Source organism: Adiantum capillus-veneris, chromosome 25, assembly GCF_014529385.1.
Source record: "Adiantum capillus-veneris isolate H3 chromosome 25, ASM1452938v2, whole genome shotgun sequence".
NCBI lineage: Eukaryota > Viridiplantae > Streptophyta > Polypodiopsida > Polypodiales > Pteridaceae > Adiantum > Adiantum capillus-veneris.
Window position 1 is genome coordinate 129,978,363 of NC_140955.1, and position 121,896 is coordinate 130,100,258.

At 44.1% G+C, this 121,896-nt stretch overlaps 1 protein-coding gene across 1 annotated transcript; it reads right to left on the reverse strand.

Annotated features, from left to right (window-relative positions):
- Positions 1–50,245: 50,245 nt before the first annotated feature.
- On the reverse strand, positions 50,246–121,004 carry LOC147425648 (uncharacterized). Its single transcript, XM_086500675.1, has 4 exons — positions 120,843–121,004; positions 56,610–57,177; positions 50,738–50,807; positions 50,246–50,525 (listed from the first exon to the last, which is right to left on the reverse strand). Exons 2-4 carry the CDS (start codon positions 57,153–57,155, stop codon positions 50,521–50,523), a joined length of 621 nt encoding a protein of 206 aa, XP_086356801.1. The 5' UTR covers positions 57,156–57,177; positions 120,843–121,004; the 3' UTR covers positions 50,246–50,520.
- Positions 121,005–121,896: the final 892 nt, after the last annotated feature.

Below are 121,896 nucleotides of genomic sequence, written 5' to 3' on the forward strand. Positions count from 1 at the left end.
TGATTAATTTTAAAAACATAACATTGAGTCATTTGAATAGGAGGTTTTCAGGAGTTAGTAATAAATAGGAGATGTATAGGTTGTGGGGGTCAAAAATCATGTTGTAGTGCGGGTATATTGTATGGCAAGTGTTGAACTTGGCGTGCCAGAAGGACAATAGAGTGATGAGGGCGTGTATAGTCGTGTAACGCTTGAACGTCAAAGAGGTAAGCTAATGAAAAATGTGAGTTTAGATCTTTATATGCAATGAAAATAATAGTTTCTTTATTAAATACACTTATTTTAATTAATTATGTAAAAAATTTATAATCATTATGAAAAATATTAATTTGTATGTAACATTTAATGCTCTTGTAACTTGTGTGTAGCAGAAAATAACATAGACATACTGAGCATTTCATTAGCATAAATTCCTAATGATCAGCATAGCAAGAGTGCCTGGATGGAGAGAGCAACAAAAGCATAACACCTAGTTAGATAGGCATGAACAATACTTCAAAAAGACAGAGAAATTAAGCTATTGACAGTTGAGGACCGGATTTTCATGGAGCCGGTCCCCCATCCAAAAGGCTTTGTATTATAGGTTTCCTCCATCAAGGGAGACATTTTATGTGTTCCTTCAATAACTTGTTGGTGCAATGAAGATGGAAGCTTCAAGCACCAAGCTTACTTGGAAACACAACATCAATTCCCTCACGGTCTCAGACCCAAGACCTCACACACCTTCAAAGATGGTGAGAGCTAGCGGGGTATGAGAGTAGATCGATAGGAAGAAGGAGTATTCTTACAAGAAAGAAGTATGTTTCGTCACATAATCACTCTTAATAGCTTAGCATAGCTTAGCAATTAGCTTGATAGAGGAGATGAGCATGCATTGGATCTTGGCTCTTGGTTGGATTTGTATCACAAAGTTGGTGTAGGCCTCCCTTCTCACAAGCTTGGAGTAGATGAAGAGCTTTCCATTAAAGCTTGAGAAGAAGCACTACAACAAAAAAAGGTGTTATCGACGTATATAGCGACGCTTAACTTCACTATACGCGTCGCTATATGCGTCCCTGTGAAACTGTCACAAAGAGCGTCGCTATACGCATGGAAAGGGTTTATTGGCGATGTGTATATAGACGTTGATATAGACGCAAATAGCGACGTGGATATCTACGACCATAACAAAAAAAAAAATCTTGGGCAGAGGGCAGGCAGCCTGGCCTATGCCCAATGAAAAGATGGACACAGCCACCACAGCCAGAATTCTTGCCCTATGCCCAAGAAAGCGAGTAGCACCAAAATCAATCGTGCTCCCGTAGAAATTTCGGCAGAGTTCCCTTCGTTTTTACATAAACTTTTCAAAAAATATATATCATGTATACGCCTCGTACATGCTATCCATGTAGGATCTCACATGATATTTAAGGCCAATGACCATAACGAACCATAACCATAACTTAAAAGCATAACCATAACTTAAAACCATAACCGACCATAACCACTTTGATCATAACCAGAAACAAAATTAACAATAACCATAAGCATAACCAAAAAGTTAAACATAACCATAAACAAAACCTGAACCATAACTATGTCTATACAAGAATAGGAGAAATAACCATGTCTATACAATGACAATGACAATAACCATAACCATAAGGAAAACAATAACTGTTTGAACAATAATCATAACCATATATATATGTCTATACAAAAGGAGACACAGAAGCGTGTCTGTGTCTCACAAAGCATATATATGAAATCCGGTCCACTGATGACTAAGCGTCACAACTTGCACATAGGACAATTCACAAAATTAGTATTGATATTACTTCACATATACTTACTTAATTAAATCAACTCACACATATTAACGTCTCACCTCAAGTGATCAGCGAGACTATAAGGCCTCCCAGTCTACAGGCTCTCCTAAAGCATCAAGATCATTCAATACTTCATAGATACCTCTACAATATCCATCTGACTCCTCCTGACGTGTCGGGGCTCGATGCATCGCAAGATTCTGCGTTTATACAAAAATCAAAGTAATAAGAATACATGATTCATCGCGTTTTAAAAAAACGCCATAGTTAATATTGGATTAGAAACTCACAAACTCATAGAGAAAGGTGTCGAAGCCTCCGCTGCCAAGATGAGATGTCCCCCTGGTCATCTATCATATCTGCACAGCCTCACGCTGCTGTCTAAACCGCGTGGCTGCTGTCTGCTCATCCTCCCTGATCTGCAACCACGTCTCATGTGGGATGCCCGAAGGCTTCGGCGAGCCGGTCCTGAAAGCCTTCCGAGCTGCATCTCGTCGATGTTTCACGGTGTTCCGTGCAACACCCTTGATCCACCTCCTCGGAACAACGTCAGAACCCGGAGCAGGCTGGTACTCTCTCAGGATGGCCTCCACTATGTAAGTGACTTTGTCCTTTTCCTGCTCACCCCAAGACGTCAGAATGCTGGTCGAAAACTGTAGCTCCGCGACCTGGCGAATCTGCTATCTCATCTCAGTCCCGACTCTATCCATGTCAACAGAACCATCTGCACGTACAGTATAGAGCTTGGAGCCACTAGGATCGTGTGCCCCCCAAGGTGTCCGAGGTGTGTCAAGAGGTGTGTCGAGAGGTGTGTCTGGGTAGGACGGGGGTCGTGAGCGAGGAGGGGTCGAAGCATCTATGGACCCTCCTCCACATCAACCACCACCTCCACCTAACGATCTCCGAGATCGACGAGTGTGCCTCTGCTGCGGAGATGAGGACGTACCCGCCTCTGCCCCACCCCTAGGTGTCGAAGCGGACGTGATGGGAGAAGCAGGCGTCATACCCATAGGCGTCCCCCCCTCCCTAGGCGTCCCCCCCCCCCCCCCCCCCCCCCCCCCATAGGTGTCCCCCCCCTAAGCGTCGGACCCTCGGGTGTGAATCCCGGAGGCGTAGTACCCGTGCCTCTGGATACCCAATACTGAGAAGCCTCTACCATCTCAGCAGACGTCATCCGTGTAACGAAGCCCATGAATGCATCTGCACTCATAGAAGCTAGATTTGGAAACTGGTCTACCATACTGAAGTCCTACACAAAGAAAGTAAAATAAAGTGTCAGAACACAGTTGTTTAAATTAACTTAAGCTTAATTTTAAATCAACGTCTTCACACAAACACTTACAGGCCTAGGCCTCGACGAGTGAGGCATCATCGATAAGATCTTGCACCGTATCATCGTCTATCTCTAATTGCAAACATAACTTTGTCCCAACTCGTTCTGGCAGATTGTCTTCATCCATTGCATCTTCATCTTCAAGTGTGAATTCTAGCTCGTCTGATCATCCCTCGTATATCTGTCAGCTTCCTCTGCCATACCTTCGTCAATCTCATCTAATGTCACAGTAGTATGGACGTCGTCTGACTGGCTTTCCTCCAGGAGATCTTGCCCTTCAACTACTTGTTTATTTCTTGGAGCAACCTGAACCACAAACCACCATTGTCGCTCTCGAGGGTCCGGTACAAAGACCACTTGCTCGCAATGTCCGGGGAGAGCAAATGTGTCGCTCGCATCTGTCCAAACCTTTGTAGAATCTATTTGCACAAGTTTGTTTCCATCTCTGCGTACCGTTGCATTGCGACCAGAAGTAATCACCTTGAACCACTTCACATCCAACAAAAACATCACAAACCGCTTGAAGCTTACTTTCAGGATATCTGACACCAGACCATTGTAATCTAGGTTACTAGTGCTCTCATTCGTGTCTCTAGCACTGGCCCTGCTCTTTTGCATGAAACTAACCATTACCCCACTGTCAAACGTGTTTCTTCTGCTGTCAATTTGTTGTGTTCTGAAATGCTTTCCATGCGGCCACAGTGCCATGTATGTATGATACTTCCAGTCACATCCAATAGCCAGTGATGGGGGCTTTTCACAAGCCAAGCTCCCATACCTCTCTTCTCTCATCCCCACCCCATGAAAACCCCCTCTTAGGGAGGGAGTGATAAAAGGCATTGGAAAAAGTAAGAAAAAAAATAAAGTATGATTATGTAAATATATAAGAAAGGTAAAATAGGCCACCTCATGCCTGCAGGGTAGCCCATCCCCACCTTGCCTCCTTTTTCTTCACTGTTGCCCCGCCGGGTGTCCCTTTTCCTCTCCTCCACTCAAAAGGTCAACCCCGTCTCTCTTCCCCTTGTCCTTTCTCCTTTCTCTCTCCCCTCAAGCTACCCCACTTCTCACCAATAATGCATTCTAACTCACCAATAATGCACCCACCCTAACTCACATGCAACTTACCCTATCTTCCAAAATAGTATACCCCACCCTCCCTTTCTCTCTCCTATCATATCCCATGACCCAAATACCCCCCTCTCTCTCTAAAGGGCACCATGTCTCTTTTCTTGTAGCTAAATAACCTCCCCCACACTCACACACACTCAGTTTCACTGAAAAAGCTGCCCATAGACCCATCCCCACCCGATGGTTACCTGATTTTTCTTGTGTTCACACACATCTGCACACAGATTCACCTCTGAACACACTCCCCTCTCTCCCCTCTTGTAATTACTTTATTCCCAAGTCACCTCTCACTTTTTTTATCAACCCATCTCTCTCTCTTAGTCTCTCTCTCATGAGACTGCTGTTCTGGCACATATACACACAGCCAGACAAGTGGGGCCCACAGTCACATGGCCTATGTAGATAATGATTTCTTCATTTCTAAATTCTAGAATTTCTCCCCCCTCCTCCCCTATATAAAGAGGGGTCACCATCACACTAAACACACACACACAACATCACCAAAGAGTACACTATGCACTGTGTGTGCCTAGTGCACACACACACACACACACCATCACCATCACCGCAATCACCATGCTCCTCTTGAGCATGACCTCTACACCTTTGGGCTATGGAAGATGAAGGGCAGCTAAATGAAGGATGATGGCCATAACCCTCGTGCGATTCTTCGCCATCAGCTCCCACCTATCAGCCATGTGCTCTACCACTCTCTCCCTTCTCATTCCCCTACCCTAAGCTCCCCATTTTATTGCCTTATTCTCTAAATAAAGCTTTAGGTTTGTGAGTATGTTTTCCTGCAATGTTTTGCCCATGTGAGGTGTGCGAAATCGCCACCTAGTCTTGTGTTTGGAGTGAGCTTGTGTATGTGTGCGGATTCGCCATCCTTTTGTGGTGCCTAAGTACTAAGCCGCTATACCCCCTCCCTCCCTCACTCTCTCTCTCTCTCTCTCTCTCTCTCTCTCTCTCTCACTCTCACTTGATCTCATTCCCTTTCCTCTTCATCATTGCTCCCAAGCATCCATCTCTCTTGGATGAAAACTTTGTTATGGTGGTGTGTTGTTTGCGTCCTAGCCGTTGAAGGTAGGTGGTGCCCCCCTGTTTGCTTTACCATGACAGGCTCGAGGCGCGCCATTCGGTCCCCGGTGTTTTAGAGGCCGTTGGGGTTCGGGGTTCGCTTTGCTCCCGTCATTTGGTGCCCCCACTGAGGATCTTTTCATGAAACCCTTCAGTTTACAAGACTGAAACCCCTAAACTATTGTGAATGGATGAATGGCTAGCAAGATTTGGTAATTGGACGACAGAAGAAGAAGAGCTCCAAGCACAACTAGACGAACTCCGCATCTCCATCGAAGATCGAGTGCCAAGCGTAACGGTAATCGATTTGCAGTGGGAGAGTCAACCAACACGCCAAACCCAGTGGATATACATAGGCCAAGTGCCAAGAAGAAGAAGGAGAAGGTTGAAACCATGTCCGCAGCCTACAACCAACCCACAACAACAAAATGGAAGGAGCTCTACACAATAGAGAATCAACACTATTCTACTTTGAGAATCGGGTAACTCAAGTCACCGAGGTAATTATCACAATCAGTTTTCAAGTCGCACATGATGCTGCAGCACAAATAACGGAATCATTGGCTCACACTCTCACTAGAGAAACTAGGGATCTACTTAGTTTGTTTCAAGAAAGAACACCACCCTCTCCCACAAGCTTGGACAGTGACTAAGCACCTCTAAGCTTCACATGAATCAGTACAACCTACCTCAAGACAGATCACACATACCAACACGTGTACGCTCAATCAAGGTAATACTGGATTTGAAGGCTCACTACCAGCACGTCATTGACACCATGCTGGGTGGGGAGCGGTTTTTGGAGGTTTTGGCATCAGATCAACCATTTGTCTTACCTTTGGTACAAGGCAATGTACCGTTTGAAGTTTTAATCTATTTCCTAGTATAAGAGGGTATACACGCCTCCTTGTAAAGAAGAAAAAAAACTTTTGCAAGCTAAGCAGTGTGTCTTTCTAGCTCTCTCTCATTAATCATGGCAAGTGTAGCATTTCCAACATTTAAAGGAAAGAAGGGGGAGGATTTGGTAACAGACTTCCTAGATGACTTTGAAGTAGCATGGGTAGTGAGCAACAAAGATACGGATGAATCCCGGGTTAGAATCTTTAAGCATCTCATGAAGCTAGAAGCTAGATCATGGTACAATGCACTTCCACAAGCAACCAAGGATGACTGGGAACCCTTAAAAACCGCTTTTAAGAGGCGCTTTGGGGGAGGTACCACTTCAGAAAAGTTGTGGGACAAGTTGAGAGACTTGAAGCAGGAGGGTCTTTTAGAATATGCCACCTATGAGTCCAAATTTGTGGATTTGTGGGAACGGTGGGTTGAGTCACTGGCAAGGGGGGAAGTTGCACCCGATTTCCTAAAAAAATATCGGTTCATGCATGGCTTATGGCCGCTTCTCAAGGAGAAGGTGAAAGGTAGATTCCCGGCTATGTACGAGTTAGCCGTTGAGATTGCTCGCCTTAAGGACAAGAAGCTGCGAATGAAAGCCAAAGAAACCGAGTCAACAAAAACAGCAACATCACGTCGACCAGCAACTACGACAACCACCATTCCACCACCACCACCGGCTCTTGGGGTAACAGATGACCAACAAGATATGTTGGCCCATATTACTAACCAACTGCAGAATTTGTCTGTCCACTTAATACAACAAGGGAGGAGTCAAGAAAGAGATCAAGACCCTGGAAGAGCATGACGACAAAACAGGGAGTATCATTGCTACAACTGCGGAGAAGACGGTCACGGTATGTACTACTGTCCCAAACCACGACAAAACTATAATAGAGGAGGTAGGAGGAACCAATTGTCACCCCCTAGAGAAATAACACCCCCACCCCGAGCACTAACCCTACCAACACAAATTCTACGTCCACCCCAGACACCACTACAAGCATCCATTTCACCTCTTCCACCAGCCCCACCACCTGATCGCCCTGTAAACATCATAAGGCTAGAAGAGAAAGGAAAATCCGTAGTAGTGGATCCACCCAGAGAAAAGGAGAGGGACAAGGGTAAGGAGAAGGTAACCTTTTTAGAACCACTTGAGGCCATGACTGTGAAAAGAGCTAGGAGGGAGAAGGCTACACAATCAGATGATGAGAGAAGCATGAGAGGAGAAACTAGCAAGAGGCCATCCAGGCCACGACGGAAATTGGGCATCACCGACTTCCAGCTAGGGGAAAGTTCTAAGCCCTATGATCTAACATTGGATGTGGCAGAGCAAGGACCGAAGATTACATGGCCACAGCTGCTACATCTTGTACCTAAAGTAAGGGGACAATGGTCTAAAATGGTAAGTACAAGACGCTCCAAAACAAAGGTAGTCGGAGCAATTTCGGGATGCAACATGGATGACATCCTTCCAATTGTCGACGTAAACATAAAAGGAAAGAGGGTTGGAAACACCTACATTGATGGAGGTGCACAAATCTGTGTAATGAGCGAAGCTATGATGCTTAGATTAGGGCTCGAGGTTGACAGGCCTTCTCCATGCAAGGCAAAGATGGAAAACAATGCAAAAGTAAAGTGTGTGGGTGTGGTAAGTGCCGTGAAAATCAAAGCTTTCAACACTGAGGTAGAGGTAGATGTTTTTGTAATGCCTACTAAGGGGAAGGGCTATCCACTAATTTTGGGAAGGCCATGGTTGATGGCCATGAAGGCAAAACACGACTGGGGTACTGGCCTTCTACGCATGACCGGTAAGAAAGGGGAGACAATCTACTACGACATGAGGATTGGCAAGCAGAAGCAAATGAATCTGGAAACATCTGCAGATGAAACCACTAACGAATCTTCCAGTTCTGAGGAGGAGACCACATCCACCGACGAAAGTGATAGTTCCATTGATGTGATGGGTATCATTATGAAGGATCCACAAAGGGTAAGCACAACTGGTGATCCATCACCAAAAGGGAAACCCAATGAAGAGGAGAGAAAATCACCTGGCCTAGGAGGAAGTAGGTTGAAGGGTATGTTGTCTACGGAATTAACACTTGAGGAGAAAGATAGTTTTTTGCAAATGTTGATGGGATTTCCTAACCTGTTCATTGACAACTATGAAAGAATCACAGGCATTACAGTGGTGGAACATCATATTAAGCTGAAGGAAGGGGTAAAACCAGTTGTGCAAAAGCTACGACGACTGGGGGTCATACAAGAAAAGGCACTCTTGGCCGAGGTAAGGAAACTGCTGGAGGCGGGATTCATCTATCCTGTAGAAAACTCAGAATGGGTGTCACCTGTAGTGGTGACGCCTAAAAAGAATGGTAAGTGGAGGGTATGTGTTGACTACAAACCACTAAATGCAGCTACAAAGAGAGACCACTTTCCTCTCCCTTTCTTGGATGAAATTCTGAATGAAGTAGCGGGTTTTGAATGTTATACCGTCTGTGATGGTTATTCAGGATACTTTCAAATACGCATAGCCTTGGAAGATCAGCTAAAAACCACTTTTATCACGCCATGGGGTTGTTTTGCATACAGGGTTATGCCATTTGGTCTCACAAATGCACCTGCCACATTCCAAAGATATGTCACATATGTTTTTCAACCGTTCTTTGGAACATCCATAAGAGTGTTCATTGATGATTTTTGTATATATAGCTCCCGTATTTCACATTTAGAAAAGGTAACTGAAGGTTTGGCCAGGTTGCAGAGCCTAGGTGGCCAATTAAATGTGGATAAATGTCACATTGGGGAGAGTAAAGTCATTCTACTAGGCCATGAAATTTCAGCAAGAGGTATCAACGCCGACCCAAGTAAGGTGTCCGCACTCATAGCCCTACCTTCACCAACGACCGCACGTCAACTGGTCTCTTTTCTACAAAAGGTGAGGTACTGAAGTAGATTCATACATCTACTATCACAACTTGTTCTACCACTGCAACAACTCACTCAAAGATCAACTTTCACTTGGGACGAGGAAAGAGAACATCACTACAACAAGGTAAATGAGGTCTTAGCCACTCTGCCAACTATCTCACCACCTAAGTGGGATGAAAAATTCTATGTCACCTCAAGTGTTGGTGATGACTCATTGGGGGCTGTGCTACTCCAAAAGGATACGACGACATCTTTCATGAGGCCAATCTACTTCTCTAGTCGAATGATGACAGCAGGAGAGAAAGGTTTCACCCATGTGGAACACTTAGTCCTAGCTCTTAGATTTGCAACTACAAAGTTTAGGTCATATTTGCTGCCTAAGCAATTTGTGATTCTAACCACAGATGAAATATTTCCCTATGTTGTACAACACATGGATGTGTCTGCTAGAATTACTAAATGGCTAGTTCGTCTGCAAGAGTTTGACTACACGGTACAGGTAGAAAGCACGACAAGGGCAAGTTTGGGGGGACTCATGACCTACCAAGTCTTTGAAGGGAAGGAGAAGCAATCTAAGTAAGGAGAAGTCCGATTACCTCCAATACCACTGATGGTAGAAGGAGCATACTCTCTCTACTTTGATGGAGCCTACAAGCGAGCGTCCGACAAAGCAGCTGCAGGCATAGTGGTCTTTGATGACAAAGGGACAAAGGTATTTTCGTTGGGCCTATTGTTAGATTCACATTCTAACAATGAAGCTGAGTATGCATCACTAACCAAGGGTCTACAATGGTGCGTCTCACAAGGTGTACAACGCCTTAATGTATTTGGGGATGCTCTACTTCTGGTAAGGCAAGTAAATGGAGCATGGACATGCAAGAATCCTAGTTTAAGGACTCACTTAAGTGGTGTAAAAACCTTGTTGGGTAAGTTTGAAGAAGTTCAAATACACCATATCCCAAGAGCTCAAAACCAAGAAGAAGATGCCCTAGCAAGTGAAAGACTACAGGAAGTGGTGGTTGGAGCAATAAAACTAAATCTCCCTCTATTTCAAGGAAGTGATGCCTTGCCTGACATCATGCATTTTTTGGAAACAGGGGAATGCCCATCAGATTTAACAAAGGGACAGAAGCAATGGCTGACGCGGAAGGCCACAAGGTATCGACTCATCAATGATGGTTTGTACTGTAAGGGTAAGGACCAAATACTCAGGAAGGTCCCTCTCTCTCAGGAAATCACGGGAGTAATTGCTAGTTGTCACGACGGGGTTTGTGGTGGTCACTTCGCCCTAGACATAACAAGTAGGAAAATCTTGTAGGCAGGCTTCATATGGCCCAGCCTCAACCGTGATGTACACCACTGGTGCAAAACGTGTAAGTTGTGTCAAAAGGCCGCCACTAGGTCACTTATGCCTGAACCACAGACACCTATTCTCTCATATGGCCCATTTGAAAAATGGGGTATCGATGCCATTGGGCCATTACCTAGGGCCAACTCAGGAAAATTCTACATTATCATGGGGGTCGACTACATGACTAGATGGGCAGAGGCTACAGCCACCACTAGAATCACAGCGGTAGAGGTAGCTAAATTTATCTATGAGCACATATGATGTAGGTTTGGCACACCTTTAGAGATCATCTCTGATAGAGGGCCAGGTTTCAGAGCAGACTTGGTAGGAGAATTAATGCAGAAACTGGGTATTACAAGGAGGCACTCTTCACCATATTACCCTCAATGTAATGGCCTAGTTGAAAAGGTAAATGGAATGGTTTCTAAAATTATTACCAAGCAGGTAAACAATCATCCTGGAGACTGGGATAAGTATCTACTACCAGCTTTATGGGCCTACAGAACTTTATTTCGTACATCCTTGGGATTCACACTGTATCATCTAGTATTTGGTAAGGAAGCAATCTTGCCCATTGAAGTGCAACTACAAAGTCTCAGAGTAATGGCAAGCCAGCTTCAACAGCCCAACATGCATTTGAGAGATCACATCATCAACTTGGAAAGACTACAGCTGGACAGAGAAGAAGCAATAAATTATTATGCAGCACAAGCAGAGCATAGACGGCTTAGCTTTAACGAGCATCTTCGGAAAAAAGAATTGAAGAAAGGAATGTTGGTGCTCCGCAATGACAATCACTTCGACACGCACAAGGATAAGAAACTCCTGCTCCAATGGGAAGGCCCTTTCATCATCAGGAAAAAGTATGCCAATGGAAGCTACCAGCTTATGGAGGCTGATCGAAAACTTCATAAAACCAGGGTAAATGGTTGGCAACTTAAACCTTATTTTCTTCGATTTGACCAAGCTCCACCAATTGACATTCCAGATGAGGACACACCATCCGCCGCCACCTCCGACGATAATGATCAAATAGATGAGCTAGAGACATGAATGCCTCTAGCCAAAAGGGGAGGGCTAATGATGGGGGCTTTTCACAAGCCAAGCTCCCATACCCCTCTTCTCTCGTCCCCACCCCATGAAAACCCCCTCTTAGGGAGGGAGTGATAAAAGGCATTGGAAAAAGTAAGAAAAAAAATAAAGTATGATTATGTAAATATATAAGAAAGGTAAAATAGGCCACTTCATGCCTGCGGGGTAGCCCATCCCCACCTTGCCTCCTTTTTCTTCACTATTGCCCCGCCGGGTGTCCCTTTTCCTCTCCTCCACTCAAAAGGTCAACCCCGTCTCTCTTCCCCTTTTCCTTTCTCCTTTCTCTCTCCCCTCAAGCTACCCCACCTCTCACCAATAATGCATTCTAACTCACCAATAATGCACCCTAACTCACATGCAACTTACCCTATCTTCCAAAATAGTATACCCCACCCCCCCTTTCTCTCTCCTATCATATCCCATGACCCAAATATCCCCCTCTCTCTCTAAAGGGCACCATGTCTCTTGTCTTGTAGCTAAATAACCTCCCCCACACTCACACACACTCAGTTTCACTGAAAAAGGTGCCCACAGACCCATCCCCACCCAGTGCTTACCTGATTTTTCTTGTGTTCACACACATCTGCACATAGATTCACCTCTGAACACACTCCCCTCTCTCCCCTCTTGTAATTACTTTATTCCCATGTCACCTCTCACTTTTTTCATCAACCCATCTCTCTCTCTTAGTCTCTCTCTCATGAAACTGTTGTTTTGGCACATATACACACAGCCAGACAAGTGGGGCCCACAGTCACATGGCCTATGTAGATAATGATTTCTTCATTTCTAAATTCTAGAATTTCTCCCCCCTCCTCCCCTATATAAAGAGGGGTCACCATCACACTAAACACACACACAACATCACCAAAGAGTACACTATGCACTGTGTGTGCCTAGTGCACACACACACACCCACACCATCACCATCACCGCAATCACCATGCTCGTCTTGAGCATGGCCTCTACACCTTTGGGCTATGGAAGATGAAGGGCAGCTAAATGAAGGATGATGGCCATAACCCTCGTGCAAATCTTCGCCATCAGCTCCCACCTATCAGCCATGTGCTCTACCACTCTCTCCCTTCTCATTCCCCTACCCTAAGCTCCCCATTTTATCGCCTTATTCTCTAAATAAAGCTTTAGGTTTGTGAGTATGTTTTCCTGCAATGTTTTGCCCATGTGAGGTGTGCGGAATCGCCACCTAGTCTTGTGTTTGGAGTGAGCTTGTGTATGTGTGAAGGGTGTGCGGATTCGCCATCCTTTTGTGGTGCCTAAGTACTAAGCCGCTATACCCCCTCCCTCTCTCTCTCTCTCTCTCTCTCTCTCTCTCTCTCTCTCTCTCTCTCTCTCTCTCTCTCTCTCTCTACCTCCACTCCATAAAGAAGCACCGGTGTCACCAATGTGTCAAAGAGGTGTGGGGTGGAAGCATCGGGAAGTCTACTTGGAAAGAGTTTGAGAATGTCCAAAAGCGTTTTCTCACCAACTTTCTCCAAGTCAAGACACAAATACCCTACATGCTCTTACTTCTTGAGTCCGGATCGCTTCCCATTGAGGTCTTGGGCATGGAAAGGGTTGTGGAGTACATGCGTAAGACACAACGTAGCCCTTTGCATCGACTTCCTAGAATCGCATATGAAGCAAGTCAAAAGGTTCAAAAGACATGCAAGAGCAAAATACTAAGTTCGGGGTGGATGCTTGATATCAAGAAATGGTTTGGAAGATGGGATGCATGTCACTTGGTCAAGGATGCGTCGATCGACTCCCAAGTTAATGAGGCCTTCTTACAACGCCAATGTATCATGGCTTGGGAGAAATCCGGAGGTTCTCGCTTCAGCCATTACACCACACACGTTGCCCCAAACTACAAATCTCTCTTCTTCTCAGAACGAGGTAACCGAACCCATTCCTACATCCTTGAGCCCATCCCGTTGAGTGCGATCCGCACCATTGCCTCCATTCGTCTTAGCTCCCATTCTCTACGCTGCGAGACAGGACGTTGGGGCACTGGCGAGGAGTGTCATCGACTTTGCACCTTATGCCCTCGTCAAGTGCGAGAGAGTGAGTACCACACACTACTTGAATGCTCAGCTTTTGACCACATTAGGTCCTCTTTTCCCCATATATTCAGCCATCAGCTCTCCCTACATACCTTCCTCTCCCAACCACGATGTGGACTCTCTATTGCGACGCTCATTTCAGCCATTTTTGAGCATCGAGAGTCACTTATGAACTCCACTCACACCACGTGACATGTTCATTTGGTCCCATAGGTCATATTTGACCTCCTAGGACGATAATAGAACTATCTATCTCTCTCTCTCTCTCTCTCTCTCTCTCTCTCTCTCTCTCTCTCTCTCTCTCTCTTGATCTCATTCCCTTTCCTCTTCATCATTTCTCCCAAGCATCCATCTCTCTTGGATGAAAACTTTGTTATGGTGGTGTGTTGTTTGCGTCCTAGCCGCTGAAGCTAGGTGGTGCCCCCCTGTTTGCTTTACCAGGACAGGCTCGAGGCGCACCATTCGGTCCCCGGTGTTTTAGAGGCCGTCGGGGTTTGGGGTTCGCTTTGCTCCCCTCACCAGCTCTTCCTCTTCTACAGATATGGGTTCTCCGATCTGTCGAGCTGCTCTCACTGTCTTGTCCAACCATGCCATTGTAGGGAATTCAGGTAGAGGAGTGAGATAGTCTGGCAAGGGTAAACCTCTAGTCATTCGGCTTCGCCTGAAATCTTGTCGCTCCCTATTGCGTCTCTCTTTCTCTTCTTCGTACCTTTAAAGCGATTTTTGCATCGGCGCTGAATTTAGTATACAGAACTTCATGATCTTTTCTCGCATGGTGTTGTTCATTTTCTTCGGCACCCCTTGCCCTTGCGGCTCCTCTCCCACCAGTCTTGCATCCTCCTCATCGCTCCACAGTCGAGGCATTTCTGGATCAGAAACGGATAGAAATTCGATCGTCAATACAAGAGACTCTTGCACCAGCCATCCTTCTGCCATGCTCCCCTCTGGACGTGATTTTTGGCGAACAAAATCCTTAAGTGTTTTCATGAACCGCTCTAGAAAGAACATCCAACGGCTGTGGACTGTACCTACCATTGCAACCTCATCTACTACATGGACGAGCAAGTGCATTTGGATAGTTAGGCAGCTCGTGGGTAGATACTTCTCAATCATGCAAACTGCCTCAATGGAGTTAGCCCTTGTGACTGCAATAGATTCCTCCCATATCTCCTTGGAAGAGATCCACCGCACTAGCTCTGAAATCTTGTATATGCAGGTCCGCACTTCCTCCATTAAACACCCCTTGATCGCAATTGGAAGAATGAATTGCAAGAACTAATGTCAGTCGTGCGATTTCAGTCCTGATAGTTGATCGTCACAGGTGAATGATGTCTTGAGACATCGCATATATCCTGTTGGCGTCGTGAACTCTGAAATCACCCTTTTAACTTGTCGCTCTTTATTTTTTAGAAATACCCATGGCGCTCTTGGAAGTTTTGTTTGGCCAGCTGCATTGGTGAAAGGCGACAGCTCTAGCATCTTTCCAACTGACTGCAAATCATCTCATAAAGCTCGATTGTCTTTCATTCCCATGATTGTCTTCCAGAGGAGCTCTCCCACATTCTTGAATATATGCATTGGATCCAGCAAATGGTTAATTAGTAGATCACCCCAGTATGGCAACGTATGGAGAATGGACAAATGTTTCATTCCTGGAACAGGTTGCCCCTCATGTTGCTCCCATCGGCGATGCCACTCTTGTACATGCATAGGACGACATTCGATGCGACTAAGCTGCCCTTCGCGCAAGTGATGGCCATCTGGAAGATAACGGTGGTGGCCTTGATAAATTGTCTTTCGAAGAGAGGCAGAATAGCGCACATCCAAAGACTGCCCGCAAATTGGACATGCATTGTATCCCGAAGTTGTTAGCCCTGCATATATTAAAGCATGAATTAGGCCAAGGCAAAGTGCTTGCGAATAGCGAGAATTTTGTAAATCAAGAACCATTATCAAAAGCTTCTCTGTATCCTAGCCAATCATGCATAGTCCACATAAGAAGTCCATGGATCCTTGCATGTTGTTGTCCTACTGGTTCAACCGCATCTGCTATGTCGATCCCATGCCATAACTTCTGGAGCTCGTCAACTAGTGGAGCTAGATAAACATCCATGTTTTTTTCCTTGAACTTACCAGGTACAATCAAGCTTAATATCAAATGACCCTTCTTGATGGCAAGCCACGGCGGGAGGTTGTAACTGATAAGGCACACAGGCCAAGTGCTCCATGACGAGCTTCTCAAGCCAAATGGATTGACTCCATCCATTGCCATGTCCAAACGCAAATTGCGTGGTTCACTCTTAAAATGTGGTCAGGTATCTTCAATGTGCCTCCAGGCCTTTGAATCAGCAGGCACCCTAAATGTTGCGTCAGTGGATCTATTCGTAGAATGCCACCGCATCAACTTTGCAATGGAACCACAACAGAACATGCTTTTTATCCTCGGAATAATAGGGAAATGCCGCAACACTTTAGCTAACACTGTCTCGCCAACTGCATCTTGTTTGTAGCGCATTGCTCCGCACTTAGGACACGACAGACAATCTGCGAATTCATTGCGAAAATAAATGCAATCATTTGGACATGCATGAATCTTGTTGTAGTCCAAGCCAACTGAGGTCAATAGTTTCTTTGCGTCTAGCCTGGAGGGGGGCATTTCATTGCCAGCCGGGAGAAGTTGCTCCCACAACAACCTGTTTAAGCCACATTAAATTAAAAAGCTCTCCAAGCACGTCACCGTTGCAATCGGAAAATCTCTTTAGTAAATTACGTACCTAAACAAAGCACTGACGCTTGCATCTGACCACCCGTACACTGACTGAAGATTCAAAAACGCCAGACAAGTACAAAGCGTCGATATTTTGGCGCCTTCATAAATTGGTTGACGTGCCAACTTCCTTGACATGTCTTCAGGAGATAGGCGCACGGCTTCTGGTGCTGCTTCGTTAGCGTTCTCCTCGCTTGTCTGAAAGAAGGCATCCAGCATCTCCTCCATGCCGTCGTCTTCAGTCTGTAAGTCCTTTTCTGCTTCCATCCTTGGCTCTATATTGGTCGGACCTTCACGCATAATCCTTTTTCTCTCTCTCTCAGATGTAGGTGCTATGTCGCGAAAATCAATGCCCGTTCCGTAGGAGTCGTATCGTAGATTCTTTACGGTTTCTTTAGCAAACTCTCCGTACTTGTGCACATGCTCATTACATATCCTACGCTTACGCAGAATTTGATACTTGCAGAGCGTGCACGAGTATGCAATCTTTTCCTCCATGTTAGTTGATGACGTTGCCATCTACAATGATTATGAATGTTGTTTTAATATATATACTCCTCACAATGTAAACTACCTCTCATTCTCTAGTCTTGCCCAATCTCCGTACACCTCAATCCAGAGGTGTACGGAGATCAGGACCACCGGGTCAAAATCTTGTCTTTATTGGTCAAATCCTATATGGGTAGACACATACGTGCACTCTCAGGTGTACATGGAAATGCATGTAGCGGGCAAAACCCCTTTGCCTCTTTTAGTTCCATAGTTTCTTCAACATCCAACGGCTATCTCCGTAGAAAAACGCAACCGGATTTGACCTACAACATAGAAGCCATTTCCGAAGTCCGTTTGCGTTTTTTCGTAGAAAAACACAACCGGATTTAACCTACGGCTTGTGTATTTGACGTTTCTTCTGTCCGTTTAACCTACGGCTTTCCATACATGCTCTTGACATTGCTTTAAGACTACTTAATGAACTACGGATGGTTTCAGTAGGCATAGAAGCCATTTCTGAAGTTCGTTTGCGTTTTTTCGTAGAAAAATGCAACCAGATTTGACCTACGGCTTGTGTATTTGGAGTTTCTTCTATTCGTTTGACCTACGACTTGCCATACGTGCTCTTGATATTGCTTCAAGACTACCTAATGGACTACGGATGGTTTCAGTAGGCATAAAAGTCATTTCCGAAATCCGTTTGCATTTTTTCGTAGAAAAACGCAACCGGATTTGACCTACGGCTTGTGTATTTGGCGTTAATTGCTTTAAGACTACTTAATGAACTACGGATGGTTTTGGTAGGCATAGAAACCATTTTCGAAGTGCGTTTGCGTTTTTCCGTAGAAAAACGCAACCAGATTTGACCTACGGCTTGTGTTTTTTGCGTTTCTTCTATCCGTTTGACCTACGGCTTGCCATACGCGCTCCTTACAATTTTTTAAGACTACCTAATGGACTATAGATGGTTTCAGTAGACATAGAAGTCATTTCTGAAATCCGTTTACGTTTTTCCGTAGAAAAACGCAACCGGATTTGACCTACGTCTTGTGTATTTGGTGTTAATTCAAACCCATTCACCTAAGGCTTGACATACACACTCTTGAAATTGCTTTAAGACTATTTAATGAACTATGGATGGTTTCGGTAGGCATAGAAGCCATTTCCGAAGTCCGTTTGCATTTTTCCGTAGAAAAACGCAACCGGATTTGACCTACGGCTTGTGTATTTGGCGTTTCTTCTATCCGTTTGACCTACGGCTTGCCATACGCGCTCTTGACATTGATTTAAAACTACCTAATGGACTACGGATGGTTTCAGTAGGCATAGAGTCATTTTCGAAATCCGTTTGCGTTTTTTCGTACAAAAACGCAACGGGATTTGACCTACGGCTTGTGTATTTGGCGTTAATTCAAACCCATTCACCTACGGCTTGCCATACACGCTCTTGAAATTTCTTTAAGACTACTTAATGAACTACGGATGGTTTCGGTAGGCATAGAAGCCATTTCCGAAGTCCGTTTGCGTTTTTTCGTAGAAAAACGCAACCGGATTTGACCTACGGCTTGTGTATTTGGCGTTTCTTCTATCCGTTTGACCTACGGCTTGCCATACATGCTCTTGATATTGCCTAAAGCCTACCTAATCTTCTACGGATGGTTTCAGTAGGTATAGAAGCCATTTCCGAAGTCCGTTTGCGTTTTTCCGTAGAAAAACGCAACCGGATTTGACCTACGGCTTGTTTATTTGACGTTTCTTCTGTCTGTTTAACCTACGGCTTGCCATACACGGTCTTGAAATTTCCTTAAGACTACTTAATGGACTACGGATGGTTTCGGTAGGCGTAGAATCAGTTTCCGAAGTCCGTCTGCGTTTTTTCGTAGAAAAACGCAATCGGATTTGACATACGGCTTGTGTATTTGGCGTTTCTTTTATTCTTTTTGACCTACGGCTTGCCATGCGCGCTCTTGACATTGCCTAAAGACTACCTAATGGACTACGGATGGTTTCGGTAGGCATAGAATCAGTTTCCAAAGACCGTCTACGTTTTTCCGTAGAAAAACGCAACCGGATTTGACCTAAAGCTTGTGTATTTGACGTCTCTTCTGTCCGTTTGACCTATGGCTTGCCATACACACTCTTGACATTTTCTTAAGACTACCTAATGGACTACGAATGGTTTCGGTAGGCATAGAAGCCATTTTCGAAGTCCGTTTGCGTTTTTTCATAGAAAAACGCAACCGGATTTGACCTCCGACGTAGAAGCCGTTTATGAAGTCCGTTTGCATTTTGCCGTAGAAAATCCGAAATGGACTTCAAAAACGGCTTGTATTTTGGGCGTTTCTTCTATCCGTTTGACCTACGGCTTGTTATATGCCCCCGCCCAACCTTAGAGAACTTTCATGTGTAAAGGTGAGAGTTGAGCTTCGAATGTATTTTGAGCTGGTCAAATGAAGTTAGAGGCTGCATCAGAGGATCCAGGTCACTTTGGCTTGACATGCACAACGCCCGGTCAAACTACTGGCCATGGAGGAGATTAATGAGGTTCGCCAACAAGACCGACAGATGCTGGATCTCCTATGATCTACCTATCCCAGCTAGCTGTTTTAGCTGCTTAGTCCACAGCCAGCAGTTTAGGATTCCATAATATTTTATTTTGTCATTTTGTCATCTTGTTATTCTGACTTTGTATCAGTCTACCACATTGTAACTTTCTGGTCTCATAGGTCGCTTTGGCCTTTTGAAGAGTTAATATAACATTTCATTTCATTTCTTTCTTTAATTTTAATTTTTTACGCAAACCATAATTCTCTCTCTCTCTCTCTCTTTAGTTTTAATTACCTACGCATATTTTTCTCTCTCTATCTCTCTCTTTAATTTCCTACACACACACACTTCTCTCTCTCTCTCTCTCTCTCTCTCTCTCTCTCTCTCTCTCTAATTTCCCACACGCACACACACTTCTCTCTTTCTCTCTCTCTCTCTCTTTCCTACACACACACACACTTCTCTCTCTCTCTCTCTCTCTCTCTCTCTCTCTCTCCTACACACACACACCGCTCTCTCTCTCTCTCTTTCCTACACACACACCGCTCTCTCTCTCTCTCTCTCTCTCTCTCTCTCTCTCTCTCTCTCTCTCTCTCTCTACACAAACACACACACACACACCGCTCTCTCTCTCTCTCTCTCTCTCTCTCTCTCTCTCTCTTTCCTACATACACACACACACACACACCGCTCTCTCTCTCTCTCTCTATCTATCTATCTCTTTCCTACACACACACACACACACACACACATACGATGTGGGGAGAGAGAGAGAGAGAGAGAGAGAGAGAGAGAGAGAAAGAGAGGGGTTGGGGGGGGGGGGGGGGGGGGGGGGGGGGGGGGGGGGGGGGGGGGGGGAAGAGTGCCATAATACCTACTGTGCAGGTTTCAGCCAAGATCTGAGAACGCGCGCGTTGAGGGCGAAAATGGCCCCTTCGCGCGGGTTCGTCTTTTTTCCCCCCAAATTCTTAGCATCGATATATCCGTCGATATGTGCGTCGATAACTACGTCGATATACGCATGGAAAACTTTACCTTTCTACAGATTTATCCACGGACATATCGACGCACATATCGACGGAGTGTAAGAACGTCGATATGGACGTGGAAAGACACGGGCGTCGATATATAAGACGTCGATAACTTTGGGTTATGTTGTAGTGGAGATAGTCTTGTTTACTTCACACATGAGCTTGTGTGAGTGTGTGTGTGTGTGTGTGTGTGTGTGTGAGAGAGAGAGAGAGAGAGTGTGATAATGTCTTCCAAAAATCAATCCCCCTCTCTCTCTCTTGGTCGACCCCTCTTGCTAATTACTCATGTTGGCATCCTATTGGCCCCTGCAAAGCTTAGCCAATGACAATCAAGAAGCATAAGTGACAGCCTTGTGGCACATGTCCCCCTTTCCCCTTTTGTGAGAGCTTTAGATATTTAAATAAATCAACTAATCTCTCATTGGACCTCTTGGTCTTCTGGCCAATAGGAATCAGGCAAGCCATTGGGTTGTTGAATGCTCATTGGACCCCTTGGGAGACTGTCCAATAGTCTTCTAGAGAGCATCCAATCTTCCTAAAGTTTGACCATTGGAGATTACCTTTGAATTTTGGAACCTTAGCATTTTGGACGTCTTAATGGGCTGAACCTTAGGGTCTTTGAAGCCCATTGATGCACATTGCTCTTTTGCAAATGGCCCCCCCTTGGATCCCTGTTTTCCCTCCTTTGGATCACTATTGTGACCAGTCTGCCAGCCTAACCAATATTTTAGCTTTTTCTTCCCAATATTTTAGCTTTTTCTCCCCTGGTACTTCCCCATATTAAATGATCAGTTTAACATGAGAAATCATTTAGTTGAATTAGATATTAGCTCTTATGACATGATTCTTTATTAATTTCTTTTCTTATATTATGTTAATATTATCTAACACTATTATACCTTTTATTCTTTGCATTAATATAAAAAATAACTAATATTTATAATATATTGAATTAATTATAAAACAATATTTATTATAATACATTTATATCAAAGAAAATATACAATATTAACTGTTTACAATTTAATTTTTATTTATTTATGATGATAATATCGCTAAAAAGCTTCGTGGAATGTCCGCCTTTGTAGGGAAGCGTAGTGGAAGGGAGGGAAGGGAGAGAGAGAAATGGAAAGAAATGTTATATTACTCGTCTTCAAAAAAAAAAAAGACCAAATTGATACAATCCTTAATGATCTAATCCAATGCCTAGGTATTAAAAGAAAATGAAGTAAGGTGAAAGACTAAATTGAATAGTCTAAGAATGGCAGATTAAAATCATCATCATTGTCGTCAATTCTCGTGGATGCCCGACAGCGGGCGTTTATCTGAGAAAGTATTGCAATGGTCGCCAAAGAGCTTCCTCAATGGCCGTTGCGGTAAGGAGTCATAGTGGGAGGGGGATGCGAAATGAAATGAAATGTTATATGACCCGTTTTCCAAAAGGGCTATGGGACCAAACTGATACAATCTTTATGAATCTAATACAATGTCTAGGTACATGAAAGATTAAATTGAAAGCCTAAAAACACATCATTATCATCATCGATGAATGCCCGAGGATGTCTGATAGCAGGCCTAGTTGGAGAAAATATTGCAACCGTCACTGAAGAGCTTCATCATTGTCCACCTCGGTGGGTAGTTGCACCTGGGGGAGAAAGGGAGAGAAGGAAGGGGGGGAGGGGAAGCAATGTTTGTGGAGCAGAAGGTTTTGTGTATGATGGAAGCATGTTGGATGAGAGATCTTTACATGGACTTCAAATCCTCATGAAACAATTTTGCAAGAGGGAAGGCGGGTCTTTGTTCTACACACAACAATCTTTTAGAGCAATATCATAATGGCTTGTCATCTACAACAAGCTTACAAGGCTCAATTTCTCAGCAATTGCACCTTAAACAGCCACACTTGGAATTAAGGGAGCCAACTTCACAACTTGATGAGGAGCAGCACTCCTCCTTTGTTTAGCATTAGCTTGGGAGCATTGGAGAGGGTTCTTGGAGACCTCAACAGCAAGTATCGAGCCCTGTGGTATTCAAAGCTCAATCTGCAGCAAGAAGATACGTTGCTACTCATGCTTCTTGGCAAGATATTGCGGATGGGTTTGCTTTGAAAAATTCCCCTTCCAAAGAGTATTTTATATGCCAGATACCAGGGCAAGACCCATATCTCTGTAATAGAGCTGCAAGTAGTACTCTTCCCATTACTTTTGAGCTCATGCTTCAGACCTTTAAAGCTGGTTTGCAAAGGGAATTTTCCACACCATCATCACAGAGTCAGATGCAGACAGTAGGACCTAATGCATTGCAGCAGATTGGTGAATTAATTGACCATACTCCTCTTCATGAAGATCCTAAAGGTAGGGTCCATGGCCCCTTTGCGATGCATGTAACTCTGAGAGAGAGTGAGATGACTCAGGTTGACCTGTAGAAAGATTTGCGAGAGAGTTAGATTAGGATGGTTGCATGGCATTGCCCTCGTTCCACCACTCAATCTGAAAAGTGATGTGAGTTGAAGGCAGCACCACCCAATCGCTTGCAGCCATCAACTGACGCGAGAGAGAGAGAGAGAGAGAGAGAGAGAGAGAGAGAGAGAGAGAGAGAGAGAAAGAGACTAGATGTTGCTTGTTAAGTGACCACAGCCGCATCACTGCATGGCGGCTAGTGGAGGAGACAGTTTGAGAGTGAGGTTGTACTACTGGTGCAAGGAAAAAAGAAAACCAGACGAGTAAGGGTAAACCAAAGTAGCATGGAGAAAAAAAATAACTGCAGACAAGAACTGCAGATAAAAAGTTGGAAGCCGCCAATTTGCTCATGGTTGGAAAACCATTGGGTACACATGAATGTGGGGTGTGGTCGAGAGAGACTAAGGTTGCTTGCAAAAACATAGGCTAGGGACAGGGTTGGAGGGCTCAGTGGTTGTGAAGGTCCAGTCAAGTTGTTGGTGCATGCAATATGCTGCATGGGGAGGAGGAGGTTGAGTGAGTGTACATTTGGCTCAGAGAAAGAGAGAGAGAGAGAGAGAGAGAGAGAGAGAGAGAGAGAGAGAGAGAGAGAGAGAGAGAGAGAGAGAGAGAGAGAGAGAACGAGGCTGTGTGTGGGTGTGCCTCCATTTTTCCAGAGAGAGTGACTACAGGATTTGTCATCTCTAATTTTGCAAAAGGAGAGAGAAGGGATGTTTCTAGTAGTTTGGCTGCTATTACTCCCGTGTATGACGTTGCGGTGTTGTGGATGCACATCGCGAAGGTGTCAAAAGCGGCAGTCAAGCATCGACGCACAACGTGTGGTCGACAATGTGTCACAGCCCGCCTACGTATGGCTTATTCACCTGCCTTTTTTTTAAAAAAAATTACCTTGAATGTTTTGAATTGCTAAGGGTAGTATCCCACAAGGGCAATTCTCATTGACCTCAGGTCTTGGGATTATTCCTACATCTCCAACAACTTCACCTTATTACTTGAGGATCTCTTAGAAAACTAGACATCTAACATGATCCCTTTCTCAATATTATTGTGCAATCTTCTCTTATATGTATATTTAGATGAACAACAGGATATTTCTATAAATGTATCCAGAAAAAAAAAACACTCAATTTCTCATATCCTCGTGCATAAGAAGCTCGGATGATTGCTTACAATTACAAGTTAGATTTTAGTTCAATTGTTAGAATCCATAAGCCATTAATAATATTAGCACACTTATGATCTTCTAAGATTAGAAATCAACTACTTATAGGACAATTTTGAATAGAAAAAGTTATTTTCAAGAAAAGCATGACTTATTTATGATCAGGGTGATATCCATAGCTAAGATTGTTGCAAATTAGAGATCGTAGCCATAGCTCTGATACCACTGCTACAAAAGGAAAACACGGTGGCCCTACAAAAAAAAAGGAACACGCCCCAAGCCATAAAACCGATAAAATTGTATACCTGACACTTCCATGAGCACATAATCGATGATATACGCAAACACAGAGAGACAGAGAGCCAGATAGAGCGAGAAAGCACGTGCACGTGCACCTCTTAGAGCGGAGTGCTACACCGGCACAACGAGAGGAGAAGTGAGGGAGGAGAAGAATGACACGGATGCTGGGTGCAATCTCTCCCTGTGCATAACCCTTAGCCTTTTCCACCTGTCACCAGCACTAGATAATAAATATCAATCCATAACACAAGGTACATGGATCGCGATCCACTCCAAGTAGTAGAGTTTGTTTCTAGGCTTATGGGAAACTCACTCCCAAATTTTATTGGATTTAGGGTTTTGGGAGATCCATGTTCCAACTCTTTTTGCAACTGTTTTTGCCTGGGATGATTTTGCTAGGTGCCAGGAGTCTATTGATGAGAGGGCTTTGGGTTTGGACAAGTTTTGGACTTCCCAATTGACTTTGACAATTTGCAAAATTTATGTCTTGATTTTGATCTGATTTGTTGTTTTGGTGTTGCTAGTGCAGTGTGGAGCAATTACAAATGTTCTTATAGGGTTAATGATCATACATGTCAGATCTGGTGGGGTAAGGACTACTGTAATGGTCACAGTAGGCAGAAACACAAAAAAACTTTCTAAGCCTCTTTGGCTCTCTCTCTCTGTGTGTGTGTGTGTGTGTGTGTGTGTGTGTGTGTGTGTGTGTGTGTGGATGCAAATGAGCTTTACTTGCACCATTTTGATTATATGTTCCCTACCTACTTGGAATGCCCCATTCATACTTACCTCATTTCTCAAATCTTCCTGTTCATATCACCTGCGGTGCGAACCGTTCCTCATTTGAGTATTTGATCGACCAATGGCCTTTAATTTTCAGTTTTGATCCTTCAAAAACTGGCTCAAAATTCATCCGGTGCCAAACCTTTTCATATTTGCCATGTTTGAAGCCCTTGTTTTGAAGATTTGGCATTTGGTCTCAAAAGTCAATTCCGACTTTTTTGGCTTTTGACTTATTAATTTTTGTTGATTATCTACCCTTTTTAGTTTTTTAGTTTTTTTAAAAATAAAAGAAAATTATCCATAACTATTATTAATTGGCCAAAATTCTGCCAAAATTATTATAATCACTCATATATACATATTCTCAACCTGTCATCTTATTTTTCTGAATGGTGTCAATATGGCTCATTATTATGCCTGCTAAGAGCTAAAGAGCTCTGAAGATTTGTTACAAGAAAATACTATATACAGAATGAAGATCATCTTGCTGCTAGTTCCCCCCTTCCTACAGTGAGTCGCTCTGGATGAACATGTGTCAAGGTGCATGGGTACAAAGTAAGTATCTATTCATAGCCGTATATTGTGGCTCTAGGATGCAAATGGAAGATATGGATGGGGTAAAAAAATGTGGTGCAAGATGATGGTTCTGAACCGTATGGTCAGGGGATCATGAGGTTGGTTTGAAGCTTCGTGGGCCAAACAAAAGGAGTTGAAGAAGATGCGCCTTGTCTTTGACATTGAAACCTCTTAGTTTTGACACTACATCTTCTTTAAATTGATGGCTCTTTTTTGGATGCCACTAAAATTTCTTTGATGTGGATTTTGAAGACTGTGAGTTATTCGGTTGGTGAATTGGTTTAGGTCCCCATTTCCAAATGACTTTTGTTTGTTGTTGATGGTTTAATTGTATTGGCTTTGTCGTCTTAACAAAAGTTGTTTTTGGGTTTGTTGAGGTTGGGTGGATTGGCGTAGGTTGAATTTGAGTACGTCTTTTGGGTATCCATATTTTCTTCGGATGGGCTTGCATAATGGAATTTTTAACCCATATTTTCTTGATCGTAATTGGATAAGTGGGTTAAAAAAATATCTTCTCCCATTGACACAAGAAGAGCTACAAACAATTCATGCGATAGAACAACGAAAAAATCGAGCCCATGCTATTCAGGAACAGGCTAAAGAAGAAGCCACGATCAGAATATTAATACAAATAGAACAAGCAAACCTTAAGGAAAATTGGTGACAAAGCAAAGGCATCAATCCTCCTCCAATAGCATCAATTTAAACGTGGCCTACATGGTTAGGTGGCATAGATCTAGAAATCTTTCTTCAATTTCATGATGGTTCCACCAAGCGCGCATTAGTGGACACTGGGGCACAAGCAAATGTCGTCAAACTACTCAACATTTCCTTCTCAGAGGGATGGAGTAAGACATGAATGAGACTGTAGAGGAGGAAGCAAATCACTATTTACTGATTTCAAACCAACTGTACCGTCAAGGAAAGGACAATCAGTTAAGATTGTGTACTACTGAAAGAGAATATTTCTCCATCCTAGAACAAGCACACTCAGGCCAATCAGGTGGATATTTTTCTGCTGAAAAAAGTGCACAGCTGATACTTCATGCAGGAATATGGTGGCCAACACTGTTCAGAGACGCGGAGACATATGTAAAACGGTGTGATAAATGCCAATGCACAAAAGCACCTCTCCAAAGAGATGAAATGCCATTACGGTCGATGATTGGAGTTTGAGCCTTTGCTAGATGGGACATAGATTTTATAGGCCCCATCATACCTCCTACATATTTCACTCACGCACAATATATCATAGTAGCCACATATTATTAGACCAAATGGGTGGAAGTGAAAGAAACACAAAAAATAATGCACGGACTATGACACAGTTCCTATTTGAAAACATCTTTACCAGATACGGTCTACCCATTGAGATTGTGAGTGATTGAGGAACAAACTTTGTAAACACCGTCACTGAAAGATTACTTGACGAATTCATGGTGGTTCATCACAAATCATCATTCTACCACCCCCAAGCTAACGGACAAGTAGAGAGTACCAATAAAATCTTATGCACAGTGCTAACCAAAATAATGAGTGACTCAAGAATTGATTGGGACCTAAAGCTACACTTAGCGTTATGGGCTTACAGGGTAGCATTTAAAACTTCCATAGGAACCTCTCCATTTAACATTGTGTTCAAGATTAATGCAATTCTATCCATGGAATCCTTGATTCCCTCGCTTCGAGTCGCAACACAGTTAGGGTGGACGGGATACTAACTATCTGAAATGCTAGACATCTTGGAACAACTAGATGAAACTAGATTAAGGGTGGTAGCAGGAATATATGCTCAGAAATGACAAATGAAAGCTTTCCATGACCGACATGTAATTAGCAAGGAGTTCCAAAAAGGGCATTATGTTTTGGTGTGTACCCTAAAGCAACACTCCAAAAAACTCAAAATGCAAGGGATGAGGCCTTTTGTTATACATGATATTGGCGCCATCAAGTTTGCAACATTGGCAGGTGAGGAGATGCCTAATTGGATAAGTGGGTTAAATACTCCATTTGGGTGCTCCCATTACTCTAAAGAGTGTGGCATGTTCCACTAGCAGTTGCTTTTTACATGCTTCACCTGATTTTACGTAATTATGGACAATTTTTTACATGTTTTTCCAATAGACCCCAAGTCTCATTAGCCTTTGGTATGTTTGTGCTTTCCCATTATGAAACCCCGTGTGTTGTATATGAGCAAGTTTCAGGTAGTATTTGTTCTCATCCAGCTATACACATAGTCTCAAAATCTCGTCCTTACCTTTCTTGTAAAGTCGTCCGACTAAAAGCTGGAGATTTTTGGTATGATGAATGATTGATGGTTGTCTTTCTACCTATAATGATCCTATGGTGTGTAGAGGGATGACCTCTGAACTCCACCTTGGAACCATTTCAATGTTAAACATATACAAATCTGGAAGATCATCATCAAAACCTTCAAGTGCTTCTCCATGGAACAATCTCAAAAGATGATTGGCTCTCTTGTGTGTCATTCCTTTTTTTATAACTATGATGAAATCAAACTCAAGCAATATTGTAAACTAGCAAACAATCCTTCTAGTGTTGCAAGGTTTGTTTACCAGATATAGCAGTGCTTGGTAATCTACGAAGAAAACAAACTTGTTCGCAAGAAGCTAGTGTCTAAATTTTTTGACAGCATATAGCATTCCTAGGCCCTCTCTTTTAGTAGCAGTATAATTTTTATATATGTTGTTTACCTGCCTACTAGAGCAGCAAATAGAAAATTTGATTTTTTTCTCTCCAGGTTGGGCTAATATGCACCTTATGGCATAGGCTAATGGATCTACATGTACATGGAAGATCTTGTTCCAATCAAAAGCTTGCAAAACTGGAGCAAAAATTAATCCCTGCTTCAATTTGCAAAAAGCCTTCTCACATTCCTCTGTCCACTCAAATTTGGTAATGAGAGCATATAGAGGCTTAGCTTACAGCATACATGTATATGAAGTGCCTATAATATCCACAATGACCCATGAACGCATGTACTTCCTTTATCCTCGTGGGTCCTAGAAGTGCAACGATCACTTGTATCTTATCTTGATCAGTGGAAATCCCATTTTTGGACACAATGTGTCCCAAGATTTTACCTTGTTTTACCATGAAGACACATTTTTCAAGACTTAAGCAAATATGATAAGAGTTGTACTTTTCAAAGACTTTTTTCAAGTGTGATATGTGCTCACTTCTCAACTGAGAATGCACACATAGATCATCCATGTATATATCCAAAAATTGCTTGAGATACCCCTTGAATGCATGACTCATTAGTCTCTGAAGTGATAGGGGCATTGGTCAGACCAAAAGGAATCACCATGTATGTAAATATGCCCCACTATGTTGCAAAAGCTGTATTATGTTGATCCTCTGGTTTTATGGTCAATTGGTTGTAGCCTGAGAACCATCTAAAAAACTATAAGCCTCCTTCCTTGCAGCTCTCAATAATGTGGTCTGTTATTGGTAGGTGATAGTTGTCCCTGATGGTAGCAGCATTTACCTGTTTGAGGTTCACACATACCCGTAATTTTTCATTCTTTTTGGGCACTACCACAATTGGGGACACCCAATCGGTGTGTTCAATCTCATAGATAAACTTCACATCCTTGAGTATGTCTATCTCTTCCTTAATCTTTTTTGCAAAATTCTCATTGTACATATAAGGATGTTGCCTGCGCGGTTTGGCATCACTTTTAAGGGGTATCATGTGTTGAAAGATCTCTAGATCTATTCCCTTTAGGTGTTTGTATGACCATGAAAACACGTCTTTATATCATCGAAGTGTTGTTAATAATAGCTGCTCTTCTTCTCTCATGAGCTCCGTAGCAATGTATGTCGGCTTAGATTCCTTGCTTAGTACTGCTAGGTCTATACACTTGGCTTTTTTTGGCCCATCACATATGAGGTTCTAGGTTCCTTTGGGTCTTGCTTGGACCTTTGAACTACGATTTTTTGTCTTGAATAGTGTACCTTCTATAGTCGGAAGGTGCGTCAAATCTATCATTGTCGGAGTCATCGTCAGTCTCCAAATTTGTTGTCCAAACTTCTTTCAAAGTTCATTTTAATTAATTATCTTTGTGTTTGCGCTCTGTTTTTTATAATTTTGTTGACTTTTCAGAGATATTTCTCGTTTATGATTTTGATTTTCTTTCCTTTTTCAAGTTTTTTTTTGTTGAGTCGGGTTTCATGAACCTCTTTGATATCTCATCTTTAAGTCAATCCGTTGCTTCGTCCAATCTCAAATACTGTGTTTTGTTGTTTAAAAGAGCTACACAATTTTCTTTTCTTTTCTTTTATTTTGTTTTTTCATGCATCTATTCAGATATCTTTGTTGTCTTTGTGGTTTTTGGTGGGAAAGATGTAATAGACCACTTGTCGATCTCTCTGCTCGATATCCTTATCAGAGCTACTAGAACGCTCCTCGTGTGCATCTCAGGGGTTCACTGTTCAGTACACCCCTATATATGTGCGTTCATGGGGTATTAAAAAACCCCCTCTTTTAACATGTCAGAATGAATAAAATGACCCCTTATTTTAGGCAGTTTTTCCAAAATTGAATATAAAAATCCCTTGTTTTAATGTAACTCTGCTAACTTTCCTTTTTTTGCATTTTAAAACCCCTCCTTTTGAACTCACGTTATACATTAACATGATCACATAGTGGACCCCCCGAGGTGTGCGTTGTCTTGTAAAGGTTTGTTGTTGGAGTCTTGGAATGCTTCCTCATTAGTTTCATCAATGTCCCTTATGGAGATCTCATCCACTATGCGTCGACAATTTGTAACTCCCTCCATGTCAAGTCCTTCTGATCTTGATTTCAGATTTAAGATGACACTCATCATGTGGAATGTAATTATATCATATCCTTCCTCATCACAGAATTTATTCAGTGTTACCTCATTCACACACACATCAAGGGTGGCCAGTATCTGCTGCCATCCAAAAGGTTCCAACATCTCTTTCGGAAAAGGATCTAGTACATACGCCTCATCTTGTACTGGTCTATCATGGATACAATATTCTTTTTTCAAACTTCCACACTCCGAAGCTCCATACATCCAAATGTGCGCTTTGTTTTGCAGCCAAGCGGGTATTTCTCCTTCCTGCTCAAGGGTGGAGTTTAACTCTTTCGCGGGGGTTCGTTCAAAGAAAAGAGGGTCTAAAAATAAGATGAGAAAAATTAGAATAAAACCTTTTCAGTTTGATAGTTTAGATAAAGTGTACTAAATAAAAAATTGGGTTAATAGGGCCTTGTGTAGAGTTTCACTCACACTTGGAAGTAGATTACGTAGAGTAAATTTAGTGATTGTTTTCCATGTGTAGAGACTTCACACTTGAAAGTGATCTAATGTATCTTAAATCACTTCCATGTGTAGAGAATGCACACTTAGAAATGATCTAAATTAGCTTAAATTAGTAGTTACTTGCTTTGTGTAGAGTCATGCTCACACTTGGAAGTCACTTAGGTAAATTTATTTAGTGGATGCCTGCCAAGTGTAGAGCAATGCTTACACTACTGGAGTTGATTTAGGTAGGTAGAATAGTAATCTCTTGCGTTATAGAGAGGATTCACACTTGGAACTGATTTAGGTAGGGTAAATAGGGATAGGGATTACCTGCCATGTGTAGAGTTTGACTCACACTTGGAGGTCATTTAAATAGCTTTAGGAGATTTAAGATTTCTTGTCATGTGAAAACTTCACTCACACTTGGAGGCTATATAGATATAGATTAGGTGATTGCTCGCCATATACAAAATGAAAGCTCATGCTTGGGAGGAATTTTTAGGATCTAAATAAATAAATATTATGATACAAGATCTAAAATTTAGAAAAGGATAGAATTGTTAACGGTTATGTTTGTAGCATTATAAATGGTTGTTTATTTTTATATATGATAGTAATAGTAATGATCTAATTTTTAAATAGGATAGCAATGATTGCTATAGATTGAAATTAAATTTGGCTATAAAGTTGATAGATAGTCTTTTTGGTGTTTGCATATCCCTTTACGATATGGTGAAAGGATCGAGTGGCCCTATGTAGATGAATTGAGGGTATGATAGACCTCATTGAGATTGAGGTGTAAATGTTGTCGCCATAATTTTAGAACTCACGAACAAAGATCTAAAATTTAGAAAATGATAGAATTGTTAACGGTTATGTTTGTAGCATTATAAATGATTGTTTATTTTTATATATGATAGTAATAGTAATGATTTGATTTTTAAATAGGATAGCAATGATTGCTATAGATTGAAATTAAATTTGGCTATAAAGTTGATAGATAGCTTGTTGGTGTTTGCATATCCCTTTTTGATATGGTGAAAGGATCGAGTGGCCCTATGTAGATGAATTGAGGAGGATAGACCTCATTGAGATTGAGGTGTAAATGTTGTGGCCATAATTTTAGTGAAAAAGCACAGATAATAAAAGATCATGTGTTCAAAGTTCTAGAATGTGCTAGCTTGAAAAAGCTCTTCTAAAGGTATCGTTAAAAAATTGTAAATGGGCACTCAAGGTAAAGAGAATACTTGTTGACATGATGAAAATCTTGTCCCAAATTGATGAATGCATCGATTGGAAGGGATGTGGAGATGCAGTTTGTGTGTGCATAAGGAGGTGAGCAATGCTCCCTGCTACTATAGTATATCAAGGGTTTAGTGGCTCGAACCCCCAGAACTTCCACTTCTAATTTAAAAGGATGTAGTGTAGTGTCGGTTGGTGGTCAATAGATGCATAGTGATTCTACCTTGCACCAACAAGCATTTGACAAGCAATGGTTGGTTGAGCTACATCTCAAGTGGACCAAAGCTTTTGTCACACATTGAATTCCCTTTAATGTCATTCATAATCATATCTTCAAATATGATTTGATGAGCATAGTGAGGAAAGTCTTTGTGGCACCTAATTACAATAAGATGCGTACAGAATAGATTCTAGATAAAGTGAAAGCTTCATCAGAGAGTATTCTAAAGTGTAAAATTTTTTAGTACCACAATATGGATGTACAATTGTTCTTGATGGATGAATGAACACCATAAGAGAAGGAATGTTTGGGGATCCATGCCACATGGGTGAGATTAAGACATTGAGTACGCCTATTTGGCGGAAGAAATATTGCGGGGAGAAAGTGAAGCTACAGTATGTGGCTATTACGGTCTTATCAGTGGCCGCCTCCGATGGAAACTGTGACCAAAATTGGTCATCTTTTTCTTTTGTGCACACAAATAAAAGAAATCAATTGAGTTCAAAATTAGCTCAGACTTAGTGTATGTCTTTTGCAACATGGGACTAATGCACAAGCCTACAAGGATAGTCATATGAGCTACAGAGCAAAGCTTCAAATGTTTCGAAACCCACGAAGCGATGGCAAGTGAATCCCACTCTGATGATGAAGTTGAGTGGGATTTGGAAGGTCTGGATTCAAAGTGTTCCGATGTGGAGGAAGTGGATAATATGGTGCCTATGGTTGACACTCCACATGATGTATGACAAATTCTATATTGTGGCAAAGAATTATACTTTTGTAACAATTGTTATGTGATTTTAACTACACTTATGTAGCATTTTTGTATATGATGGTTAAAAGACGCACTCCACTTTTGTAATAATTGTAACCCTTTTATACTATGATGGTTTAGAGACGCACTTCAGTTCTATCATGACTAAACTTTTTGTATATGATGGTTTAGAGACTTGCTCCATTGTTATAATGGTTGTAGAGCCATACTTGGGTGACAAATGCAATCCTTGAAAATTTGGATAATTTTCCTTGCCTATTTTTACACGAGCTTCGAATGTAGCTTTGAAATAGGTTGCATTTGATCTAGAATCCTTGGAGAATTTTTTTATCTCAAGGTGTTGGATGATCTCAAATGTCCTGACAATCTGTCCTAAGAGCTGCTTGATTTCTACATATATGACTCCCTTTGTCAAAAGGATCTAATCAAATGAAATCAAAGAAATCAGTCTTTTAACTTGCTTAAACAATGTCTCACAAGCTCTATAATGAGGTCATCAAACTTTAATAAATGCTCGTCGTACATGATCCTCCATAGCATGATATAGGTAGAGGACAAGAGCATCATTGATGACCTTATGATGGGCACATGAAAACTTTTTTTCCACCATGGCTGGAAATATATGAAATCAAAATTAGAGAAGCAAACATAAATGGTAGTGCATAAAAATGTCATAATAACTAACAATGAGTAGCGTAAATTGATCCGACATCAAACATAAAGATAGAAATATCTAAATTGATGCAAGTACTTGAAAATGGCAAGCCTAAAGTGATGGAAATCCTCCCTATAGTGAGGTCTGCATAGCCAAGAACAAGGTGTCGATTAAAACCACGGCCCTCCCTACAGTGCAACGTAGTGTTCTGCACAGCTAGGGATATGACATACATACGCACACTTATTTGAACTTCGTAGTAAAGTAACTTGTCACTTGTCCAAAACGATCGATTATAGACTTAGTGAGAAATAGATGATGTACACAATAGTGCGTCTCTATCATATTTGAAAACACGCATACAAACCTGCTTAAAGCAATGCACAAGTGGTTATGCAGCCCTTTAAGCATGTTTGTGTGTGTACATGCTCAAATATGACAGATGTGTGAATTGTGCATCTCATTTATTTTTCATCAAGTTCTAATGGACTGTTTCGGATAAGTGGTCAATTACTTCACTACAGATAAGTGTGTATTACTCCTTAAGCCCTCTCTGCAATGCGACGCGATCATCTGCACAATGAAAGACAAAGTGTTTATTTATACATAAGCCTTCCTATAGTGCGACACAGTGGTCTACACAGCCAAGGACTAGGCGATACTACACACACTTATTTGGACTCTGGATTAAGGCCACTTGTCCCAAAAACTTAACTGAGGATTCAATGAGAAATAGAAGATGTGCACAATTGGCACATATGTCACATTTGAACACACACACACACACACACATAAACATGCTTAAACGGTTGCACAATTGGTTATTTGGCCCTTTAGGAAAGTTTTGTGTGTGTGTGTGTGTGTGTGTGTGTGTGTGTGTGTGTGTGGGTGTGGGTGTGGGTGTGGGTGTTTGTGTGCAAACATGGAAGATGTGGCAATGGTAAACATCCTCTATTTCTCATTCTATGATAAGCTATATCGGACAAGTTTACTTCATTGCAGATAAGTTTTTCTATCATTCCTTAAGTGCTCTCCGTAGTGCAATGTGATGGTTTTCATAGAGAGAAAGCATTTATTTAAACCTTAGGCCTCTCTACATTGCGATGCAGTGGTCTCCACAACTAGAGACAAGGAACCTAACACTCCCTAAATCCTCCTTGGAGTGTGACACGATGGTTTCCACAACCAGAGACAAGATCTTTACTTTTCTAATCCCCTTGCAACGTGAGGCGAAGGTCTACACAACCATGAACGGGTACCCAAGACCTTAAACCCTCCCTACAGTGTGACGCTATGGTCTACACAGTCATAGACAAGGTAGTAACATGTAAACTAACCCCGATGTGTGAATATATGCTCTACAACAATAGGGTTAGAAAAAAAAATGTTAGTTGTAATCAATAGACGAACAAAAAAAGTTTATAAATCACCTCAAGCAGAAAACAAAGGCATGAGAGGATGTAAGAGGATGTAGGAGGTGGTAGCAACAAGTGCTCTGACAAGCTCATAATGGATGGCCCCAACCCCGACAATTTGTTTGAATTATTGACACCTTTGTTGTTATATAGGAAAGTGATTTCAATCAAACTATAATTTGATGGAAATATACTTTGATCGAAGTATGATTTATATGGACATACACATGGTATAATATGCATACACACACACACACACACACACACACACACATATATATATATATATATATATATATATATATATATATGAATATATGGACGTATAAATAAAGTGGGGCTTTACCAAGTTCCAATTTGCACTTCACTTCTCTTAGATTTTATAGAGAATGTTTTGTTAGAGTTCATATTTGCAAAGTTAACAAATTAGAGGCAAAGAAGTACAGACTAGAGGTAACAAGAATCTATTCATAAAATGAACACATTAAGTTATCATAAGGTTGCTCCTACCATTCTACATTCAAAATCACCCATGTGGAGTTGACGAGTTAAAGAAGGGCAAGTAAAAGGTCATAAAGAAGAATATGGTAAAAGTCTCTGAGTATGTCTAAGTCTGGGGTTGTCACTTGTTTTTCCAAGAAACAAGTGTAGATGCTGGTCTAAGGAGATGTGTACTTTTGTCTACCCTACGGTACCTCATTGTGAATTTCTGATTCATTTTGACAAAAGAATATCAAGGCCCGGGCCCCAAGGGTTTGGGTTGTAATATCAAACGCTCCTTGCTTTCATTGGTCCTATATTTTTGACAGCTGACATTTTGTTGCTTGATGTTTTAATCGCGTCGGCACATAATAGTAGAGGAACGCGCCCTTCCTACACTTCCAAAAACCACCTCCATTGTTGAAGGTGACCAGTTTCTCATTTGCCAATGATGCAAATATGTGGTTTAAACATCACAATGTAAAGTCCCCGGGCACGCTTATCACCTTCCTGGAATGCTCTATAAAATGATGCATCATGTGTAGTTATGTGAAAGCATCTAAGTAGCATAAAGTTACAATCTAATTTTCCATCCACCTCTATTAACCTACCCGGGGTTTCCAATCAACGAGCAAAGAAAACCGAACGAAGTCAATTTTCGAGTAAATATGAGTAACACCCTTAAAAATTTACTGCAAGCGCAAGCTATATTGAAGAAAATAATTATGTCATGATGGATTCGACCTCCTAGCATCTCAACGCAAAATGGTCGTACAATTGAAATTACCACAAAGCTGCGGAGGCTTCAAAATATCAAATCTCCTTACATGTTGAGGCCCCTAACAAAATCTCAGGTCACAAGAGTACATATAAAAAGCAGCTAATTATAGTTGTGTCATCGTAGATAGCTAAGTTGGGCTTTTAAGAAAGGAGACTCTGAAGCCCAACTTATTATGTCTTCCACATCCCTTTCAATATTTGGACTAGCATGAACCGTCTGCTCTCTCTGTGTCAAAATTGTCAGCATGAATCGGTGCACCGTTGAAGGGATGGTCGAGGCCACCTTGAGGCACGCTTGTATTCCTCACTTGGTATACATTGATCTCCTTGGACACAACGGGAATCATAAGACAAATGGAATTTTCTCTAATTTTCTTGGATTTGCTTCTCGAGTTGAGCCCTATTGACAAAAAGAAAACATTGAGCAATGAACACTCAATCGCCAATACCAATCATTACCCAAAGTGTGAGCCCCAAAACTGAGGTTTTTTCTGATAGTTGTGTGCCTTTTCGGGAAGATCCTTGAATTGCCAAAAGGAAATTTTAGAAAATTAGGTTATTTGCCCCTTCCCCTTTTGTCTCTACCTTTCTTGGTTTCATTCTAGAATGCTTCGAAATGCGCTGAAGCTTGAAATACATGAATGCTTGAGTCTGCTTCCTTGGTGCCAAAATATAGCGAGGATGCTATGAGGTAAGGATTGTGTGCTTATATATGGCCTTACTATAGGCTTTGATAATAATCAACATAAACTTTCCACTGATGGCTTGTAATAACTCCATGAGATTTGGTACCAGGGTCAAGTCAATGTGTGAACCGGTGCTGAGGCAAATTTCTAAAGTAAACTCACCTTTTTCAAAGTGTGTGGGACCTTTGCCTTGCAAAGTTCTAATAAAATAAAAGTTAATGGAGTTTTTTTAAAAAAAAATTGGCAGCCTGCCCCTTGTGAAACATGTCAAAACCATTCTGCGCCGGCGCGGACTGGTTCCAACATGCATCCCCTACTCCTCATGGGCTGCGCCAACATGCTAAATCCCTCTCGCACGCGCGTGTGCAGGCTCAGCAGGGCTCTGGGAAGCCAATTAGCACGTGAAGCGGCTGGAGTGTACCAGCTCCACGATCCTCATCAACTCCATCTCCATGGCCGCGAGCACCGCCATAGAAGAGCGTCGGATCAAAGTCAACTTCATTTACTCTATCCTTCGCCACCCGGCAGCGTCCATCCTCTCTACCCCTCGCCGTTTCCAATGGCAGCCGTGTCAACGCCATGCTGGTCAGTAATCTCTCTCTCTCTCTCTCTCTCTCTCTCTCTCTCTCTCTCTCTCTCTCTCACACACGTTGTGTGTATGTGTGTGTATTGTGGGACTAAAGCGGGTGGTGTTGGTCATGATGCAAGTGTGGAAGTCGTACGACAACAAGAAACTCGAGACTCTGTCATATTTGCTGCAGTTGAGTAGCGAGCAGATAGCAAAGCAGGTGGACTATAGGAATCACACTCAGAAAATAATGGTGTCAGTACGTACTGCAAGTTGTGTGTATTGTGGGACTAAAGCGGGTGGTGCTGGTCATGATGCAAGTGTGGAATCCGTACGACAACAAGAAACTCGAGACTCTGTCATATTTGCCGCAGCCGAGTAGCGAGCAGATAGCAAAGCAGGTGGACTACAGGAATCGCACTCAGAAAATAATGGTGTCAGTACGTACTACAGGAATCAAAGTCAGCTTCAATCCTTGTTGGAGATGCTTTCTTCTTCCATTTGTGAAGTTCATCTCGGCCTGCGCACGGGATCTCTCTTGCAGGGATACACAAATTCTTCAATCACAAAGTGGGCGATTATTTTCTGAGACTACTTTTTGGAACAGAGCCGTGCTTGTGATGTCATCATGTTTGCCTTCCCATGCGCTCAATAAGTGGTGGTGCATCTTCTTCCTAGAAGCACGTTTTCCAATGTGTTTCAAGGGGTTGATCACTATCTCTTCAACAGCACTCAAAATTTCAGACAGCTCCTTACCCATCCAAACCTCCATATTAGTCATGCTTTACTTCCAGCAATGGCCAATCCTGTGCTCATCTCGCAAGCAAGGGCAACGGGGGTAGAGAGGATGGACGCGGCCAGGCTCACCACGCAAGCAATTTTGGAAAGGTGGGAGGGGAAAAGCTATAAACGAGGATGGGACATACTACAGGATGGTGATGAGGGGTGGTCTACAACTGCTAGCAAGCGGCTACCTGCTGCAAGGATCCTCTCTCTCTCTCTCTCTCTCTCTCTCTCTCTCTCTCTCTCTCTCTCTCTCTGTTATGGAATTGATATGTTATTATTTATTGCAGCTGACATGTAGAAAAGTCTTGACCAAGCTGGGCTATTGCAAGAGAATATTACATTTTATAAATATTTATTCAAGTGCTCTTTTATGAGCTTTGGCCATTTATGACCAGCCGGCCAGTTTGTAACCAATTTGACCATTCAAGAAATCTATATAACAAATACGTGCAAGAGGGAAATGGTCACTCTTGCACGAGGGGAGATTGCACCCAGTGTTTACGTTGCTCTTCTCATCTCTCCTCTCTTCTCTCTCACCGTGCTGGCGTAGCACTCCGCTCTAGGAGGTGCGCCTACACGTACTCTCTCAATCTCTCTCGCTCTCAGTCTCTCTCTGCTCGTGTACAACTTGGATTATGCGTTGTGCGATTCGAGGTATGCAGATTTGTTCATTTCATGGCTTGTAGTATATTGTTTTTGCTATTTTGCAGGGCCCGCGACGTTTTCGTCTGTAGTAGTAGTATCAGAGCGCAAGACTACGCTCTTGGTAATAAGCAATTAGAGAGGCTACAAATTCGCATTCAAGCGAAGATCTAGGCAATTATACACCAAAGATAAGTGCATTTATCCAATTTTTCTATTTTTTAATTTTTTGGCTTCTTAAATATTATTTGTTCCTCGTAAATTTTTGAACAACTTACTGCTAATTCTTCCTCACTTGGTAATTAATGAAAGAGATCTAATTAGGATCGTAAAAGTCATAGTCTTATACCAGTAGGACCAAAGTTTGTATATTGTTAATATATAAATACATATACATACAATAACAAGCACAATCAACACATGCAAAGCTTGTAATGATAAGATGTATGTGTGTGACGTATGATAAAGACGAATACTTAATTAAATCAGAGAGTCTATATAGTAAAAGAAGATGATGATGTAGAAGACGTTGTTGGGAAAACAAGAGCAAGGGGCACCTCTATAGCTATGTCTCCCAAGAGCGTTGAAGACACAAGATCAGCACCACAAATGGTATCAAAAGAACCTCAAAAAAACCACAACTCAAAGGCAAGTGATCTCTTGGGAATTTATCAGCACACGCCCACCCAAAAGACCACCATGAAAATTAGGAAGCACTTACCCTGGCATGGATTTACAGCACACGCCGACCAATGCACTTGAGAGAAAGAGATTTCACCTTCACCAAATAACTCTTCAAAAACACAATTTTGAAGTGTACACACATCTCCAAACAAGAGAGCTTCCACAATCTACCATACACCTAACTGCCTGCAAGCTGCCATATTCTGTGCGCTGTGGGAAATAGACTGTATCTCCCAAAACACAACTCCAAAAGGGATGCTTTCAAGACTCAAAAATTCTCTGCATTTTCTACAACAAAAGCTCTGAAGACCACAAATTTCAATTCTATGTACCTCTATGTGAAAAATTGGCGCGAACAGCAAGCTGCCATGGCCCGACTACGCGTAAGAAGGCTAGTCGAGGGCAAAAAACTGCATCCAAAAGCATCAAGAAGCCACCACGACTCAAAACCTGCAAAATTCTGATATTTGACTGAACTTTTTTAATTTTTTACATGAGTATAAGTTATATACAAGTCTCCCTTCAAAAAACCCACTCACGGGCACTTACAGTAGCCCGCCAACTCTCACTAGACTAGCGACTTGCAGTGCATGTACATATGCTTACTAAAGCAAGCTAAAAACCTCACAAAAATAAATCCCACACACACTTTTGACATCGGGCGTCATGTCCGTATGTACAAATTTACAAAATATGGAATTCTCAAAATGCGTGCAACATAGTTTGCCAAACCCCCAGTCTGTTAGAGCATTCATGCTCAGCAGTAGACTATGCAAAAGCTTATGTACAAAGATACATCATGTACAAAGGAATCATCACTATATACCCTTACCACGATCAAATGGAAAAGTATTATCCCTTGCATCCATCGTGCACACATAATGGCATCTTCAAAGTCACAATGACAATCATCAATCACTAGTGGGCTCCAACCATCAATGTACATGTCATACAAATCAAAAGACCATGGATCAGCATTCTCACCATCGTGAGATGTATCACTCACATCAAGCCAAGAAAAAACATCCACTGTATTTATGTCATCATGGCTGTCCCAACTTTCCAAGCTACAATCCCCTTGAACATCCACACATGCATGTGATTTTCATAAGCTTCTTCACCCTTGACAATGCATGGCACACACTAACTTGCATCTCCTCATCCATCTCAACTTGTGTGTCATCGAAGCCCCAATCAAGACTACCATCACAATCCACATCACTCAAACCATCCTCTTGCTCACAATGAAAATCATAACTAGCAGGCAACTCAGTGTCACCAATAGCATCATCAACATCACAAACATTAATCTCAGTATCCCAAATGGGTCCACATACCCACAACTCATCAGGGTACCATAACAACTCATAAGATGGAGGAGAGAAAAGATCATCCATAATCTCAATATGCATGTCATCTACCTCACAATCAAAATCATCCAAAGGCATATAACGCAAGCACATAGAGCTAGACAAGTCCTCATCTTTACAATCATTCAGACATGCATCCAAATCAGCTATACCGTTGCCCTCTTTGTCATACATGCACTCCAAGGTTCTTTCTTTCACAATACCACTTGCAGATAACTCCTCATTAAAATGTACATCATCAAGAGACAAAGCTTCATCTTCTACATTTGAATCAACCTCATCATCAGTGCTACAATCATCAATAGTGATAGAGGGGCTCTCACGTGAAACCCATGAAGAAGCACAAGACTGATTTACATTTTCCAACCATCGTTCTTGCTTCAAGAAATCAACAATTCTTCTCACACCCAACAAGTCAATGCAAGCAACTTCAATGCCCAAGTATCCTGGAAGGGTACCAATGAACAAGAACTTCTCTTCCTTTGTATCCAGAACCATATCCTCAAGAACCTCTAGCTCCTACTTGAGAGAGCAAAACCTCATGTAATGCATGTCCAACTCTTCTAGCCTACTTAGATTCAATTTTTTCATCGCATCATTCATCCTCCACAAGGAATCACTGAGCTTGACCATGGCTGCAATTTTATGTCTACACCATCAAGATTGAAGGTAACTTGAAGCACTCCTCGGTGGGGGCACCAAAACACTGTTGGGAAAACAAGAGCAAGGGACACCTCTATAGCTATGTCTCCCAAGAGCGTTGAAGACACAAGATCAGCACCACAAATGGTATCAAAAGAACCTCAACAAAACCACAACTCAAAGACAAGTGATCTCTTGGGAATTTACCAGCACACGCCCACCCAAAAGACCACCATGAAAATTAGGAAGCACTTACCTTGGCATGGATTTACAGCACACGCCGACCAATGCACTTGAGAGAAAGAGCTTTCACCTTCACCAAATAACTCTTCAAAAACACAATTTTGAAGTGTACACACATCTCCAAACAAGAGAGCTTCCACAATCTACCATACACCAAATTGCCTGCATGCTGCCATATCCTGTGCTGTGGGAAATAGACTGTATCTCCCAAACCACAACTCCAAAAGGGATGCTTTCAAGACTCAAAAATTCTCTGAATTTTCTACAACAAAAGCTATGAAGACCACAAATTTCAATTCTATGTACCTCTATGTGCAAAATTGACGCAAACAGCAAGCTGCCATAGCCCGACTACGCGTAGGAAGGCTAGTCGAGGGCAAAAAACTGCATCCAAAAGAATCAAGAAGCCACCACGACCCAAAACCTGCAAAATTCTGATATTTGACTGAACTTTTTTAAGTTTGTACATGAGTATAAGCTATATACAAGTCTCCCTTCAAAAAACCCACTCACGGGCACTTACAGTAGCCCGACAACTCTCACTAGACTAGCGACTTGCAGTGCATGTACATGTGCTTACTAAAGCAAGCTAAAAACCTCACAAAAATAAATCCCATACACACTTTTGACATCGGGCGTCATGTCCGTATGTACAAATTTACAAAATATGGAATTCTCAAAATGCGTGCAACAACGTATAATGAAAATAAATTTTTGGGTCACAAGGGACCTTTGCGACGCTTGCCTTGTAAGAAGCAAACCCTCCTCAATAATGACCCACAATGGCCAAGGTAACTCAAAGTACCATAAGTACTGGTGGGACGCAGACCCAAGAGATTCCAAAGGTTTATTAAAAGAAAATAAATTTAAAAAACTTCTCTCTCTGTTGCATGCTTGGAGCCCCGCAACCCTGCTCATGAGGCCACCTTTGCCACTTTCAGCATCAATGGCTCAACGCTCAATCAACAGCTGAGCTACCGGATTTCCAGCGCTGTCATCATCAAATGACGTCTTCACGTGCGGCAAGACGCTCCAACAATGACTGGCCTGCCAAAAACATGACTTCTCTCTCTTGCGCAACCTGTGTTGCATGCCTTGCAGATTCTCTGTCCCTCCGGAGCAAGGACCTCAAGGAGATGGGCCATGAGCAATGGAGTACATGCAGCTTGATGGGAATCCAAACGCCTCACATAAAAGACACAAAGGTCACACCAACTAGGTTCGCATGCAGTCGACTGCACCCAATTTTGGATATTTTCTCATACCGCTCCCGTGTCTCTTTCGATCTCTCTCTCGGGACAACTAGGTACAGAAGCAGACATTGATGAATCTCTTCACCGACGGCTGCCACACTTTCTCCGAAGATGGCCGCTGATGGGTGCATTCACAACGACGAGGCTCCATATTAATTTTAGTCGTTCACTGTAATTAATTTTATTTTTGTACCCCAGTATTGGATCGGATTCACACAGATTGTCTTGGTTTGGCATCATATGCACTCTTGCCCTTTTGAAAACTGTTAATATCACAATTCATTTCATTTCTCTCTTTCTCTCTTCCCCCCTTCCACTAACGACTCCCTACAAAGGCGGACATTCACAGGGTTTTTAGTGACTAGTGCAATACTCTCTCGAACAACGTTTTACTTCATTTTCTATTTCTCTACCCGACATTAGCTTAGATTCACAAGATCGTATTAGTTTGTTCCCATAGGCCTGCCAAGGACGGATCATATAAAATTTCATTTCATTTCTTGTTCTCTCTTCACCCCCCCCCCCCCCCCCCCCCCCAACTACTTAGAGAGACAAACATTAACAAAGCTCTTTCGGACAGATACTTTCTGCGACAATACCCAAAGCATCCATGGAAATTGTCGACGATGTTGATAATTATTTTAGTCTAATGCCCTTAGAATTTTAGTTTTTCAATTTATTTGATTACAACTTTGTACCCAGACATTGTATTCAATCCATAAAGACTGCATCAGCGTGGTCTCATAGGCCTTTTGAAGATGCGTAATATAACCTTTCATTTCATTTCCCTCTCCCTCTTTCCCCTCCCAGTACCACTGCTTAGAGAGGCGTACATTGATGACGTTCTTCAGCGAGCAATGCACTACTTTCTCACACAACGCCTGATGCCATGTATCCTCAGTCACCAACAATGATGGTGATGATTTTAGTGTTTTTACGGTTTCTTTTTAGTCTTTCACTTTACTTAATTTTATTACCCAAATATTGGTATAAATCCACAAGGATTGTATCAGATTGGTCTCATAGGAAATTTTGGCATTTTGATCACTGTTAATATAACATTTCATTTAATTTCTTTCTCTCTCTCTCTTTCCCCCTCGTCTACAATTTGTGCACACACACCCACAAACATTCTCTTTGAATGTCTCAATAATACGCAAACTGGCATTCCCTGCTTGATGCATATTTATTCTTCTATTCAACCTAATTAATTAGACCTTTACTTTGCCAATTTTGAACGACAAGGGTATACCTCGTGTCGTCCGCGTTATCTGACTATCAAGGCATTATTTAGCCTGCTTTAAATAACTTGTACAAGCTGTAGACTCCCATCATACACACTATAAGTTTAACCGACAAGTTTAATTATGTGGTTTTGCAAGGCATTTTTTTTAATGCACAAGAACCCGGCTCCATTCTCTTACATCATTTTATGTCTAACTAGAAATGCATGTCGTAAATGAAGGCTTCTAGGCCGCTAAGACCGTATTAGTTTTGTTTCTAATTCCCCCTCACCCTCTAATCGATACAAGGCTAATCATAGTAGATGTCTGTAAGTAATCAGTGTCAGTTTGTCTCTTACATTGAGCTATACGATCAAATTGAATCTCATTCCTATCTTTTATGTTTGTTTAATCTTTGCTAGAACTGCAGAGTTTTTGTTCTCGATAAGTTGTCTCTCAAATTTCAGTTTCAACAAGGTTATGGATCATTTTCTTACTTATGTTCCAGTTTAATTTATTTTTTAACATCACCTTTATCAAGTCCACGTCCCAAGACTATACGTTATCAATATGAAATCAACCACTAATATTGAATCGAATTCTAGATAGACAGAATATCCTTTTATTTCATTGCAAATTACTAACACCAAATTATGACATTTTTTATTTTTAACTATATTTTGATATAAAATGCTAGTTGCAGCACTTGTATATATATATTTTTTCAAATATAGGATACCCTCTTGGTATGTACATCCAATCCGTCATTCCTCTCTTCTTATTTTATTTCTTTGTATTGTGTTCTAAGTTGAATGCTCAAATACTATTAAGGTCATGGCTTTTGATTGTATTGAAAGAAATATTTTATTGAGATGATTTGTGAATAAGCTATGCAGCTACTCATGTGAGCTAAGGTGCTCTGGATAGTGACCAACAATTTGTAAGTACCTTACTATACTCCAAAATGGTGTCACACAGATAGTAAATACTTTTCCCTTTTATGTTTTGTTTAGTCCATTGGTCACGGACACACAGATTCGCCGATTTAAGCAGTGTGTAGATACTCATCCTGCTGCAGATCCATCAATCTAGGCAGCACATTAATAAAATTGCAGATTCATGATTTTTTTTTAACTTATACCAAATGCAGATTCGTCGATTTAGGCAGCACGTTAGATTGGTGTAGACTCGCCGGATGAGGCAACACCGATCACAAAATCATGCTGCAGTGGCTGGCCACCATTGTAACTGGTATGATTTTGTTACCCGGGTACATAATGAAAGTGTACATAATGAAAGTGATTTGGATTTGGACTTATATTGTGGAATTGGAATTGGATTGGGATTTGGTATCTGGTGATTATTACGACATTGTTTATGTGATGAGACTTGACATTATGAAATTAATGATGAGTGTGACCAATGATATCCTGATTCATCAGGTTATGACATATACTGCTTATTCTAGTGGTATGGGACACTAGAATAGGTAATATGTGGATGACGACAGGCATAAGCTAATGTTGTTTAGTTTCATAAATTTTTCTTTTATTATGTGATGTTTTTGACACAACATACTAATCATTGTTTTTGACAAGTATTATTTGCAGATTTTTATCTTTGCAACTGAGGACAGTTGCTTTTCAACGGAGAGGTATGTTATGGAATTGATATGTTATTATTTATTGCAGCTGACAGGTGGAAAAGGCTTGACCAAGCTAGGCTATTGCAAGAGGATATTACATTTTATAAATATTTATTCAAGTGCTCTTTTATGAGCTTTGGCCATTTATGACCGGCTGGCCAGTTTGTAACCAATTTGACCATTCAAGAAATCTATATAACAAATACGTGCAAGAGGGAAATGGTCACTCTTGCACGGGGGGAGATTGCACCCAGTGTCTGCGTTGCTCTTCTCATCTCTCCTCTTTTCTCTCTCACCGTGCCGACGTAGCACTCCGATCTAGGAGGTGCGCCTGCACGTGCTCTCTCAATCTCTCTCGCTCTCAGTCTCTCTCTGCTCGTGTACAACTTGGATTATGCATTGTGCGATTCGAGGTATGCAGATTTGTTCGTTTCATGGCTTGTAGTGTGTAGGCTCTGCAGGTATGGGGCTCTTGGAAGCGAATTAGAGAGTGAAGCGTCTAGAGTGCAGCTTGATGTATTTTACCTGCAAGGCAATGGCAACACTAGCCACAGAATATGGTACAACAATCAATACGTGTTGTACGACAGTGATGAGGGGTGGTCTATAACTGCTAGCAAGCAGCTGCCTACTGCAAGGATCACGAGGTAATGAGAGAGAGAGAGAGAGAGAGAGAGAGAGAGAGGGAAGCTCATTGATGGATCCATATGGGCAGAGGTCATGCTCCTGCTAGAGAGCACGCGTTACATGATGCACAGTTTACGAGAGCCTTGTTCACAGCAAACATACGTCCACCCTTTCCCATGGATGTTGTTGATCCACCATCTCACCCTCTTGCATATTCTAGTGGACCCGTGCAAGCTTGTAAATTTTGTTCAACCTTAAGAGGACAAGTAGTCGATCGATTGCTTTAAGTCTTTTTAACAATTGTTTGTTTTTGAAGCAACAAGCTCTTTGGACAAGATCAAGTAGATAGCCATAGATCTAGAGCATGTGGTTGATGATGTACCTATTATCAAGAGTACAAAAACTTACGCTTGGATGTTAGTACATATTTAGCATGGGTAGAATAGATGAAAGTCTTTATCATACTCTACAACCACTTAGCACAGTGTTATCACACTATGTCTCTTTTCCCCTATCATTTTTTAAAATCTCATTAATTGACTAATAAATTTATTGAGGGACTTGCTCGTTTTTTTTGTTGCTCGGAAAAACTCGCTCATCATCTTGTAAGACTCCAACCACTTAGCACAGTGTTATCACACTATGTCTCTTTTCCCCTATCATTTTTTAAAATCTCATTAATTTACAAATAAATTTATTGAGGGACTTGCTCGTTTTTTTTGTTGCTCGGAAAAACTCGCTCATCATCTTGTAAGACTCCATCTAGCCATAGGAGCTATTGTTAAAGTAGCAAACTCTTGTACACACTCTCTCTACCTCAACCCAATCATTTCATCGTATGTCATCAATTTATCATTAATCAAGTTATTATTTGAGTCTACTCTCTCTCTCTCTCTCTCTCTCTCTCTCTCTCTCTCTCTCTCTCTCTCTCTACTATTGTAATTATCAATGCTACCAAGATGAATGCAAATCTCGTTGATCCACCCTAGCCCAACATTACGCAACCAATCCAGTTCATGTTGTGGAAAGAACAAGGCAATAACTTTGATTTCTTGGTAGCATGTTACATCGCCGAAACTCCTTGGTGGGGCAACATTATTGGATGTTTGGTTGCATCTTTGTGCGTGCAAATGAACCACCATCTTTCAAGATAAGTGCAATGACTCTCAACCATGGATGGATATCTCTTATTGAAGACTTTGGTATTGTACACACAAATACGCATCAATGCTTTGTGGTGGGATATTATGAATGCTTCTAAACCTGTGCAGATATCAGACTTACCCATTTTGCATCATTTGGTCAAGTCATGGAAGCAAATGCTTAATTATTCCACATGGGGACCTTTGAATTCTTGTAAATATCAAATTCTCTCATTCATGAGATCCTAGCAACATCTCATGTAATTTTTTGCCAAAAAATTTCTCTTGTCAACATCAATTCAATGGCGCTGAGATTGGGAGTAGTACGGCTAGTTGTTATGTTTGTTCCGCGAAAGCTTCGTATGCTATCTTTTTGTTATGCACGTCTTAATGTTCAGCTGCCTGGAGCTTACCAACCTCTTAAGAGACAATTGCAAGAATAGGTCAATCATTAGGACATCCTCCTCCTTTTCATCTAGCACATGCATGAGATGATTGGGTTTTGCATAAGCACATACGATTGAGAAGAGCTTTTGCTAATACTGTATCACTGTCTAGTGCAAGACAAAAAATCGGCTTGCCAATGTGGCAACAAACTTTGGAAGAATTTTAAAAAAAAGCATCTTGGTGAATGGACCCTCATGGTGGGAGGTTTACTTTAGCTATTGTTATTTCTGCCAAACCTCCTAAGAAACATTTATTCATTGCCCGATGGCTTGTCAAATATGGAGTTTCATCTCTTTGGTTTGGAATGCAAAAACTGGGTACTTTATATCACCAACAAAATGGCTTCTTGGTAATGGCAACAATGGAAGGAATGATCAAGCAAATCACGTCACTTTGCTTTCTTTAGATGGTTGGGCCTTTGGCATACATGGTCCATTGTAATGACTCTTTTATTCACGATCAACGATCAAAGGTCATATTAAATGTATTCAGGTTTGCTACTTTGATGGGCTACCTTCTTGCTAGATGCACAGGTCATTCCCACAGAACAAGTGCTCCCATGGCCACATGCCATACACACTTAAGATTGGGCACATGTCTCGAAGTAGGACATGCTACCTATTTCTTGTATCCTCTTTTCCTTGATTAGATTTAATGAATCGAACATTACGAAATAAAGGAGGTCGAATATATTGGCAAACCAACACAAGCAAGGCATATGTAGGCTGAGGTGTGGAGCAAGCAACAAGGCGTCCAATATGGTTGCACAAGGATGTGAGGGTAAAGAGTGATGAGAGGTGGTGAGAGATGGATTAGGATTTCAAAGAGTTCAAGACCATTATCTCAATTCCCTCAGCATCAGGTCTAAAGTTCAAGACTTGTTGAATACATCTTTGAGGTCTCTTGGGATTGTTCCTGCGGCATTAAAATTCTCTCTGTGCGTCTCCTTTTTGACACTAATCACAACACGGATACATTGTTAAAGCAATTTCCCATGCTTTGTCAAGTTCATCATACATGAAATAACCGAAGTAGGGCACTTTTCTATACATAGTTTGGCTTGTTCCAACAAAAAGCATGTGCCCATTCCATTTAGGTACTAACCCTTTTGGCATTTTAATTGTTAACAAATAGGGCTTTAAGATTACTGTTTGAAGGCTCTTGTGGTGCAAAGCTGGCTGTGTTATATGGTCTGAAAGATCAACGGCGTTAACTTACTTTTTGAGTAAGTAGCTCAAAAACTCAGACTTTCTTCGGTACATTAAATATAGCATAGAATCTAGCACATAAGTGGTCACAAGCATTAAGGAGATACCAATATCAAAGAACTACTGCTAATTTAACAAGAAGGATTAAACAGAGTTGCATTTCAAATGATAATCACGCATTGCCGTCCTTCCATCAAATCATATGAAATGCAAACATATACAAACACAATGTTGTCCGGAATTACCTCCAGGTGATGTGACTGACAAGGGGACATGGAATACATGACATGCATTGAAACCCCCAGGGAGAACTTGCTTCCTGCCCCTACTGGCTTGCCAGTAGCTGGAGGCTCTTTTCCTCTTGCCGGTTCTAGCCCGAAAAATAAAAGTAAATAGTAAATGTTGTACAGAATGATGAACAGCAATAGGAACTAGTAACCTTCATAACTACCGATATAAAGCGTGTGTTAGTACATCCAAAAGAGCATAGTTTATCACAAGCAAACACACCTCAAAAATGTTTGCTGGACAAGTATAAAACCTCCTTAAAGGAAGCTGGAGTTATTGTTGATTTACGCAATAAACATGAAGCACTAACAGCATGATCTGACCCTAAAGCTTAACCATTTCAACCTCTTGATGTTTGCAAATATGAAGAGGATGCCAAGAGTGCACGAGATTTTGACACACCCGTCTTCTCTTTTAATCTGCAAAACCAACCATAAAAGTAAAATAGAAACAAGGTGAAACGCTCACATTGGCATTCTAAAACAATAAAATGAAAAGGAAGTAAAGCCATGTAAGACTCTTAAAGAAAGAGACCCATTGACAAACTAAAACAAAGGTAGGTCCAATCAGCATAGGAATGCATGGAGAGAGATCTTTCTTTCTCATGGCAATGAACTGTAAAAGCACCTACCCAGTAAAACTTCTGGATCTGTTCCATGAAGGAGATCAAAGACTTCACAAATGCTCGAACCCTTCTGCATCTGTCGGAACAGAACATATGTTATATCAATATACAAATTATGGAATGTGCAATGATAGTCATGAACTGGAACTGGCACTGTTTTTAGTTTAGGACCTTCTCCTTGGTTCTGGGCTTAGACCACATATAATTTGTGTTGACAGAAAAAAGGAACAGCTTTCGACAAAAATCATGATCGTACAATCAAATTTTTTTTGCTATTGTGACATGTATGCACCTGGTTCCTTTCCAAAAAGATCACTCGAGTGATTGCACCAAAGAAAAAGCACAAGGTCTTCATGCTGTTTGGTCGATTTATGAGGCACAGTTGAACTATCGAAGTTCTCACAGCACCTTACTGCGAATTGTGAATTGCATGCATGCAAGAAACTGTATCCTGAATTCACCCTAATGGGGCAAGGGCACAAGAATCAGATCTGGTTTCTTTGAACATAAGATTTCCATCCTCACTACATGGGAAGCTAGCAAAGCTGGAGACCGCAAAGACAGCTGTTTATACAAACTACTCAAGGCGAAATGAGAGAGTACGTGTCACATCATCTATAGTATCAAGGCCATTCAGCACATGTGGCATGCGCAGGTAAGGTGCTTAGTTCACATTGTTTGTGCAGAGCTTGGGGGTGGAGTCCACACGGGATCTCAAGAGGCCTAGGATAGCCAGAGGGGTGTGCAGCCCGGCACACTCTAAGGCTTGGATCATGTCCGGTCAAGTGCGAACGGCGAAGTCCAATCTATTAAAAGGGACACCTTTTTATCATCTCTATGTAAAGTTTTACTGACTACACCTTGATTTACTGTGTCTTATGTGCCAAGAAGAAAGACATTTTATCTGCGGCCCATGAAAGTGTGTCCTTTCGAGGGTGCACTATTTTGATGGCAGACTTCAGCTTCTATTAAGCCTAGATTTGGCTTGCTTATGATTTATGGTAGTGTTGTGCTGCATGCATGCTGTCTATGCAAACCATAGCTTCACTAGCAAGGTGGTGGCGGAGACTATCAAGGAGAGAGGAGGGCAGGTTGCACCAGGGTAGCCGGCCTTACAGCACCTTCAACAGGTGTTTCTAAGCACTTGCCTGATTAGGACGAGGGTGCTCTATAAGGGAGCCATTTCAACACAGGTCATCATTGAGAGAGCAGACAACTTAATAGAGTTACAGCCTACTTATCCTCAATGCATCACTCCAGGTGATGAGAAAGTAATGATTCAAGACTGATTGCAACAATAACAGTCTGCCGACTGCTCGGATAGGCGAGTTGCATACTCTAGAGTTGGGAAGGTCTGCCTCCTCTACCAGAACATCTGAAGCTGGGTCAAAACCATGTCTCCACTGTGAAAAGTGGGCTCGAAGTGCTCGGATGGTCAAGGGGCTCATCGCGATGACCTTGGACGCCATCTCGGAGGTCTCAAACTCTATCTGATAGTAGCCGCGTCCCAGAAACTGAACGTCCAAGATCTTGCCCACCTCTGCAAGAAGGCGAGCCTGGAGAAGATCACGCACCTTTCCTCTGTTGGGTCTGGTGCCGAGAATCTTGCAGATGACGGAAGTCGCCTGCAGGCGTTCCACCTCTGCGGCTAGGCTCGCTTGCTCTATCGGTGAGAGAGCAAGTCGAATGGTGGGCTCAACGGGGTCAGGCGAGGGGACTTCATTGGAGTTCCTCTTTGGCGGAGCTTGAGCCTCCATCTGTGTCTGCTGCTGTGAAGAAAAGGTGGAGAAGCATCGACGGAAGGGGAAACTCCTGCTGGACCGAGCACGTCGAGGGTGTTGGCGAGGCCCGACAAGCAAGAGTGGCTAACGGCAATGTGCAGGCAGGCGGACGGGGCAATGGGTAACGGCAATGTGCAAGCAGGCGGGCAGGGCAGTGGGCCGGCAAGCGGACAGGGCAACGGCGGGGAACGGGCGGGCAGTGGGCAGGGCGACGGGCGGGGTTGGACAGCAGGCTGGCTGGGTAGCGGGTAGCGGGCTGGGCTGGGCAGCGGGGGCAGAGCGCGTAGCGGGCGCTGGCGCAAGAGAGCGGAGAGGCTACGCGAGGGCGGGCTGGGGGGGGGGGGGGGGGGGGGGGGGGGGGGGGGGGACAGCGAGCTCGCAAGGGTCTTGCTTTCAAGATCTTTACTTTGTCCCCTTCGGTATTTCTTTTTATACTAATCTGTGTTCAAAGTACAAGACAGTAGGCAGGTGCTCACTCTCAGACTCTACGTCCAAATGCTTTCGAACTCTCTGGCTTGTCTTCATTCTGTTCTTGCTATGCCGTTTTGGGACACTTCGCGGAGACGTGCACATGTTCCACGCATCCAAAACACTTCCCCTCTTTGATGTACTTGGCCCTCTCTCGAAGAGTGAGCGAGGGTCGTGTATCCTTGTCTTTCTTTTCTTGGGAACTCTTTCTCTTTCTACTTTCATTGTTAGAAGTTTGTTGGCTTCTCCGAGTCAAGTTCTCATCAGTGGGGTAAGTCAAATTTCCCGAATGTATCGCAAAACCCCGTTTCGCATGACCCGTCAATTCTTGAATAGAATTTGACTTTTGTTTCAAGCAATAATCTCGGATCTCTGTAGGAAGTCCGCAGCAAAACCGCTCAATCTGTTCCTTAAACGAGACCTTAAATGAAGAGGTTGGTAGAAAAGAGTTCCAAAATCTCTCGCAATAAGCGTCCAAAGAATCTTCCTTGGTCATTCGAAGATGATTCCAAGCGGTTCGTATATCTCGTTCGTACTCCCGAGTAAGCCAAGAAGAAATAAAGAGCCTTTAGAATTTCAACCATTTAACTGGAGCTTCCTTCCTCAGAAGAAGAGTGGACCACCATGTTCGAGCATTTCCCTTGAAGAAAGATGTAGCCCTCCTAATCTTGGAGTGCTCTGAGTACTGCCCTTCAGAGAAAGCTATGTCAAACTGCTGAATGAAGGCCAAAGCCCTCGAGCATCTCGGAATCCAGAAAAAGAATCAAACTAAATTGACTGTCCACCTTCTTTGAATTCTTCTACTTTCTTGCTTTTATCTTCAAGAAAGTCATATTGGTTGGCTCTGTAAAAACGCTTCTTCTTTGCATAAAACCTGTGATCATAGGAGTCCGAACTATCTGAGGATGACTCCTCTGTAGAAATGTCAGAAACTGGGCGAAATCTAGGCTTCTTTGCCTTTTTCTTGCGCTTTCCGAAGCTTTGCTTTTTGCCTTTTTTGTCTTCTTCGCTCGAGTCAAGAGAACTAGAAGAATTGTCAGAAGAAGAAGAAGAAGAAGAAGAAGAACTGGGTAGTCCTTCAAATTGTACACGCTTCTTCTGCTTTCTTGCCGATGCGAAAGAAGATTGACGGTGTCTGAACCACCTCTTGTAATTCTTGCTCTATAAACATCCTCGGAGAAGGAGGTTTCTTGATTGCCGGTTTGATGGGTGGTTATGTGGCCTTCTGCCACTGGGTGTGTACCTCTGCAATGGATTGCTGAGACAAATTTTGCAAATTTTGGATCCTTCGCAATTTTAATCATCTGCTTTGTTGCCTCGTCAACCAATTGTCGACGTTCCATCTCTTCAATCTCGAACGAAGTAGGCCGAGGTGGGCCAGACCCTTCCTCTGTTTGCTCATGAGAATCTTCTTCGTGATCTCCTCCCGCATTCGCAGCACTGTTTCTTGTTGGAATCCATAAGTGCCGCGCCAGTAGAAGAGAAATTGGCCACGCTCTGATACCACTGTAACAAACTTGGACACCCCAAGTCGAGATTCTACCGCGACACAACAGAGATTCACTTCAAACAGTTCACAAAGATGACGCAGCCCGGCGTAGTTCCGTGCCCAGAGGTATTGGCCCCGAAGACTGGCGCTCCTTTCGGTAATTCTTTTTATATTAATCTGTGTTCAAAGTACAAGAGAGTAGGCAAGTGCTCACTCTCAGACTCTGCGTCTAGATGCTCAGAGAAGTGAGGCCTAGCCCACTTATTTATAAGTACAAGGGATGCCCAAAAGCAGAGCCCCAAAATCTCAAACTCAAAAGCAAAGTTCCCAAAAATAATGGGTCTTCCAAAAGCTTTCAAAATTTAAAGCATCAAGCCCCAAAAGCTGGCCAGCGTAAATCAGCCAGCGCTTTTTACTCAAATCCGTACGGAATGCCAAGTCAACATTGTTAGCATTTTCTGCGCCATAAAATCCGGGCTGCCACGTGTCAGGCTGTCAGCGCAATCTGCGGCGCATTTTCCGGGCAGTCCTATCAGCAGGGGGTGTGTGTGTCCAGGGCTAGCCACGTCACCAGTTTGTGACAAAAACTACAGACGGACTCCCAGGCAATTGTACTCGGTGATTCAGTACCAAAAGGGGCGTCAAACTTTGGGGCCAATGCATCTATACGTGGAACTACGCAACTTCATGTCACGACTACTGTTTGTTTTCAAGTTCAAGTGTTAAAGTTTTCAAGTATGTTTGTGTATTGTTGTGAGATCACCTCCTCCTAGTTTTAGAGAGGAAAAGAGACGGAAGTCAACACTTATAGTGAAAGCAAGGCGGAAAATTGATAGAAATATTTCTTTTTCACTCAAAAGAAATTGATCAAGCCATGGAGCAAGATCAACGAAATCATGAAATACATGAAACACTCTTGCAAAGGATGGAAGTTTGAGTCTTTTCTCGCCTACCTTGGCCGACGGTCAACTTTTGAGGATTTGGCAAAGTGGGGATCCAAAAGGCAACCCTGCCGACGTGTTCATTTTGAGGACGGCTTCATTCCTCCTCCTCCTAGTTCCAATGAGGAAGATGGACAGAAGTCGAGAAACAAAAGTACAGAACAAAAATCAAGGAAGAATTAAGGAGTTCAGGTCATTCACACACAAAAACTCCTAACGACTCTGATGATGACTCCTATACCTTCCGGACCACTTTTGGCTAAACAAGGAATCACTTGATTCAGGAATCAATGTAGGCAAGGAGGAATTTAAGGACGGAGGACAAAGTGTAAAGCTCGACACTTTTTTGGCCCACGGCCTCACCCAAATGCAGGTGCAACCAAAAGCAACTCACTTATGCTAAAAACATAGCAAAGCACATCAAATAATTGACTTCGCACAAACCCCTTCCCTCCCCCCCCCAAAAAAAACAAAGAAAAGCAGCATATTCTTTTAAAAAAGCAATTCTGCCAGGAGAAAGATCCCCAGCTGTAAGAGAGAGAAAACTGCACTCTTCTAGATAGAGAAAACAATAATATTCAGGTTCAGAGGGACAGTATCAGTTTCCCTCTAGAGAGAGAAAGTCGATGCACACCTAGGAAGCTATGACTCAGAAATTGGCGGACCACCTTTCTAGAGAGAGGAATTCTGTGACTGGACAGAAATACGCTGTGATCAGTTGCGCTTCCTCTCTAGACGCAAAAACCCTAACCCTAAAACCCGTCACAACCCTCATCCTTGTCATAGTAACTGAGGGTGTTAAAACAACATGGTGTCAACCGATCCAGCGCAGATGTCAGTGCCCTTCAAATGCTTGAGGTGATTAACAAGGGAGACTTGTGAAGGCAATGGCTGTGCTCCAGAGAATGGCTCATTGGGAAGGGGACAAATGTTGTAGATTGATTCTTTATAAACTTAAGAGAGGAACGTATGTGCATCTCTCGACAAGCTAAACTTTCACTCAATCATAGAAAGACTTGGTTCAGACACTAGACACTAGACAGACAAAGAGGACATGAACTTGTTATATGCCTACATGCATATTCTACTTGTACTTTTGCAAGAACAAGGAGAACTTCTAAAAGACCAAGAAGAATGCTACCGACTGCCAACTCACAGCTTCAAACTCTTAAACATTGACTAAAGAACAAGAGTCTTACCATATGAAGGGCGGTCTCAACAAGTTGCAGAAGCCGCCTTGCTCCCTCTGCTTGTGTACCATGCATGATCAAAAGTGCCGTATTAAGGCTAGTCTCAGCCAAGGTCTTGCAATTTGTGTATCTCAAGGATTCCAACAATCGAACCACGTGCTCTCTTAAATCTGTTCTCTGATCACACCTTCTACAAATATACTCCATGTCTAAATTAAGCTGTTTTACTACTCCAGCCATCTGACAGTCCAAGGCACATGTCAAGTGAGCTCCATGGCCACAGAACTCAGCCCCTGACAGCCTTGCAAAACACCGGACTGAGGAGAATGCACTATAACCACACTTCATTGTCTTCCCACAAAGTATACAAAGACATTCCCGGCAGAAATGCGGCTCACTACAACAAATATTACAAGGCATGACACCAACTGCCCCTAGGGCTAAACTTTCACCAATCTCCAGACCGCATTGTGGATTTCGTGCTTTGCAATGCATTTCTTGCTTTCCAGACTTTTCCGCATCTGGGCCCTTAAATATCCGTTGTTTGCCTCGCATTTGACTCCAGATCACACTCCAACTGCAGATGATGAATGCAAGAATATGAGTGTCAATGCAGTTAGTGAACACACAAAAAGTGTAACCAAATGGCAATGTATCAACTTTTGTCTGTATCTTTCAATCAAATTCAAACCTTCAATCATGCAAGTGTAGCAAAAAAAATTCACAAACACACAATGTCACTCAATTGAACTTCACTCTAAATTTCACGCTTCAACCATTAACTAAAAGATCAGTGCAAAAATAAAGAAAACAAATTTGCACCCAGCTCTACAAGCAAGGCACACTGCAACTTTGTAATGTGCCTTGTTTGTAGAGCTCAAAGTCACTCAATTGAACTCCTCATTCTAGATTTCACGCTTAAACCATTAACTAAACGATCGGTGCAAAAATAAAGAAAACAAATTTACAAGACAGTACAGAGCTTGTTTGTTACAGACCCAACACATGTAGTACTAATATATTACTAACTCTCAGCTCTACAAACAAGACACATTGCAACTTTGCATAAATTTGACACCTACAACAAGTGCAAAGATGATGAGTATTATCTACTACAATAAGCATTATAGAGTAATGGTACATCGAAAATTTTCATGTCTTGAAATTATGCAGCTGTAACATCAACTTGTCCCAGTTTTGGCCAGGAGATATGACATCCCTCACAACATCAATGTCCAGGCGTCACCACATACCTTTAACTACAACGTTTGAAAGTTTGTTTGTGAGAATGATTATACAATAAACAGTAAGATAGATATCACATAAAAAAGGAGGTGATAACCCAGTCGCGACTTTATAAAATACCTTTCTAGGAAACTATCGTGCTTTATGCACCACCCAACCATCAGATTCATTTCTACAGATGCGTCTGTGGGCATGATACGTCTCATTTGTCACCCTTTATGTGTTGCTTCTTGAGGAATTGGAAGGACCTGCACCTTGTTTTGATTAGACACTCACCTTCTTGTGTGGAGGAGGTAGCAAGGCAGCCACTTATTTGGAATGCATATCTGACAGATTCAGAAGGGTGCCAGCAGAGTTATGTGAAACAGGCTGACATGTGAGTTTTTTGAGTAAAAAACGGAGAAAAAAGCCTTAATTTTATTGGAACGTGTTTCCAGTTTGAAACGTTTCCCCTCCAGTATTTATGTGGCACGCATGGCCCCAATAATGTGTCGAAACACGTTTTGGCATAGCAAGAGTGCTCTAGATACGTCCCTGTAAATTTTTATGATGTCATTTATATAGTTAATATTTGTGCCCTCGTAACAGCTTTCAAGGTCTACAAAAGGGACCACCTTGGTGAGTCTTTCCTTGGGTATGTCTACATCTAGGATGTATCCTTCAAGCTGTTTATCTGGGTTGGTGTTGCCCATCCTTCTGGTGAATCTCCAACTCTAATGTAACTTTCCAAGCTCTTCACCCTTTCATTTTCTTTCAAACTGATAACGTTTCATTAACAAAGGTCTCAGATTTTACCTTTGGTGGGGTGCTTTCCTGTTGTAGTCTTTCAGAACTTTCCTCTTGGGTGTGTTGCTTCATGGCTTCTTCTTGAGTCTCCTGAGCTTCGGGATTGGTAATCCTTCCTATTCCTAGGGCAAAACCCTAGTCCAAGGAACTTCCGTTCCTTATTGAGAACCAAGGTTCTCGCCTTTAGATCTTACCTTCCAAACTCGGGGCATATCATCCCTCTATCCCGTTTCCAACTCTATTCCCAAAGTCCTCTTCCGTAGAAATCCTAGCAGAGATTGCTTTCCTAAATGCGAAGTCCGTCCTTGGGACTTTCAACTTCTGGATCACAACTCGAGAGACTACCTCTCTCCAATCCGTGGATCTACTCCCAAGCTCAAGGTGTGAATCCCTCAGGCTGATCTGGTTCTAGTTCCTCAGAGCGCTTTTCTCCTACAAAGGATTATGCCTTCCTCTACTTCTACTCCCTTGCAAGGAGGTAGTGCACCTCCAAACAAATACTCAGAGTTCATAACATGAAAAACGTTACATTCAAAGTCTCGTCTCTCATAACACAACCCGGTTCTCGAAAAGCAACACCCCGGAAGAGTTCTCGTTGCAAAGAATCCTCTCTTCCAATCCTACACACAGAAGAGGTGTGTTCTCAAGTTCTTTCTTGCAAATCAGCCCCGTCTACGACGTTTATGGGCTGAAAACAGAGAAAAACAACAACTTGTCGTGATGGGAACACGCTCCGTAGACACGTCTTCGCAATGGAACTTGCCTACACGGTCTTGGTGACATCTAGTATTCTTGGGGCAGCCATGGGCATCATCGGCAGCATCGACTTTGCAGCTGAAATCTGCAGCAGCATCTTCTTCTTGCTAGCGCAGTCGATGCAGCTGAAATCTGCAGCAGCATCTTCTTCTTGCTAGCGCTGGCCTTCTCTGGTGTTTTGTGAACGAGAGAGGGTGCTTTTATTGCTCCTGGCCACCGTTAGGAATAGGGAGGGCAACCTGGCAAAAATAGGGTTGAGGGAGAGAGAGCGCCTAGAGTAGAGAAGATCGCTTTTGTCTCCCAGAGATAATGGGAGAAGCATCTGATTTCCCAAAAAGCAACCCGCTTTCTCAGAAAGCATCTGTTTTTCCTCAAAGTTTCCTCTAAACCCATCTTCGTTCGAGTGCTTGCTCATCCTTGTGCACAATTCGAACACAGTTCGGAATTTCCTCCCGACTATGGAATATTCCCTTTCCGATGCCCCCGTCACCCACCATGTGACGCATCAGGAATACCCATCACCTAGTCCTTTCCTACAGAACTTACGGTACAATCTCCTTTGCGATGCTCTCTGTCACCCATCCTATGACGCATCAGAGATGTCCGTTGGATGGTCGAATACTTCTTCCCGATGCTCCCTGTCACCCATCCGATGTGACACACCATAAGTACCCGTTGTTGGTGGCCTTACAAATATTCTTGTTCACAATGTTGCCGTCATTTCTCTGAATGACGCACTAAGAATATTTATATCAGACGTTTCTAATGAGAAAAACCCTCTCGCTTAAAATTCCAATAATTCACTTAGATTTGTTTTTCCTTCCAATAAAGCCAATTTAGCAACATCCCTCTCACTTACAAACATTTGTCCTCAACTATATAAGTCCAATTGAACTACCCGGGGAGAAATCGAAAAAATTCCAAATCTTGCTCAATGGTGAGTTGAGCTAGTCCTTTTTCAAAAGAGAACTTAAAAGTTCAATTAAACAATAGATTTTTGACTTCAGAGTAGGTTGGCTTGTGTGGTTTAGAGCTCCATATTAGGGCAGACGAGCTACTTGATGCTTGGTTTGCTAATAACTCAACCATGTACTTAGAGGGACAAGAGGCCATTCTGTATAGGTGTGAGCACGCTCTTGAGGTGTTTTGTTGTGCATCAGGAGCATTGATCAACTAGAGGAAGACAGTGACGTTTGGGTTGGCAATGCGCCTACGCCTCATTGGTCGCCGGGTGAGGGCTTCAGGTGGATTCTCCCAGGTATCTGGGTTATCAGGTTGGCTTGGACTTGTCCCTTGCGCAGCAGACTACTCCCCGCCTCCTGTCTATTATGAGGAAACTGCTTCACTAGAGTTCGACACGGCTCTCTTTGGCAGGCAGAGTTGTAGTCGCCAACCAGGTGTTGTTGGCAACTATGTGGTACATCACGTCTTGTTGGATCTTCTCGAGCTCCTATATCAGCCAGCTAGAGAGGCTGATCGGGAACTTTCTGTGGTCAAGGCACAACACCTAGTTAGCCCGAGCCAAAGTGGCCTGGCAGGTCATCACCTTACCATGTTCTCAGGGAGGGTTGTTGATCATTGACCCATCACAGTAGAGAAGAGCCCTCCTTGGGAAGTTTGTGATGAGAGAACTACTTCCAGGGGAGGAGCCCTGGAAGAGTTGTTGCTTCACCGGCTTCGAGCTCGAGTCCCTCATGCAGGTGGTCCATGAAGCCCATCCATCAAGTGGATTTTTACAAAGATGCACAGAGCTAGTCTAAGCAGGAGGTTGGAGGACCGGATTGCTGCGAGTCTGCTTAGATCTTGGAAGCAGTTGAGGAGTGGCCTGATGCAGCATCAGCCCACTTGCACGGAGAAGCGCTTGAGGCAGCCCCTTGTTTGGAACCCCATTGTCAGCACTCAGAGAGGCCACCTGGTTGGTAGTAGGCCTCATGTTTCTTGGGGTCCCATGGCAGAGTGCCAGAGAGTCCAACCCGTACTCTCAACGACTGGCTTCAGTTTTCAAGATTGTCGAAGGAGGTTCAGAGCATGCAACTACAAGGCATGAGGGGGGTGCAGAGCGTGTGTCAGGATATTACAGAGGCTTTACCAGTTGAGTGCCTCACCTCTCTAGAGACAGCAGCTCCCAGATAGATGGGGGCCTTCACGCGATTGGAGGTCCTCATTGCAGTTTGAGCTTGCTCAGAGTCCGTACCCCACATGTTCTTTGAGGTTCAGGGAGAAGGTCGCCTTCACAAAGTCTCAATAGAGCCTCCACAGGTTGCGTAGTGTTGCTTTCAAAGGATACGCGTTGTGGGCATCTGTGTGTCATAGATCTTGACCCAGAAAATCTTGAGACAGGCCACTTGGAGCTTTGCGCTTGAGAGAGCTGCCCTCTGGCACAAGTACAGTGGGATCTTGGAGAGTGGTTCTGGAGGGATCCCTTCTCTTCAGCCGATCACCTTGGGATCCCCTTTTTCCAGTATATAGTTCGATTGAGGCATCACATACTAGCAACATGGAGAGAGGCTCGTCCTACTGCAGCACTTAATTGGCAAGAGGAGGGTCTCACAGTTAATTCTTGTCAGGTTTGGGAGCAGTTATGGGACTGCAAGTAGCCGAGGAGAGATACTATGTTCCAGTGGCTAGTTGCACACAAAGCTACAGTAGTTAGGAGCTGGCTAGTGAGGGCCGAATTTTAAATCCATCTCTCTCCCTTACGTGAGAATCTCACTTAGTTTCTTCATGTTTATTATTTACTTTCAACCAAGTAATTCAACTTCATAGCTTTTACATTCACCCGAGAACTGGGCTACATTGCATTTTTGGATGTGGTCCCAGTGGTGAAAGATAGTCAGATGACCAGTGAGAGTCCAATGGAAGCATCTCTAAAATTTAGGGAACTGCTATTTTGGGCCATGAAATCTGTTCACGTCATTAGCTCCCGAATGACGAGAGGAGCATTTCATTACTCTGCCGCTAAGTCAACTCAGCAACCGGTTGAGATATTTTTAGACCAGAAGGTCCAAAGCGGGGAATTAATGCATGAGTGTGGCACATTTTTGGGCATTTTCCAACTTAAGAGAGAGAGAGACATTAAAAATAAAACGTGGGCTGCATTTTCAGCCGTATGGTGGATTGTTGCACGTACCAAAGCTACTCTATGCTTGCCTACCCTCTATGTACAGTGAAGTGCAAGAACTGAAGCCTTGCCTAGCATTCATTGCTCTCTCTCTCTGCCCCCTGTGCAGTTATGTGATGCCCCACCAGAGGGCTCTTCATTTGACCTATGTACAGTTGTGTGGGTTCATGCGCGATTGCCGAGGCAAGAGCCTCTTGCACAGGTACTGGATTAGCTAGTTGCTAATCCCCCGCAGGTACATGTGAATTCGGAGAGGTTTCACGTGAGAAATCTCGTCCGATTCAAAGGGCAAGTAGCCTTACATGTGCGGGAGCTTGAGGACTTGATACAGATGCAACCAGCTCGCAAAACGGAGCCCAAAACAGGGAAATACAGCCTGCTGTGTATTTTTGCAGGTTTAGGGTTTCGGCCCTAAACGGTCCATTTTGAGAAGGCGTATGTATACCGAGTTGACTAGGGTGTCCTTGAGGCTTGAGGGCACTATGCAGCCAGATGGGGTTTTCAAATTCATGGATTAGAGGAGTGTCAGCACTCTACACGTGTGCGCACAGTCAGGTGTTCTTAACAGGGGGGAGAGGGGGACGCTTCATGCTCACACGTTCGGTTCGACAAGGCTGCCCTCTTGCCGCCTTCTTGTTCCTCTTCTATGTTGAGGCGATGAGCAGATTTTGGACCTCACACGATGTGGTTTGCATGGAGTGCAGCTGCCTATTAGGGGAGATAAGCTTTTGGAGGCTGCGTTTGCTGATGACCCAGGCATGTTTCTGGAGGGCCAAGAGGCCAACTTGCACGGGTGTGAGCAATCTCTTTAGGTGTTCTGTTGTGCGTCGGGAGCACTGATCAATTGGAGGAAGATATTGGATTTCTTGGTTGGTAGTGCTCCCATGCAAGATTGGTCGCCTAGAGAGGACTTAAGGCGGATCCCCCCAGGGACACCCATACACTAATTGGGCTGTCAGGTTGGTTAAGATCTGTCACCAGAGAAACACATTGCTCCTCTCCTTTCCATCAAGAGGAAACTGTTCCACTGGAGCTCAGCACAACTCTCTCTTGCTGGCAGGGTTGTAGTGGCCAACTAGGTGCTTCTGGCTACTATGCTATATATCACGGCTTGCTGGATTTTCTCGAGCTCTTGCATTACCTAGTTGGAGAGGTTGATCAGTAACTTTTTGTGGTCATAGTGAGACACAGAGTCGGCTCGAGTCAATGTCTCCTAGCAAGTCATCACTTTACCTTGCTCTCAGGGAGGGTTGGGGAATCATTGACCCAGCACAGTAGAGTAGTGCCCTCCTTGGGAAGCTTGTGGTCAGAGCACTACCTCCAAGAAGGAGCCCTGGAGGGAGCTATTGCTACACCAAATTCGCTATATATCACGGCTTGCTGGATTTTCTCGAGCTCTTGCATTAGCTAGTTGGAGAGGTTGATCAGTAACTTTTTGTGGTCATGGCGAGACACACAGTCGGCTCGAGTCAATGTCTCCTAGCAAGTCATCACTTTACCTTGCTCTCAGGGAGGGTTGGGGAATCATCGACCCAGCACGGTAGAGTAGTGCCCTCCTTGGGAAGCTTGTGGTCAGAGCACTTCCTCCAGGAAAGAGCCTTGGAGGGAGCTATTGCTACACCAAATTCGTACAAGGGTCCATGGAGCCCTTCCACACAGTGGATTTCATAGAGATGCATAGAATAGGCCTGAGCACGAGATGGGAGAAGCGCTTTGCTGCGAGTCTGCTTTGGTCATGGATGCAACTGCGTAGTGGTCTTGAACAACACCATCCCACATGCATTGAGGAGCATTTGAGGCAACCATCTGTTTGAAATCCTATAGTCAGCACACAGTGAGGCCACATGGTTGGTAGCAGACCTCATGCCTCTTCCGCACCTTTGGAGATTGGCTGCAGTTTACATGACTTTCTGAGGAGATTCAAAGCATTCAACTGCGAGACATGAGGAGGGTATAGAGCATGTGTCAGGATATTGCAAAGGCTATATCTGCTGAGTGGCACACCCCTCTTGAGCCAGCAGCTCCCTGATAGATTGGGGCTTTCACATGACTTGAGGTCCTCATTGCAGTTAGGGCTTGGTCAGACACAGGTTCTTAGTGTTCTTTTGAGGTCCAAAGAGAGGGCCACCTTTGTTAGATTTACACCACTCTGCTGCTTCACAGGTCTAGGGCATACATGTACGGCTAGTGTGCCTCCGAGCTGGCCACCCTTTGCATATGGATTTAGACTGCACTGTCCGGCCGCCCACTCTGCTTGGGCGCCCTCATATATTTTCATATATCATTTTCTTTTTTGGGTCATGGGGGGATTTTATCTGGCATTGCCCTACCTCCCCTTGGGCACGATCATTGTACACGTCTTCTGCTCATGGTTTGTGTCTTCTGTCTCTCTTCACCATATCTTGCGTTTGTGTCTTCTGTCTCTCTCTCCCCCCCCTCTCTCACGCGCACTCTCACATGGTATCAGAGCTTGGGCATCACATGGTATCAGAGCTTCAGGCTCTCCATCTCCGAGGCGCATTTCAACATGAGGTTCCTCTTCCCATGATGATTTTAGCCAGCGTTTTTACATCAGCCAGCGATCAGCATTCTTCCAGGCAAGCGAAGATTCCTGTAGAATTTTTGTCGCGGGAATCCCCATTTCCACCTGCATTTTTGCTTCCTCCATTGGCGATCACCTACTGGCTGCCAACGCCAGCCATTTCTGGACATTTTTGTCGCGGAAAACCCCTCCAGATCACTTGCGTTTTTTGCTGCCCCTTGCGTTTTTGGGGAGCACCTGCGTTTTTGGTGCAAAACCTTGCGTTTTCAGCACAGAGGGGCAACACCAGCATCAGCCCACTCAGATCTTTGCCCCACAGCTCGGTATCCGGTGCCTTGCAGGCGAGAATCGTCTTCAGATCTACTGTTTTCAGCCATATACACTTGTTGTTTTCTCTGTTTTCAGCCCACCTGGGGTTGTGACATTGATTCCCGACCCTCTGCACCGCTTTGGACCCTGCCAGGAGCGTACGAGCACGCTGAAAATAGCTGGACAGCAGCGTTTTCATCACCTCGTAGTTGTGTTTTTGGGTGGACAGCAGCCACATGGTTTGTGTTTTTTACAGAGGATGAAGTTACCTCCTACCAGGACACCATCCGATGGTGGTCCGTGCGGTCTGTAAGTGACTGCATAGTACACGGTATCTTCGACATGGGCTTGATTATCTACGGGCATACGATCCTTGGGAGATCCATTCATTCCAGCCTTTCTTCGGCAGTTGCACACTCTAGAGGGGGTGGTGACTTGTGGTTTGCTATGGACACACCTATGCACTCATCAGGGGAGTTCACACGAGATATGGCCATGCTCATGGCGTATGGGATTCCGACATTCCCAGAGAAGACACCACCATCTTGGGTGGACAAACACTTATCACTTGACCTCGACACGTCAGATCACTTGCTTACATGTGAGCATCTACATGAGACTTAGGGACAGGTTCATTGCTTGGATCTACAGAGAAGACACCACCATCTTGGGTGGACAAACACTTACCACTTGACCTCGACACGTCGGATCACTTGCTTACATAGGAGCATCTACATGGACTTAGGAAGAGGATCCTCGATCTCTTCTTGGACAGGTTCATTGCTTGGATCTATAGACTGAAGGTAGCATTCCGCGACTACATCCGGAGTCACCCGGAGCTTGGCTTGGATGGTAGTGCAGTTGCTCTTCTACACTCTTGATCATTTGGATTGCTACCTTCAAAGTTGCTTACACTCACCCTTGGTAACCTTACAGCAGACTCATCCCCCGACTTGGGCACTAGGCCACTCCAACTCATTCACAATGATAGCCACACAACGAGTTGCAGTTTGGTGGCGTTGTTGGCGCGGATTTTGTTTTGGTTGACACCGGAGGATTCGAGGCAAGAGATACAGGCAAGACAGCGCAGACAAATTGGTCTGGCCTTTCCTCTTGTCAGAGGATCTTCAAAGTGCAGACTGCTCATCTGGCTTCCCTTCTTCATACAGGATGATCACGGTGCAGACAACTTGGTCTAACCACACCTCTTCATAGAGGCCCTTCACAGCGCAGACTGTTGAGTTTGGCTTTTCCCTCATCTTGGATTACCCTACCAACTGACAGGACGCCATCCGGAGGTGGTCCATGCGGTCTATCAATGACTGTTGCAGCTTACGGTAGCTTCTAAAGTGCACACTGTTTAGTCTCGCTTTCCTTGTTCCGGAGGACGTTTACGGCGCACATTGCTACATCTGGCCTTCCTGAAGTTTTACACAACTTAGCCACCTGGCCGCACTGGGTTATAGGTTCATGCATTGACAGGATTCCGGTCATTCTCATGACAGTTCCTAGGCTTTCCCATTTTCTCCATACGTTTTGACTACAGACACCACAGATCCTATTGGGCAAGACACTTGCAGGTCTATTGGCACTTCTTTTACGACAAGGAGTTGTTTTCACACTCAATGCGGGACCTTCATGCAGTATCTTCACCCTGTATCGGCGGAGTACAGCAGTTTGCCACACTACTCGTGACGGCACTTTACCATGGAGATTTCTTGGCGGTCATGACACCCCAGACTGCTGCTACACTCATGAAGTATCCTTCAGTGGACATGGCAGCAAACATCTTCATCATTTGCCTCACATCTTCGGCTTCACGCGGTTTGTTCAGCATTGATGTTGAGAGGGGTGTTAGATTTACACCACTCTGTTGCTTCACAGGTCTAGGACATACATGTACGGCTATTGTGCCTCCGAGCTGGCCACCCTTTGCATATGCGCTTTTGTCACTAGTTTCCTCTGGACTACGTTTGGCTTTGCTTCCCCAAGAGGCCAGAATTATCTACACTCTTAGGGAAATGCCCTTGAGAGACCTATCTCGCTGACTAGTTATGGGCGTAACAACGACCAAGTACCTCTGTTCAGAGGCCCAGCTGCTGTGGGACTTGCTTCGGTCTTCCCTTCGGAGTTTTCCCCTCCGGGTAACTTATCGCTCACCACGCTAAACTGCCCTTGTAACCCGACGGTTTTCCCCTAGGAAATGCCATACCCGCTTGGAAGGGCGTTAGCTCACAAGTGGCGTCCGCTAAAGTTGGTGGTGTCTCCCTTTGCAACTCCCAACCCCTTTTTGGTGAGGTTGACCCCCCCTGCGGGGGCAAGGCACTTGGGTGCTCTTGTAGCTCATTTGGCTTCGCTTGGGGATAATGATGTCATTTCCCTCGGAAGGGATCGGATTATAGAATAAAAGCATAGGAATGAGAGCATTATCCCTCCATCCGCCTATACAGATCACCCAAGTACCGGGTACAACCTCACCGAGGAGCTTCGCCACAGGCACATGCCGTGCGGTTCTGTTCCTCGAGTGTGGGTCACGGCGTACCCAGAAGGGCAGTCGCTTCCAAACCGATTCAACTCCACCTTCAACGATATCGACCCGCCGTTGGACCCTAAGGAAAGGACTGTTATCCTCCTTGGTGGGGAGGCCAGTGCCACCCCTAGAATCATCAATCGCCGAGCAAGACAAGGACAAGTGCGAAAGCGAACGACCCTCTAACTAGAAGCACAGCGAGCAAATATTGTGTCCGCACCTCCAACTATCGGCCAGTTTGAGTCCGCCTCCAAGTATCCATTCCGCTTTGGGTGATGACCATGCCTTGAGTACTTGGGTTCTTGAGGTACTTGGGGTATTCAAGGTTCTTGGGTACTTGGGGTACTCGAGGTACTTAGGTACTTGGGGTTCTTGGTAACTGGTACTATTACTATCTGTGTTTAAGAAGACTTTTCTCTTACCCAAGCTCAACTCCTTCTTGCAGGTTGTCACAAAACGGGAGCGTACACGAGCACTTAGAAATCTGAAAAATAAAAATACTTTGCAAATGTGAGAGAAAGGAGAAGATCGACACAGTATTGGGGACCAGAAGATGGGCTGGTCCCCCCCCGTCAAGAGTATCTTTATTCAGGGAGAGTTTGTATACAAGCACAAGAACCGGAGAAAACCCCTCCGTTTTTTAGTCTTAGACCCGAAGGGTCGTTCCTTCCCGTGAGGGACTTAGGCACAAAGGCCGTACTTCCCGTGAGGGACTTGGGCGCAAAGGCTGTACTTCCCGTGAGGGACTTAGGCGGAAAGACCGTACTTCCCGTGAGGGAGAATTCCTGCAAAACAATCACAAAGCAATAACTCGCAATGCGTATGGACACTTTATACCTGTCGCTCCTCGCTCGGAAAAACAACCTCCGTACTCCGTCGGCACACGAATACTTGCAGATTTCTGTCGCCAACACTTGCTCCAGAATCTCCAGCACTGGGCTTTTCTGCTACTCTTGCGTCTCCTAAAAAACTGAACGCTACCTGCCTCTTTATAGGCCTTGGCACCCGGCGGGAATAGGGACCCCAAAAAGCAAAAGCAAACGCCGTAGAGAGAGGAGAGAGAGATCGCTGAAATCTGCCCATCCGTACAGCTCTCTTGCGTATGCTTTTTACGTAAGGATTTGGGGCCTGCTTTATTTTATTAATAAAAGGGGCCGGTCACTTAAAAGTGGCCGGCCACTTTTAAAATAAAGTGTGAACCTGTTCAAACTTTTAAAAACCACTCAGTGAGTTAAAAACTAATGCTACACAAACACATTCCAGGCGTCCCCGGGTGCAAAACACGGCACAGATGCAATGCAGACATAGATTCCTCGCGGGAAAACATCTGCCCTCCCGCGAATGTTCCTGCTTTTCGTAAAAAAGCTTCTTTGAACCCATCTTTATTCATGTGCTTGCGTTCTTACGCGTATTCTTCTTACTTAGCTCGGATTTCCTCCTTGACCTACGGAATGCCCCCTTTCTGATGCACCCGTCACCCATCATGTGACGCATTAGGGACACCTGTAACCCGGTCTCTTCCACCGAACTTACGGAAACTCCTTCGCGATGTTTTCCTGTCACCCATCAAATGACACATCAGAGTTGTCCGTTCCTGATGGCTTTTCTTGTAGCTACAATATTCCAACTTTTAACAGTTCTAGTGTACACATTTAAAATGTTCTAATTTCATTAAAAGAAATTAATCATTAAAAATAAAGAAATAGTCCAATTAGCAACATGCCTCTGGCTTCTAAACAGTTGACCTCAACTGTAGTGCTTGGACGTATACCTCCAGTATCTTGGGATAAGCTGCTAATTCCTCCTGAGTCATCCACTGAGCATCTAAATTCGAATAGTTCTTAAACTTAACCAAATACTTCCGTGTTATCTTTCCGGACTTGAGGGGCCGCTCCTGATGACTTACTATCTCCTCCGGTTGGAGTATTTCTTCTGTTTCCTCAACCTCAGGAGGTTCCTCAGCACTAGGCTGACTCGGAGGCGGTCCCACATACGGCCGGAGTAAACTGACATGGAAAGCATTATGGATCCTCCAATTAGGCGGTAGCTCTAATCGGAAGGTGACATCATTCACTTACTTAGTGATCTTAAACGGCCCATAATAACGGGTAGAAAGTTTTACCACCTTCCCCTTATGAGACGCTTGTTTCTTAAGTCTTGCCTTCTCAAACTTGAGTAAGACTAACTGTCCGACTGTTAAGTCTAGATTCCTCCTGTGCTTGTCTGCAGCTTTCTTATGCTTTTCCTGAGAGCGTAGAATAGCTCTCCTAACTTGCCCGTAGGCTGTCCAAATCCCGGACAAATTCATCTGCTGCAAAGATCTTATCCTTAGTTAAAAGGATCAGTCGAAGCAAAGGCTTACCATAGAGAATCTCAAAAGGTGCTTTCCCCGTCGATGAGTGTATGGTATTGTTATACGCATACTCGACAAGGGGCAAATACTTCTCCCAGTCAGATTGCCGGTCTGACACATAAGCTTTTAACATATCCAATACTGTGGAATTGGCTATCTCACTTTGTCCGTCCGTTTGAGGATGGTAGGCAGACGAAAAATTCAACTTCGTACCAAGGTTATCCATCAAGGCACGCCAAAAATTTCCTGTCATGCAAGGATCTCGATCACTCACAATAGACTTAGGCATTCCATGATGCTTAAAGATCTGTGCTAGAAAGACCCTAGCCATATGATCTGCTTTGATCGTTTTCTTGACTGGTATAAAGTGTGCTTGCTTGCTAAACCTGTCCACAATGGTCCAAATCGCGTCATTTCCAATCTGAGTTCTAGGGAGGTCCATGATGAAGTCCATGGCAATACTTTCCCAAGGTTCACTAGGCACAGGCAAAGGTTGTAGCAACCCAGGCGTCTTATGCCGATCATACTTCACTTTTTGGCAAACCAAGCATTCCCTGACATACTTATCAATGTCTGCTTTAAGGCTAGGCCAAAAGAAATATCTTTCCATTGCTAAGGTCGTAGGGAGAATACCCCGATGACCCGCATAAGGCGAAGCGTGTGCTTCATCCATGATCTTCTTTCTTAATGGTTCTGCAACACAAATGGCCTGATGGTGGTAGAGATAACCATCCCGAATGGAATAAGGGAACTCATTCTCTCCACGTTGTAGCTTTCCCCAGATGGTGGAGAAGTTAGGATCATTCGGATACAAATCCGGTAGTGATTCTAATTCTTGGTGATACACCGAAGTGATAGCGTTCACTCTTGGTCGCCGAGACAGTGCGTCTGCAACCACATTCTTACTCCCAACCGTGTGAAGGATCTGGAAGTGAAACATAGACAAAAAGTTTGCCCATCTCATCTGCTTCTCAGATAGTTTCCTTAGCGTAAGAAAATACCGCAAACTCTGGTGATCAGTCTTGATCACAAAATCCGCTCCTAGAAGAGAGTGCTTCCAGTTGGATAAGGAGTGAATCACAGCCGTAAGTTCCTTTTCGTAGATTGATGCATGCAACTCTGCATCCTTAAGCCGTCTGCTTTCATAAGCCATTGCATGGCCTTCTTGGTTTAACACTACTCTGATGCAATCGCCTGAAGCATTGCAGTGAACCTCAAATGGTTTCCTTAAGTCAAGCACTATCAAAATAGGTCCATAGCTTAGCAAGTACTTGAGCCGATCAAAAGCTCCTTGTTGTCTCGATCCCCATCTAAAAGGGATCTTCTTCTTCGTCAAATCATGAAGTGGTCCTGCTACATGGGCAAATCCTCGGACAAACCTTCGATAATACGAACATAATCCCAGGAAGCTACGTACATCATGTACCGTAGTGGGAATAGGCCAATCTTCTACCACTCGGATCTTGGCAGGATCCATACTCATTTGATTGTGAGAGACTATATGGCCGAGATAGTGTATCTCTGAGAGAAAGAACTCGCTCTTCTTTGCATTCACATGCAACTCATGCTTTCGCAATTCTTGAAACACTAGGTCCAAGTGCTTCTGATGTTCCTCTTCTGACTTAGAGAAGATGAGTATGTCGTCAAAGAATACTCCCGTAAAAGCTCGATACGGGCTGAAAATGCGGTCCATCATGCGATTAAACGTCGCAAGAGCATTGGTCAAGCCGAAAGGCATTACCAAAAATTCATATAGTCCAAAGGTTGTGCAGAAAAGCACTCTTATGGACATCCTCAGGGGCGATCCGTATCTGATGATACCCACTCTTTAAGTCTATGCGACTAAAGACACTTGCACCCTGCAACTTATCAAGTATATCATCAATCCGGGGGATCGGAAAGCGATTCTTGACCGTGATCTTGTTTAAAGACCTATAGTCTATGCACATTCGAAACGTGTCATCTTTCTTCTGCACCAGTAGAACTGGAGAGCAGTGTGTTGTCAACCCCTCAACTGCCGATCCGGATGTAACCGGTGTGCCAAGCTGAGCCGGTGTGAGGCACAAACGTTCTGCAGCATCCAAGGAGATGAAGTTATCCGTGGATCCTGGATCATAAAGAATCAGTACTCGCTGGTTGTTCAAAGACCCCCAGCCCTTCAGAAGCTGACGTTTCCCTTTCTCCGTTTCTGTGTTTCCTTGAACATCTGGAATAGAGTTCGAGCTTGGTGGAGCGGGTTCCTTCCTTGCTTTATCTTGCCTCGTAGGGGCGTGTTCTTGCCGTTGTTGCTTTAACGGGCAATCCGGTTTCATATGTCATTTCTCGCCACAGTAGAAGCATCTTCCTTCCTCTCTGAAGGTTTGAAGTTGAGTAGGAGAGAGATACTTAGTTCGCTTGCCATTGCCCTCTAGCTTCTTAGAATGATCATAGTCCCTAGATGGAGGACGTTTTCTTCCTTGGCCCCCTTGGTCATCGTAGACCCCTCTTTGTCTCGCACGGTAAGTGCTATGCTCCATTTTTTTGGGCGTCCCGGTTGAGTGCAAATCCTCAACAATGATTGCTGACTCCATCATCCTCTGAAGAGTGTCATGCGGATACACTTTCATACTCTTTCGAAGCTGCGGTTGGAGACCCGCTTCGAACTTTCGTTTCTTTTCCTCGTCGGCAATCTTCATGAAGGGAGTGACCTTCAGAAGAACCGACCAATACTTGTCCACATAGGTCGTTACTCTCTCATGTTCCTTCTGGGCGAGCCAGTCCCATTCCTTCCGTATGTCCTGCTCGAAGTCAGGCGGAAGAAACTGTTCATAAAATTCAGATTTGAATCTCTCCCAAGTTCTAGCCTGAGAACCTTCCAGAATCTTAGCTAACCACCAATTACTTGCCATTTCCTTGAGATGCATCCCCACATGGCGCAATTTGGATCTTTCTCTGAAGTGCCCATTGGTAAAGGCGACTTCAAATTGCCTGATGAAGGACAGTGCTTTGGAGATATCTCTCTGTCCGATGTAGGTTTCAAACTTGATGTCCTTGTCGCCCGATTTGAAGACTCTCATGCGATGATGAGACTTGCGACCATGCTTCTTGAATCGAGGCTTATCTTTAGATTGATGTAGGGTAGTAGTAGTAGCGGCTTCCTTCTTCTTGCGAGAAGATTGAGAAGTAGAAGTATAATCAGGAGAGTAAGATGGAGATGAAATAGAGATTTCTTGGCTCTCGTCTAGCAAAGAGAGCGCTTTTTCCTGGCCTTTCCTTGGAGTAGGCCGTTCATTCCGATCCGAAGATCCTTTGTGCACCTCGGCAAGTTCCCGATCCGAAGATCCTTTGTGCATATCGACACATTCTTCTTCTCTTTCCTCCTGTGGTCTCACGCCAACAGTGTGGTCTTGAAGCCCGGCGGCATCATCGGTTCCATTCGTTCTCTTCATTCCGTCCAAGAGCTTTTGGACATCTGGCAACAGTAGGACTTGTTGCCAATCCGCAAGCTGAGCTCGCACTTGTTGAAGCTCCTCTCCAACGCTTCTCCCTTGATTCGACATGCTTCTTCCCGTTCTTCCCGGAATCGTCCTTCTTTGCAGAGAAAGAGAGGAGTCCGGGCTCTGATACCACTGTCACAAAACGGGAGCGTACACGAGCACTTAGAAATCTGAAAAATAAAAATACTTTGCAAATGTGAGAGAAAGGAGAAGATCGACACAGTATTGGGGACCAGAAGATGGGCTGGTCCCCCCCCCCCCCCCCCCCCCCCGTCAAGAGTATCTTTATTCAGGGAGAGTTCGTATACAAGCACAAGAACAGGAGAAAACCCCTCCGTTCTTAAACCCCTCCGTTCTTTAGTCTTAGACCAGAAGGGTCGTTCCTTCCCGTGAGGGACTTAGGCACAAAGACCATACTTCCCGTGAGGGACTTGGGCGCAAAGGCTGTACTTCCCGTGAGGGACTTAGGCGCAAAGGCCGTACTTCCCGTGAGGGAGAATTCCTGCAAAACAATCACAAAGCAATAACTCGCAATGCATATGGACACTTTATACCTGTCGCTCCTCGCTCGGAAAAACAACCTCCGTACTCCGTCGGCACACGAATACTTGCAGATTTCTGTCGCCAACACTTGCTCCAGAATCTCCAGCGCTGGGCTTTTCTGCTACTCTTGCGTCTCCTAAAAAACTGAACGCTACCTGCCTCTTTATAGGCCTTGGCACCCGGCGGGAATAGGGACCCCAAAAAGCAAAAGCAGGCGCCCTAGAGAGAGGAGAGAGAGATCGCTGAAATCTGCCCATCCGTACAGCTCTCTTGCGTAGCAAACTTTTAAAAACCACTCAGTGAGTTAAAAACTAATGCTACACAAACACATTCCAGGCGTCCCCGGGTGCAAAACACGGCACTGATGCAATGCAGACATAGATTCCTCGTGGGAAAACATCTGCCCTCCCGCGAATGTTCCTGCTTTTCGTAAAAAAGCTTCTTTGAACCCATCTTTATTCTTGTGCTTGCGTTCTTACGCGTATTCTTCTTACTTAGCTCGGATTTCCTCCTTGACCTACGGAATGCCCCCTTTCTGATGCACCCGTCACCCATCATGTGACGCATTAGGGGCACCCGTAACCCAGTCTCTTCCACCGAACTTACGGAAACTCCTTCGCGATGTTTTCCCGTCACCCATCAAATGACACATCAGAGTTGTCCGTTCCTGATGGCTTTTCTTGTAGCTACAATATTCCAACTTTTAACAGTTCTAGTGTACACATTTAAAATGTCCTAATTTCATTAAAAGAAATTAATCATTAAAAATAAAGAAATAGTCCAATTAGCAACACAGGTAACACCAAGGTTGCTTTTCTCCATCTCACGTCGATTAGCCTACTGCAATGTGCAAGGTTTGCTCTCAATGAGTGGAAAAGAGGATTGAGGAGAGGCTAGACAGCCCTTCTTTTCTAGGTTACCTGTCACTCTTTAAAAACACAGATTAGAGAGATCGACATGCCCAACTGGTCTTGGGTTATGTGCATTCTCAAACCAGCAAAAACAATTTTTTGGTTCTTTATGGCTTAACGGTCCTTGAGACAAAGTGATGAAGACGGGAGCGCGCCCGATACGCAATGGACTAAGGGTGGGAGTGACCAATAAGTACGAGGCAAGGACACGAAGCTTCTTTGATCAAAAAACTGAGAATGGTTCTTTAGGTTCTTTCTTGAGTGATGATACCGAACAGTACCAAAGATCTATGATACCAATGTAATATGCAACGGAAGTGATTGATGGTGATAACTCAGAATGAGTACTCAGTGCGTACTCAAGGTTCCTTTTACTTCATGAAAGAGATGTGCAATAGACTAGAGAGAGAGGAGAGAATGATACTATGAGTGAAGAAGAGAGAGAGAGAGAGAGAGAGAGAGACACACACACGAGACAAACACCGGATGGGGTCCAAAACCCCCCTCCAAGGGCCCCTCTCTTTATTGCTAGAGGTATGTGCTTTAGATTGCACAAATGTTGATACAATGTGTCACAAATTGATGACGTGGCAGTACGGACAACAGAGCAGTACAGAACCCCCGACAATTGCATTGACATGCTGACGTGGCAACAGTACAGATTTCCGCGTTTTGCATTGGTTGGTGTTGACGTGGCAAGCTATACCGATTTCTCCGATCCATGTTGGCAGCTTTTTGGGACCTGAAGCATTTGAGTTTGCAGCTTTTCATGTAAATTTCTCGTTTGAAGGCCAAGGGCCTATAAATATGAACCCAAGGCCACTTATTCTCTCAATCTGTTGACGAGCAACTGAGCAGAGAGGACCCTCGGTCTTTGTACTTTGCTCAAGCATTAATATAAAAATAAATACCGAAAGGGGTATCAAAGGTGGCGGTGGAAGATGCAATGGACCTGGCTTGTGATCCGGTGGGTACCTCAACTCCAATCTAAAACACGTGCAATGCCAAACACATGAACAAGGCACACCTGTGGAGAAGAGAGATCATTGAGGTAGAGAGAGACAGGACATCTGAGAATGTGTGTGTGTGTGTGTGTGTGTGTGTGTGTGTGTGTGTGTGTGTGTGTGTGTGAGAGAGAGAGAGAGAGAGAGAGAGAACGAAATGAAATAAAATGTTCTATTAACGTCTTCAAAAGGCCAAAATGACTTATGAGACCAAAAAGTTACACCCTGGTGAATCTACTACAATGTCTGGGTACCGAGAATAAAAATGTACTGAACAAAGATACTATAAAATCCTAACTGTTGAGCTAAGGCTTAAGCAGCTAGCTGGACTGTATAGACTATGAGTAGGGGTGGATGTAGTGAGTGAAGACTGATACAATATCTGATACAAAAGCTAATGCAAGGGCTGACATAAAAGCTGATACAAAAATTGGGCAAGATGTATAATCCTCATCTGGATCACAGAATATCCATCATCAGTCGTTGGCATATCTCATCAATCTCCTCCATGGTCAGTAATCTGACCGGGCGTCGTGCATGCCAGGCTAGGGTGATCCGAATCCTCTGATGTAGCCTCCGTCAATGATGTGTAGTTCTCCGCAGTCGTGGGCGTCTGAATCTCCCTAGCTTGGTCGCGGGATCAATCAGCGTACCTATGATGTGAGGAGCGTGTGAGCTCTGCTGTAATATCTACTCCGTCTGCCTGGTATCTGCTCTAAAGAAGTCTGTGATCCGTCTCTGAGATTGGCTAGTCTCTCCCCGTAGGAAAGAGTCGAGCTCAGGTAAGAGAAAATCCTTCTCAAACACCAATTGCAAGCTAAGAACCCAAAAACCTCAAGAACCCAAATCCCTCAAGAACCTCGATACCCAAGATCTCAATGTATGGTCATCACCCGAAGCGGAATGGATACTTTGCGTGAAGGTGATGAGAGTGGAGTTGGAGAAGAAGAAGTTTCTACACCAAGAGGATTGTTCCCCGATCCTCCCCCATCCCTATCTATGCCATGGATTGCACCAAATACTATGGAGGCTTTGGTCAAGTCGATGCTGGATATGATGCTACAACAAGAGACGCAACGTGCCACCATGGATCGCGACCGCGAAGAAAGAAGGGCAGCTATAAGGCTTCAACGCGAGCAAGCGCGCGAAGCTTAACGCACAACGGCCGCAGAAAGGCGAGCGGCTTAAGAATTAGAGCGTGAGGAGCAGAGAGACCAACGCATGCAAGAGGCACAGTTGGCCGCGCACCTAGAGGAAGCCGAGGAAGGCGTTCCCTTTCTTTCAATTGGGACGAATTCCAAGACAAGCTCAAGGCACGGTTTATGCCACCTCAATACTTAGCGTGGTTGAAAGAAGATTGGCGCAATCTCAAGCAAAATGGTATGTCAGTTATGTCTTTCTCTAACCGTGTTTTGCAGCTCGGCACCCAATTACGCAATCGGAGGATGAGCGCAAAGAGACGTTCCTTTTTGGGTTGGATGAGCATATCAAGTTTGATGTCAAAGTCCTCAACCCCATAGATCTCAACAAGGCAGTAGCGATTGCTCTCGCACAGGGGATGAAGCACAACAAAGGAAAGCCTAAGGAGAACAAGTCTTCTCACTATACCTCTCAAACTCCTCAGAACCCACAGAACAGTAAGAATGGTAACTCTTCTAGCCCATCTTCCTCTAATCCTTAGGAAAAGAACTCTCAAAATGAATCTAAGGGTAAAGCTAAAACACCTACTAAACCTAAGCTAGCCCCATATGAAAAAGCTGCACAAGGAATTATAGGAGGATACATAATGCTAGAAGAACAAATCATTTATGCAAAGGAAGGTCGATGTTATCAAGGGTCATATAGAGAAGGCATGTCCTAAGACAACACCACCTAAAGAACCCAAAGCACCGACAACTACCACAAACACTTTAGTGAACCAATCTGATTCTCCACATGTCTCTGACACACACATTGATGAGTCTCTCTTTAAATATTATGATCATGTGAAGGGTCAACGTTTTGTCATATTGTTTGTGTCACGATTGTGACTATGTTGCAGTATTACATCTACTCTTAGTTGCAGATACGCGAAGTGCCATGCCAAGGAGGACCCCTGCGCTTGGATGGTCACACCCCTTCGCCCAAGAGATGTGCCTCTTCGCCAAAAGCCACACTCCTTCGACGACTGGTCACACCCCTTCGCTTTGCGGGTGCGACTCTTCGCCCAATGGTTGCAGCTCTTCGCCGAAAGGATGTGTCTTTACGTCTAAAGTCATGTCTCTTCACCAGGAGACATGTCTTTTCATTTGTGTCTCTTTGTCTCCTATATAAGGAGCCTATTGTACTCAGTTTCATGGAGTCATCAATCAATCAAACACAGAGTCTTCTGAGTCTTTCTTTGAGTTTAGTTCAGTTTCATAAGTCTTAAATCATGAGTTTATGTCACAAAGTGATGACGTGTCTGCCCGGGAGCCGAAACCATGACTGCTAATGAAAACCCTAATTTTACAAACCCTAACCCTAAAACCTGCAAACCCTAAAATCTGCCAAAAACCCTAACCCTAACCCTAGCAGCAACAGGACTGATTTCCGGATAAAGTGCTCGCATGATGACGTGGCACGGTACGGCATCTTCCGAATTTTGTAGCACTGAAATTGCAGCTTTTGCTTTATTTTGGCTACGCAATTGGAGAATAGAGAGAGAGAGAGAGAGAGAGAGAGAGAGAGAGAGAGAGAGAGAGAGAGAGAGAATTGAAGTGCTTTATTTTAAAAACTCAAGTGAGTTTGAGAGAGAAAAAGAGCTTTGCTTTTATTTTAGGCTTTTGAATCTGAAGCTTTTGGGGCTCTGCTTTTGGCAATCCTTGTAAACAATAAATAAGCGGTTTTGGGCACACTCTGCAGAGCATCTGGACGCAGAGTCTAAGAGTGAAACCCTAACCGCTCTCTTGTACTGTGAACATTGATTAATACATAAAGAAATACCGAGAGGGGCACCAGTCTTTGGGGCCAATATCTCTAGGCACGGAACTCCGCCGGGCCAGTGCAAATCTATTGTGAACTGTTTTGAAGTGGTTATTTGGTGCTGTCGTGATTGATTCTTGACTTGGAGTGTCCAAGTCTGTTACAGTGGTATCAAAGCACGGCCGATTTCTCTTCTACGGGAATCCGATCCCCAAATTTTTTTTCCGCGGAACCTATGGCTTCACACAAGGATCAATCGACTCCCTCTGCATCCGGAGATGCGGGCAGGGATCACAACGAAGATTCCGGCAGAGAGTATGGTCCGCCTCGGCCTACTTAGGCGGAGCAAAGAGAGATGAAGCATCGTCAATTGATCGGAGATGCAATAAAGATGATGCTCAATTTTGCGAAGGACCCAAAATTGGCAAAATATATGAGCGAGACTTCTTTTCAAGAAGTGCATGCACAGTGGCAGAAAACCACAACACCACCCCCAAAACCCGCTCTCAAGAAACCTTTTGATCGCAAGCAATATTCAAAGAAGGAATTGGAAGAGGTGGTTCATGCACGGATTGCTCAGCTTTTTGACGCGCAGAAGAAAGCCAAAAAGCACGGCAAAAACCAGAAGAAAGGCACTCACTTCCCGAGTTATTTGGGTCGCCAGTCGACATTTGACAAAGCAAAGAAACAGAAGAAGTATGTTCGCTTTGAAGGAGTACCCAGTTCTTCTTCTTCTTCTTCTTCTAACAATTCTTCTAGCTCTTCAGATTTGAGCGAAGAAGACAGAAAAGGCAAAAAGCGAAGCAAGAAACAACGCTTCGGAAAGGGCAAGGAAAAGGCAAAGAAGTCTAAATCTCGCCCAGTGACTGACAGTTCTACAGAGGACTCGTCTACGGATAGTTCAGACTCTGATGACGGAAAATTTTATACGAACAAGAAGAATTTTTATAAAGCCAACCAGTATGACTTTCTGGAAGATAAAAGCAAGAAAGTCCGAGAGTTTAAGGAAGGTGGACAATCGATCAAATTTGACACTTTTTCAATATACAAAGATGCTTCGAAGACTGTGTCTTTTATACAGCAGTTTGACATCGCTTTCGCGGGACTCAGAGCACTCCAAGATTCGGAGAGCTGCCTCTTATTTTCAGGAGAATGCTCACACTTGGTGGTCCACGCTTCTTTTAAACAAGGCTGCGCCAGTTAAATGCTGAAATTTAAGCTTTTTATTTCTTCTTGGTTGATGCAAGAGTATGAACGCGATATACGAGCTGCTTGGAACCATCTTCGGATGACCAAGAGAGATACAGTGGATGCTTACTGTGAGAGATACTGGAGCTCTTTTCTACCCGCCTCTTCATTCAAGAAGATCTCGTTCAAAGAAAAGATTGAGCGGTTCACCTTGGGTCTACCTACAGAGATCCGAGATCACTGCTTGGAACAGAAGTCAACTTCTATTCAGGAGTTGATGAGTCATGCAAAGCGGGGCTTTGCCATACACTCTGGCAGTCTGACCTACCCCTCCGATGAGGTCCTGACACAACGAGCTGAACAGACTTCTCGGAATGAAAGTAGAAAGAGAAAGAGCAACCCAGAGAAGAAGGATGCACGACCCAAGCTTACTCCTCAGGAGCGAGCTCGCTTCATCAGGGAGAGGAAGTACTTTGGATGTGGGAAACATGGACATATCTCCGCGAAGTGCCCTAAAAAGGCACAAAAAGAACAGAACGATAAGGACGACGACAGGCCTGAGAGTTCGAGAGAGCTGAGGAACGTAGAAGAAAAGGCAAGATGAAAAAGAGACCGGTTCCAGATTGTGTGGGTACCGATCCCAACACCATGGACGAGAGTACAGAACTTTGTCGAGCTTGGGGCAAAGTGAAAGATCAAGAGGCCCTGATCTTCTTTGATGGAGGAGCCAAGGCCAACTTCATTTCACCGGAATTGGCGGCACAGCTCGAGATCACTCCCAATCGGATGGGACCACTTGCGGATGCAGTTCTAGCGGCACCCGGCAGGGACGTAGCCATTACACCTGTCATTGGCAAACTTCGGTTGCATTGTCAGGGGTACCCTTCGCTCTACGGGTGCGACTCTTCGCCCAATGGTTGCAGCTCTTCGCTGAAAGGATGTGTCTTTACGTCTAAAGTCATGTCTCTTCACCAGGAGACATGTCTTTTCATTTGTGTCTCTTCGTCACCTATATAAGGAGCCTATTGTACTCAGTTTCATGGAGTCGTCAATCAAATCTTCTGAGTCTTTCTTTGAGTTCAGTTCAGTTTCTTAAGTCTTAATCATGAGTTTAAGTACTTAATAAAGGATTAGTACCTAGAATCCTCACAGTTTGATTCACGCAGTATGCATGATGTGATTGGTGACTCTTGTAGAGAGAGTCCGTAGCCAGACAACTCCTCTCGAGGTGTCGGGCTTCGCTCCCGGTATGGACTCTCTCATTACACAAGAACGCCTTGATGTGTTATTCACTCTTCAGCAAGCTTCCTTTTATAGAAAAATTTGTGGTGTCTCCTCTCTAAGATGTGTGATGATTTTAAGCATTAGATGGTTTCGTGAGCATAACCCTCTCATTGATTGGGCAGACAATACGCTCACTCTAAATGTCGAAAGTGACAATCCCATGATCGTTCATGGTGAGGAGGGTCTTCATTCTTTACCTCTCATTTCTCATGTGCAAGCGAAGCGTGAATTACGAAGAGGAGCACAAGCGGCATTCATTTATGCCTCTCCAGTTACTCAAAGCCTCAAGGCTCCAAACAGGTATTCAGGTTTGTTTACCAAGTATGAGCACCTCTTTTTGCACGATGATCTTGCACCTCGTCTCCCTCCCAAGCGGCCGAAGGACCATCACATCGAAGTCACAGAGGGGGCACAGCAAGTCAGTAAGGCTCCCTACCGTTTGAACAAGATCCAAGAAGGAGAATTAGAGCAACAACTCACGGTGACCAGAGGATACATACGCCCTAGTGTACGTCCTTTTGCTGCTCTTATTTTATTTGTCCGCAAGAAGGATGGTTCGTCTCGTTTGTGTGTTGATTACAAGGCTTTGAACAAGATGGCCGTCAAGAACAAGTTTACGATCCCTCGCATTGAGTATATCCTCGATAGACTCAATGGGGCAAAGGTTTTCAGCAAGGTTGATCTTAAATGTGGATACCATTAGGTAAGGGTATTCAAAGACGATATCTACAAGACCGCCTTTTGCATAGAGCGAGCGCAATGGGAGTATGTGGTTATGCCTTTTGGATTGATAGGTGCCATGGGTACATTCAACCATCTCATGGTAGGCCGTTTTGGCGATATGATTGGCGTGTGTATGTTTATCTTTCTTGCTGATATTTTCTCTGCATCGTGGGAGCAACATGAAAAGGATGTTGAAAAGGTTTTAGGCCGTTTGGATGAGTATCAGTTGTACATTGCAGCTAAGAAGTCTGAGTTTTTTCTCACTGAAGTTACTTCTCTGGGTTATATCGTTTCTGCAAAAGTGTCAAGCTTGATCCCGCCAAGGCAGAACATGTTCGTAATTGGGATTTACCTAAAACTACATATGATGTGCGTTCTTTTCTTGGTTTATGTCAAGCATATAGTTCGCACATAGAGAATTTTGCACACATTACCACACCCATGACAGATGTTTTAAAAGGGGTGAAAACTCGCCGACAACGCGTTGTTTTGCCCGAGGGAGTCATTGAGGCTTTTTGGCTCTCAAGGTTGCGATGACAGATGCGCCGTGTCTCATCCTTGCCTCTTGGGACGACCCCTTTGAGGTATGCACGGATGCGAGCAATGTCGCCATAGGTGCTCTGCTTCAGCAGCATGGCCGTCCGGCGTCCAGTTGCATTTCTCAGTCGGAAGTTAAATAGTGCCGAAAAGAATTATACAGTTTATGACAAAGAACGTATGTCTATTATTCACTCTCTCAAGCATTGGAAGCATTTTCTGTATAGTAGAGAGTTCACAGTTCGCACAAATCATCAAGCCCTCAAGTCACAAATTTTTAAGAAATTTGGTGATCTGAGTATGTGCATGGTAAAGCTAACCCTCTTGCAAATGTGTTAAGTCGCAAAGGACAGATCCTAGCTCTTGAGTCAAGATCCACAGTCATAGGACATTTCCAAAGAAGAACCGGAAATCATGGATGAAGCCGAAGTCACGGAACCGGAGCAAGTCTTGTTGCATCAGTTTCGCCATGGTTCAAAGAAGGAAGTGCGACAGTACTTTTTGAAGTTCAAGGATCGAGGAACCCACGAGGCAGTGTGGGTCGATGAAGAATTTTTCAAAGGCTACCCAGAGTTGTTGGCAGACTACAAGGAGCCATGCAGCTCGGTACCAGTACCTCACTTTAAAAAGGAGGGAATGTCACGTGCACATCTAACCCTATGTGTATGTGGACAAGCTATCTCAGATCTAGGGTTCAGGTTAGCCTAGGAAGTTTTCTGGCACCTTTGTGAGCCTGTGCACAAACCGTGCATGTCTAGGCACATATCCTTTGATTGCACAACCCAGTACCAACCAGCATGTTCACTTTCCGGTCAGTGCGCCAAAATTTGGGGCTAAACATTATTTGGTGATTTTATCATTTTAATTTTCCATTTTACGAGGTCTTTTACGAGGTCGTGGGGCTGTTGGGGAGAGGGAGATTGCTCGACCCAGCTTTGTCCAGCTATATAAGCAGAGGGGGGGTGGGGGGCGCTCACTACAAGCAAAAGAAGCAGCAGAAAAAATCCAGGCAACTTGCACTGCATCTTCTCAGCAAGACCGACAGAGAACCTCGGCCTTCGGCGTTTTCAGCCATCAAGACAGCTAGCATTTTTGGACATCCCAGATCAGCTAGCGTTTTCCGATCCCAGCACCTGGCCGTTGTAGATTGCAGATCAGGCCTAGCGTTTTTGCATCCTGCAGATCCACCTAGTGTCACATGACACATCTAACCATATGTACACGTGGGCAAGCTACTTCATGACAAGGGTTCAGTTCAGTTCAGTCAATCTAGAATAGGAAGTGTTCTGGCACTTTTGTGAGTCTGTTCGCAGACCGTGCATGCCCAGGCACTTAGATTAGATGCATCTCCTCTGGTTGCACACAGCATGATCGTCAGATTTCCATCAGAACCCATCAGAAGCATTTTTACAGTGCATAGACCTATTTTTCCTATTTTTGACATTTTTCACTTATTAATTTTAAGCGACTTTTGTTGGAAACTAGGTAGGGCAAATTTAGTTAAGTTTGTATATATAGAAACCTAGCGCTAGCACTTTCTGGCAAAAGAGGCAGTAGGAGCACTTGCTCAACAGGCACCTTCTCAGTAAGACCCCACAAACAGCAGTCCTAGCGTTTTTTTGCATTAGCATTGACCTAGCATTTTGCTCCCAAATCAGCCAACGTTTTTGCATTGCAGCAGCCTGGCAACAGTACGACCTCAGATCAGCCCTAGCGTTAGCAATTCCACCCTCAGATAGCAGATCAACCCTAGCATTAGCAGAATCCACAGAGATAGCAGTTTTCAGCCCTAGCGTTTTTGCATCAACCTAAGACCATCAGCATTTTTGCAGATCTTCGCGACAATACCGCAGATAGCATCGGCGTTTTCAGTTTTCAGCAGTCAATACCCGCAGTAGAACCCCCAAACCTCGAAGATCTCACCTTCCCGCAACAAATCCTCGCCGCACGGTCAGATCCCGTGAAGTTTGCAGATTATTCAGCCCAGAAAACGCAGATTTCAGCATCTGCATTTTCAGTGCGTCGTCGTTGTCGTCGTACCGTCGTCATCGACATCGTCACCGACATAGAGTCAAAATTCAGCAGATAAAGATTTGTAGTTTTCAGCCATTAGCATTTTCAGATTTCAGCCCGTCTCGTCGTCGTCCTCATCGTCATCGACATCGTCGGCAAGTCCAAGCATTGTAGAGATTTGTGCAATCATAAGTAGACTGCTCTCGCCATAGAGAGTGGGGCCTTCGGAGGAGGGTTTGACAACATTCTGTTGTCGTATTCTTCTCTCTCTAACTCTCAGTCTCAACACCTTCATTCACAGTGTTCACCACCTTGTTTGTGTCCATTGCACTCTCACTAAAGGAACGGAAGGCTCTCTCTTCCGTAAGTAAAAGGAACCTTGAGCACAATTCAGAGCACTCATCTTGAGCAAAGTTCAACATTCACTTCCGCTGCACCCTACATTGGTATCAGAGCTTTGGCAATGTTCTGTATCACTTAAGGAAAGAACCCCAAGAACCACAAAAAAAAAAAAATGATTGTTGTTGTCGCACGTAACCCAAGTCCTCTTGGGCGTGTCGATTCCTAATCGTGTTTTTGAAGAGTGACACGAAACCCAAGAAAGAAGGGCTTGTCCAGCCTCCCCTTGCGCCTCTTTTCACTCATTGACAGCCGACTGTGCACTTAGCGGCCGGCCAATCGACGTGAGGTGGAAAAAAGAAACCTTGGTGTGAACGCAAGGCCGCCAAGGGGCGCACCCGCGGAAAAGAGCAGAACTCGAGTGAAGAGAAGATCCTTCTCTAACACAGATTGCAAGCTAAAGAAGAACCTCGAGAACTCAAGAACCTCAAGACCCTCAAGAACTCAAGAACTCAAAACCCCCAAGAACCTCAAGAACCTCAAGAATCCAAGAACCCAAGACCCACAAACCCAAGTTCCTCGTGAACTTCAAAACCCAAGACTTCAGTGGATGGTCATTACCCGAAGCAGAATGGATACTTCGCATGGAGGTGGTGAGCATGGGAGTGGCGAAGAAGAGTTTTCCCCACTAGGAGGTTTTTCTGACCCTCCCCCTTTCCCATCTACGCCAAGGATTGCACTAACTCCTATGGAGGCTTTCGATAAGATGATTATGGACAGGAGGATAGAACGAGAAGCGCAACTCGTCGCCTTGGAGCGCGAGCGCAAAGCAAGAACAGTAGAAAGAAGGACAGCCATAGACCGTGAATACGAAGAAAGAATGGCAGTCATAGCGCGTGAGCACGAAGAAATAAAAGCCGACATGGATCGCAAGAACAAAGCAAGAAAAGCAATGAACGACCGACACATGAAGGAGATGTTGCGACTCGTTTCTCATGTATAGGCACAGATGCAAGAGATTCGAGAAAAGGAGACACTCTCCGTCTCTTCTTCTCCCAAGCATGACACACATGATTTGCTATCACGTAACACATCCAACCCTATGTGTCCGTGGACAAGCTACAGCACGACAAGGGTTCAGTCAGTCCAATGAGTCTAGATTAGAAGTGATCTGGCACTTTCGTGACTCTAATCGTAGACCGTGCATGCCCAGTCACTTAGTATAGATGCATATCCTCTGGTTGCACACAGCATGATCATAAGCATTCCCATCAGAATCTTTCGAGGGAAATTTCCTATTTTTGACATTTTTCACTTATTATTTTTAAGTGACTTTTGTTGGAAAGTAGGTAGGGCAAGTTGAGTAAGTTTGTATATAAGCAAACCTAGACTAGCACTAAATGGCAGAAGAGGCAACAGGAGCCAAGCTCAGCAGGCAACTTCTCAACAAGACCTTGGCGGTTTCCCCCACCAAGCAAGAAGAACCATCAGCATCCCCTGGCGTTTTCTCCATCAAGTCCCTTGCCTTAGAGTTTTTGCATCAGCAGATCCTCGCCGCAAGCAAGCTCAGACCTAGTGTTTTCTCATCAGCAGATCATCGCCAGAAGACCAGCAAGCTAGCGTTTTTGGATTCACATCAGCTAGCGTTTTTGCAACAATTAGTCACCGCGGCAAAGCTGCGAAACACCAGCATTTTCAGCCTTGCCATCGCCAGCAGAACCCCCCATGACTAGCGTTTTTGGTCATAGCAGATTCAGCCCGGAAAGAACATCAGTTTTCAGCCCTAAAACCTGCAGATTTTCAGCGTCAAAGACCCACAGAAACAGTCCCAGAATCGGCGTTTTGGACATAGTCGCAGATTTCAGCCCATAGCGTTTTTGGACAGCAGTAGAAAGATTGCAGATTTCAGCCCTTAGACCGGTGTCGTCATCCCCGGCGTCATCGTTGACATAGCCTAGACTTGCATCAGTCTCATGCATTCCATTTGTACCAGATTGTGCAATCATAAGTAGACCACTCTCGCCGACGAGAGTGGGGCCTTCGGAGGAGAGTTTTACGTCGTCTCTGGTGTCGTATCTCTCTTCTCTCTCTATCTCTCAATCTCATACACTCGCACGCACAGTGTCCATTCACTTTGTTTGTGATCATAGCACTCTCTCATTAAGAACGGAAGGCTCTCCCTTCCATAAGAATAAAAAGGAACCTTCAGCACAGTTCGGAGCACTCATCTTGAGCAAAGCGCAAACATTCATTCCGCTGCACCTAACATTGGTATCAGAGCTTTGGCAGTGTTCTGTATCACTCAAGGAAAGAACCACAAGAATCACAAGAATTGTTTTACTTGTTGTGGTCGCACGAACCCAAGTTCGCTTGGGCGTGTCGATTCCTAATCGTGTTTTTGAAGAGTGACAGGAATCCCAGGAAAGAAGGGCTTGTCCAGCCTCCCCTTGTGTCTCTTTTCACTCATTGAGATCGGACCGTGCACTTAGCGGCCGGCCAATCGACGTGAGGTGGGAAAAAGCAACCTTGGTGTGAGCGCAAGGCCGCAAAGGGGTGCGCCCGTGGAGAAGAGCAAAACTCGAGTGAAGAGAAGATCCTTCTCAAACACAAATTACAAGCGAAAGAAACCCTCAAGAACCTCAAGAACCTCAAGAACTCAAGACCCGCAAGAACCCAAGTTCCTCATAAACTTAAGAACCCAAGACCCGCAAGCACCCAAGTTCCTCGTGAACTTAAGAACCCAAGACCCCAAGAACCCACAAGAACCACGACTTCAGAATGGTCATCACTCGACTTCGCTTGAAGGTGATGAGCATGAGAGAGGTGAAGAAGAATTCCCCACCAGGAGGTTTTTCCAACCCTCCCCCTTCCCCAACTACAACAAAGATTGCACCGACTCCTATGGAGAAGTTGAAGCAGTTGTTTATGGAAAGAAAGTTAGAACGCGAAGAAAGAGAAGCAGAAAGAAAGGCCTATGAAGAAGAAATGGCAGCCATAGATCGTGACTACTATAGCCGAGCGTCAGTACGACTTGGAAGAAAAAGAAAGTCAAGCAAGATTTGATCGCGAGAACAAAGCAAGAATTCAAGAGATGTTGCGACTCTTTTCTCAAGTTCAGGCACAGATGCAAGAGATTCGGGAAAAGGAGAGTCTCTCAGCCTCTTCTTCTCCAAAGCAAAGCACACAGGATTTGCATGATTGTGAGAAGCATGATGAATTGAATAATGATGATAAGCATGATGATTTGAATGACAATGATTTGCATGATCATTTGGATGTTAATGATGAGCATGATTTGCATGATCAAGATGTGATTTCTCACAAGCATGATACGTTGCATGAAGATGATGTGATGTTCACAAGGATGATGTATTAGTGGATGCTTTTTCTAGCGAAGCTAACCTCGTTGTAGATTCGATCAATCACGAAGAACCGATCTTGGCTTTCGAGTCGAGGTCCAAAGAACCCCCATAGAACGATTCGATCATTCAGGAAGAATTGATCTTGGCTCTTGAGCCTAGGTCCAAAGAACCCTCACAGGAAGTATTATGTGTTTGCATGATTCATATGCACGCATTGTTCGAGTGTTTCATTCGTAATCGTTTCCTGTATTTTAATCAGCGTCGTTATGTGATCCCTTTTCCTAGGCATGACATATTGTACGTTGAGCACGTTTCACTCATGAATGAGCACGAATGTATGCGGATTGTTCATGAAAAGCTGAAAAGTATGCATTCATGGACGTCACATTCCATGTCTCTTCCTTTGCATGACACAATTGTAGAAAGAGCACATGAAAGTATGAGCACCAAGCATAGGCATTTCCGTTGTGAATAGCCACAATTGATTGCTTTAGATCAAAAGAATGGTAAGATTCGATCTCATTGTTTGCGTGTATGTGGTGAACGGTTTAGCACTCCGTCTCTATGTTCATCTACATTGCATACACAGTCTTTAGAGAAGACAAGATTTTTTCCATTCACTTAACATGGATTGGGTATGTTCATGGTTTTGTGTTGGAAGTGGTTTCAGGAATTTTCAGACATGGAGATTCTTGAAGAAGAAAGAAGCATGACTCTAGACGCAGTTGAAGCATTGAAGGAGGCACAAAAGACTTTGTGTCGCTTTCAGCGCGGCCCAAAGAAGCAAGCGTTGCAGACCTTTATGAAGTTCAAGTATCGCACGACCCACACATTAGAGTGGACCGGCGAAGAGTCCCTTCCAGGATTTCGGATGCTATTGGCGATCTCCCTCGACACCATACAGTTCGGTACCAGTACCTCACTTTGAAAAGGAGGGGATGTCACGTGACACATCCAACCCTATGTGTCCGTAGACAAGCTACAGCACGAGAAGGGTTCAGTCAATCCAATCAGTCTAGATTAGAAGTGATCTGGCACTTTTGTGACTATTCGTAGATCGTGCATGCCCAGTCACTTAGTATAGATGCATATCCTCTGGTTGCACACGGCATGATCATAAGAATTCCCATCAGAATCCTTCAAGGGAATTTTCCAGTGCATTTAGCCTATTTTTCAATGTAACAGGGAACAGGCAGAACGCAGCCCAAACGTTCCGAAACACCGTTTTGGACGAGTCGGGAATGGAACACCGTTCCAGAATAGGGTGTAACCGGAACAACGTTCCGGAACGGGGGAACACGACGAAACGTGAGGCAGAATGGAGGAAAGCGGGGCGGAACAAGCAAAAGTAGGCATTTGGGGGCAGATTTGGGGTTGTTTGAGGGACATATTTGGGGCAGTTTGAGGGCAGGTTTGGGGGAAAATTTGGTGTTGTTTAGGAGTTGATTTGAGGCTAAGCTGAATGGAGGTAATTCAAGCCTTACTTTAGTCGACCACTCCGGCCCCGTTCCCGTTCCCGTTCCGAGCCCCCTTCCTCCTTTCCGTTCCCGTCCCGTTCCGGACCCTCCCATTTCCGTTCCCCGTTCCCGTTCCAGGTAACTATGCTATTTTTCCCTATTTTTGACATTTTTCACTTATTATTTTTAAGTGACTTTTGTTGGAAAGTAGGTGGGGCAAATTGAGTAAGTTTGTATATAAGAAAACCTAGACTAGCATTAAATGGCAGAAGAGGCAACAGGAGCCAAGCTCAGCAAGCAACTTCTCAACAAGACCTTGGCGGTTTCCCCCACCAAGCAAGAAGAACCATCAGCATCCCCTGGCGTTTTCTCCATCAAGTCCCTCGCCTTAGCGTTTTTGCATCAGTAGATCCTCGCCGCAAGCAAGCTCAGACCTAGCGTTTTCTCATCAGTAGATCATCGCCAGAAGACCAGCAAGCTAGCGTTTTTGGATTCACATCTGTTTTTGCAACAATTAGTCACCGCAGCAAAGCTGCGAAACACCAGCATTTTCAACCTTGCCATCGCCAGCAGAACTCCCCATGACTAGCATTTTTGGTCATAGCATATTCAGCCCTAAAGCATAGCAGATTCAGCCCGGAAAGACCATCAGTTTTCAGCCTAAAGAAACCTCAGTTTTCAGCCCTAAACCTGCAGACTTTCAACGTCAAAGACCCATAGAAACAGTCCCAGAATCAGCGTTTTGGACATAGTCGCAGATTTCAACCCATAGCGTTTTTGGACAGCAGTAGAAAGATTGCAGATTTCAGCCCTTAGACCGGTGTCGTCATCCCCGCCGTCATCGTTGACATAGCCTAGACTTGCATCAGTCTCATGCATTCCATTTGTACCAGATCGTGCAATCATAAGTAGACCACTCTCGCCGACGAGTGGGGCCTTCGGAGGAGGGTTTTACAACGTCTCTGGTGTCGTATCTCTCTTCTCTCTCTATCTCTCTATCTCATACACTTGCACGCACAATGTCCATTCACTTTGTTTGTGATCATAGCACTCTCTCATTAAGAACGGAAGGCTCTCCCTTCCATAAGAATGAAAAGGAACCTTCAGCACAGTTCGGAGCACTCATCTTGAGCAAAGCGCAAACATTCATTCCGCTGCACCTACCATTTGAATGATAATGATGAGCATGATGATTTGAATGATGATGATAAGCATGACCATTTGAATGATAATGCTAAGCATGATGACAAGCATGATCAATTGCATGATAATGACAAGCATGATGATTTGCATGATCAAGATGTGATTTCTCACAAGCATGATGATTTGCATGAAGATGATGTGATTGTTCACAAGGATGATGTGTTAGTTGATACTTTCTCTAGTGAAGCTAACCTCATTGCTGATTCGCTCAATCATGAAGAACCGATCTTGGCTCTCGAGTCGAGATCCAAAGGACCCCCCTCAGGAAGAACCAATCTTGGCTCTCGAGCCTAGGTCCAAAGAACCCCCACAGGAAGTATTATGTGTTCGAATGTTTAGTCAGCACGCATTGTTCAAGTGTTTCATTCGTGATCATTTCCTGTATTTTAGTCAGCTTCGGGCAGCAAATCCTCGCCACACAGTCAGATCCCGCGAAGTTTGCAGATTCAACTCGGAAAACGCAAATTTCAGCATCTACATTTTCAGCGCGTCGTCGTCGTACCATCGTCATCGACATCGTCACCGACATAGAGTCACAATTCAGCAGATAAAGATTTGCAGTTTTCAGCCATTAGCATTTTGAGATTTTAGCCCGTCTCGTCGTCGTCCTCATCATCCTCGGCAAGTTCAAGCATTATAGAGATTTGTCAAATCATAAGTAGACCGCTCTCGCCATAGAGAGTGGGGCCTTCGGAGGAGGGTTTGACAACATTCTCGTGTCGTATTCTTCTCTCTTGAACTCTCAGTCTCAGCACCTTCATTCACGGCGTTCACCACTTTGTGTCCATTGCACTCTCTCACTAAAGGAACGGAAGGCTCTCCCTTCCGTAAGTAAAAGGAACCTTGAGCACACTTCAGAGCACTCATTTTGAGCAAAGTTCAACATTCACTTCCGTTGCACCTTACACCTAGCGTTTTCAACATTCCGCAGTCCGATCCAGCCATACAATATAGTGTTTCCAGTTTCCAACCCTTAGCCGACCCTTTAGCTTCGTCAATCTCACCAACCTGCAACAGCAGATCCTCGCTGTTTGCAGATTTCAGCATCTGTGTTTTCTGCGCATCGTCGTCGAGTCGTCACCATCGCCATCCTCGCTGATACAGTGTCAGTATTCAGCAGCAGATCAGCGCTTTTCAGATTTCAGCATTTCAGCCCTAGCGTTTTTAGTTTTCAGCCCGTCCTCGTCGTCGCCATCATTGTCGTCGACATTGTCGGCAAGTCCATTGCATCTAGACCATTGTACCAGATTTGTGCAATCTATAGCATAGACCTCTCTCTCTCCATAGAGAGGGGGCCCCTTGGAGGAGGGTTTGAGAACCGTCTAGTGTCGTATTCTTCTCTCTCTCTCTCTCTCTCTCTCTCTCTCTCTCTCTCTCTCTCTCTCTCTCTCAACACTTTCATTCACAGTAGCATTCAGTTTGTTTGCGTCGTGCGATCATTGCACTCTCTCTCTAAGAACGGAAGGCACTCCCTTCCGTAAGTAAAAGGAACCCTTGAGCATAGTTCGGAGCACTCATCTTGAGCAATATCATCATTCACTTCCGCTGGACCTTACAAAATGATTGGGAGGAATTGATATTTTGGATTTACGTCAGCATGTTTTGGCCCGGAAAGCTATGCTCTTGCCCATTTTGGTAGATAAACAATAGCCTTGAACGATCATGGTTTCATTAGTGCAATTAATTGCTCGCTCAATCATCTACCACTCATGGAACGCATTTTCCTTTGGCAATTGCATAGTGGGTGCTTTACCAGTTGGTGCTTTGTTGCATGTACAACGCATTGCCTCCTCTCGTTGTGTCCAATGTCATGGGGCTGACGAGTCTATTACGCATTTGCTTTGGAATTGATGCTGCTCCCGGAGACGAGCGTCCTCTGCTCTGCGACTTCGTTTCCCATCCGGAATCCTTTGTCACAAAGTGATGATGTGACTACCGACAACAGAAACCCTAATTTCTGCTATAAACCCTAAAATCCCTGCAAACCCTCATTTCTGCCAAAAACCCCAATTTCCGAAAATCACGGAGGTCGGAAAAAAAAAACTTCTTTTTTTTTTTTTGGTTTTGAGTGACGCAAATCTTGCTTTTTCTCTACGCAATGAGAAAGAGAGAGAGAATGCTTTTGCTTTCAAGTTTTGACTCTCTGTGAGAGAGAGAGAGAGCAGTTGCTTTTGAAGCTTTTGGGGCTCTACTTTTGGCATCCCTTGTAAACATTTAAATAAGTGGTTTGGGCCTTCACTTCTCAGAGCATCTGGACACAAAGTCTGAGAGTGAACCCCAAGCCACTCTCTTGTACTTTGAACTGATTAATACAAAAAGAAATACCGAAAGGGACGCCAGTCTTTGGGGCCAATATCTCTAGGCACAGAACTCCGCCGAGCCAGTGCAAATCTATTGTGATCTGTGAATTGTTTGAAGTGGTTATTTGGTGCTGTCGCGATTGATTCTTGACTTGGAGTGTCCAAGTCTGTTACAATGGTATCAAAGCACGGCCGATTTCTCTTCTAAGGGAAATCCGATCCCCAATTTTTTTCCGCGGCACCTATGGCTTCACGCAAGGATCAGTCGACTCCCTCTGCATCTGGAGATGCGGGCAAGGATCACAACGAAGATTCCGGCAGAGAGTATGGCCCGCCTCGGCCTACTCAGGTGGAGCAGAGAGAGATGAAGCGTCGTCAATTGATCGGCGATGCAACAAAGATGATGCTCAGTTTTGCGAAGGATCCGAAATTGGCAAAATATATGAGCGAGACTTCTTTTCAGGAAATGCATACGCAGTGGCAGAAAACCACTACACCACCCTTGAAACCCGCTCTCAAGAAACCTTCTCATCGCAAACAGTATTCAGAGAAGGAATTACAAGAGGTGGTTGATGCACGGATTGCTCAGCTCTTTGACGAGCAAAAGAAAGCCAAAAAGCACAGCAAAAAGCAGAGAAAGGCACTGACTTCGGGATATTTGGGTCGTCAGTCGACATTCGACATTCGACAAGGAAAAGAAACAGAAGAAGCGTGTTCGATTTGAAGGAGTACCCAGTCTTCCTTCTTCTTCTTCTTCTTCTTCTTCTGACAGTTCTTCTAGCTCTTCAAATTCGAGCGAAGAAGACAGAAAAGGTAAAAAGCGAAGCAAGAAACAAAGCTTCGGAAAGGGCAAGAAAAAGGCAAAGAATGCTAACTCTCGCCGAGAGACTGACAGTTCTACTGAGGACTCGTCTACAGACGGCTTAGATTCTGATAATGGAAACTTCTATGCGAACAAGAAGAATTTTTACAAAGCCAACCAGTATGACTTTCTCGAAGATAAAAGCAAGAAAGTTCGAGAGTTTAAGGAAGGTGGCCACTCGATCAAGTTCGATACTTTTTCCGGATACTCAGATGCTTCCAAGGCTTTGTCTTTTATACAGCAGTTTGACATTGCTTTCGCGGGAGGACGCTATTCAGAGCACTCCAAGATTCAGAGAGCTACCTCTTACCTTAAGGGGAATGTTCGTACTTGGTGGTCCACGCTACTTTTAAACAAGACTACGCCAGTTAAATGGCTGAAATTTAAAAAGCTTTTTATTTCTTCTTGGTTGACGCAAGAATATGAACGAGATATACGAGCTGCTTGGAACCATCTTTGGATGACCAAGAAAGATACAATCAATGCTTATTGTGAAAGATTCTGGAGCTCTTTTCTACCCGCCTCTTTATTCAAGAAGATCTCGTTCAGAGAACAGATTGAGCAATTCACCTTGGGTCTACCTACAGAGATCCGAGATCACTGCTTGGAACAGAAGTCGGCTTCTATTCAAGAGTTGATGAGTCATGCGAAGCGGGGCTTTGCCATTCACTCTGGCAATCTGACCTACCCCACAGATGAGGCCATGACACAACGAGCCGAACAGACTTCTGGGAATGAAAGTAGAAAGAAAAAGAGCAATCGAGAGAAAAAGGATGCACGACCCAAGCTTACTCCTGAGGAGAGAGCTCGCTTTATCAGAGAGGAGAAGTGCTTTGGATGCGGGGAACATGGACACATCTCTGCGAAGTGCCTTAAAAAGGCACAAAAAGGACAAAATGATAAAGACGACGACAGGCCTGAGAGTTCGAGAGCAGCTGAGGAACGTGACAGAAAAGGCAGATAGAAAAGCAGAACTGGTACCACATGGCGTGGGACCTACATCGAATCTAATGAATGGAAGTACAAACTTTGCCGCTTTTGGGGCAAAGTGAAGGATCAGGAAGCTCTTTTGAAGGAGCCAAGGCCAACTTCTTTTCACTTGCAATTGGCGGCTCGATTTGGAATTACGCCCGACAGACTGACGCCACGGGCAGAGGTAGAACGACTGGCACCCAGATGGGATGTTGCCATTACACCAAGCATTGGCAAACTTCGTTTTGCAATGACAAGGGTGTTCAGGGCACACGAGTGACGTTCTACTCAGGATCCCTTGGTACCACAAGAACTACGCCGTGGTTGACTACCGGACCGAAAAAGCGACTTTGATAAATGAAGGGCTAAGAGATTGTACTTGATGAACTTCAGTTTCTTTACTCATTCTTTTGGGAGAGAACTGAACGATGGATAAAGGTTGAATATGTTTTGACCTGATCAAAAGAACGCCAAGATTTTTCTCCACACTCATGCCGATTGCTTTTTAGAGGGCTTGAAGATCAAACCATTGACCTGATACCTGGAAGCACGCCACCGAACCGGCATGAACCATGTGAGCCGAGTATAGAATGAAAAGATTATAAACCCAGGGAAAGACCTCTTGGAAAAAAGTCTTGTCCAGCATAGTACTTCACCGTATTGCTCTCCACTGTTGTTGGATTTGAAGAAAGACGGATCTTGGAGAATGAGCATCGATTATAGCGCTCTCAACAAAATCACCATCAAGAACAGATTTCCGATTCCTAGGATCGATGATATACTCGACAGGTTACACGGATCCTCGTGCTTTAGCAGGATTGACTTGAAGAGTGGATATCATCAGATCTGAATCGCGGCGGGAGATGTAACAAACTGCTGACGTGTCAAAGCCTAAAGAATGGAGCCAACTTACAGATGATGCGGCTGCCTGAGAGCAAAAACCCTAACCCTAATTTTTGCCAGAAACCCTAACTGCTGAAACCATAATTTTGGAACCCTAACGCTAAAACCTGCAAACCCTAATTCTGGAAACCCTAACCCTAAAACCTGCAAACCCTAAAGAAGAACAAGCAACAGAAGAAGAAGTCCTACCAACTTATGGGGACCCCGTCCGATGGGGCCCCAAGTGACATAAAGGCTTAAAAAATAAAGCAGAACACACTCAAAAGACTTTGGACATCAAAATATGATGATGTGGCACCTGTACGGACGTCCCGGAATTCGCGGCGGATTTTTAGGAAAATCCCGAAATTTTAGGAAAGTGATTTTTTGGGGTCAGCTTTTCATATTTGATGCTTTTAGGCTTTGGGCCTTTAAATATGAGCCTTGGGGGCCCTCTCTGGCACTCTTTAGCGCGCAGGTTGCAGAGGAGGTGCTCCCCAGCTGTTGTACTTTGTGAATCGGCAATAATATGAAGAAATACCGAAAGGGGCGCCAAGGTTTGGGGCCAATACTCTCTGGGGTGGAATTCCGCCACTCCGTGTCGCGTGTCGTCTCTCTCTCTTTCAGTTCAGTTGTTATTGAAGTGCTAAAAGTTTGTGCAGTCTGTTCTTTTCTATTGGCACGCGGTGCCCGCCTTGTGACAGTGGTATCAGAGCATCAGGCGTGTGCTTTTCTGAAAGCATACAGGTCCTACAAAAGAGCAGACAAAGCTATATTGGAATTTATTTGAGTTATCTTCGCCTCCAGCCTGGGCCTAGCAGCCACTCCCACCCTTACTTCATCGCGCATCGGGCACGCTCCCGTCTTCACTGCAGTGTCTTACAAGGCATAAGCCAATTAAGAACCCAATACTTGGAATTCATGGATTCAGCAGAATATTTGCAGTTCCTGCTCAACGAACTCCAGGACATTCTTTCGCGGCATCCTCAGCAGAATCTTCCGATGCTGCAAAGTTTTCAACAATTTTTGAACTACATGTTACCCCCTTTGATGCCCCAGGTGGTACCTCCTCCTCCGGCACCAGAAAGTACGAGAGCTTCTAACCGGCAACCTTCTCAGCCGTCTGTTCCAATCGGGGGAGTCTTCAGGAATATGGTGCAGTCATCTGACCCTGATCCAATGCAACCGCCATTGCCCCCACCTCCACCACCACCGCCACCAAGGTACAATGGTTGGAGCCCATATGGATACCCTTATTATCCATACTCGCGATATGCGCCTAACCAACCCAAAGATTTCAAGGATGGTGGCACGACAGTCAAATTTTTCACTTTTTCTGGGGTGAAAGATCGCAAGAAAGCATTGCAGTTCCTACAGCAATTCGACAACATCTATGCTTTGGGGAACTATACAGAAGAATCCAAGATTTCTAGAGGAGCGGGATTTCTTAAAGACAATGCTATGCAATGGTGGAGTTCAATCGCGACACAACAACATGCTCCAAGGACCTGGCAAGCTTTCAAGACAGTTTTTGCAAGTAGTTACATGACTTCGATGTTTGAAGTCCGGATTTTGGCAGAGTGGGACAACTTGAAAATGCTTGCCACCGAAACCATGGACGAATATAACCAAAGGTTTCTCGACGTGTACCTTCCGGTGTCTTTTTTTAGATCTGTTCCCTTGGAGGCCCAATGTGAGCGATACACCATTGGACTACCATCACCATTACAAGAATACTATCTATCCAAGCAAGTCTCTACCATGCAAGAACTTATGGACCATGCCGCGGTCGGCTACAAATTGATGAAGGGAAAGCTAGAGTTTACCACAGAAGAATCTCCGGCCGCTAACCACAACTCTCGGCAACAACGAACAAATTCTCGAGAGTCTCGTGAAAGTCAACCACAAAGGCCTCGTTTGACACCTCAACAACGAGACACCTTACTACAAGAAGGCAGATATTTTGGATGCTTTCAAACAAGACATAACTATTTTGGTTGTCCCCAACGCACTGACAGACCTGCGGAGCTGACTCTCGGGTCGACGGTCGACAGAAACCCAGGACCATCTCCAGCCAAACGAGCTAAACTGGCCATTGGATTAGTACCTGACATCTATGGCATACGCCTTGAAAGTACCAATGAATTGTGTCGAGCATATGGCAAAGTCAACGGTTTGAAAGCCCTAATTTTCTTTGACCCAGGAGCTACAGAGAACTTTATCCATCCACAATTCTTGAAGCAGATGGACTTTGATTATGATGAAGAGGGTGGAGAAATTGAAGCTGAACTAGCCACAGGGCAAACTCAAAAAGTGGTACCACTCATTGGTGCTCTTCCAGTGACTATCCAAGATTATCATGGAAAAGCCGATTTCCACATTATGAAGTTGGGCAATTGTGACGTTCTATTAGGCATGCCTTGGCATGACAAGAATGATGCGACTCTCCAAGTTCGGAACCGAACCATCACCGTGATGCAAAAGGGCAAGCCAGTCGTCCTCAAAGTTCGGTTGTCCGAACAAAACCCTGAATGAACTTTCTAGTTGTTCTATAGTTAGATACTTTTGAACTTTGTTTGAGGAAGTATTGTTTGAAGCTTTGTTTGAAATTTGTTTGAAATGGATGGTATCTATTTTGAACCTGTCTTGGTGCCGATTTGAATTGTTTGATACTGGTTTCAATGATTGGTGATTTTACTCCCGGGTGGAGAAGTGAGAAATGATGTTTGAGAATGCTTGTTCATACTCATGGCCCGGACCCTTGTGGTTATTTGCGGGGGGAGTATTGAACGTTTGAAAAGTGCTGTTTTTTTTTTTTACTCATGGCTTGGACCCTTGTGGTTATTTACGGGGGGAGTATTGTTGTTGTTACTCATGGCCCGGACCTGGATGGTTATGCGGGAGGAGTATTAAGAAGTCTGAGTAGTGGTTACTCTCAGCACCTCCAAACGACGCAGGCTACGGTCTTGGGGGCGTTTGGTTGTAAAAGGCCTCTATCTCTCATGGCCCGGACCTTGTTAGGTTATGCGGGAGGAGTGATGAGGGAGTCGTTGAACAGCTCATGGCCCGGACCTGGATGGTTATTTGCGGGGGGAGTGTTCATCGGCGGCTTTATGTTTCTATGTCTTGTAACATGCATATGTGAGCATTTGTGTTGCATTGTGATGTGCCAACTACTGAATATTCCTAATTGGATGAGATTGCCTGGGTATGTACTTTTAGTGCATCAAGACACCCGTGGAAGATCAGTACGGTCTGGGTGTGATGGCTAATTTTACTACGCCGGAATATCAAGAGTTCCGATCTGGACGAAAGGAGAAGCTAACTCCTTGATCAAAACAACCGATAGGAGTAGCTAACTCCTTGATCAAAAGAGCAGAAAGGAGAAGCTAACTCCTTAGTCAAAAGAGCAAACTGATTGTCCCTCGGAATGTCCCTTGGAAATTTTTGAGCTAACTTGAGTTGTTTTGCAGATATGCTGTAATCGCGGACGATTACTCTCTTTCAAGAAGGGGAGATGTAACAAACTGCTGACGTGTCAAAGCCTAAAGGATGGAGCCAACTTACAGATGATGCGGCTGCCCGAGCGCAAAAACCCTAACCCTAATTTCTGCCAGAAACCCTAACTGTTGAAACCCTAATTTTGGAACCCTAATCGTAAAACCTGCAAACCCTAATTCTGGAAACCCTAACCCTAAAACCTGCAAACTCTAATTCTAGAAACCCTAAGAAGAACAAGCAACAGAAGAAGAAGTCCTACCAACTTATGGGGACCCAGTCCGATGGGGCCCCAATTGACATAAAGGCTTAAAAAATAAAGCAGAAAACACTCAAAAGACTTTGGACATCAAAATATGATGATGTGGCACCTGTACGGACGTCCCGGAATTCGCGGCGGATTTTTAGGGAAATCCCGAAATTTTAGGAAAGTGATTTTTTGGGGTCAGCTTTTCATATTTGATGTTTTTAGGCTTTGGGCCTTTAAATATGAGCCTTGGGGGCCCTCTCTGGCACTCTTTAGCGCGCAGGTTGCAGAGGAGGTGCTCCCCGGCTGTTGTACTTTGTGAATCGGCAGTAATATAAAGAAATACCGAAAGGGGCGTCAAGGTTTGGGGCCAATACTCTCTGGGGTGGAATTCCGCCACTCCGTGTCGCGTGTCGTCTCTCTCTCTTTCAGTTCAGTTGTTATTGAAGTGCTAAAAGTTTGTGCAGTCTGTTCTTTTCTATTGGCACGTGGTGCCCGCCTTGTGACAGGAGACGTCTACAAGCCAGCCTTTCGGACGACTTTTTGGATTATTTGAGTTTTTGGTGATGCCTTTTGGCTTAACCAATGCTCCTGCGACATTTAACCGGATGATGGACGGGATTTTTCGAGAGTACAGGCTATTTGTGGGCACTTTCTTTGATGATATCATTGTTTCTCCAAGAATGAGGGTAACACAGAGATCATCTACTTCAGAGACTTTTTGGGACACTGTCTCAGTAGCAGGAGTGTAAGTGGATTCGGCCAAGATAGAGACTATCCGTGATTGGCCCGATTTGCAGAATGTCCATGAAGTTGAAAGCTTCTTGGGACTGTGTTCGTACTACAGATAGTTCATTCGAAAGTTTGCAGAGGTTGCTTCCCCTTTGCATATTCTTGATACAAAAAGGAGTCCCTTCTCGTGGGGATCCACAGAGGTGACTGCCTTTCAGACATTGAAAGAGAAATTGACTACAGGACCAGATTTGACTTTGCCGGACTTGCAGAAGTCATTTGAAGTATTTTGTGATGCTTGTGGTCGTAGTCTGGGTGCGGTCTTAATGCAAGAAGGCCATGTCATTGCTTACGAGAGGCCGGAAATGACAGCACAGATTTATGAGAAAGATACAGATTTTGCAGATATTTTCACACGGATACGGGATGGGGAGACCGTAGCTGGATACTCCCTTCGGGAAGGCTACTTGATGAGAAAGACTATGTTGTGCGTTACACAGCCGTTGCGGGAAAAGGTTATGACTGAATGCCACTGTCCACCTTTTATGGGTCACCGCGGCATTGCTACCACCATGAAGGGGTAGAGAGATACTTCTTTTGGCCGAGACTCAACAAGGATGTGGAAGAGTTTGTGCGCAATATGCCAGAAGGTCAAGTTTGACAGGCATAAGACACAGGAATTGTTACAGCCTTTATCCATACCCACCCGCCCCTGGGAAAATATTGAAATGGATTTCATTTTTTCTCCCGAGAACACAGAATGATCACGATGATTTTCTGATTACATGGCACGTCTGAGACGATTGTCTCCGACAGAGACCCCAGATTTATGAGTTTGTTTTTGGAAGGCAATTTGGGAGAACATTGGCACACGGTTGCAGTTCTCATAATCGTTCCACTTGCAGACTGACGCGAAATCTGAGATTGCCAATTCAGTGGTTTTAGATTTATTAAAGTCTTGTATCTCGGATCAGAAGACTCAATGGGAAAAGAACTTATCTTTGGTGGAATTTGCCTACAATAACAAGATACACTCTTCGACGGGGAAGACGCCATTTGAGATTGTTGAAAGTGTTGCGAAGGTTCCATCCTTCCTGAGCACGAAAGATTAGATATTTGAAGCGGACGAATATTCGCGAGATTTGGATACGGCTTTTGCCAAGGTTCGCGAGACTTTGCAGGAGTCTCAAGAACGACAAAAAAAAGAAGCGGATCGCCATCGTCGCGGCTTGAAATTGAAGGAGGATGATTGGGTGCTCTTACGTTTTGAGAAGGCACGCCTAAGAAAGAAAAAGGAAAAGGAGAGGCTTTTTCCAAAGCTGAGTATGCGATTCTACGGACCTTTCCAGATTACTGAAAAGATAAATGATGTCTCCTTCCGAATCCCGATTGAAACTGCCAGATACTTGGAGAATTCACAATGCATTCCATGTGGGTCTCTTGAAACCTTTTAAGGGTGATGTGCCTGATGATGGGGAGCCTGATGAGCAACCCGAAATGGAAGAAAACGAAGAGACCCTTGTTCCTGAACAGATTTTGGCACATAGGGATACGAAGAAAGGTAAAGTCCGAAGGCGGTTCTTGGTTAAGTTCAAGAACTTTCCTGCATTTCATGCGAAGTGGATGGAGGAGGAGGACCTAGCAGATACTCCTCGGATTGTGAAACTTTACCTCGATGCTTTGGTTTAGCATAGTCTACTCCAAACGGAAGCCGGAAATTCAGCTTGGCCGAAGATCTGGTGCAGTGGGATGCACAAGAGGGGAGTTACTCCGCTCCTTTGTCAACAGATGCTTTGATTTTGATACTAAAGTCACTGATGTCTCTTTGAGCTTCAGGGATACTGAGAGTTGACAGTATTCTGCTGGATGACTTTATGAAATGGAATTCCTGATAATGATATTGATTTGTTCTTGACTTCTTTTGAGTGCAGGAACTGATACACAAAATGACTGCAGCATTTTGGTTTGATTGAATAGACATGGTTGCAATAGGGGTTAGTCAATCGGACATCGATGAGGTCCTGTTTGGACCTAGATGTGATTGCTAGCTACATTGCCGATAAGTCATGGTCTAAGATCCGAATGAATATTGAATGTCCTGTGATGTCGTGTAATGTCTAGTGATGTCCTGTGATGTCGTGTGATGTGACTGTCGATTTGGTACATGTGCTAGATGTGTGTCTCTAGTACGTAGGTACTAACAGTCAGTGTCTGCTAAGACGGTTTATGGCTTTTCTCGGTTTTGCAGGCGTAATCGCGGTCAATTACAATGCTTTCAAGAGGGGGGTATGTCACAAAGTGATGACGTGGCTACCGATAATAGAAACCCTAATTTTCGTTAAATCGCAGAGGTCGAGAAAAAAAAACTTTTTTTTTTTTTTTGGTTTTGAGCGACGCAAATCTTGCTTTTTCTCTACGCAATGAGAAAGAGAGAGAGAATGCTTTTGCTTTCAAGTTTTGACTCTGTGAGAGACAGAGAGCAGTTGCTTTTGATTTGAAGCTTTTGGGACTCTGCTTTTGGCATCCCTTGTAAACATTTGAATAAGTGGTTTGGGCCTTCACTTCTCTGAGCATCTGGACGCAAAGTCTGAGAGTGAACCCCAAGCCACTCTCTTAAACTTTGAACTGATTAATACAAAAAGAAATACCGAAAGGGGCGCCAGTCTTTGCGGCCAATATCTCTAGGCACGGAACTCTGCCGAGCCAGTGCAAATCTATTGTGATCTGTGAATTGTTTAAAGTGATTATTTGGTGCTGTCGCGATTGATTCTTGACTTGGAGTGTCCAAGTCTGTTACATCCTTCATAGACAGTTCTAGATTTTTGGAGTCCTCCAACAGCCACAGTCTTCGTTTGAGGCCTTCTTCAATCGGGTCAAATTTTGGGTTATGTGGACAATATATGGCACCATCGTAACTCCCAAATGTTTCATGCAGTGGAAATTGACTCCTTCCCATACTTCAAGTTTTCACTTGGACAAGCACTACACTATGCTTATGATGTGGGAGACATCTCTCTTGAAGCCTATAGGATTTTCTTTTATTGTTTCTAGCTTTCGGAGCATCACAATGATCCGTATTTTGTTTTCCTTTATTGTGGGTTTTCCTCACTTTGAGGTTTCCCACTTGTAAATTAAATCATAATTTACAACCAAAAAAAAAGTGTGTGTGTGTCTCTCTCTCTCTCTCTCTCTTCTTCACTCACAGTATCATTCTCTCCTCTCTCTCTCTCTCTAGTCTATTGCACATCTCTCTCATGAAGTAAAAGGAACCTTGAGTACGCACCGAGTACTCATCCTGAGTTATCACCATCAATCACTTTTGTTGCACATTACACTGGTATCAAAGATCTTTCGTATTGTTTGGTATCATCACTGAAGAAAGAACCATTCTCAATTTTTTTATCAGAGAAGCTTCGTGTCCCTGCCCCGGACTTATTGGTCACTCCCACCCTTAATCCATCGCGCATCAGACGCAGTCCAGTCTTCATCCTTTGTCTTAAGAGCCGTTAAGCCATAGAGAATCACATCTCTTTTTTTGCTTGTTTGAGAATGCACATAACCCAAGACCACTTGGACGTGTCGATCTCTCTAATCTGTGTTTTCAAGAGTGACAGGTAACCCAAAAAGAAGAGCTTGTCTAGCCTCATTCCTCTTTTCCATTCATTGAGAGCGAACCTTGCACATTGCAGCAGGCTAATCGACGTGAGATGGAAAAAAGCAACCTTGGTGTCACCTACAAGAAGGAGTTGAGCTTGGGTAAGAGAAAAGCCTTCTTAAACACAAATTGTAAGCAATACCAGTTACAAAGAACCTCAAGTACCAAAGTACCTCAACTACCCCAAGTACTCAAAAACCCCGAATACCAAGTACTCAGGGCATGGTCATCACCCAAAGCGGAATGGATACTTTGTGTGAAGGTGACGAGACTAAAGTTGGAGAAGAGGTCTGTACATCGCGAGGACTGTTTCAGAATCCTCCTTCGCCTCCATCTACGCCATGGATTGCACCAAATTCTATGGAGGCTTTGGTAAAGTCCATGATGGAGATGAGGAGGCTCAGCGAGTCGTAGCCGAAAGAGAAAGGGAAGCTCCGCGAGCCAAAGTCGGAAGGGAAAAAGAGGCTCAACGGGCTCTGCCATGGAAGGGAACGCATGGCTCTAGAGAGAGAACGCAAACCTCATCGTGCTACTAATGAAGAAAAGAGAGTAGCTATGGAGCGAGAGCATGATCCGGCATGCGAAGCGCAATGCATAGCAGGTGAAGAAGAGAGGGAAGCTATAGAGATAGAGCGTGTGTTAGGTGCAGCGGAATGATTGTTTGCGCTTTGCTCAAGATGAGTGCTCCGAACTGTGCTCTAGGTTCCTTTTGTTGTTATGACAGGTAGAGCCTTCCGTTCTTAATGAGAGAATGCTATGATCACAAATAAAGTGAATGGACACTTTGCGTGCAAGTGTATGAGACTGAGAGATAGAGAGAGAAGAGAGATACGACACCAGAGACGTTGTAAAACCCTCCTCCGAAGGCCCCACTCGTCGGCGAGAGTGGTCTACTTATGATTGCACAATCTGGTACAAACTGTATGCATGAGACAGATGCAAGTCTAGGCTATGTCGGCGATGACAACGGTGATGACGAAGTCGACCTAAGGGCTGAAATCTGCAATCTTTCTACTGCTGTCCAAAAACGCTATGGGCTGAAATCTGCCACTAGTCCAAAAACGCTGATTTGGGGGCTGTTTTCGGTGGTTCCTTGACGCTGAAAATCTGCAGTTTAATGGCTGAAAACTGAGATTTTTCTGGGGCTGAATCTGCTACTTGTTCATGGGCTGAATCTGCTACCTTTAGGGGCTGAATCTGCTACTGTTCTAGGGTTGTACTTGCAGGTTTTCCATGCTGAAAAACGCTGCTGATGCAAGTCAAAAACGCTAGCTTGTTGGTTACCCAAAAACGTTGTGAGCGGGATGGAAACACACAGAACGCCTCTATAACAACCCGACACACACTCTTGGGATGATACACACACACACACTATGGGGCACCACTCGGCTTACACAACACACCTGGCCGAGACAGGGAACACATCTATGGAGTGAGAGGAGAGAGACTACCCATTTGCCCACTCCACACAGACACACACACACACACACACACCCAAAAAACTCAGCTCAAAAGAGGATAATTTCTGATGTTTAGATACAATTGAGCTTGGGCCAACACCAATGGGGCAAATAGCTCACACAATATGGGTAAAATAAGCCAGATACAATCACAAACTAGAGCAGAGACTTCGCTCATAGGAGAAACTTACACAGCCAAAACAGCAGAAAAAGAGGGAGGAATTTGGCAAAATGGACAGCGCCATCGCGTCCAGAACGGCCCAAAACCCCAGTCTACAATGTCAAAGTGCTCAAATCCGACCTCGGATGAACAGTTTACGGCCAAAACAGGCTCCAAAAACACCAAAAAAACACACCTGTCCTCCTCTCTTCTCCACGTTTTTTCTGGTCTTCTCTCTGTTTTTTCAGTTCCAACACTTAGCTTTATTAGTTGGGCACCCTTGGCCTTTTAGATGACCTCAAACGGACCCCGAACAGGCCAAAAAACTGACCTCGCAGTGCATAGTTGTCACCTTTTTGCATCATCCGCACACCTAGCACTCATTTCTTTTCAATAATGCGTCTCGCAACCACGTGAAGTGGCCCCAAAAAGTGGTCCTAATGATGACCTTTCTGCATAACTCTCACAAGAAAACACCCACGTTGTGTCCGTCCTCGTCCGCGTGCAAATATTGACCCCGTTCGCCCTCCTGACGCCACTAGATGCCATCTCACGCACCTGCTTACCTCATGTCGTCGGCCCGCGGATAGCTTCCTCGAGAAGTTTTACGCACTACCAACTCCTCATTATTATAGAAAAAACACACTGGTACTAGTAATAGTGAAAATCGATGCACTATGTACACACTGTCCTACCTGTACACATGTTGGCCCCACATAACCACCTGGCTCTAGAAAATGGGCAATTCACCATGCATGTGTATGAACATATGCGCAATCCCTTGCTAAAAAAAACTCCTTACATAATTTGCCCATCCCCTAGCCTGCTAGATCATTCATGATCAGCAGCAACAAAGAGAGATATGAGACTCGCCGCATCACAGGTCTCCTCATCCCTCACCAACACTGCTTTATCCACAGACAGCTCATCTTGCTCCACCATCATCAATCTAGCATGATACAATTTAAGACGCAATCCATTTACCCTTGACTTATGTAGAACACCATCCAGGTTAGCCAGCTGATATGTGCCATTTAGAAAACACTCCACTACCTTGAACGGGCCTTCCCACTTAATTTGAAACTTCTTTTGGAAGGTGTTGTTCAGCTTACTGTTGTAGCGCAAAACCAAGTCGTGTTTTTTGATACCCTTACTTTTGACCTTTTCATTTATCTTTGCCAAAGCCTTATCCTGCATCTGCCCATAATGCTCCAATGCGTTCATCCTATCCAACTGGACCTCTTGTAACTGCAAGAGCCTCTCTTTGAATGCATCACTACGCGGCCCAAGCAACTTCTCTAACATCTTGACCGCAGGCAACTCTACTTCCACAGGCAATAGTGCTTCTTTTCCATACACCAAATGAAATGGAGTAAACCCTGTACCTGTCTTCACCGAAGTACGGTAAGCCCATAATGCACTAGGCAATTCCAAATCCCAATTCTTTCCTTGGTGCTCTGTCACTTTCGAAAGAATCTGTACCAACTCACCATTGAATCTTTCATTTAAGCCATTACACTGTGGGTAATAAGGAGTGGTATGATGGTGCCTAATCTTCATCTTTGCACATAAAAAATCTAGCAATTTAGCTCTAAAGCCAGGCCCCTTATCTGAAAGTAGCTCTAGTGGCACCCCAAACTTGCAACATATTTCATCATACACAAATTTTGCCACATCCTTTGCAGTGATCTGTTTTACTGCTATAGCCTCTGCCCATCTAGAAAGATAGTCCACTGCCGTCAAAATATAGCTTTTGTCCCTGCTTGTGATAGGTAACGGGCCTATTGCATCAATCCCCCACTTTTCAAACACATCAAACGCCATAATGGTTTTTCGTAGCTCTGGCTTCAACACTCTCTTCCCAAATGCTTGACACCTATTGCAAGACCTACACCAATGGTGAACAACCTTGTGCAAACTAGGCCATACATACCCCTCTTGCAAAATCTTATGCAAGGTGATCTTTAGAGCAAAATGGCCACCACATGCGCCTTCATGATTCTCTTCCAACACTCTGTAAAGCTCCTCCCGCCAAGGTACACGTCTCAACACGAGATCAGCCCCTTTCATGTATAAGACATCACCAATCAATTTGTACCCGTATGCTCTACGCACAAAGCCATACTTCTTAGACTTCTGAATCTCCTTTGGAATGATTCCTGTAAGCAAAAACTCCTCTTCTTGAGCCAAACTTTCCCGGCCATGATAGAGAGGTAAAGTGGTCCTCAACACAAATAGCTCCCCAATCATGCCTTGAGCTGCTTCATGAGCCTCTCCATTTAGAGCACGTTCAATGTGTCTGATGCTCCATGCTTCGAACTTTTCTAACAGGCCTTTAATTCTGAAGCACATTTCCTTCAATGAGGTGTTCTTGCTCTTCCACACACCCAGCACTTGCTTCACCACTAACAAGGCATCACCTTTTATGCTCAACCTTCGAACCCCATGCTTCAAACAAATGTGTAATCCGGCTTCCAGAGTAGCATATTCAACCTCATTGTTACTATGAGCATCCAATTTGAACCCTCTCTTGCATACTAGCTTCGCCTCTGAATCATAAAGTGCTATACCCCCTGAAGCTACATCGTGGCTCTTCCTGTATGAACCATCAAAGAACAACACGTGTGCATTGCTGATCTGTGACACTTCTTCAACTACCTTTCTCACCACCTCTTCCTTAACAATAAGGGGATTCTCCTTGTAGGTCAACAAATCAGCTAGGGTAGCCCTTGCACTATCTTCCACTAGAAAAGAGAACTCAAACTCTTGCAGCTCAATTACCCATTTCTTCACCACATTTGACATGTTAGTACCATTCATTAACTGTGGCAAAAAGGCATAACTTGTCAAGAAAACAAAAGGCCGTGGTAGCAAGTAATGACGAAATCGTCGACAAGCAAATATTACACTGGCCATCACTAGCTGTACTTCCGAGAATTTTCTCTCTACTACCAGCTTCACTCAGCTTGCACAATACACTGGCCTCATATAATGGCTGCCCTTCCCCTTTTGCAATAGCATGGCTCCAATGGCATCATCCCCTACTGAGGGATTTACATAAAAAACTTTCTCCCAATCAGGAGCCTGCATGGCTGACAAACCCCCTAACACCTCTTTCACCTCTTGAAACACTTCTTCACACTTGTCATCCCATTGCAATGGATCATGCTTTGCCACTTGTTGTAATGGATAAAGAATCTGAGAAGACAATGGAATAAACCTTGCCATGTACTTCACTTTGTGTATAAAGGTTGCCAATTGCTTCGTACTCGTAGGTGATGGAAGAAGAATAATAGACTTAACCTTGTCTGGATCAGCCTCAATGCCATTTTCTGACACCATGTGGCCCAATAACTTCACCCTTGGCTGCGCTAGATGACATTTCTTTGGATTTAGTTGTCCTCCACATTCATTATATCGAGCCAATACCATCTGCAGCTTCTCATGGTGTTCAGCCCTACTGCTATAAACACAGAAGTCATCCATAAAAGCTTTAACACAACTACCAATGAATGGTTCCAACACCCAATTCGCTTTCTCTTGATAGAAGGAAGGTCCTTTTGACAACCCAAATGGCAATACTGTGTAGCAATAGCAGCCATGGCGTAATAAAAGTGGTCTTTGTGCGGTCTTTAAGAGCAATCTTCAATTGAAAATAGCCTGAAAAACCATCACACACACTGTACCTCTCATAACCTGCCACTGAATCCAAGATCTGATCGATGAATGGAAGAGGATATGGGTTCTTCTTAGTGGCTACGTTTAAGGGTTTAAAATCTACACAAATCCTCCACTTCCCATCCTTCTTTGCACTGACTACTACTGGACTCACCCATTTTGTGGTCTCCACAGGGACTATGAACCCTGCCTTCAATAACTTGTCCACCTCTTCTCGCAAGGCTTCCATTTGCTCTTGACCCATCCTTCTTAGCCTTTGCCGCACTGGCTTAGCACCTTCTTTCAGCTCTATATGCATCTCTTCGCCCTTGAACCCTCTGATCTCTTCATATGAAGTAATGAACAAATCAAGAAAACTAGCCAGCATGTGCAAATATATATCTTTCTCCATAGCTGAGAGGTCTCTACTGATCATTTGTGTCATCAATTCCTGCTTCTTTGACAACTCAACCTTGGTTTTCATCAGCCCTTCAATCACTTCATAAGGCCCTTCACTTTCATCTTCAACCTCATTCGCAAATGCAACTAACCAAACTCCTGGATTTCTTTGTCCATCAAAAGAAATGCAACATCAGCATCCTCATCACTGCTGGTAGTGCTATCACTGTCCTCATCAGTCACCGTGGAAGAGTCTTCATCACTAGACTCATCCTCATCTTCATAAAGCTCCTCTAATCGTTTCCTTGTGTCCATATTATAAAGCTTCTTGATACCTGTCTTTCCATAGAGGCTAATCGTACCATGTCGCCAATCTTGAACAGCTCCCACTGCACGTAACCATGGTATGCCCAGTATAATAGGATATGCTCCCAACCCTGCTGGCATCACATGAAAATCAACCACTGCCTTTGCATCATATGCCTCCACTTCTAAGCTCTTTACAACACCCAAGCATTTTACTTTTTGATGGTTTGCCAATCTGATCCGAAAACCTGACACCCCAGCCACTGTGAGACCCATCTTCTCAACACATGAGTGTGTTATGACGCATATTTGAGCTCCGCCATCCACATAACCTTGTCCCAAATTTTTTCTTTTATGCCACACATCTACTATTGGACAAATGTCTGGTAGCTCATCCATTGCCAACACCTTTACTGAACCTCTCTCTGGCTCTTTCTCCATTGGGTTAACCATCCTCTTCCACTGTCGCTTTAGCTTAGGCACCATCTCTATAAGCTGCCCAAAAGTAACATCTGCCTTCCTGCTCGTCAGATCCTCCTTCAAGTCATAGCTTAATTGCCCATCCCCTAGTGGAAAATCTGAAACATGAAACTTTCGACGAGCTCTCCTTTTCCTCTTGGCCTTGACATCCTCGCCTTCATGGCTCTTTCCTTTCTTCTTACTAGGACCTGGGGCACTTCTTCCTTCCTTATCCTCTGTGGTCCTCTTCCCAATAGGCATCACTAATGTATCCTCTAGCTTTGATGCCTTCTCCAAGGTGACTACACTTAGCACTTTTGTCTTTCCCTTTTCCTCCTGGGTCAGTCCACTAGTTCCTTCGTCTCCCTTAATTTCGATGCCATAATCATTTGACCTAGTTAGCACCTGTCTTGGCAATGGATACATGTCTCCCCCCATCCTTGGTGGCTTATCACATTGCGGGCTGATGTGACCCAACTCTCCACAATTATAACATGTGGGCGTCTGCCTCCAAAACCTACCATTGCTTTGTCCAACACCATTCCTAGGCCTTTCTTCACCTCCTGGCTGATTTGCATACCTCCCTTGACCTCGATTATTTCCCACTTGACCTAGCATGTTTAGGCTGAGATTCTTCATCAAATCTACCATTTGCCTCATGTCTTGCCTTAGCCCATCATCTTGCACTGCTGTAGTGACCACTGCTGGCATAACCTGAGTAGTAACAGGAACCACTGGTTCGTGATGAACCCCTGACATGCGACCTTGTAAAGACTCTATAGGCTGAAATTCAGACCTCATGGGCAAAGACTCCACCCCTAACTGACTCATTTTCCTCAACTTCCACTCTTTGTTCCTTGCTACCTTTAGTGCATCTTCATATGTCCTAGGCTTCTTTAGCTCCACTCTCCAACGTATATTCTCCCAAAGACCAGCCAAGAACCTGTCCTTCTTCATCATGTCAGGCGGGGGTACATGTGGTGCTAAGGCCTTGCACATTCGCTCCCATGCCAATGAAAACTTACGTATGTACGCATCTACTGGCTCACCTTCCTTCTGCACCAAACCTTGTACTTCTTGCCACACTTTGTCAGGATCTTCTATCTTCACAAACTCCACTTCCAATCCATGCCTTAGATTGTCCCAACTCAATCTTACAAGTGGATCCGCTGCACGCAACTCCTCTTCAAATACCTTGGACCAAACTCGTGCATCACTCTTCAAACAAATTTGGAGAAGGCGTAACATTTGCGTAGGGTCATGAATCTGGTTGCTAATGCAGGCAACCTCCATCTTTTCCAAAAATTCTTCCACATCTTCCATGAAACTCCGGATAAGAGAAAGCCATGGCTACCCAAGTTTCAATGCTTTGAGAACCCCTTTGAACACACGTGCAAGAACCCAAAACTTTTGACTACCCAATCCCCAGAAACTTCAATGGAGCTCAACTTTAGATAAGGACAAACACATGCACATCAAATGAGTTTTCATAGTTGATCATCGGAATTACAACAGGCAAAGGACATTCCAAGATCTCTCGTAATCTTCTTGGCCCAAACATAAAGACTATGCGCTGCTGGAAAAAAATCTTCCTGGACACATGAACATTTATCTGGATTCTTTGAGTTAAATGAAATGGAGTGAATTGAGGGCCATTTTGATCATCCATTAAAGCCAACCATGAAGCTCCCAAGAAGGCACACCTGACTTAACCTCTGATTTTGCCAAAATTTCAGCAACGTAACAACATAAATGGCTCAAAAGACCAAAAAACCAGCCATCATAACTTGGAAAAATTTTGACAGAGTTTCACCAGAAGTAGAGCAGTGTGAACCCAAAATATAGACCATATATGTATGCATAAACTGTCAACAATAGAACCCGAGCATCAAATAGGAATCACTAGTACATAGCCTATGGCGAGGTCACGAAAAGGTACTCCAGCTACCTGTATCACCGAAAGGATCTCCATATTTGAGAATCCCCCAGCTCAATAAAACCTCACGCTATTGACCCTCACACGAAGGCTAATGCAAATCGCGTATAGTCAAGTCTCAGAAATGACTACCTTCCAGACCAAGTCTCAGAAATGGCTGGGAATGCCAAATAAAACCATATATGGCTCCACAAAGGCATACCATGGCAGTTTCCACAAGTAACGTACAATCCAAAAGACAATGCGCTCAAACAGTCGCCAAATGATGCATACCCACAACAATTGCAAGTGACATCACTGCTAGTATATCACTGTACTCCAGCTACCTGTACCTGTGTGAATCACTTGTACCTGTACCTATCCCTGTCCTTGTAACCTGTAACCCCGAATCTGCAACCTGCAACCTGTAATCCCGAAGCTCGAAGAAGATCCTCCATGGGGACGCCAAAAGAATGTGAGCGGGATGAAAACACACAGAACGCTTCTATAACGACCCGACACACACTCTTCGGATGATACACACACTATGGGGCACCACTCGGCTTACACAACACACCTGGCCGAGACAGGGAACACACCTATGGAGTGAGAGGAGAGAGACTACCCATTTGCCCACTCCACACAGAGACACACACACACACACACCCAAAAAACTCAGCTCAAAAGAGGATAATTTCTGATGTTTAGATACAATTGAGCTTGGGCCAACACCAATGGGGCAAATAGCTCACACAATATGGGTAAAATAAGCCAGATACAATCACAAACTAGAGCAGAGACTTCGCTCATAGGAGAAACTTACACAGCCAAAACAGCAGAAAAAGAGGGAGGAATTTGGCAAAATGGACAGCGCCATCACGTCCGGAACGGCCCAAAACCCCAGTCTACAATGTCAAAGTGCTCAAATCCGACCTCGGATGAACAGTTTACGGCCAAAACAGGCTCCAAAAACACCCAAAAAACACACCCGTCCTCCTCTCTTCTCCACGTTTTTTCTGGTCTTCTCTCTGTTTTTTCAGTTCCCACACTTAGCTTTATTAGTTGGGCACCCTTGGCCTTTTAGATGACCTCAAACGGACCCCGAACAGGCCAAAAAACTGACCTCGCAGTGCATAGTTGTCACCTTTTTGCATCATCCGCACACCTAGCACTCATTTCTTTTCAATAATGCGTCTCGCAACCACGTGAAGTGGCCCCAAAAAGTGGTCCTAATGATGACCTTTCTGCATAACTCTCACAAGAAAACACCCACGTTGTGTCCGTCCTCGTCCGCGTGCAAATATTGACCCCGTTCGCCCTCCTGACGCCACTAGATGCCATCTCACGCACCTGCTTACCTCATGTCGTCGGCCCGCGGATAGCTTCCTCGAGAAGTTTTACGCACTACCAACTCCTCATTATTATAGAAAAAATACACTGGTACTAGTAATAGTGAAAATCGATGCACTATGTTCACACTGTCTTACCTGTACACATGTGGGCCCCACATAACCACCTGGCTCTAGAAAATGGACAATCCTTTATTTGATGCACCATGCATGTGTATGAACATATGCGCAATCCCTTGCTCAAAAAAACTCCTGACAACGCTAGCTTGCTGGCTGAATCTTCTAGCGATCCCTGCTGATGTAAAACGCTAGGCAAGGGGTTATTGATGCGATGATGGTGATGCAAAATGCAGGTGTCTGCTCTTGCTAGCGATGGTGTAATCTTGAAAACGCTTGAGAATGTCTGATGCAGAAAACGCTAGCATGGGGTTCTTACTTGGAGGGAGTACCGCCAAGGGTCTTGTTGAGAAGTTGTCTGCTGAGCTTGGCTCATGTTGCCTCTTCTACCATTTTGTGCTAACTTTGGTTTGCTTATATATTTTCTTAGCAAAATTGCCCTACCTACTTTTGTTGAAAAGTCGCTTAAATTAATAAGTGAAAAATGCCAAAAATAGGTAAAATAGGCTAAATGCACTGGAAAATTTCCCTGATGGATTCTGATGGGAATGTTGTTGATCATACTGTGTGCAACCGGAGGATATGCATCTAAACTAAGTGACTGGGTATGCACGGTCTACGAATAGACTCACAAAAGTGCAAGATCACTTCTAAATCTAGACTGACTGAACTGACTGAACCCTGGTCATGCTGTAGCCTGTCCACGGACACATAGGGTTGGATGTGTCACGTGACATTCCCTCCTTTTCAAAGTGAGGTACTCGTACCGAACTGTATGGCGTCGAGGGAGATCGCCAATAGCATGCGAAATCCTGGAAGGGAGTCTTCGCGGGCCCAATCTGATGGGTCGGTCGTGCGGTACTTGAACTTCATAAAGGTCTACAACGCTTGCTTCTTTGGGCCGCGCCGAAAGCGACAGTCTTCTGAGGCTCCTTCGATGCTTCAACTTCGTCTAGAGTCATGCTTCTTTCTTCTTCAAGAATCTCCGAGGCTGAAAATTCCTGAAACCACTTCTAACACAAAAACATGAACATACCTATTCCATGTAAAGTGACTGGAAAAAATCTTGTCGTCCTAATAGACTGTGCATGCAATGTGGACGAACAAAGAGACGGAGTGCTAAACCCTTCACCACACACACAAACAATGAGATCGAAGCTTTTTCTTCTGATCTAAATCAATCAACTGTGGCAATTCACAACAGAAATGCCCATGCTTGGTGCTCATACTTTCATGTGCTCGTTCGACGAATGTGTCATGCCAAGGAAGAGACATGGAATGTGACTTCCTTGAATGCATACTTTTCAGCTTTTCATGAAAAATCCGCATACATTCGTGCTCATTCATGAGTGAAACGTGCTCAACGTACAATATGTCATGCCTAGGAAAAGGGATCACATAACGACGCTGACTAAAATACAGGAAACGATCACGAATGAAACACTCGAACAATGCGTGCATATGAATCATGCAAACACATAATACTTCCTGTGAGGGTTCTTTGGACCTAGGCTCAAGAGCCAAGATCGGTTCTTCCTGAATAATCGAATCGTCATGTGGGGGTTCTTTGGACGTCGACTCGAAAGCCAAAATCGGTTCTTCGTGATTGATCGAATCTACAACGAGGTTAGCTTCTCTAGAAAAAGCATCCACTAACACATCATTCTTGTGAACAATCACATCATCTTCATGCAACTTATCATGCTTGTGAGAAATCACATCTTGATCATGCAAATCATCATGCTCATCATTAACATCCAAATCATCATGCAAATCATTGTCATTCAATTCATCATGCTTATCATCATTATTCAATTCATCATGCTTCTCACAACCATGCAAATCCTGTGTGTTTTGATTTGGAAAGGGATCACATAAAGACGCTGACTAAAATACAGGAAACGATCACGAATGAAACACTCAAACAATGCGTGCGTATCAATCATGCGAACACATAATACTTCCTGTGAGGTTCTTTGGACCTAGGCTCGAGAGCGAAGATCGGTTCTTTCTTGTATTGCTTTGGCTTCCTTCATTGCTGCTTCTCGTTCTGCTTCTCTTTCTGCTCTTCTTTTTGCGTGTCTGCGTTCCATTTCTGCCATTCTTTCTCCATTTCTGCGATCCATTTCTGCTTTTCTTTCTGCATTTCTTGCTTCGCGTTCTAACTTCCTTTCCAGAAACATCTGGTCTAAAGCCTCCATAGGAGTTAGGGCAATCCTTGATGTAGATGGGGAAGGGAAAGGGTCGGAAAAACCTCCTGGTGGGGAAAATTCTTCTTCGCCTCTCTCATGCTCATAACCTCCAAGCGAAGTATCCATTCCGCTTCGAGTGATGACCATTCTCAAGTCGTGGGTTCTTGTGGGTTCTTGGGGTCTTGGGTTCTTAAGTCCACGAGGAACTTGGGTTCTTGCGGGTCTTAAGTTCTTGAGGTTCTTGAGGTATTGTTTCACTTGCAAACCGTGTTTGAGAAGTATCTTCTCTTCACCCAAGTTCTGCTCTTTTCCGCGGGCGCACCCCTTGGCGGCCTTGCGCTCACACCAAGGTTGCTTTTTCCCACCTCACATCGATTGGCCAGCCACCAAGTGCACGGTCCGCTCTCAAGGAGTGAAAAGAGACACAAGGGGAGGCTGGACAAGCCCTTCTTTCTTGGGATTCTTGTCACTCTTCAAAAACACGATTAGGAATCAACACGCCCAAGCGAACTTCGGTTCGTGCGACCGCAACAAGCAAAAAAAATTCTTGTGATTCTTGTGGTTCTTTCCTTGAGTGATACAAAACACTGCCAAAGCTCTGATACCAATGTTAGGTGCAACGGAATGAATGTTTGCACTTTGCTCAAGATGAGTGCTCCAAACTGTGCTCAAGGTTCCTTTTGTTCTTATGGAAGGTAGAGCCTTCCGTTCTTAATGAGAGAATGCTATGATCACAAACAAAGTGAATGGACACTGTGCGTGCAAGTGTATGAGACTGAGAGATAGAGAGAGAAGAGAGATACGACACCAGAGACGTTGTAAAACCCTCCTCCGAAGGCCCCACTCTCGTCGACGAGAGTGGTCTACTTATGATTGCACAATCTGGTACAAACTGTATGCATGAGACTGATGCAAGTCTAGGCTATGTCGACGATGACGACGGTGATGACGAAGTCGACCTAAGGGCTGAAATCTGCGATCTTTCTACTACTGTCCAAAAATGCTATGGGCTGAATCTGCAACTAGTCCAAAAACGCTGATTTGGGGGTTGTTTTGGTGGTTCCTTGACGCTGAAAATCTGCAGTTTAATGGCTGAAAACTGAGGTCTTTCTGGGGCTGAATCTTCTACTTCTTCATGAGCTGAATCTGCTACCTTTAGGGGCTGAATCTGCTAATGTTCTAGGGTTGTACTTACCAGTTTTCCATGTTGAAAAACGCTGCTGATGCAGGTCAAAACGCTAGCTTGTTGGTTTCCCAAAAACGCTAGCTCGCTGGCTGAATCTTCTGGCGATCCCTGCTGATGCAAAACACTAGGCAAGGGGTTACTGATGCGGTGATGGTGATGCAAAACGCTGGTGTCTGCTCTTGCTGGCGATGGTGTAGATCTTGAAAACGCTAGAGAATGTCTGATGCAGAAAACGCTAGCATGGGGGTTCTTACTTGGAGGGAGTACCGCCAAGGGTCTTGTTGAGAAGTTGCCTGTTGAGCTTGGCTCCTGTTGCCTCTTCTGCCATTTTGTGCTAACTTTGGTTTGCTTATATATTTTCTTAGCAAAATTGCCCTACCTACTTTTGTTGGAAAGTCACTTGAATTAATAAGTGAAAAATGCCAAAAATAGGTAAAATAGGCTAAATGCACTGGAAAATTCCCCTGATGGAATCTGATGGGAATACTGATGATCATGATATGTGCAACCGGAGGATATGCATCTATACTAAGTGATTGGGTATGCACGGTCTATGAATAGACTCATAAAAGTGCAAGATCACTTCTAAATCTAAACTGACTGGACTGACTGAACCCTAGTAATGTTGTAGCTTGTCCACGGACACATAGGGTTGGATGTGTCACGTGGCACTGAGAGACTAATGTCTACAAGACTTGGTTCTTCGTGTGCTCTCTTCGAAGAGCGATCCACCAAAGGAGGCTAGCGAGTCATCATGTGAAACACTTGGCTTTTCAACCCCCGGTGCCACCCTCCATCGCTTCCCCATTGGTGTGCGTTGGCTTGCGAGCTACGAGCGTTTTAACACATTGCAAACAACAATGTGCCGATGACATGCTTGGTCGCTAGATCGGCATTATGGAGCGCCTCTCGCACTGTAACTTGGAACGACCAATGACGGCTACCCAACCCCTGCGTTTTAAAACACCCCGAGTTGACAGTGCTTGGCAACGACGACCTAACTCTTGGCAACGACAATGCACCACATTCCCACCTAGCGTTTTAAAACGCTAGGAGTTGAAAAGCGAGGGCACTTTTGGACGTAAGAGAGGGAGAAAGCCTGGCTTGAAAGGAAGGATTGTGAAGCGGCTTGGAAAGGCATCAAAAACTTTCTTTTGGTACGATCAAAAGCTTGGTAACTTTGTGAAGCTTCTTTGGAATGAGAGGAGAGATTCCGATGTCTTCCAGGGCTAGCACCAACAAGATGGCACCCCCTTGCTCAAGCACCAATGAGAGCCATGACCAACATTGACCATCGGCTATGGACAGCACATCAACTACCATCGAGTTAGCGGCCTATGCTCAACCACAGTTCTCAAGGAAACCGTTGGTTTGTTTGGCTCGAAATTGTGAAGCCAAAAGCAAATGGACGAGTTCACTAGAGGACAGAGGCAAAGGCAAGCTTGATAAGGACGGGAGTACCAATACTCAATTAGATGCCTCGGTACCCACAAGGTCCGACCACAGTTGTTACAAATGTGACATGACGTATTGTTTGGCTCGGGAGTTTGAAGCCAAAGACAAAAGCAAGAACTCATAGGAAGACAGAGACAAGCTGGACAGAGATAACGATAGTAAAGATTTGACAGAGGAGATTGGCATGGCACACGTGATGGCAACCACAGTGGCCACGACACCAGATTTCTAGTCAAAAGACAGTTGCCGCCACTAGCTTCAGCCAAAGAGAGGTTTGTGAGTGACAGAGAGGGGCAAATAGTGCTTTATATAATTAATTTAAACCCTTGTGTTGGAGTTCAAGTTACCGGTGTTTGAACCCGATGGGTCGGCGTTTCAAGGCACATACATATGATAGGGAACCAATCAGACGTATCTAAAATACTATGGATGAGTGCACCAATCCATTGTTGTTGGTCGGGTTATGGATTGGATGTGTTTCAAAGTTCATTATCAGGAAAGTCTTGGATGTGACGTGTTCACAATTCACGAATGGGGATTCTTGGACGTAGTGTGGTCTGCAGTTCAAATTTTCTAAAAGGCAACCGATGCTCAAGATGGCATTCTTCTAAGGTACAAAGTTGAGGGTAGGAAATCAGAGGTGTATCCAGTAGACAGATCCTCTGCTGGGGTGTCCATGGTAGCTTCTTCATCGAATTTGTCTCACTATTTATGTCCACTATGAGCTGCACAGAGGGTGTAATTTGGCATCTCAAGTGAACATCTAGATTTAGATCAGATCTCTCCAAGAGGAGATGCACCATATGTATGCTCTCGGAGCATGTTATACCTTGCCAATAATCTTGTGTGCAGGAGCGGATGGCAATAGCAATAGTAGTTGTGTGTACCTTGGGTCTATCCATTGAGGCATATCAGATCTATGACAGACCACCCTTGGTCACTTGTGTATACAGTTTGTTATCAGCACGGAGAGCCTTTCCAAGATCTCTCTCTCTCTCTCATTCTCAAATTAATTGTCTCTTTCTACCGCGGTGATCTCTCTTCTCCATGGTTGCCTTGTTCATGTATGTGGCATTCCCTGTGTTCCCAAGTGTCAAGAGGGTTGAGCTGAGTCGAGGTGCCCACCAGATCGGAGGGCAGTTCATGTCTTCATTGCATCTTCCGTTGCCTATTCTGACAATCACCTCTCTCATATCTGACCCACAAGGAAACCCAAGATCACCACTTCCATGCTCCTCAAAGCTCAAAGCAATGGACCGGACTATACGCACGGGCTTAATGTTGTTCCTGTTGTCATACAATGCTAATGTTGCTCTCAGTAGCAGCAATATGACACACTTTTGCTGGCTCTATCAAGAATAACTTAAACTACTACTGCCTTTTGCGAGAGTTTAACCACTTAATCAGGGAAAGGTCGCTTTCTAGCAACCTTACAATTTAGAAGATCAGTTTCACCTAGCTGCACGTTGAAGCAAGCACAACATTCATCATCACATAAACATCACGGTCTTGCATGTGCAAAAATTGAGCTACTAAGGTTTTGAGAGTGCCGAGGCATAAGAACAGGAACCCAAGAACGTTGCCAGCATCTCATTATTTTGCGTTGCAATGTGTGCATGACTCTGATAAGACTCATCACTCAGGTAGCAGAGCATGCACAGCTTCTCTCTCTCTCTCTCTCTCTCTCTCTCTCTCTCTCTCTCACACACACACACACATGCGCGCGCACGCACACACGAAAAGAATTCTGAACTAAAAGATACGCTTCTCAACACAACAGGTAGACGCGAAAAGAACATCCAGAAGCAAGGTACCGGTAATGCAGAGGAGGAGGTGGCAGGAAGCTACTTTCGCAAATGTATACAAGAGAGGGTCGTCCTGTCTCTTAGGGAGCAAACGAATGTGTGAAAGGTATAGATAACGTAAGACTGGGTTCACAAGGGGACATTGGAAGGCATGGGCAAATCTGTATGTTTCCAGGCGGAAGAGAGATAAACTCAAGCTTTCCACCAGGCTCCAGTTCACACAGGGCGGAAGGAGAAAACACAATTGCTTGTGTGGATCCTGGTCGTGCATTCGTGAAACCTACTTTGCCTTTGTGGAGCTTGCATGGCAAGTGGAAGGGAGCTTGGGTGAGGGGGCAGGGGTCATAAGAAAAGATGGGGGTGACAAAAGAGAGAAGGATGTTTCATTCCATGACGTGGTACCTTTGTCATGGGATTCCACCGCACCTTGTGAACAAAAGTATCCAAGTGGCTACCTTTAAGCGATTGAGAGAGCTAGAAGTCTCGCTTCCGCCGCGCTTTGTGAACCCAGCCTAAGAAATTTATTCTATTTGTAAAGATCTTCCTCAAAACTTTTTGCAAAGCTTTATAGGGCATGCTCTTCCACCTGCTAGCTCTTCTTCATCACAAAACAAATCATAATTTGATAACGATTTCAATTGTTCTCATGTTCCAGGGGAGATCGAGTGTCCCAGACCACATGTGACACAAGGTGGGACAACGTTGAAGGACTAGGGGGGCACGATGCACAACATCAATCCAAGAAATGCAAGAGACCTTGGGACATGCATCCCTAGAAACATAGGCAGCCCTTTTCATTTGAAGGCAGGGCCTCATATGTCAAGATGTGTGTGTGTGTGTGTGTGTGTGTGTGTGTGTGTGTGTGTGTGTGTGTGTGTGTGTGTGTGAGAGAGAGAGAGAGAGAGAGAGAGATGTGGCCCAAGAAATGCGAGCATCCCTTTTCTTTTCAAGGCAAGGTCTCACAGGCCAACACGAGAGAGAGAGAGAGAGAGATGTGCATGTTGACCCAACTCCACTTTTCTTAAGGTTAAAACCATTCAATGTTTCCACTCTTAAACTTATC

What these genes read in the sequence shown, in the direction of transcription:
- LOC147425648 (XM_086500675.1), bottom strand. Translation starts at nt 57,155, where the DNA reads ATGCGAGGCAAACAACGGATATTTAAGGGCCCAGATGCGGAAAAGTCT. An exon ending in TTGAGACCGCCCTTCATATG is followed by an intron (nt 50,808 to 56,609) that starts GTAAGACTCTTG and finishes CTGTTCCGACAG; the next exon opens with ATGCAGAAGGGTTCGAGCAT.